This window comes from Lytechinus pictus, chromosome 2 (assembly GCF_037042905.1).
Source record: "Lytechinus pictus isolate F3 Inbred chromosome 2, Lp3.0, whole genome shotgun sequence".
Lineage (NCBI taxonomy): Eukaryota > Metazoa > Echinodermata > Echinoidea > Temnopleuroida > Toxopneustidae > Lytechinus > Lytechinus pictus.
The window spans coordinates 14,225,874-14,370,052 of NC_087246.1; the positions used below are offsets into that span (position 1 = coordinate 14,225,874).

General features: G+C 36.2%; 3 protein-coding genes across 4 annotated transcripts; all 3 read right to left on the minus strand.

Moving 5' to 3' along the window:
* Window positions 1-6,396: 6,396 nt before the first annotated feature.
* Window positions 6,397-11,970, minus strand: LOC129275144 (uncharacterized). Its single transcript, XM_054911934.2, has one exon. The coding sequence runs from the start codon at window positions 11,567-11,569 to the stop codon at window positions 8,312-8,314; it is 3,258 nt and encodes a 1,085-aa protein (XP_054767909.2). The 5' UTR covers window positions 11,570-11,970; the 3' UTR covers window positions 6,397-8,311.
* An 8,254-nt stretch (window positions 11,971-20,224) lies between these two features.
* On the minus strand, window positions 20,225-81,842 carry LOC129254762 (serine-rich adhesin for platelets-like). Its single transcript, XM_054893279.2, has 2 exons — window positions 81,677-81,842; window positions 20,225-25,116 (listed from the first exon to the last, which is right to left on the minus strand). The coding sequence occupies exons 1-2, from the start codon at window positions 81,840-81,842 to the stop codon at window positions 22,973-22,975; spliced, it is 2,310 nt and encodes a 769-aa protein (XP_054749254.2). The 3' UTR covers window positions 20,225-22,972.
* A 21,248-nt stretch (window positions 81,843-103,090) lies between these two features.
* LOC129275133 (dehydrogenase/reductase SDR family member 11-like) lies at window positions 103,091-117,367 on the minus strand. Of its 2 annotated transcripts, none has more exons than XM_054911923.2 (8): window positions 117,328-117,367; window positions 115,949-116,161; window positions 110,113-110,322; window positions 107,488-107,582; window positions 106,318-106,447; window positions 105,740-105,826; window positions 105,366-105,431; window positions 103,091-104,268 (listed from the first exon to the last, which is right to left on the minus strand). In XM_054911923.2, the coding sequence occupies exons 2-8, from the start codon at window positions 116,078-116,080 to the stop codon at window positions 104,230-104,232; spliced, it is 759 nt and encodes a 252-aa protein (XP_054767898.2). In that variant the 5' UTR covers window positions 116,081-116,161; window positions 117,328-117,367; the 3' UTR covers window positions 103,091-104,229. The 2 variants fall into 2 exon arrangements, with proteins under 2 accessions (XP_054767898.2, XP_063966396.1); XM_064110326.1 differs by lacking the exon at window positions 117,328-117,367 and adding an exon at window positions 116,707-116,757.
* Between the last annotated feature and the right edge of the window lie 26,812 nt (window positions 117,368-144,179).

The following is a 144,179-nucleotide window of genomic DNA, read 5'->3' on the forward strand; positions in this document are numbered from 1 at the left end:
AAAATAAATCTATAACTCCTGTAGGCTGTTTTGCCCCCCCCCCCAAATACCCTGGCACTATCCCTTCTTAAAACTATGTATTTAGAATTGCAAGAGGATGCCGCTAAAAGCTCTATATGAACTGAAGTGGCTACCCTGGGTAAATATACCGTTATTATTACTTTAGTCTTGAAATGGGGCAGTTTAATTCAGTTTTATTATCTTAAATCATAAATATAGCATTAGTAATTGGCTGTTGAAATTAGCGGAGAGAATTTTTAAAGAATATTGGGGATTAATGAAAAAGAAATGAAAATGGCAAAATTTCTTTGTTATTGATTTAATTTTACTACCTCCTAGGCGCATTTCCAGTGATGTGTATATTGGTCTGAAAACACCTATATATATATAGCAATCTAAGTTAGATAGCAACATATTTTGAATGAAAGTCCTCATGGCTGTTACAGGACATAAATCTGAGCTCCAGATTAAAATCAAGAATGAGAGGTGAAACAGATTTTACTGTACCTCTTCTTTAAAGCCTATTGAATGATTGTATGCATTGGTTTGGTATGTCAAAGGCCCGGGGGGGGGGGGGGCAGTCAAATATATTGCTGTACACACGCGTGACCAAGGAATATCCAAACACCCCCTAAACAAGTTTTTTTCTGTGTGCAAAATAACCCCCAAACAAGTTTTTCGTGGGCTTTATTTACAAATTTTTGGCCCCTAAACAAGTTGTCGCCAAAATATGACCTCGGGGAAAAAGCTTTGGGGAAAAAAACATACCCTAAACAAGTTTGGCTAGTCTTAAAAAAAAGCTTTGTGGAAAAAAACATACCCTAAATACGTTTGACCCCACGATTGACCATTGACCAGTCTTTCAAAACCACCCTTTTTCTTGAAAATCAGTGTATTTTATACCCTTAACGAGTCCACATGCGGACCGCGTCCAAAACTGAAAAAAACACCCCTTTAAAGCGTTTTTGTGGTCACGCATGTGTACAGCAATATATTTGACTGCCCCCCCCCTCCCCCCCCCCGGGTCAAAGGTAAGTTTTGCAAAATGTAATCCTTGGGAATGGAACATCATACCAATGACTTATATCTGTCATGTGAAGTGGGCCTTGCCATTCATTTCCTGCAAATTGACTTATAGGCAACCCTGGCATAAATGAGAAGAATAATTGAAATACCACAACCCTGTTAATCTGAGCATTTCCTCATAACTGATCAGAGACTGGTGCGTGGTTGGGAGTAGAGAGGAGGAAATTAAAATGTGAACGAGGGTGTGTTGTTGAAGGCTAAACCTTTCTAGATTTATCAAAGATTCAATTTCATTTCATGCACCATCATGTGATCATGTTCATTCCGAGAAGTGTGTCTTGTGCAACTACAAATTAAATTACTTATGATGTTCAGGATTCAAAGTGCAATAATTTACATGTAAAATGCAAACCCTTATTATAATATGGTTACATTGTAATTTAATATTATAATTCATAACTATTATTTGAGATATGCATATTTGTGCATATTATTTATTAAGGTTTGATTGTTAATTAGGTTTATTTGTGATTTATTCTATCATTCTTTTAATTGTAGGAATCATTATGATCACTTCAATGGTGTTTCTAAGAAAGACAATTACTACAGAGGGAGCATAAAAATTGTACAGCTTTCATATTTTTCTTCATATTTTGAATATTTTAAACTAAAATATTTTAACTTTAGATTATAATCCATAAGGTTAAATTCAGTGTTTGGCTGGTCAGTCCATGACATTTGTAGTGTAGAAATGCATCTATTTCAGACAATTTGGGGTTATCAATTTGAAAGGGATAAAATATCAGGGTAATAATCACTGTCAGTTAGGTGCCATCATTAATCTCCTCATTATCCTAACTTGCTCCTTTTATTTTTGAATATCAACATCATCATCATCATCATCATTCTTTACTCTGTGCTTTCCCCTGCATATTACCATCACGATTAATTTCCATCCATTCATTCACCAGTAGAATCATTATGGTTCTTGGCATTACCCAAGTTATTGCTTTCATGATCACTCCTGTCCTCAGCATCACTTTAATCAATATCATCATCGTAACAATCATCATTATCATTAATCAAACTCATGATTATGGTCTCCCTCATATGACACCACTACTAACATAATTGTCATCGTCATCACCATCGTCGTCATCACCATCATCATAATCATCATCGTCATCATCATCGTCATCATTATTATCATCATCATCATCATCACCATTATCATCATCATCATCATCATCGTCATTATTGTCATCATCATAATTATCAAGTCATGGTCATGATCTTCCCCATCTGCACGTATGGAAGGGGGGGGGGGGTGTCCTCTGACCATTTTTTCAGTTGTACGAAAATTCTTTCTGCTCTTCCCTAGATTGGTAAATCTTGGATCTACACCTGATCATAATCATGATCATTAACTTGATGACGATTATGGAAGTGATTGTAGTGTCAGTGGTCATGATCATGACTTGAAAAAAAATGATAACAAATAAATCTTCAAATATTCCAATCATCACCAAAAGCATTTCTGAAAAAAATATCACAGTATTTCATAAAATTAGATGTTTCATAATATATTTAATCTTCCTTTGTTAGCCACAAAAATACAAAGACATCTAAGTTACTCATCAGAGTATATATTTGAAGAAGCAAGATAAATATATCTAATCAATATGACATAATCTGAACAGAATTCTGAGTTTGAGAGTGAAACAAACAATCTCAAGATTGATAGAAATAGCCTTCTCACCAAACATTTGAACATGATGGAGTGGCAGAATTCACCCACACCGCAGAGGAAACCCTCTGACATTTTTTATGTTTACAGGAATGGAGTGTTTTGTGTTTATTTCCTTGTTTGATCCATTGATTCTCGAAGAGGTTGCGTCATCACGTAGCACATCCAGACCACAATGATTGCATGCAAGACAGAGAGTTGGAGAGATAATCTGTATTATACATCACATATACTTTTCCTTGAATTGTTTTGGCAAGGTGTTTTATTAAACACATGGATATATGGTCATGATTGTGGTCATGACTCATTTGTATATTAGCTTATACTATATAAAATTATGATGGGGAAGGATATATTTTGAATGTCTTCTAATTGTAAACAGTTTTCCACAATATGATAATTTATTTATCAATTCTAAAAAGTGAGAGAATGACAATTTTAAAGAGATTGCATTGCTGGTGATGCTATCTTCAAATTCATAACTATTGTAACTTTAACCATTTTTGCGTCCAGTTGTTTATGTATATAAAATCATCTATTTCAGTCTTTATTTCATTTCATTTCATTTTGACGTTGGGAGTGGGGATATAAATTATTACACAATAATTCTTTATCTAAATTATAACCAGTGTCTGAGACAGAAATTTCATAGAGAAACTACTAAACTCTTTGAAGATTTTTATCATTAAGCGAATTGCATATATATATATATATATATAGCAGCTTGAAGCATTCTCGTACCATTTTTTTTATAAGCTTAACCAATAACTTACTTTCTAAAGAAGCTTCCAGTAAATAAATAAAAGAGTGGTCATTTTGAGTAATACTCTCTGAATAAGCTTTTACATACTTAGAGGTGAAACATTAATAAAATAATGTTGTAATAGTAAATTACAAATTAATTGAAATATTCAATTCAAAAGAGAGAGAGAAAAAAAAAACATCTCAAGAAGAACAAGAATAACACTCCTATAATATTTGTAGGAGATTGTGATTAACAATTACCAAAATGCATAATTAAAATGTTATAATATGGTACAACTGTACTCGATACATACACTTACAGTATCAGATATAATTCCTTTATTCACTATACAAAACGACCCCCTATTTCTCCAACCATTATACAAACTTCATCCTCCAAAATTGGTAGCAAGAAAATGTCAAGCCATAATTCTGTTGACATTCATATTTGCAAGGAACCTGAACACTGTTTGTTTGGATCTCAATAGAGGGCACTATACAATATTAGAAGATGAGTCATTAGACGATGGATACTCACAAATTGGAACATTCATCATTTGGTCGGCTACTCTGATGTGCTCCATCTTACCAATGACATGTTAACCCTCATACTACCAAAATCTAAAAGCATCAATGCATTATGAAATAGACTTTGTATCTTAGTTATTCAGAGCATTAGTGCATTTAGTTTACAATTACATGTACATTTCACATAAATTAGCAATTTACATCAATTAAGAGTGTAGTTTTATGCAATTTTTTAAGAAACATTCCAAAGAAACAACAGATGTACAGTGCATCTCAGAAAATAGAGGAAGCCGTAATTCAGTGTAATTTTTTGACATCATAATCATAAATGTGCTTGATGACATTTACATCAATGAAAATATACATGTATGCTTCCCCTGTTTCATTTGAAGCCCATTTCAATGTCCACAATGCATGCATGACTGAGTTAGAACAATGTAATGTAATGCTAGTAAATTTCCGTTTGCACAAGCAAATTGTGATTTTAAGTGACTTTTTCTGGCCTTTACTGCTTTTCTATTCAGAAAACAAAGTTCATGTTTAAACTTAGATATCCATTTTTTTATCTTTCATGTGAGACCTTATACTTAAAATGTGATGGAAGCATTGTCGAGAAAATAATTGCATGAAAACATGCCTGATTTCTAGGTAGTGGATGAATCATTGAAAAACAAGCATTTCCATCAAAGTAGCAAACAGTGGGCTACTGGAGAATGTGCAGTGAGTGTGATCTTGTGGTTAGCTTGAATGCTATATTTGAATTCTTTCTGTAAAACTTGTTTTAAAAAATTGCTTGAAATGATTAACGATTAAACGAGGCAGGGGCAGCAAAATGTTGGATGGGAGGGGGGGGGGGGTGACCAACTTAAAGAGCAAAACAGAAGGAAAAGAGCGGAGGATTTGACACACATTATAGCCAGAAACCGCTTTCTCCTCTACACATGGAAAAAGTGATGTTCACCTCTTCTGCTTTGCCCTGCCCCTTCAAAACATGTTCCTGTCCTGTGAAATGTAGCGACGAATGAAACGACATAGAAGTTTGAGATAAATATTATCAAAATTATTACCATGGTAACATTAAATTCCCATACCCATAGACTCCAGCCTGCAACAAAAAAGGGCTTTCCTTCCCCGGCCTGAACAACATTCACCGTTCATTGTTAGCCTATTATTTGCTGCTTTGGTGGAAAAACGAAATGCTTGCTTTTCAACGATTCATGAATTGGTAGAAATTAAGCATGTTTTCACGCAATTTTTCTCGACCATGCGTCATTCATATTAACACATAAGGTCTCATATATATATATATATATATATGTATATATATTGTAAAGAAATGAATGAAGAGAACAATGGTAGGCGTAGCTTAAATCAAGGTTCCCTAGAGCTACATGTATCTACCCTTTGGAAAAATTGGTGATGCCGAAAAAATGTCTCTGCCGGGAATCGAACCCGGGCCCCCAGCTTTGAACGCCGGTGCCTTAACCACTAGACCACAGAGACGTGTTAGTGGCTAGGGCGACCCCGATCCGATTGACCATCAGATAGACAGATTTTCGACACTATACCAATTATAATTTCCTTTGTCGGGTGAAGGTGGGTTTTGAACAATGACAAGCCGCCATGCCTCAGCTGGATCAAAGCTACAGGTATTGCTTTGATACAGCAATTCCCGGCAGAGACATTTTTTCGGCATCACCAATTTTTCCAAAGGGTAGATAGCTCTAGGGAACCTTGATTAAAGCTACGCCTACCATTGTTCTCTTCATTCATTTCTTTACAATATTTAAATAAAAAGAGTTGCCAAAGCTGTTGTACATGTATAACTTCACACATTTATATATATATATATATATATATATATATATATATATACATGGAAGAGTAACAGATGGATAATCAAGTTATGACATTTGTGAAAAGCCAGAAAAAAATCATTCAAAATCCTAATTTGCCCATGCAAATGGCAATTTGGTAGCACTAACTCAGTCATGCATTATGAACATGAGATAGTTCTTGAATTAAAGAGGAGAAGCATAACTATCCATTCCTGTACATTTCATTAAGCAAATTTATGAACATGATAGGAAAATTACACTGAATCACGGTTTCCTTTTTATGGGACGCACTGTATTTTAGAAAAAGCATATTGTTTTTTACAGGTTATCCATTTTGACATAGATCTATGATATAATAATGACAAAATATTCACATATTGTCTATAGCATATAAAAACAAATTTTATCATTTTGACAAATATGGTAGTTCACAAATGATAACTAATATTCTAGTTTATCATATTATATATATAAATTTCATTTTATGATACAATTATTTACATTTATATTTTTTTGTTGTGTGAAGAGATTGATCAGTGCCCATAGTGATAAAACTTTGTAATAATACTGCCAATTCTCAGATTAGGAGTAATGATAATGATGTTGATAATCATGATCATGCATGATAAAGATAATCATAATTATTATGAACCTTGCTAAAGTTCCAAGAATAAGCCATTAATAGTTATTTACTTTTTGATATTCTAAATACATTGGACACTGTTAAGATGATTGACCTTGTCCGAGAATTCTGTATTTTAAGAAATTATAATTCAAAGACAAGATAATACTTTCCTTAAGCATTATGGATACAGTTAATGTAATTTATTGTGAATTCGTATACAAACACCTTCGCAGATTTCCCTATTTTGTGAGCAGTTGAAGTGAACCACATGCTATAGTTTTAACATTTAAAACAAAATACATGTACAACAGTTTTGCTTAGTCCTTAGTGATCAATGGTCATAGAAACAACAATGATGGTATTATAAGTGTATTTAAATGATCATGAATTATACTTTCAGGTTATATTATTATTATTGTCCTCTATATGCATGTCCTCTGTTAACTTTTCTAAGAGTTATAGCAAAGTATTTTATTTCTTGGCTATTTATAGAAATATTAAGCATAAAGTGTATCTTTCCATAATTATTCTTAAAAGTCATATCTTCATTTGTACAAAATTATGCATCAGTAAATTCTTAAACAATGTGAAGTGAGAAATATGTGCACTATCTTAACTATTAAAGTGAATGAGCTCAAATTCAATTTAATTTGCCAAAGCCTGTTAATAAACACTGATTCTTCTTATTCAATCCTTCTAATAGGCCTTAAAGATATTGGTACCTTATAAATATTAGCTATCCATAGCAGCTGGGGACAACAATCCCCAACCAGTATCTTTAATTTTCATCAGATCCAAATTCAGCCTGTTTGGAATTCCTGGGCTTTTTATGTATCCAGTGTCCTTCTCATCCTGTGAGCATACTATATCTTCAATTGCAATCGCACTATCCATTCTAATATCATATAGTTTTGTTAACCCTCATAGAGATGAATGGGCCATCACAATACATGATAAATCTGAAGCCATGCCAGATAGTGCAGCAACCCAAATCAAAGCCAGGAATATCAACAGGATAATATCCCATGAAAGATTGCACCTCTAGTTTGAATGGAAGTGTACATGCCTTTCAGTGGTTGATCCACATGGGGGCACCAGGACGCGCGCCTCTTTTTTGTCCCCAAATTGTCCTTATAAGTCTGATTATTCATTAAATGCACATGTAAAGTTAACTTGATTTAAAAAAAAATAAGATGTTGTTTTATGTGATTTATATTACCTCTTACAATAAGAAGAGTGGGTTGGGAAGTAACAAAATTTAATTTTATAAGTGTGATGGTCTTATGATGGATTTGTCAAACATTCACTTAAATATTTCTTTGAAAATTAGTCTTTCTAGAAATAACCCAACTTCACCTTATAAATTGCAATGGAAAACAAATATTGTTGCTTTGAACATAGATTATAGTTATTGTCACATGAAGAAATGCATGTGATGTGTGTTATACATGAACTAATTATCATTATAAAGATGTAAATTTTAAATTTTTAAAATCTTTTTACTTTTTTTTCTATTTAATTGACATATTACACAGAATGACATCAGGACTAGATAGATTCAATGCGTCATTGGAGTAGCTGATGCTGTACTTCATTACTCAAATGGAAGATTCTTTCAAGTCTTGGGCAGGAGCGCAATCCAGTAATACAAGAAGAAGACCTTATGTAAGTCACATCAACTTTAGAAAATATACTTTAAAACAAAAATAACTATCTAAATTTACAACAAGTGATATCAAGTGTAATAAGGTTTGATGGTTGAGAAAAGACAGGGTTAAAACATTACCTTTGATTATTCTGCATCTAGAAATCATCACTATCTTGCCTGACCAAAGTAGCTGATTTCTTTGCTACCACCTTCTGTTTCCGAGGAGTCGCCACAGGCGGCTTATGTGGCCTACCCGACTCAACAGATCCGTAGATTGTTGCTTCAGCATACACACTTTCATCCTCTTCAGAATCATTCTCTGTAGATATTCCTCCATCCTCCGGCTCTGCAAAGTCAGATGGTTCCATGTCATTCCTTACTAGTGTTGCACTCTTTTTGCCAACTACTGGTTTCTCTGGTATCTTTGGATGGTCTTGTTTGGTAGGTGTTACACCTCTGTAGAAGGTAGCCTCTTGATAGATGCTCTCATCCTCAGGTTGTTCACTGTCTAAGTTTCCATCCGGATTGTCAGCAAAGACTGCTGCCTTTGATGAAATGTTTGTTGTTGTGGTGCTTGCAGCTGTTGCACCATACAAGGTAGCCTCTTGGTAAATCATATCATCGTCCCCATCTTCCAGTTTCTGTTGTGGAATATTCATAGAATGGTTAGCATTGGATTTACTGTACGTGATAGGCTCTTCATAAAGCTCATTGCTATCAGGTTCATCTATTTGTTTGATTGCAGATTTACTAGCACTGGTTGTTTGGTACTTACTGATCGGTTCTTCATACAGCATTTCATTGTCTGAATGATCATCCTCAATTCCAGCAAATCTAGTGGGATCGGATGTTTTGCCTCTGATAGGCTCCTCATACAACATGTCACAGTCTTCCTCAACTTTGCTATTGGTCAGAGATGTTTTAGACAAAGCTCCTGCATGTCCTACATTTAGATTTGCTTGTTGGTATATTCCACCATCATCATCCTCTGCATTGATCCCAGCTCGGCCAAAGCTTTGTTTGACTAATTTACCAAATCCCCCTCCTTCAGCATCAACATCTTGTGATACCTCTAAGCTGTTCCGGAGTTCAAGCTTATTATGAGACTGCCCTACTGCACCATACATCTTAGCTTCAGCATAAACCTGTCCTTCTTCATGACTTGCTTGATCTTTATTTCCTAGTTTGTTTGTTCCTACAGCAGATGGAATACCACCATACAATTTTGCCTCTGTATATACCTCACCCTCTTGCCTCGATGAAGGAGACTCTTCTACCGTTGTTGCAGATTTTGACGATTGTGGCTTCACTCTCATTGGACCAACCAAATCATAGTCTCCTTCAACATTTTTGGTTGAAACCTCTTCTGACTTTAAGGCTAGTAGAGCACTCTGAGGGTGACTTTGATTTGCATTGTTTACTCCATCCCCATAGAGCTCAGCATTAATGTATTCTTCATGGTCATCAATCATGCTTGCACTCTTTGTATCAGATGCTTCATCAGCAACAGGACTGTAGTAGTTTGTTGAATCAATCTTGTTGCACACCTTTGCTTCAGAGTTTGATTCTGGAACCTTGATTCTCAGTGCACTGGCAAGATCATAGGCTCCTTCCTCTTTGACAAACTTATCTTGTAACTTTTTCTTATCATCCCAGATGCCGTCATTTTCATCATCAGTGTCTTGGTGTGGCTTCAAGCCAGCATAGACATTATCTTCTCCTTTCTTATACAACTCATAATCAGCTTTAGGATCGTCCATATCCAAGTTGTCCTTGTCATGTGTGGTCCTCTTTCTCTTGAATGTAAAACCATTCCTTAAGGCCTGGATAAACCCTTTCTTTGAGATTTTCCTTGGATGTGGGATAGGTGTTCTTGGGGCTGCTCTTGGTTTAGGCATTGGTTTTGGAGAGAGTTTTCCTTTCCTAGTTTTTGGATGGGGTTTCAATCCAGATATTGAAATGTTCTCTTGAACATTGTATCCATCAATGTATGTATCCTCTGGATATCCATTCTCGTTTGTTGCTGATATTTTGGTGTTAGAAGTAACAGTGCTGTTTGTCTTGATATCTGGGGTTTTTGACTTAACATCCCCCATTGGCAAATAATAGCTTTCATCCTCTATGGCTGGATTGATTCCTAGATTGTCAATGTCATCCCCTTCTTGAAGATTCCCCCTGCAAAGAGTCTCGGCACCACTTATATTGATGTTTATATGAGGGTCTACAGTAATGTTGATATTCTGTGGTGGTTGACTAGTGAGAAGCTGCTCTCTTTCCCGTCGCTTTTTCCGTCGATACATGAAGCCAAAACCCAGAACAGCAAAAAGGACAAGGAGCAGCAAGATGATAATGACGATTGTAGTAGTGCTTCCATCCCCTGGTTGTCCTCTTCCTGCACTAATCTTAGATGTTGGTGGTGGCATGGTTGTAGGAAGTGGCTCACATATGATGACTGTGTCATTCCCACTTCCTTTGATGTTAGTTGCTGTGCAAGTACCTCTGGTGATTTCACGACAAATGGGTTTTGCATCAAAGGAAAGGATTGTACCATCAAGAGAGATAATGCTAGTAGTGTCTTGGAATGGTGGGTTAATCTCCCATTCGTAAGGTGTGAAAGCATCCGGATTCGCAATGGCAGTGCAGTTGTAACTTGGAAAATCTTGATCTTCATCTGGTGGGACAGTTGAAATGTTCACTTTGGGAGGGAATTGCACATCTACAGTGACTTTGCATCTCTTGAGATAGTGGGGAAACCTTTGACTTGTTGCTGTGCATCTGAAAATGGCACCTTGATCTGCATGGGTTGCAACAAACTTATATGTGAGGATTGTCCGGAGGTTAACAGTTGTCAGTGTGACGTTGTCGTTGTCAATTAACATCCCGTCTGCTCTTGTCCAAACCAGCTGTACAGGAGGTTTTCCAGTCTTACTATCACACGTGATGGTAACAAGGTCATTGACATGAACGGTCGCTATCATAGGTGTACATATCGGGTCTCTAGAATCAGGTAGGAAGTTGACTATGAGGATGGCAATCCTGGACTGCAGAACAACTGCCTGAGTGTGTCTGTGCAGTACTGCACAGGAATATATGCCATCATCAGATGGCTGGACGTTGTTCAAGACAAGATTAATGAATGTTGAAGAAATGACATTGACTGCATAGTCTCCATCTTCCCTTTGAGCGATGATGGTTGAGTCACTGGTGACCTGACGATCAAGGGCAAGCCATGCAAGAATTTGGTTGTGTGAGAGGAAGTTTACCCGACATTGGAAAGTCACGTCTGTGCCCTGGTCAACCTCCATGTCCTGAGGCTCGATGAGGAACTGTTGAACATTGTTTGCCCCAACATTTCCACTGAGAATCACTATCAGTAGTCCCAGAAATATACATAGTGTATAGTCAATCTCCATGCTGTTATTCAGTCTCTTTAGGCAGCAAAGCAAGGAATTTAGTCAAATTGACAGGGAATTGGCAGGGAAAATTGTAATGATCTCTGGCTCACTTTTTTATCCAAATAAATTACCCATGAAAGGTTCATCATTGCAATAAGAATTCGGCACATTTCAGAAATACGCTGTCATATCAAGTTCAAAACTTATAATAGATGGTTTACATGAAACAGAAATTATCAAGGAGTTGAAATTGTCCAAATAGTATGCAGTGCACACACTAGGCTCCTGGAACATGCTGAATGGGTATGACAAGTAAAAGTATTCTGAATTGGAGAGGATGACAGTGATTTTCAGCTAACTTTTTATTCCTCTCTTCTGCAAGCTATTTGCAGCATATCACATCTAGACTACATTCAACAAAATGTGTTATTTTCCCTCTCTTGTATATTCAGCCATTGTAATTTTTCATTGTAATAGATGGAGACTTCTTTTGTTCATTATGTCTCTTCCCTAATAAGAAATCTTTTCAGAAGTCTTATTTCCTGGTTTAGTTGAAAGGAACTGTTTGACCTACAGTATCTTGTTTGCCTTTTAAGGAGATGCATGTTCATGTATGTGAGATAATGTAAAATGGCATCAGACAGCTGCAAAAAGGAAGTAAGAGTTGGTATTTTTAATAATGAAAGAACACTGGAGGTGTTTATTAGAACAAAATGTGAAAAAGTGGGAGATGAATCAGTATATATTTATGGGATGCAACTTTGGAAAAGTGGTGCTTAATTTTTTTGTCTCTATAATAATGTGTCTGATCCTCTGCTCTTTTCCTTCTGTTTTGCAATTTTATTCCACCACCTTTTCTTCTTTATTTTGTAGTTTTATTTGTCTCCTCGTCTTTGTTGCTCTACTCTGTGATCTTATTCACTCTCTCATATTCTCTCCATTTCATTTTCCCCTCAGCCTCTCATCACTTTCTCTCAACCTCTTCCATTTATTCTCTCAGACTCCCTCACTAATTCTCACAGGTTTTTATTCACACAGATTCTCTCTCTTATTCTCTGACTCTCACGTGTTCTCTATGACTATTATTTATTCCCTCTGACTCTCCAACTTATTCTCTCAGACTCTCTCACTTATTCTCTCAAACTCTCTTTCTTATTGTCTCAGATTATGGCTTATTCTACCTGACTCTGTAACTTATTCCCTCTGACTCTCAAACTTATTTAATAACTCTCTGACTCCCCACTTATTCTCACAGACTCCCTCACTTATTTTCTCAGACTCTCTTTCTTATTGTCTCAGATTATCGCTTATTCTCTCTGACTCTATTACTTATTCCCTCTGACTCTCCAACTTATTTAATAACTCTTCTGACTCCCTCACTTATTCTCTCAGACTCTCTCACTTATTCTCACAGACTCTCTCACTAAGTTTCTCAGACTCTCTTTCTTATTGTATTACACTATCGCTCATTCTCTCTGACTTTTACTTATTCCCTCAGACTCTCCAACTTATTTGACTCCCCCACTTATTCTCGCTGACTCCTTGATATTTTCTCAGACTTTCTCACTTATTCTCTCTGACTCATTCTCTCAGATTCTCTCTCATATATTCTCTCTAACTCTCTCACATATATTCCCTCTGACTCTCATTCATTATCTCAGATTCTCTCACTTATTCTCTCTCTCTCTTTATCATTTTATATATAATTATTAGACTGAAAACAGAATTGAATTAATTGGTTGGGCAAATCTAGTTTTCCAAGAGCTGAAGGAAGGTCACTTGGAGATTTATACAAATGAATCAGTTTTGAACAATGTTACATTATATATCTGGTAGAGCTTGATGTCATTTCTAATATTTTTTGATAAAGATATAAAATCTTTTCCATCTAACTCATCTTACCACTCAAAATTAATTTTCTTACATGTCTTTCGATGATCCCCGTCATCATTCCAAAATGAAAAATCTTTGAAATTATTGTTTTTTCAAGGATGTACTCTATTGTTTTTATAAGTGTTTTAAAATGTGTCTCTCTGTGTTTTGCATTTTGCTCTGATGTAGTTGCATACATGTACCCCCTCCCCTGCAGAGTTCCGAAGGGTACTTTGGAGTCAGCTGTGTTGTATGATCACCCCCTTCACGTAATATTCTTGTTCATAGGTCCCCTATAGAGGGCCTATGAAACATGTGTCACATAAGAAGTGCACTTCCATATCTCCACAGTGAATAAGAGTTATTGAATTAACCAATTTAATGCCTACTGCATTTTTATAATATTGGCATTTTATGTTTTGATACACCACATCAATAATTTAATCCATTGTGATTGGATTTATGCACATAGAAAGTGAAATATATATCATTTAAAGTAGAGTTCAATTAAATGCCTTAAAAAAAGTAAAGCAGAATCAGTTATACTTCCAAAATATTCTAGTCTTTGCTTTGCAGTCTCTTTTACCAGGTATGCCTTTAATCCTTTATTTTGTCAAGAGAGGGAGCTATTCAATGTAATCTGAACAGCCACCTTTATTTCACATTGATGAGATAAATGTTCACACGATAAATGCAGTGTTTCTGTTTTACTGGTGATCATAGAAATACAGGTTGTCTTCAAGTTGTCTTAAAAAATGATTCATGCTCATGAATCAAATTTGTTTGAAAAAGAAGATGGCCAGTTTATTGTTTTAAAAGCCCTTAAACTGATTTTGGGGAGTTTAGAGACACTTTGTAGAATCTTTTCTCTCTGTGAAATAGCGGTAAAACATGTGGTCATTGAGTAAAGATATTCACGCCTTGATGTGCATAAGTTTTTCTTTGCTAACTGAGTGATAGATGTGTGGAACAGTCTCTCAGAAGAGGTATAGTTACTGCTTGTTCAGTGAATACATTTAATGATAGACTTAATAAGCATTGGAAGAAGATTGCCTATGATTTTGAGTGATTCTCGATTTTTGTGTGTTTTCATGGAATTTGTTGCTGTCTACGACGACGATACCCCTGCCACTCCTCCCTGCCAACACAAGTAGTGCATCGGTGTAATTTTGTCTGAAGGAGAGCAGCAATAGACATTTCTACTTTGATTGATGAACAGGCTTAGTCCTACAACATTGTTGGAGTAAAGTAAAGTAAATTAAAATTAAGGAAGCCTATCAAATAATTTTCATATGTATTTCTTTGGGGTAATTTTTTTTTGCAAAATTTCTAATTCCATGAGATATTTTTACATAAAATCACTTCACATGTTAGCATTTTTTTTAATAGCAATTCGGGGTCTGACATGCACATATAGCCTATCTTTAGTTTTTGTAATTCTCCAAAGTCCATGTCACTATTCTAATTCATTACTTGATTAAAATAATTAATTCATGTTCCCTAAAATGGTTATGGTTTGAAGGATATAAACTAACAATATGTGTTACACTTGGTAAAGTAATGAAATTTACATTTAAATCAATTTTTAGTGCTCAATCGAACAAAAATATTGAGTACTTATGTAAAGCCTAACTTAAAGCATGGAATGTGCTGAATACTGTAGGATATAATCTTTGTCAGTATCTTCCTCATATCAAATTACTAAATCTGTAAAATAAGTGCTCAAGGTCGTATTTTAGATAAAAATTAAAAACATTGTTGAAAGAGTGCTAGATGCCAAATCCTGGCCTCTTGAAATTCTTGAAACAACAAGACTGCACAAGTTCTTTGCCTGGCTTGAGGATTATTTTATTTTTATTTTTTTACCGAGACAAACTGTAAGGGAGTATTTTATGAAGCTAACAGTCAGCGATTTTCTCCGGATTTTCTTTGACTAATTTGTTCTGAGCCAATCAGGTACCAGCTTATAGCAGACATCAGTGAAAATCTCTATCACACTATACCAAAATTAACTGTGTTTAGCGCTTGACCCCTAAACCCAAACGTACGCGACAACCAGATGCTGGTGATTGTACGTCAACGGACAGATACAGATATCAGTTGCACAAAATGCTGATCTCTCTAAATGTATAGTTGTTGCTGGCGAAAATACTTGTTCATAGCAGAGTGTAATTACAAAGATGCAAGAGGGCAGTATATAACTTTTGTTAGTTATCTAGTTTGATTTCTTGTTGGCAGATAATCTGATGCCACACTTCTAATTAAATTTACACCCAGGGATCAGTGGCATTGAACTAATATGCATTTTTACTTCACTTTAATTCATTTTGTAAATCTATGATTATTAACATGAAAGCAAGATTATCAAAAAAATAGTTGTGTTCTTGTTTTTTGTCTGTTGAATATTTAGCTAGAGACCCTTGAACGTTTTTCAGTTTTCAAACTGAGATACATGAATTTAAATTTTCTCAATATCAGATCTGTCTACAAATGTGTAAAAAGTAGATATTACAAAAACTAATTTTGTTTGTATGTAACCAAATTTATATGTATTATAAAATGTAAGCAAATATATTAAACAAAACACATTTACATACAACAACTGTTGCAAAACATTAATTTGGATATGTTGTGAAATGAATGGGAATAGAGAACATACTTAAAGGGATCAGGTGGTCAAAATTCTGAATAGTTCATCAAAATTGGTTTTAGAGTAGGATACATGTAGTTTTGACATTTTTCTCTATTCCCATTTATTTCACAATCATATATATGATGAGGCTGAAAAATGTGTAATTAGATCATGATAGGATCAAAGTAGACAAATATGAAAATAATGTTATTCAGATAACAACGACAATCACTTGTTTTAACTAAATCCATTTCCCATAAGCTCATGCTTGCCTGATTTCATTTTTTTTTCTTTTCTATTTTGTTTTCTCCTTCCACACATTATTTATTATATAATAAAAGTTTAGAATCAGTTGTGGCCTTTGTGTCTGGTGTGTGTGTGTGTGTGTGTGGGAAGGGGGGGGGGGGGGGTCGACGGAAAAATACCATTGTCTAAGTCATGTTTGGCCGACTCTGAGATAAATTGGTCAGAAGCTATTTTCACTGTGCCGCCAAATGAGGGCAGTATACCATAAAATACACAAGTGCCATTGACTCAAGCAGATGACTCTTGTGGAAAGCTGTTCAACGTGTTGGAACATAGCTTTCTTCTACTTCACAGAAGAAAACATATCTCTCTATACTCGTATCTTTGGTCTGATGCACAAAATTGCTTAGGTCTGTGAAATTCTCAAGAACACAGAGAAAATAACAAAACAAAACAAAAACTGGGTGGGAGGTGATAAGACTAAAAAACAGGCTCAATGCTTTTGAAAAATAAGTGAACCCTTTGTCATACATAAAGACTTACAATTATGGTAACTTTGCTATTAAACTACTTACCTCGATTACCATTTGTTTTTCCAATCAAGTATAATGATGTCATATTCAGATTTCTGAATAATTCTTACGGATTTTTAAAAGAAGGATTGTTTTATATACGACTTTTAATGATTATATTTTTTCAGAGCTCTGCATTTGGTCACCAAGGTCTTAGTGTTGTTCAATCTTTTGGAGTGACTTTCTTGAAAAACAAAGATAACTGAATAGTTTGAAGCTACTTTACTTCAGGCACTAGCATCAATAATTATATTGGGTTAAGCCAGGAGTATTTTGCAAAGTAAAGGGTGTAAAATAAAGCAGAGTATAGTAAAGTACAAAGCAAATAAAATAAATCATATGATATAACTTGATTTTTTTCAAAGTGATTGAGAGTCTTCACTGAAATATGTTGGTAATATCAGGGTGTTAAAATGAGACCTGAAAAAAATGTTCATAATATCTTGATTCATGGCTTGGTCATCTGGGAGAACATCCTATATCCTCGATTTCATGAAGTGTGTTTCTCAAGTGTTTTTCTCCTCTTGGTGGGGGGGGGGGGGGGTCTGAAGTCAAGAGTACCTTTCAGTATCTTGGGAAACTGATAAAATTAAAATAAAAAGGATCAACTTCTTCCCATTTTTTACTATTCTGAAGCAGATCATGTTTAACACAAACTAGTGCATCACATTCAATTTTAGATACTGGTCGACATGGTCGAGGAGAGTTCTAAAGATATGGCAGGAAGTCATGTATAATATGAAATGATAGAGGGCGTTTGTGCAAGCGCTGCACGGCAAAAATCAAAGAACAGATTGAATAGGTATAAATTTGTATGATAAAAGTATAGCTTAAGAGCAATTATACAAATCTTGATTCCATCCTCTATTTGATTTTCAAATTGGGGGTATGCCACCGCTTTTCTCAAATACATTGTTTACTGGTTTTTTTATTTTTTATTTCTAGTATTTGGACTTGTTTGATAAGATATGATTCAAATGGTGTTAGTATTTTTTAAAATTAAGATTATTTAATTTAATTAATTTACTTTGCCCATGGGGATATTATCCACAAATATTTCTGGTGGGGGATTATCACTCCCGCCCACCAATTTACTGGAGAACATAATATTAATTATGATGAATGATATATCAAGTATGATCATATTATGGACGCCTCATTTCCTCCACTTGTTTTACTTTGTACGATTAGTTGTATCACGTACAAAAGTATAGTTGAAGATTTATGTGTAAATGAAATTAAAGAGTCTTTAATCTTTAAATACCATAATGACCCTTCTTGTGAATATGTACACTCGCCTCCTTTAATCACTTCATTCAATAGTTTTATTTTACACCTACAAACTATTTTAGAAAATTGTTTTGCTAAAGCAATAGACCTACGTCAATGTGACGTTTGTATGAAATCCTGAGAGGCGATGTTGAAACTTCAGTCGTCAAGAGTGTTTATTTCATTGAATTACTTCTCTTAATAATCTAAAAGTGCCATTGTCCTTCACTTTTCCCCTCTATTTTTTATATACCTCTATCGATTTCTATATTTTCTCCTAAGTCGATTGAATGTCACCTTTTCTATCTTCATGCATTCTCATTCCTCAAAATGCTCACCTAAGATCACTTTTACAACCGTCTCCTTTTCCCCTGTCGAATATATTTCTAGTTATGTCTTCCCTTTCTATCTTTAAAAATTTCAATTACTTTTCATCCCTATTTCTCTTTCTCATCGCATCTGATATTATTTCCGACATCGTTTTTTTTCTTATATTTTAAGCCTCAGCTTCTCTTTCTTTTCCACCGCTTACAATTTTTTCTTTCGTTCGCTCTTTCTTTCTTTCTTTCTTTCTTTCTTTCTTTCTTTCTTTCTTTCTTTCTTTCTTTCTTTCTTTCTTTCTTTCTTTCTTTCTTTCTTTCTTTCTTTCTTTCTTTCTTTCTTTCTTTCTTTCTTTCTTTCTTTCTTTCTTTCTTTCTTTCTTTCTTTCTTTCTTTCTTTCTTTCTTTCTTTCTTTCTTTCTTTCTTTCTTTCTTTCTCTCCTTTCTTTGTGTCTTACTGTTTCTATTTCTGTCTTCTCTGATATTTATCTTTTCAACATTCTCCATTTTATAACATTTCCAATTAGTCACGTTCCCAACATAATATCAATATCAATGTACAAACCTTCATTTCTGATTAATGTCGCAGTTACATCATCGAAACCGACTCCAGACCGATCAAAAACTCTAAACTACTATATTACCGACGTCATTATCGGTCGGTTCGAAATCGGTTTTATTGGTGTGACCGACATCATCATCTCAACCTTCATTTACACTGTATACTACACTGTCCTACACTGCATACTACACTGTAATAATGACGGGAGTGGCACATCCTCGGGTGTTATACTGAAGTTTGTACATAATATGTACAAATTATTTTAAAAATGTGTTTAAACTCTGATGGGTGAACTAACTTCATGAATTTTAATTTAAATTGCTAGAATATTTTGGTTCTCTGTAAGGCTTGGTGGTGTAGCGTGAGCATCATGTCTTCATTGTGTCAGATAGGCATACATATTTCTGTACTATTTTTTTTTTTTTTTTTTTTTTTTGGGGGGGGGATCAGATCTCTCGTGCTTCTCTTTACTATCACTTGTGGCACCATTTCCTCTATACAGTACTCTTGCAGTTTTAGCATGAATTATTAATTATATTGTTTGATAACTTCGTTATTTCGTGGTGTTGATACTGGTATGAAGTATCCAGTAAATTAAATTTACTTTAAACAAGTATATTAATCTTTCATGTAGTCACCACTTTATGTGTGTATTGATGAAATAAAATAGTTCAACCAGTATAATACATTGCATATACATGCGGTCCTTCATTCGGCATAACACTAATATAAGATAGGGGGGGGGGGGCTACATGTAGATATTATATAGAAATGTGAAAATACAGAGTGACGTTGAGTCTTCAGTCGAAAAATCAAAATCATAGATTGATATGGAAACAAGAAACTGGAGAATTTCATGTTGAGAGAGATAGAAAGGGTGGGCAAATAAAAAATGTACTGACTGAAAATGGGGAAGAGGGAGAAAGAAAGAATGAAAGATGGTAAAAATTATAAGAACTATGAAGCAGAAAGGGGTGATGAAAAGAGAGAGTAGGGAAATATAGTTGTTTAGAAAGAGGGAATTAGTTGGAGCGATAGAGAGAGACAGACAGGGGGGGGGGTGATGACATCGAGAGGGAAAGAGCGAGAGGGGGGGGGGTGAGCAAAGTGCTAAAAGGAAACAGAGGAAAGTTGATGATGATCAGACATTTGAAAAGTACATACGACGCATAACACTTTAAATATATTTTTCTTCAAATTTTTTGATATATATTTTCCACAGGGAAGGTTGTTTGAAACAACTTCATAAATACATTGATGTATATACAAGACAAAGAAATATTTGGTCATAAACTGAGATACATTTCAGCAATTTACTTGAGGGTCCATTCCTTATACATATCGAAATGGAGGTAGTACCACTTATAACACGGTTTACATTTCATTTAGGGTCAGAAGGGCGTTAATGAAATTAGAATGATTGATTTCTAACTGCCCTCGTTGCTCTCAAAACAAAGGTTTACATTTTAATTCATGATAAAGTTTCAGCACAAAGGGAATGACATCGATAACAAAGTGCATACAAAATGCAGGTGGGTCAATAAATACTATTACTGTACTTAATTTGTATCCAAGTATAAACCACATTAATAATCGTTGGGCTTCGGAAAGATGAAACCATGTCATCAAAGCGTAGATGAGTCGATACTGTTCATTAATGGCCGCAGTCATATTTCCCTTTCGGCGGACTTACGGCGAGTCGCAAGCAGCCGTTTTTATTCATTTTTATTCAAACCCCCTATATGTAGCTGCCACAATTTTTTTTAAACGGCTGTTTTCGACTCGCCGTACGGCTGCCGTAGAGCAAATGTGACTGAGGTATTAGATTACATAAACCTTCGTCTATTATACTGTTAACATGGTTAATGTTCATCTTAATTGAGACACAGGCGGCATCGTCATGTGACAAGTACTGCATAAATATAATGATGACAGATAATGAGGTACATAAGGATTATCATTTTCGGATACTAATTTCAAAATGAAATGCATATGGTACGAATGTATCCTCGTGCAAATTGGACAGAGTCAGGAAATGTTACAGATTAAGTTATATTTTCAAAATGAAGCTTGATGAAAGAGCGTATATTCATAATGCTGCCGAGGAAGTGACAGTATGTCTCACCAAAAAGTTATTTAGAAATTATGTACGTCTCATCACGTGAAACTAGAGTTGATGATTTATATAATATCACTTAAAAATTATTTGTACTACAATAGAAAAAATATTCATTTCTCTTAAATACCCCGTAGCCTATGTCTGGATTGTTGAAAATGCAACATACATTATAAAGTCATAACGCTACATGACGATATTGGATAAGAATTAGTTATGGATAAATCAAATAAGGCGAGTTGTTGCAGGTACGCATGTATTAAAGACATTTTGATTTTAAAATAAGTCTAGACAAAACAAATACCAGTTTAGAACAAAAGGAATAAATGGAAACACCAAAATGCAATGTAAACACGAAGATGGAACAAAATTGAATTGCATTGTAACATGCAAAATGCATGTTAGGCTCACCATGTGACGTCATTAATGGCTTCACAACCTTTTTGTCCTTATTATGACTACATGTATTGACTAACACTCGATGATGACATGAAAAGCGTGACCGTAACAAAATTATGCAAAAGTCAAAGATTACAAAATTTCAAAAAAAACCCCACCAAATTAAACCTCACTGATCGAATGTCAATGTATGGAGTAAAGAAAAAAAATGGTATAGTTAGTGACCTGTTGTGTGATTCGTGACATTATTAGCCCTATTGTGCATTATTGCAGTGACGCAACTTAAATAAAAAACGTCGTCATTGATATACTACGATGATTCATCCATTATTTTCACTTTCCTTGCCAAACCATGCAGAATGATAATACTCCCACTTTCATTGATAATATAACAAACTATGCTTGAAACGTCAATTTTGCACGGGGAATTGTGATAATTACGGGGATAATTAGCTTTGTTTTTGACATATTTCTATCTCATCACCCGATTTCAAACGAATAAATATCAATAATTACGCAAACATAACATTCTTTGACGCATAGGTTTCACCATTGAAAAATATTTTGTTGACTACGTGGTGACGTAACAATAGAATCTGAAGTACACCCAATTTTCATCGAGTAAGTTAACATGTGCATGTGGTATAAGACCTATTTACTAGTTTAGGGAATAACAAACAAATATTAACTTGGAGGAAAAAGAAAGAAAAAAAAATCACCGTTGGTAAATGTCGAAATCGTGATGAAAGTCATCATGGTAGGCAAATTATGTAAATACCATTTGTAGACAGTTACGGGAAAAACATTTCGTCAATGGAATTGGCGCTTAAAAATTGACATATTTTGTCATAAATAAAGTAATAATACTTTGCGATTGAAATTCTAAACAAAAAAGAATGTAGATAGCATGCGTTTTAAGTAGGTTTGGGATGGAGATAATGGGTTATATATCTTTCTACCTCGTCCATGGTTATATGAGCACAATAAGAAACACCACATGATTCAATGACCATGCTGGCAGTACTATCTATCACAAAATTTCATTACAACACTTCGTCGAAAATGTACTGTATATCTTGTCATGAATCTCAATTCGAACCTTCTTAATTACTTTCAAATCATTACACCGTCAAGGTTTACTTATGAAGTTTTAAACACCTGCAAATCCCCCCAACTTTTCGAATGAAAAAAAAAAGTCCAAAAACAATCAAACGGTTGGACAAAATGGGAAAGAGAGTGGCAATTAATAAATACAATATTTATGTATAAAACTACTCGATGGAAATCATTCCGAATTCCCATACATATTATTCAAACATAAAAAAACAATAATGTTTATCTACAGCACACGTAATATACATAATTTATATACTGTATGATAACTCAAATATTATACAGAAAGAACAATAATTATTTATGAATAATGGGTATGTTCACATTATATCCTCTAGTCTGATATTAACATAGACAGCAGGAACGAATCCAATCCGTCCAAGAGACTTAGAGTATGCCATTACCCAAATGGGTGCTTGTGTCCTTAAGATTTCTAATTCTTTATGATGTAGATAGACAGAAGCCCCAGCCTTGAGAGTAAGTTCAATGGAAGAGAGAGCTTTGTGTGAGTGCTGCATCACGACCTTGTACCGGAAGTCTGACTTGGGCATCTTGGCAAGTTCGGTGCGGTAACGATCACGCGATGCTTTGACCGGAGAGTAGGATTGACCGGATCCAGCTAACCGGCTTGCCGCTGTTTTGCTTGGCGTCGACTCAACACTCGATTCTTCCAGCGAAGACCGCTTGTTCTTCGGCTGGCAATCAAAATCAGACAGGGACTCGCATCCAGGTTCGGACTCATAGTCGCTGGTATCGTGCGAATCGAAGCACTTCCCAGTCCCAAAGCAACTGCCGACGATGAGCATCTCCAGTTCTCTGCTGTTCAAATGTGTCGAGTTGTCGTCTTTGATTGCCCGATTATCGTCCCGCCGATGTGACAAGCTACCGGCGTTAGAGCGACGCGTTTTTGTGTTTAACCGTCGAACGCGTGCAACCGTTTTTTCTCCAGTCTTTAATACCGCCGTTCTTGTCTGTGAAGCAAGCGGGCTGATGCTATCAAAGCAGCTAACTCCAGAATCTGAGCAGTACGCGGAACATGACACATTGAGAGATGATGAACGAGAGCAGAATGCTTGTATGGGCGAGTCTGCATTATCATCCAGAGGAGTGCTAGGCGTAGAGGGCGCCTCGTCACTCAATGATGGCAGGTTTTTGATGTCATTTGATGTCCCGCTACGACTTGATGACGTCGACATCAAACTATTATCGGACGCACAACTACCGGCGACCGACACGCAGCTGGCGGAGTCTTCGTCGCACTCGTAAATGACTTCGCTAGAAACGTGGTCAAGTTCGCTGGTGGTCGAGTGTCGCCCACTCGATGTCGACTCCGCGTCCGAACTACTGCTTGAGGATTTACTGTCTGAAAGGAAGCCGTCAAGCTCCGATCGGCATTTCCGAATTGTAGCCTTTCGCACAACGCTGCTAATTCGAGGTACTTTATAGTTGGCACACGTGAGTCCCTCGGCCTCCGGTGCTGGTAATGAGCATCTTCGATCGGTTTCAATGGTAGCTTTCACTCTGATCATCTCAGCGGGGTCACTGTGTCTGCGTGACTCATCACAGCTCTCCACATCTCTGTCTTTTATCCCGCGAGAAGCCTTGCGTAATGATTGCGTTGCAGAATGTGATGGACTACCCCGGCGCCTGACATCTGTCAAACAGCTCTCACGGTATTTAGATTCCCCGGTGATCGCCCTCAAGTCGATTCGGCCACCACTTTTCGAATGTGGCATGCGACCGATTTCATTTTCACTTTCTGAGCTGTTCTTTCCAAGTAATTCAGTGTCACTAACCACACATTGCTTTGAACTCGATCGACCGCGGCTAATGGGTCTAGATTTGTGATTTTGACAGTCTTTCCCCTCCGTATCACTGCTTACAGAATTGTTTATATTCCTAGTATTGTCTAGTGACGAAGTTGATCGCTTCCTACCTTTGCTGTGGGAGCGCGATCTACGACCATTGTCGCTCCCGCTGTCGATACTTCCCCGCGACTTTTCTGCACTGGATGATGGTGTCCTTTTTCTCCCGCGACTGCTCGACCGCGACCTCTTCACGTTACTCGCTGTCGAGGAATCACCATCCGAACTCGACGTCGATGTTTCATCCATACTCCTCCATACTTTTGTTTTAGAGAGCCCATGTACTTTTGTGTCTTTCGCTGACGAACATCTATTGTCGACATCATCGATACTACTGACATTCTGATTATTGTCTCTCGCTTCCAACCTCTCGTTGCTGTCGCGATTCCGCTCTATGACCGTGGGCGCATCCGTTGATGACGAATCACTGACGATGTCGGTCGATGACTGGTCGCTGCAGGTGTTTGATGCCTCTGTGCTGGTCGTACGATGACGTTGAAGGCGATCACGTGATCTCGATCTGGCCCGGCGGACGAGACTCTTCTCTTTCGTGATAACCAGGCGGCGAGCAGAACAGATGGCACAGTCGTGGTAGTCACCTGTCAATCAAATTAAAAACAGAAATGATAAATTGATTACGACGATTGTTAAATGAGTTATTAGAGATCAATTACGTCGATACAACTAAGCATAGCATAATCAATTATTATTTACATTTCATAAGTGGTACTAAAACACAGGTTCTGCAAATTGAATACAATCCTCATGACAAGATGACGGACATTCATAAAACTGCTAACTTTCCCTTTAAAAAGAAGAATTGTTATGTTATAAAATTTGAAATAAATAACACTTTTGATGAAATAAAGATTTTTAGGTTGTTAATTACTCGAATAATTAATATTTTTAAACCAAAAAATAGAAATAACACGGCCTTAATTCTCTCAAATGCACCATTTCATGCAATGATCATCCAAACAAAATCTATTACAAATACTATCAGATTTAATCACACTTTTCACTACAGAAGCAATTACGACAATGTTCAGATGAAAATAACACATCACAAGCTACACAATGCCAATGTTACTTATAATCAACTCGTCACAAAATTTATTTTCGTGAAAATACCCATGCATGCACAAAAAATGTTGCACACAACTTTGCAAGCACTCGTTACATTTGTACTATTATTTTGTATTTCAAATAACATGTTTTATCTTATATTAAAAGAAATCATTTTTATATTATTTTATTTGTAATTTGATAGAAATATTGAGAACATATGGAAACAGTAAAGCGAAAATGGTTTATATCTATATATCTCGATGGTAAAGCACATGCAATTAATGCCCAAACGCTAATCTGACCCTTCTTGTACTTTTGTAATGGATATTTTATAGTGGTCCAACCCGTCAATTACACATTTTTTTTCTTGAATCGTGAAAATATATCAATACAAATTCTAATGACTGTATTGTCTAATTTGTAGCTCACTGATGAGTGACGTGAATGCACGTATATGTTTCACTTTTCTATTGGAATATTCGTAATGAACCCGGTCATAGATTATTGTTTTGATTCATTCGAGTTTCACCCTGATATAATTGTGTGAGGTTTGATCAAGGCATTGGCTTGAATAAACACAAGGTTTCGTTTAATCAAATCGTATGCTCCCAGGAAAGTTGTCCTATTATGGTCGATATCGATCGGGAAAGTTGAAAAGCTGAGACTGAGAGCAAACATCGTCAGAGAGTTAGGCAAGGAGATAAGAAGGGAATTGCAGATATATATATATGAAGACTTTTGCCACATGAAAAAAACACAAAAGAGTGAAATAAAAACAATTCCTTCATTTCCACAATTGTGCGTACGCCAGAATATCAAGCCATCTTGCACATCGAGTGACAAAAGACGAAGTTAGTCATTTTACCATGTTTACGGACACACAAGAAAGGGAACGTCCGGTCTTCCGATGGACAGCGAAAGCTCGGGTGTGATGCTTTCACTGATTTTTCTTTAAATTAATTTAGGTATGACACGATCGGTCAATAATTTTATTTTGGTTGAGTCTGAATCTATTTAATTTGCTTTGAATTCTCCCTTTATCTAGATTGATGCTATCATTCTTGGGAATGTATTATTATGTTGGATCAGTGTTTAAATTTAAATGTTGAACGTATATTTTGCGTTTGGCCTGATGAAGATGGCTGGGGAGATTGATCTACCCGATTTGCATTTTGACATGTATGAGAGTGCCTTCTGTACCCAGAGTCGAGCAAGAAAAAAAAACATATACAGTATAAGGGGTAGTCATTTCATTAATGAAATTACCTTGCCATCGCGTGGAACGTGACACTTTCATATCGCTTAACAGGTGCATGGTTATACATCTCGTAGCAGCTCCTTGTATCTAACAAGAAAGCTCCTTATCTTGCTAAAGTTGATTTTTAAAATTTATATTCGAAGTACAATAGTTATTAAAGGTACTATCATGGTGGAGCTTTAAACAATCATCTCTCCTGTAATTATAATGTTAAATAATTAAAGAAGGATAACGAGGATAAGGGAATTACGATTCTTCAAACAACGGATGCCGGGCTACACCCCCTCCCTCATCCATGGGTGCTGAATCCAATTCAGATGGCGCTCGTGGGTCAGAAGGCATCCAACAACAGTGAAGTCTAGGCAAGGTGTCACTTTCAGCTGAAAACAAAGCATTTCCCCCACCATCAAAACTCATCAGCCACAATGTAATACCCGATTTAACACATCCCTACCGTGACCTGGCTTGCCCTCTCTCTTTACCCCTTGTTTTTCGACAAATTGACCTACATGAGACAAATAAACCGGCTTTCATCCAGGATTACCTGCGCCTTTGTGGAGCGGCGGGAACCCGTTTGATGTGGATTTGTGATCGGGAGAAGTAGAAAGTGCGCCAACTACCTAGGGTCTTCGATATTTAGTGTCCTCTTTCCGCACTTCAATCGTTCCTAAATTGATTGTCGCTGACAGCGGTGCATTAAGGATTTCTCTCCCCGGTTTTTTTTTTGGAGATTTCTTTCTTTCCCTCTTTCCTCAACTTTCTTGAAAAGTAAACAAAGTACTTGCAGTAAACCCTTTGCATAGTTAACGAATAGCTGTGGAAGGACGCATGATTAAGTTTGTTCATTTTGTTTGCCTGTGAAAACGTAGGAAAAGATTGAGGACGAATGTGATTAGTCGCGACGCCTCGCCATTCGATTAGCGTTATTTTTTTGTAATCATTATCGCATAAATGTAGCACGTTATTACTTTTCATGCGCAGACCATGGATGATGTCTTTGTATTTCATAAAAATGACAATACCAAAAAAAAATATTAACATGCGAAAATGACAAGGAAATTCATAACGTTTTTTAGTCAATTTTAAATATATTTTTCATAATTGAAAATTATGTAAATTCCGAAATTTTAATTTCGATATGTTTTTACTCTCATACGCCGCCCTCCTGCTTCAAAGTACACACCGCATTTTGTTTCGCCGACTCTCCCCATGTTTATTCAACGTGAAAATCGATGAGGTTGCAGTAAAACTTGTTTTTCTTGCATGTTTCACTCCAAAAATCGGCTCGGCGAAATCGATTCGATTGCAGCCAGAGGCGTGTTGTTTCAGGCCGAACTGTAGCGAATAGCAAAGAGATAAATTTACATTGAACGGATCCCGAGTTCAGGTGTACTAAGTTGGGCTATGTCAAGGATGGATCCCGATTTTTAAAGTAACAGATGTTTTTGTAAACCAAAAGTGCATGATATCGTCTATTGATCATGTCTTGACCAACCTTGAGTATAATTATAACGAACGTTTGGAATGGGGATGACTTTCCTAATTCAGTTAAGTTTATTCCTCTCAAATTCATAATTAAACGGTAACGTACGGGTGGATGATCCGGTTAATGATTGAGAATTATAAGGACTGGGTTTTCTCATGCTATCCACTTCCATCTTTTTTTCTTAATCTGTACAGCGTCCTTTGTTTTGGTGTCTACGTTCTGACCAATGCCACTGAAACTCCGGTTTTGCCAATTTGGATGTGCGATCATTACCAGCCCAACAATATTTCTGTCCTATTTTCTTTCCTACTAACAACCCTTCGCAGTGCCCCTATCCTGAAGCTGCACGTCGGATTGCGAAAGGAATCGAATTGCACCCCTAAAAGATCAAACGGGATCACCTTGGCCGGTACACATCAAAAGCTTGCTTCGACAGATCGAAAGTTTCAATCACTTTAATTAAAAACGAATAATGTTTGTGTATCAGAGGGCCTTAAGGTCGGGGGTTATAGCAAAGTACTATTCCAATGTGATTGTTTTCGATGTTTGTATCCAACCGACGTTTTGAGGGGCGACCTGTGTAGACAGACTCAGTTTAGTCAAACGTTGTCGAAAGCAAAACCAATCATACGATTTCTTTGAGTAATGTGAGTTTCCTTTTACTTTGCGGAAACATTCATAGCTAGATCATTGTTCATTTCGTTTTAAAAATAACATCATTTCGCTTTTAAAAGTATCTTTTTGCTGAACAGATGTGGAATGACCACGATGACAACAGTAAAGAGTTCGTTACTTGGTCGGTCTTTTAGAATTATTTAAACATTCTTCATAGTATCTTTCTAAGGAATTGCAAAATCTGAAGTCTTCTTCATAAACATTTGTCATTCTGGAAGGACCCACGCCAAAGCGAACGAACGAAACATTCCAAATTGCATTCAGTTATCATCTACCAGAAAAATGTGTTCATAAACCAAAACGTAACTCTTTGCTCTTTATACTTATGTCCCGTCAACCCTTTAGGTATATTGCTGCCAGCTGGCAACCATCAAATGAATGGATGGAAAGTGGCAGGACTCGACTCGAAAATCGTATTACTAACATGACTAAATCGCGACTAAACCACGACACCTACATAAACATATGCCAAATGTAAACTAAAGCTGATAGTGTGAACACGATGAAGATTCAATTTGGTTGATGAAACATAATGGCTGTATCGCTGGTCGAAACCTAACATGAGAGAGAAAGCCAACGTGTCGATCTACTACGCTAGGATGAGTTATTACTAAGTGAGTGAAAGAGACAAGTAACTAACCATAGGGAGACTTGTCTCATTCTAAGTGTTATAAGGACGTTAGCATGAAAAGGTCGTATGTAACATGTATAATCTACAAAACCTGGTTAAAGTCCACATCTTCATTAGATGAGGATTGTTCAAACAAAAAGAAGAGAGTTTGTGTTGGTGCATGACTGGGTGTGTGTGTGTGTGTGTGTGAGCGCGCAAGCACAAGGGAGAGCGAAATTGGGTGCGATGAAAGGGGGGGGGGGGGGCAACACCGTGTGGAGCCAGAGCTAGAAAGGCATTATCAATCACACGCCTTTTAAAATAATTTTTAGAATAGGTAAATTAGACTTCATCATTATTCAACCTATAACCTTAAAAATGTACTGTATACCCATGGAAGCGTAAATCATATATTTTGCGTGAGAAAACGGCTAGAACGATTTAAAATTTTAGAATAATTTTGAGCCATGGACACTGTATTTTCGAATACCTATTTTAATTAAAAAACCGAAAGTTTTAAAAATCTGTATATTCACTGAAAGTAATTACACATTATAACAAATAGATTAGTAATTGACAGGTGCACAACTCCTTTGGTAACAGGCCGAAAGGGCACCTGCAGGATAATGATGTGTTTCAAAGTAAATTGAACCCTTTCGAATAGTGGAGGTTTGTTCCTCCGAGGATATTGAGAAAAACATAAGAAAATGGAAGGGGAATAGGGAAAAATTAATGTTAAGGAATGGGGGTGACTGTAGATTCGTGGTGGGAGAAGTACCTGAATGTGTATTATGGGGCCAGGTGAATACCGGTATAAGCAGGTAAAAAACAACAATCGCGAGTAATATTAATTACTTTGAGCGGAAGAATAATCATTTAGATCAAATGTGCCCGTTAATGCGACACTCTTTATTCTCCCTTACACTCCTCTCCTCCAGACCGTCAACTTCCTCACCACCACACAAATCCTTACAGTGCTATATGATTTGTCATCCCATCCATTATTCATCGTAAATGTTCCCATGATAGATAAATTCTAAGCAATGATATTACTCAGGAAAAAAACAACACTTAAAACATGACTTGATCCTGAAGATGTGCACATGGTTAGAATTTCATTGTCCAGGCAATCGAATTCAGACGAAAATAGAAAGGTAGGTAATTAACGGCATTGCGACCGTGACATTCACCAACCAAATAACTCTCAGAAACACAGTAGAAAGGAAAAACAAAGTCCGGAAAACAAGCTGGAATCGACTTAATCTTGGGCAGAACGTGATTAATAAAAAAACAAGGAATGGTAAAAGTCCACCATCAATCCCGCATCGTTGAACCGGTGAGAGATCAAGCGTGATAAGGTAGAGGATTTGAATCATTCCGCTAAGATGGAGAGGTTAGCACGAAATTCCCTGAAATTCGCTTGGTTTTGGACGCTTTGAACTATTCTTTCAAGGCATCCCATTATGTTTTCTTTGCCTTTGTCTGTCTCAATTCCCTTTTATACGATAAAAACTTATTTTTTTCTCTGAAAGTGTCAATTTCTCGTTCCCACCATCAATGTTCTCGTGGATCCTGGTGTTAAACACCGCAACTTTTTACACAATGAATATCTCAGATTCTTAATTCCATCCTGATGTATATATTGATTGGATGAAATCAAGAATTAACGATGAGTTCAGATCTCGTCCCTGCATTAATGAATTTCAACCATGTTGTTAATTTATAATCAAGCGCAAGGACTCTGTCTATGCTTCGTCCCAAGAAGAGTCATAGCGCCCTCAATAGTTTGGACTTAACCTATTAGATATTGATGCTGTAATTATGACGATGTTCTTCAAGAATGTAGAAGATAGTGAGTCAGAAGATCAAGAAGTAAGCAGAAACATCTTTTGTATTTTCTTGACCAACCAATTCCCAATTCAAACAAATAACATAAATACAAATGTCCGCACAAGTACGATAACCCCAAACAAGTGTCCAAAACATCGTCAAGGCTTTGGCATTATACTTTACTGACCATTAATAGTAATGACCCTGGATTAACTGTGGATATAATGCGTGCATCACGGTCATCGTCAACCATGCATACGTCTGTTAAGATCTTAATGCGATTGGATTAGATGTGATTGTCTCTGACTACAAGGAAAGTACCTTGATAACGAACAGCAGGAACGAAAAAGATAGTGTTTAAAGTATGACATGTTGAAGGACATCCCCCAGATTTATACAATGTTAAATGCTCCTTCTGTTCTTATAAAGTGAGAGTTTTATTTTGCAGAATTTTTGCAGACTCGGTGAAGACACGTGCATGAACAAGTGTTTATTTTTTGTTGTATCAGGGACGTGAGAGGGAGATGATAAAGCAAATCTTGCATGAAGGAATGGAAGTTCAAAATACTAACCTCAGGGTGAAGGATAAAACAAGCTCGTTATCAAGAATTGCTGACTACAATGTATTACTACACAGAGAGCTTGGATTTGAACTTTATGTACGTGAAGCTCACCATTCAATGTTAGCTTATTATAACACAACATAATATAAACTTACAACGCATGTTGAGAAGGACAGCCCGAGAGATGATGTAGCGTAACTTAATTTTTTTTTTAATATTAGTGATACCATAAGAATTAAACTGTGAATATTGTTTGCGGAAAATAATGTTGTTTTTTCATGTTTGATATGTTTCAAGGCATTATTATTGAAACATGGATATATTCCACAATTGAAACCAGCCCCATAGGCCTATATTAAAAATGAAATACATTTGAAGTCGTTGATAAGTAAAGACGATATCAACTTAATGTGGGTTTCTTTTCGTGTTTTTAATATTTGATATTGTTGGCATAAGCCGGAAACACATGTTCAGTCTATGGAACTGAACAACTGCAATTAACGATTTATATTCCCATTTCCTTCCACTTGATCAGATTCCTAGAGTTTTAATATCAACCACTCGTCTGGCTTCGGTTTATGCCCGACACCTTTACAACACAGATATCAATATTTGAACAATTCTTTCTACGCTCATAGCTCCTTACCGCGGGTGGGCTTGTTTTCATAAAGCATCGCATAACAAAACTTTCCTTTGTTCATGAACAAAGGACTTACAATGACTGGCTCTTTTATCGAATTGACATCGTCAATTTGGATAAAGGAAGAAATATACACAAAATCGGTTTCCTTCTCTAGTGCCTCAACGATTGAGACATGATTAAATTACTAAATTGAAGATACAAAAAGTAGCATTATGTGCTGCTTACTATGTGCATGGTTGAAATGATATATTACAGATATCAAAAATTAAATCAATCTTATGAGAATTCAATTTCTTTGACACATACAAACGTTCCGCCTCTATAAAGAACTTGGTTTCCTACAAATGTAACAAATATCACGACGCACATTGACAACGTGTATAGTTTTAACAAAAACACAAAAAGTCACTTTATGCAATGCAAATATGTCAGGTAGGCGAGAAAAGAGGCGGAGTATAGGAGTCAAATATACGCAGTGCAAGTAGGGTGACGAGAAAAGAGGCTGGCCATTCACTTTCAAGTTCACTCGACCATTCTTATACACAGCGATCACTTACACAAATTGACCATCCAAATTAAATGGACCTGCTATTCTTTACCATCAAAGGCAAGTGGTCATTTGGGAGTGACCGTTTCTTTGTTCCTCCGAATTGTAATGTCGATTTTATATTGTGTTCCAGTGTTTTCATATTTACCAACGGTCGTAATGTCTGTTCGAAATGGACAGCGTTACTGAATTTCAATGCCATTCCCTTCAAAAGCAAAAGCGGGAGTAAAGGGGCTTTCACAATCGCTCTTGTGATCGTTTGCGATCATTTGGTAACATGCACACAATCGCAACGGTTGTAAGCAGTCGCACCACCAATTGTGAAAGGGGCATGAGGAAATCTCTATTGTTTTATTCCTTTCGTATAAGCACTTGTATTTTAAACTTCAATGTTTGGCCATGAAGTTTGCCTTTTATTTCCTCTAAGCTATAATTGACATAATTATTTGAATGAAAATAATTTAATCAAATATTGCAACTGATTGTTTATTAAAGATAACCATGGAATTCCATTCAACACTGTATACTCTCTATCCGTAGATTGATAGTCATTCTAATCGTTTTTCTTATTGACACGAGTCTCACTTAAAACCATATAGCCCTGACAAGCCAAACCAAAGAAAAGAATTCGATTGTATTCGACATAATACATATTGTTTTACATATAATTCAAACCGTGTTGACGATTGTAATTTATATTCCATTCAAATTGACTTATTCAAATAAAAACGTTGCCCATTATACTTCAGGGGCACTTTGAAGTGCCCATGAAACAATCCTCGAATTGTTCATCGATTCGAAATCTTACTGACCATTGTTGGACGTTGGTCGTGTGTCCTTTGTTATATCGATGTCTTTTAATTGTTGAGCATTGTGTTTAGGGACAGTGTCTATTGTTGCGGAACAGAACGGCCTTACAACGGTTTCGATTGAAGAAAAACGAGAAGGTGTATGCATTTCAGGGACTTGAGATGTCAAACATAAAAAGTTGAATGGTTTGTTCAAGCAGGGGCGGGACTGCCCCGGCGGTATTACTCGGCACAAGGGTCATGATGACAGGCTCTCCAATATTGGTCATGTTGGTCATACCATGCAGCAATACCGACCAATGATGTGTCATTGGAAATAACGTAATAGATTTGGTTGGTCCGGAGTAACTTTAGTCGGTATGACTTGGGCACAAGATATTGATTTTACTCTGTCATTTGTAAGTGAATTCTTGTAGTTCTAGTCCAAGATTTGGTTTCTTCTACAATCGAAACTATATTATACCTTCGGTTTATATCTTTGCAGAATTTGATGAAATTGGGGTGAAATAATCTTTAGTTTATGGGGATTCCTTGAAATGTTTATTGCGTACGTTATTCTTATTAGTATTTGAGCATATTTCTATATGTCTCTGTGTCTTACGAGTGTTTACATAAGAACATGAGAGTGGAAATTGCGCTTTATAATATAAGACAATTTAGCTTATTCATAGGCATGTTTAATAGACTTGTTTCATTGAAGTAGGTTTAAAAAAACCGCAACATTAAAATATGCAAAAAAGGCCAAGTGCTCGTGAAACAATTTAAAGGGAGAATGCTCGTTTATCTTTATGGTCAATGAAGTGTGTATTGTGTTTTCTATTATAAAGATATATGTTTGCCTTGCGAAAACAATGAATATGTGAGCGTGCATGGTTTACTGGGATCGATGACTTTCACCGCAACATTGACCACAAATTCTCAAAACGCCCTTGCGATCTGTTGTTTGACAATTCTCTCCTATACTGAACCCTTACACCATTGCTCTGCAGTGAGTAATCATATCAGTAATAAAACAATTAGATTGGTGTAAATATTTTGGCTTCAAAAGAAAACATTTTCAATTTATTATTGATTTTTCTCTCAAAACGAAATATAAATAATATACTTTCGTCTATACACTGTAAAAAAATATTGGGTATAATTATTTTAACCAGAACGAGGGTAATATTATGTGTCCAACCAATTTGGGGCAGTGTTTTACCCAATGCGGGAAGCATATTATTTGTCCAGTAAGGTTAGAAAATAAGCAGCAATTACTTTAGAATGAGCAAAATTTTCATCACACTGGATAAATTAAAATGCCCCAAAGAAATGACAAATGTTGGTTGGACACATAGTTACCCTCATGGAGCATTTTTACCAAATATTTTTTAGAGTGTACTATTTATATGTTCCCCATCTTCGTTGCATGCAGTATACCAAATACAGCCGTCATGATAAATATATTCCAGCATTATATTTATGTAAAACCTTATGTGTACCAAACTGCATATTCCGTAGTGTTCGTAATGATTATGAACTGATAATATCATTTTCCATTATATTCATGGCCAGCTTTTCTTATATTATTGCTCTATTTGCATGTTTATGCAGCGTGAAACCTTACAAATGGATTAGATATCCTACCAGTAGATACGTCTGTGACGTATATGGAAGGTGCATATCGTCGCAGAATGCAAGGGGGTGGGACAATTGGGACGAGAAACATCGATGTGTAACCGCAATGATTTCATGGGGTTTTGCGTTCACGGTTTAATACGTCTCCTACCATTTCATTCATTTTTCATTCCTAATGTATGCTATTAATCCTAAGAGAGTGCAGGGTACCATGAGTAAAACACAGTTGGTGTTCTATATTCATGAAATTACTCAGTAAAGAGATGGGTTCGCCCTTTTTTTTTACATATCTCTCGAATTGTGCTCTTCCATCTTTCTGATTTTTTAATGAATGACAGCAGACTCGGCCGATTATTGTTATGATATTTTTTGATCTGGAGTTTAACATTGGCCCACTCAAGCCAAAATGCATAGAAATACACACCTTTCCCCATTTGATGTGAAATAAGAGAAATAAAAAAGCAAATGTTAGCGATTGGTGTCCTTTTACGAGGTTAGCTTTCCATCATATCAAGCATTAAATAGTTAAATCGTTTCTAATGTCAGTGAATATTATATGCATTGGTGATTATCTGTTGGTAGGAAGAATACTTATGTTCATGACACACTAGTAAACGCCTGTATACGTTATGTGATGTTCGCGTCTCATATTTATCGCAAGTTCACTGGCGGAAAAAGTCAAATTCACGCATATTGAAGACGTGACGCGCTATTCAGTCTCATCGTATTTCGTCTTCCAAGAATTCCCCTTCCTTTCGCTTGGAAGATTACATGCATCCTTTCATCCGTCTCTGCCATTCCTCCTCCTCCTCCCTTTCTCCCTCTCCAGCTAGCTCTAAATTATCCTCAACCAAGCTCTATTTTTCCATTAGTCTAATGAAAAACATATCTCAACCAATGGTAAAAACAACATCTTCAAGGTTAGTGGAATTCGGCAAATTTGAAATTACCTGCGAAAACGAGTTTGGTTCCCCTATACATTCTTGAGGGATCTCTCAACGGGAAAGCTATTTTTGAGGAATCGTATAGGGTTTGATTAATTTCCATCCTATCCTCGAAGTTTGCTTTTTAAATGCATGACCTGTAGATGATTTGTTCTAGAGAGCCAACATATTTTCCCAGTTACATCACCTATAAGAACACTTGTTCAATCTATAGGCTTGAAATTAACTTACGCTATTATAAGAGTTATTTTCCCTCTTTGTTAAATCCATGCATATGAATTCAGATTCCATAGACATTTTGTTTAGAACACCGTCCACTCATACCTACTGTTTAATAAGCCAAAATAATGTTTTGGTGCCCTTGGTTGCACATAGACATAATAAGGATAATTAGAACATTCATCTTTATTTGATCTATTTCCCTTCCATGTTTCCCACCAGTTTTAAACTTCCGCCTCACTTCCTCTCTACCTGCATGCCTTTTGTCACTCCCTCTCCATGCCCAAATTTGTCCTTCCCATACACCGATATTTCTGTATTTTTCTTTAAAAAAATCATATTTCGCCCATTTCATATGAATATTTCTTCGAAGTATACATTTCATTACTGTTCTACAACACATAGTCATTTCGTTATGTATTAAAACCAATGGACAATGCCATCGACAGCTTTCATTTCTCTATATTATTTCATATCCCTTTGTGTCTTATGCTTCACCTTGCCCCTCCTCTGCTCTTGCTTCATCCACCCCTATTCATCACATCATTCAGCATCTAATTTTCTATATTGATCAAGTTTATCTTCTCTTGATTCTTTGTTTATATAAAACAGATGACATGCGTTCGCTTTTGTGCTTCCCCATCCATCACCCCATCCAAGCAACTCGTAGACGATCGATCACGATCGCTTATACCGATATGCTACCACTTACGGTAATCGATATTAATTACGAGGTGGTTCATTAATTAGAACGGGTGTCGTCATCTTTCCACAGACAATTACTTTGCATTCAAGGGGAAAAGGCCAATCATGCAGACGAAAAGCACACAAAACTATTTGTACCATATAAACCTAACCCTAATTTTTTTTAAATTGTTTCCAAGAGCAAAGTTGAATATCTAGCATTTTGTAAAGATAAGATTTATAGATACAATGACTGTGAGAGATATAGATAAAGATTTATACAATTGGGAGAGCAGCCACTCTCTATTTATATTATTCTCCCTTAGCCCTCTGTATATCTAGCTCTCCCCTTTTATATACATTTCTATCTCTTCCCTTCTCGTTCACTATCTTACTTAGATGTGGACTTTCCAAACAAAATTTCTAAAGCTCTCTAGATTCTTCCTTCGAAAATCATCTGCATAAGTAAGGGCTGGAAAAAATATGCATACTTAGTCTGCAGACCCATTCTCACACTCTGGCATTGGGATTTATGCAATGATCCAATTCTTAATAGCTTAATTAAATTTTGCGGTGGGTTGGGATACCACAAGTTGGATTACCACAATTCAGCTATTTAAAATCTCGTGACAGGCGCTATCCGTCTCATGTCATAATCGTATAACCAGACCAAATTCCTCTCATTCATCATTGCATTCATACAACTTGTACATAGGAACATTATTTCATACCTCCAGGTTATAGAATAATTGATCTTTCTTACTCTAGAAAAATCTCTGAAATTTGTAATGAAAAAGTCATTAATTTAATTCAGTCTAAATAGAAATATTAGGACATATCAAATTATATCAATTATCTAAAGTCCACGATCAAATAGAAAAGTAAGGTTTTTAAAGTGCACTTGACTCTCATACCGCTAAACATTTTTAAATGATCATGCAAATGCACTTTTTAACTAATTATATTGAATAAAGCATTGCTTAGGGCACGGAAACTTGGATTTAAAATCATTCATCGAGAAATAATGATGGCGATGAAGAGAAAAGGAGAAATGTTTTTATTTATCTGCATAAAGTGCTCTTGTCCTGTAACATCTTCTATGAACCAAATGAATCTAATTAGCTTTAGTAAATCTCCTTCATGTTAATCGCTAAATATCCTGAACTCATTGCACTGCATTCCATATAGACCGTCAGTTCTATCTTATCTTCTTGGAAATGTTGTCTGTTAAAATCATTGTCAAAATGCCGTACTTAAATGAGATAAGTTTAGAACTATGTTTGAATTGCTCGTGTCAACTTATTAATGACAACTTTGATCTCGCAACTTCTAGTCAAGGATTGTCCGGTGTTATGGGCTGTAATTATGAAACATGCCATTATGGGCATCTCTTGGCATGCACTGAGATCAGGAACAGCGGTGGATTCCAGAATTAATTCTAATCCACCATAGATTACTCGGATATCGTTTTTCATATCCAATTAATGCGATAAATGATATTGATAATGAGTAGGGACATGGGCTCTATCGATGTTTACGTATAGATCACGCAATGAGGATGCACCATGGAAAATAGAGAGAGAGAAAAAATATAGGGAGGTTGGGAAAGGGGCTCGTTGTAACGAATATTCAAGATGAATTTTCTTCGTAAATTGAATTATTCTTCATAAATGCATGTATTCTGAATTAATAACCGGTAATCCATATTCCGTTAAATCTCTGTCGAACCGTACAAAACGTATTTAATCTGCAAGACCAATGACTCACCAGTTTTTAATTCGGTTAAATATTGAATGACAACACAGAGTATGTCAATGTCGTTTGTTCTCATAATATGGTCATTGATCATAGAAATTGCAGTAATTGGTGAATTACAACTAGGCACGCAATTTAAAATGGACATTTCAATTATGTAAAAATGTTGAGCCCAAATCGTTGGTTGATGACATTTCCTGTGGCATGTTTACACTGCGTGAATGAAAATCGAAAATACATATGATTTTTAGTAATTTGAACAATTCCATTGATATCAAGTCTGCCCTGATGATTGCTTAAAAAATATTTTGGAGCGTCATATTGCAAATTTCAAACTGTCATTGAGGTAATGGTCTGACGATCATCATTTTGCAGAAGTAAGAATATCAGATTTTCAGGTGGAAAGCCCAAAATCTATTTTTGTTCCAACAAAAAAATGTAATAATAATTTATGAGAAAAGCACTGCACACGATATGTGTTTCGATTGTTTGTTAAGAAACAGCATGCCAATTACCATTAGTAAGTCTAAATTTATTTCATTTTTCCAGATTGCTTTTATGCATTTTTACTATTCTTATACGAAATTTGATTCTTACATTTTAATGAACACAGCAATTTGATATTAATGAGTAGACCTACACAAAGGCTGTTAACTTCGACATGGTGTGAGGATGGTGAGAAAAATATATTTTCCATTGATGAATGTGGTCATTAATATGTCAGTTGCCATGGAAACGATGTGCATGACAGTAGGATGTAACATGGAATAGGAGAGCCAAATGGTAATTAGGGAGATTAAGTGTGACGTTTTAGGTTAATGAGTCGAGGTAGAATGATTCATCACTAAACCCTACATCTCATCCAAATTGACATTTGGATGTAAACAGTCGGAAGAATTCAAACGGGGTTGCCGAATCATTAGAACAGAGGCTTATCCCGGCCTGGGCCTCGGAGAAATGACAGGGGCAGTTACACGATTTTCGTTCTATTCCTCGTGACTAAAATTCTGGCGGGAGGGGATAAACCCCCTGCTCTTCCTTAATACATCAGTGAATTTGTATCTCTGTTTCTGATGATGATAATGATTACCATCCAATACCGTCGATGGGCTCGTATTTCACGTGCTCACATCGCAAAAATAAACATTCCGAGGGGCATTTTTACGAGATTCCCGAGTTGAGATAATAGCAAAGTAGCTATTAAATTGCTCCGAACATGAATGTTTTCAATTTCAAGTGCGACGCGTTCGGAACCTTATAGAACATGTAGAATGTATAATGCAGAATCCTAGGCCTATAATCGTGTATTGGTTAGCATTCTGTTTTCAATCTTGCATTATGACCACGTTTTTCTAGGAAGATTTCTCAAAATCGCTTTCCGTTCGAGCCAAAAAGTGAAATGGTACTCTTAATACAATAATGATATGTTTTCAATATCTTTGAAAAGCTTTCTTCTTGGACTCTGAGAGAAGTAGACTGTACCAGTTAGTTTTGCGTACTCCCAAATGGTTACTGTGCTGATGGAAAAGCCTCCGTATAACATCACCAAAATTAAAGCAGGCCCACTATTTTGTCGAAACTATCATATTCACGAACGTTAAAAGAAGTATTTGCATTATAGATAAAAAGAGAAGTGGTGAAACTTGAAAGGCGTAAATTTATTTTCTTGCATTTCCCATATACTTGATTTTCCCCCCCAAAGCTTGCATCGACACATCCAGAACATTACACAAGAGACAGTGACTCAGATTGGGAAAGATAAACCCGACACAGAGACCCGCAGAAATATCAACGTTGCATGAAGTCCAATTTGGCTAATAAGGTTTTTCTTTCTCTCGGCGTCTATTCAGCACCCATGTCAAGCTATAGCAACACACTGCTTTCAACGCTTCTTGATATACTCACATGTCACTCATCAGTTTTGAGGGTCCGTCCCTTTTGCCTGGATAATGATATATTATGTTGCAGCTTTAAGCGCAGATCGTATCTACTCCCATCATGTTTCCGCCGGTATAGAGAATATTCAGAATGTGATATGCGGCAGTGAGAAAGTGTTCCGATTTTTTGTCAAGTAATTTCAAAGAGCGTTAATATCGAAAACGGATTGGATTTCACAGGTGTTTGTAACATTCATTTTTTCATCTTAGCGGGTCGAAAGTGTTGCGATAGCGAATCCATTTTAATCTCCCATCAGTTAGCAAGGTTACATTAATAGCAAATTGGATGCTCACCGACTCATTGAGTAGGCCTACAGTAATACGAATCGTTGAATCCATTTTTGCACTCAATTTTTCTAGATCCGGGATAAGATCGTTTCGAAAGGCTCGAGAACTGTAGTATCTTCACCTATTTCATAGTTTTGTAGTTTATCATAAAATAATGACGATGTCCCTTTAAGTTCATGTTATGTTTAAAAGCGACATTTCTATCAAGATCTTCCTCTCCCGTGCTTCCTTCTTTCATCTCTCTCCAAATCTACCCATGGTTATGATGGTCCTCACGCCCTCTCACCCCTCTCCTCATACATGATCTACACATCCATTGCATGGTGGTGACGGATCCTTGTCACAATGCTATAAACAAACCAATCCTCACCGAATCTAGATCACATAGAACCTGTCCTATCCTATATCCTAGAACAGGCATCCCCTTAAATCCTCTCCAGAATAACGGCTTAAGAGTGGTATCCCAAGCGTCTGCGATTACTCTTCGCCATATGCAAGTACATCATTCTAACCCTCAGCAGGGTTAACGTTTTCCTTGCAATATTCGACCTTACCCTAAAGGCCCCCCTATATCATGCCCACAGGAATGAGATTTGAAATGTGATTTTAGTTTCTTATGAGACTAAATTACGGATATTTGCTTTGTAGAATTTCACCAAACCCGAGGAATCCATACAGTCCAAATGGGGTAAAAGGGTTTCAATGTGAGCTTCATAAAAAAAGAATGTTGAGATATAAAATCAATCATCGTTTTTAAAACAAAGAAGTAGAAAAATACGATCATTCTATTTTAAAATTACACATTGTCAGAAAGGAAAAGGTTCATATACGAATTCGAAGCAATGAACATGATTAATAAGGGTGGTATATTCGTCATTATCATGATTTCTTAATGAATTACAGTGAATCATCACATAAAGCCAGGTGAATAACCATCGTGTTCAAAGAAATTCGGATGTTCGCAGAAGCTTTTTGTTCAGATGGCGCTACTGACCTTGATGCGCAAGGTCCTGCATAGAGCTTCGCACTCTAAGATCGGTGTACCGTATCTTAGTATCCACCTGTCTGATTCGTCCACAAGGTCACATGACACATCATCTGAGAGAAAGAAAGGCTCCCAGGATGTGTATTTATTTGTGTATGAATACCGTTCAACATTCGGTGCGGTAAATCAAACAGTGTTTTCACATCTTCCCCTGATAGTTCAAGAAAAAATACTTTTCAATTTTTAAGAGAAATAATAAGCGCTTGGGGAGTTGCTCATCAAAAACTCGACTAGCTAATATGGCTAGTCATCATTGTGTCTTTTATTTGGTCAATGAGGAATTATCAAGGTCATACTTACTCGTGACATGTTTCTTAAATTCTGATGACATTATGATTGTATTTGTGAAAGAGTATAGGGAAAAAGACAGAGATTGAAATTATAGTACGTAATAGAAGTATCATTAAATTCAGAGTTTGGAATTCTTGTGGCATGATACAAGTTCTTGTATTCATGAAAAAAAGTTCAACTCTTCCGCATATTACACAAGCTATTTCTCAATTAAACAACCTCTTTCTCTCACGCTGTGCGCCATGTATTAATCAACCAAAGCTCATCTTAAGATGGACTCCTTCATTAACTACCAACAATGGATTTTCAACAAAGAAAGCCAAGTCCTTAATATCAAACCCTCTTGCTGTTTATCTCCCTCATTTCTTTCCTATAATCCCTTGTCCCTCTCTCCTCATTTTCTCATGTTTCTTTCTCGCTCTCTTTGTCTCGCTCGATTCTCACCATCTCTCTCCGTATCTCCCGTTATTTCTATCTTAAGAGCGAGTAAGTTGTCGACGTTTTTTCTCACCCTTACTTGCTTATCCTATTAACACTATCAATGCGTCAATGTAAGAAATTTAGTTCGTGCGATTTTACTCATCGAAGTGTGAATGCAGCTTGAATTAAAAACCACATTTCTGCTTCTTCACATCTTTTTTTAAACTGACCCCACCTCCCCCTCGCCACCATATGACCAAGCATTCACACAAATTACTCAAACTCCTTTAAATGCATGGTGTTTTCAAAGAGCAACAGCCTTTACCCCACACCCTGCTCACTTCCAGGTCAATTCTTAGTGGCATTCTTCACACCTTTCCTCTTATCTTTCACTTAATTTCAACTTTCCCTTATGTGAGAGAGAGAGAGGGGGGGGGGGGATTAAAGAGAATGAGAGAGAGCAGACGAAATCGAGAAATATATGGAAGATGGACCCCATACCGAGTTTCATGAATGCGCGCCAAACTATATGAATAAAAATATCGATCACATGAAAAAGGTGTAAAAAGTGTGCATTATCATGGCAACTTCGCCTTCTTTCGATCTAAAAAAAGAACAGAGCTTCAACTTTTTTAAGTGGCAGTTATGAAAACTGAGAGCTGAGATCGACAGCGGTCCCTCACGTTTTAGAAGTGCAAAGGACCCCACTCAAAGTCATTACCTACAATAGCAATACATAATTATCATCAAAGACAAAATATATCGTCGCTGAAAATTGTCTTTGTATTTCGATATGAAATTACAAATGCATATTAATTAGGAATAGTTTACCAGTCTAATATCCCACATCCGATTCTGTTTCATAAAATGTTTTGTACAAATTATCACGAATGATATTAAGGATTTTCTGGATTTTATAAGAGAGAGTAAGAATGACAAGAAAATACCCAGACATGAGCTTGTCTGTTGACGCCAAAATAATAATCAAATGATTCCCTATCTGATCTACATGTACCTAATTTGTTCACGACAAATACCATAACTTATAAAAATTGCCTTTTTGGCAAGCATGAGTGTTCAAATTAAATCAAATCCACGTCACAACTAACATTTCTATGGGTCTTGGCCTGGGATGTATACGAGAATAAGGCTGTGTTTTTAGGAAATAAAAACATTACTTCTAATTTTAGAAAGAAATATATTTATGAGAAGATCGACAGGGCATTTAGGAGTTAATGAAGACATATTATAACCAAGACCTTTGCACTCACTCATAAATTGTTAAGCTGTGTCATTTGTAATGAAAATTGACCGCAGTCCAATTTGCAGCGCGTGCTGAGGTTACGTCGCATCCATTTTGGTCAATTAAATATTCGACTTGAACGTCAAAACAAATCAACAACCCACAAGACCCACGAAAACAAGATCCCGCACTCCTAATTTCTCCGTAAGAAAACATCTTTACCGCTAACGATAAGCTGGACAAGGTGACTTGCGTTTAGTAGTTCGAGCAAGAGCAGCATCCGAGTTAGGACTAAATCTTGTGGTTTAGGTTATTTACGCCAAAATTGGCCTACAGTTCAACCACAGCCAAAACCCTCTTCTCCCTCTCTAAAAAAGGGAAAGATACAAATTTGGTTCAATCGAACGAAATCAGTTGATAGGCATTATAGGGACGAAAGTGTTATTGATGGCAAGATTCAAGATGGCGGAAAATTTTTAGAGTGGGTAAGAGTGAAGGAGAAGATTTAGTCGGGAAAAGTGCAAAGACTCGGAGCCCCCGCTGTGAAATTTGGGGCCGAATTAACGACGACGACGCTGATTTATGAGAATGCACTTTTTATCTTACTTCTGCTCTTCTTTCTATGCTCTGGAATATATCGATGTTACAGATTTCTGGAAGATCTTTTTCTACCATTCCTTCATATGCATTATCCTGCACATCATTTAACCTTTTTTGTTTTACTCCATCAGAATGTTCAGGTCTTAAGTTCTTATTTCTCGGTTCGTCTTCGAAAGTTTTAAGTTACAAATTTAGATTCTCCTTCATTCCATTCCCAAACATATTTTTTTAATCTTAAATTTCTGCCAACCCCAAGTCCTATATTTTCTTCCCCTTTCTTTTTAAATTTCTTGTCACTTGTTCTCTTCGTCCTTCTCCATGTTCTTATTGCTTTTCGTGCTTCATGCCTTACTTTAATAGTCTTCCCCTGCTTCAAATTTAATCGTACAACACTAAAAATATTGGGTAAAATTTTAACCAGCACGAGGATAATTGTTTCCAACCAATTTGGGGGAGTATTTTACCCAATGCGGGAAGCATATTGTCTAGTAAGGCTAAAAAATAAGCAGCAATTACTTTAGAATGGGCAAAGTTTTCATCACACTGGATAAATAAAAATGCCTCAAAGAAATGCCTAATGTTGGTTGGACGCATTACCCTCACGGAGCATTTTTACCCAAACTTGTTTAGAGTGAATGCTGTTAATTTACCCGGACTAAATTAAACATATACAATTAAGGACATCTTCATAAGGTCCAACTACAAACCACAATTCGGTATTCTCAATATCTTCTTTCATATCTTACACGTGTTTAATTTCCTTTTGCATGCCTAAAGCATGATGATACAAAGTTAAGCATGCTGCCTGGGAGACAGAATAGTGCAGCGACCGGTCCTTGTTGTGACTATTTTGTGTCTATTGTCGAGAGTCGTTGTTGGAGCAAATTAGCCCTGTAGCCGCCAAGAAATCAAGAGTTTGCTCGTGATTTCTTCACTGGTCCTTGATGAATCAAAGAGCACCGCTCTTCCTATAGATACACAACGATTGGTGCCAGGGATGATGATGATCCATCCGTTGCCATTGGCAACCAAGATTCGTAGAGAAATGGTGGAGATTGATGCGGTGGCGGCTTGATGAAGACTTGTCACAATCATGACAATTTGAACCAATGTTGGTGTTTTCTCCCCCTTCTTTTGCACCCACCACTTGCACTTTTTCTACCAATGATTACTTCAATTTCTTCATTTACAAGATGTAAGGGGTGTAAGAGTTTTCCGCTCATTTGCTGTGAACGGAGCGCGATCGCTCAACATGCTCAAAGAAAGTGTCCCGACTCCTAAGGATTAGAAGAATATCAAGCTAATATCACTGGTGCCCTGGCGTTCCATTCAGTAGTTCTAATATATGAGCGCAAGTAGTATTGATCGTGTTAGTTTATTCTATTTAAAATGAGTTAACGTCAGAATGCATGTGATTTTCAACTTATTGCCATGATATTTTCTTGATTTCATATCCCCATTCCCCTTACGTCCCCGTTCTTGTAATATACCTTTATCCATCTTACCCAATGTTATTCCTCTGTTCGATCATAATGATTGTTATCATAATAATGTTTAATGGATATTTTATGAACATAAGATTAACATTTTATTCAAAATGATTGGAAATTTCCAAATCAAAAGTGGAATAAAATACGACTTAAATCATTGCAAAACAATCAATTTATTTGATAATGACATTATAATTTCAATATGATATCCATGAAGATGTTTAAAAGAATATTTAATATGAGATACACCCAGTGCATCCTATTTCAGCCCCCTTTCAAAATCACCCGCACCCCTCCTCATTTCCACCCCTCTAGGCTCACTTTATATGAGAGACAGAGACGGAATACCCATCCATGAATGAAGAAACGCCTAAGGGATGGTATAGTAAGTATACTCTTGAGAAGAGCTGAAATTTCTTCATTTATACCTCCTATGTATCATTTCTGAGCATGATTGCTTGTGATATAACACCGAGGGCGTTCTAGATTGAGGCGCAGACGAAATACAAAAACGAAGACTTTACAAGACGTCGAAAAAAAATCTGCAAAGACAGAAGTGATGTGCTTGATAAATCACATCGAAAGTGCATTCAACCAAAAGTGCAATGCACCTCTCACGGTTTTATTCATCTCAACGTAAACTCGAACTCAATGTAATAAATGGTTATGCTTCTTTTCTTTTAAAATGAAGACTTCTTTGAATCTCCAAAAGTACCCATATTTCTCCAGTGCAGGGGATCTATATACCAAACAGCCTATATAAAGTGCATTGACATAAAAGTAACAAGTGTTCAAGATTTGAGACACAAGCTGGAAAATATAATACATGTTCTCGTGAAAGCCACTTTTTTTTTTAAACACAAGGGTAAAACTTTGAACAAGGAAAAATTATACACGTTTCAACACCGACATTAATGCATTCTACGGTCATTCGCCAAAACATCTGCGCGCGCGCATGCTTCGATTGAGCGGCAAATGAGTATCGATCATATTAGAACGTCTTAACATTGCTAGTCGTACGCAATGGTTACACGTCGAAAACACAAAGGTTCGGGGGTTAAGTTTTAAGAAATAAAATGGAGGACTGACAAACGTATTTCGTGTCTCGGGATATCTCGAGAGAATCGAATCAATTTTGCACCTGCCCAGATGCAGAAATCTTTGACAGCTTGAGATAATTCGATGTAACGATACACAGACACAAATGGGTCTGGAGCATTCCATGTTTCCCTTCCTATTCCTGGCCACTGCATTAGCTACATTAACATTTTAGATGCACAACACGACGGCCATTTGCTACAAGTACATTGTATAACTGATCTCAGACTTGAGTGTGAGGAACTGAATACACATTTTTCATACATATCTTTCGTTGAAAACACACCATAAAGACGGAAATTCTGCGCAATTATCAAGAAATGCTACATAATGTGTTATAGTGTGGAATTCTACTCCCAAGAGGGTGAAATAAATGTGGGTATTTCGGGTTGTGAGGTATCGTCTTTTCAGTTGAAATCGTATTATGATTATGTCCTTTTCCCTGTATGTTAACATGACTTGTTTGGCATTTTGAATTAAAAGCCGCTTTAGAACACAGATATATCATCCTCTGTTTCCACTTGCCATGCGAAACACCGCTATGATCCAATTACATGTCATAAACGTCCTCGATTTCGGAACAGTGTTTATTGTTTGTGCAGTTAACTCCACCATAAAGATAGACCGTCCAAATAAGCATCTTTTGATGTTGAACGAGATTCTGTGAATCATTCGAGTGAAGTTCAGAGACCCATCTTCACTTGGAAAAAGGTCTTGTTTTGTTTACATTTGCAAACCATTTTCTGTGTTTCTTATTTGTGGTTAACTTTATGTGTTATCGATTGACCACGACGAAAAGAATAACCGAGATTAAGGGTTGTCGCATTCGTTTCCCGGTTATCCACCCAGAAGTGCACTTTTAAAAGTAACGCCATTTTTGTTAAGAGTCACAAGATGTAACGGTAAATGATTAATTACTTTTCTATCCAATGATTTTTATTTGTCTTAATTTCATGACGTATTCGTATTTGTCATATTTTTCGTCGATTTTAGTGGTGGGTATATCAAGTGTAAATATCTGACGACAGCAGCTTGTTAATACTTTATGTGCGCAAAGAAATACATGCTTCCGAGCTGAGTCAGGTTGATTTCTCCTTTTTTCGTCAAAATTTTTTCGACTCCATCCAACTGACAGATAAAGAAACTTTCATTTGATATGAATTCTGAATTCGTAGAATCTTGATTACAAGCTTTAGTTGGTCCATATGAACCGTATCATCCCTTGGTCAATACAGATCATTGTATTTAGGAATATCGCAATATAAACAGATCGATGTCACGATGCTTTCGTTGTAACGGTCGATTGAAATACATCTTTAATTCTTTATCGACTAGATTGAACGTTCTAATTTGCAGTGAAACAGGGGCCCCCTTTGTGGTTTAACATACAAATGCTCTGAATTTTTATGAGGATAAAGTAGTATTGGGTATGATTATAAACTGTAAATTAAAGTTCAACTGTTAACGGATAGAAAACCCGTGGATTACAAAATAAAAGATCCTCCCCCCAAAAAAATGCAAGTGGCACCCTATCTTTAACTTGTTCAATGACAGATCAGGCCCTGTGTTTATTGGGCAATTTCGACGTATCTTACTGTTTATGTCTACTTGTATACAGTTGCAGTCTCATTATCTTTCCTAAATAAAGATAGTCGTTATGCACAAGTTTCAATAAACCACAGGCCTTCCCATTGAGAACGCTTCCCTTACAATAGTCTTTGTAATATCATGAAGATGAAAGAGACTGCATGCCCTCTTCATGTTACAAAAATTGCATGGTAGATTACACCATAAGAGGGACTGTTACCTAAATAACTATCCAGTCCTTTCAGAGCTTCTCTGATTTGGAAATAAAATCTCCTTGTGCATTTTATGCCGACCATTAGTGCTTCGAAAATGATTTACCCAAGGAGGTATCACTCCTTGATTTAACCAACACCTCAGTCAGGACACTCGGATAATGACGAAAGGTGATGCCCGATTCCTTCTAGTCTTACTCTTTCGTAAAATCTAAATATAGAAATGCTTTATATGGCCACATTATTTTAATAAGAATCTGTATTCGGCGACAATGAATGTCTTTATTGCCAAATTGAAATCAGGTTTAGCGCTCTATGGCTGCTAAAATTAGAAACACTTCGTAAGAATTGATTCGCATCTCGCTAGGTGATGTGGCTGTTGAGTAATATAGGCCTAAGCTTGAGTTGGGATTTTCGGGACGGGACTGAAATAGCAACACGAGTGTCGACAGAAAGAGCTAAAGGTCGTTTGGGAAGATTGGAGCTGGTCCAATATCGTGGCATGGTCTCATCCAGGAGTTCAATATCAACACAATAACAAAACAGGTGTATACTATTTGCAAGGCTTTTGCCTTCGCTACCTCAAACGGCTTCAGTGTTGAACTCATGATTTTGTAGCAAAAAACACCGGCTCTTCTAAATATCAAATATATATTTGAAATATTTATCATGTTTATATAAAAATAATATTTTTTTCATTTGCCCCTCATCGAATCACATCCATCATGTCTATCTTCTCAAATTTCTTTGCACTTTTCTCTATTAGGGATATTTCATTATCCATTCAAAACTTTTGAAAGTAATGGGTGACATCGATAAAGGACGATTCACCATCAAATGATGAATTAAAGGGACTAAATACCGAATCCTTTATATCCGTTTTAAGTGTTTACCCAATCTGCCGGGAGCACGTGAAAAGATGAATGGGGCTGCCCCGGTGGGGGAGCGGGCACGGAACTGCAGATGAATTTGTCACCCCGCCGCATGATGCCAAACTTACAATTTTTCCTCAATGAAAGATATTTTTGAATTTTTATGTCAACAACACACGAGACGTGCATGCTGTTTTCTTTGTGCGTTTAACCCCGAAGGGAATACCAATATATCAGCTCCAATAACTGGTAAGAATTATTCTTTTGAGAGAACGATATGTTGAGATAGTTGCCGTAATTGTTTGACGATGTGGGCCTGAAGCGCAGAGGTGAGTCTGGGTTTGGAGTTGTCGCCTTGATGCGGTTAGTCAGTAATCCTATGTAGCCACTTAGCTAAGCTCTGTAAGCACCTAAAAGTGAACTTCAGAGGTCAAAACATCAAACATTTTTGGTCTAGTTCATTGCTATTGCTATAAAAACGATTTAACCATCCTCCAAGCAGGATGTTGAACCCTTCTTACATATTTCATGTACTTTCCAAAATCTGGTAATAGTATACATAATTTTATGCCGTTCTGATGGGATTTTCTATTACTAAGTAATGAAACAAATCAATGGGAATAATTAATCTTTGACGTTTCCTGCCATTCGTAGCCCATTGTCCAAATCGAATCTGCACCACTGGCTAAAAAAAAAATTCTGCATCATAGAGCTTCTTATACCCTTTTTACACACGCTAAAATTTCCTTAACCCCGTACTATAGGTGGGGCTAAATTGCCATTTAGCCCCACCTATAGTACGGGGTTAAGCTTAGCCCACTTTTACCCTTTTTACACACGCTAAAATTTCCTTAACCCCGTACTATAGGTGGGGCTAAATTGCCATTTAGCCCCACCTATAGTACGGGGTTAAGCTTAGCCCACTTTCTTTTTACACAGCATTTTTGCAAAGTGGGCTAACCCCACCTTTAGTACGGGATTATTTGGCCCTGCAAAAAAGCAGGGTTATCCCAGCAATTGCGGTGCTAAGAGCGATAGTACGGGGTTAAGATCGCTAGTGTAAAACGAAAGTGGGCTAAGCTTAACCCCGTACTATAGGTGGGGCTAAATGACAATTTGGCCCCACCTATAGTACGGGGTTAAGGAAATTGTAGCGTGTGTAAAAAGGTACGAGCGAAGTAATTGTACTACGAATGATCGACAAAAACCACTAGTCCGGGGTTAGCGAGTTTCGTGTGTGAAAAGCAAGCATTCCTTATCCGGGGTTAGCAATAATAATTTGGCATGTGTAAAAAGGAAAAAAAAATAGTACGGGGTTAAGGATAGTACGGGGTTAGCGATAGTCCGGGGCTAAGAAAATCCTGTGTAAAAAGGGTATTAGCCAATCCATGATTATGATGTGGGAAGATAGGGAAGTAGTGGAAATATCATGAAAGAAGGGGGGGGGGGATCGCTCATTTTTTTCAATTGTGACAATAATTATCTTATCAAGTCCATGTCTTCTTGGTTATCATAGGATGAATACCGTCTATTATCATGATACAGCATAGGAAAGCTGTCATCTTCGAAAGGCACTACTCAAGTCATCTTGGAAAAAGGGAATTCCCTGTGTAACAAACTTCTGTCACGTATAATAACACTTGCCCGATCAAGAACTTCTCGCATTTAGTTTGCTGCTTTCCTCCGTTAACCAAACGTAAGGAAAATTTAATAATATTCATTTTGAGTGATAGGGTGGCATTGGGCACATAAGCCGTCCCCAATTGTAAACATACCGCCGTTCGGCAATGCCCAGAACCCATGTAACGCGAGATCCCAATGCAAAATGAAATATGGTTTTGGAAGTGGCTCATGGATTTGACAGTGGAAAGCTTGTCAGCAAGTGGACCTCGATACACATGGATGTGTTCCCTTACTATGCCCTTCCTTTCTGTCAATCATTTCGATATTTTACAAAGCCCAGGAAGTGCATTCGATGAAAATCAAACAGGAGTGACTATTATTGTGGCATAAAAGGGTGTGATATGGTGAATACACAAACGAAAGAAACAGCCTGTGAAACGTATTTGTACAGAAAGCTTAAGAAAAGAAGGGAAACCCCATGGGACAAAATCATATACGGAAAATCACAAGAAATCGTCTTCATATTTTGCGTTGTCCTTTTCTAGGTCAGTACTTTTTATTTCACAATTTCAGGGAATCGGTTGCCCAAAGTGTTGAATTCGATAACCGCGAGAAGATGTGGTTTGTTTTAAGATCACCGGGGGAGTGGGAAAAACGCGTCAGGTAACATTTACAGGTTGGCTATGAAAGTATTGCACCTCCTGTCGACCAGTGAGACCAGTGATGTATGGGGAATAAAGATGGGTGTGCCCATGGTGTATCCCAAAGTCGACATCTTTGTAGGAAAGTTACCTTCTTGTTGACAATGGCAATCATGGTAATGTTTATACTTGAGAAAAGGAACACTGTTCCTCGTGTTTTTAAGGGTTCTTTTAAGGGCTATTTTGGGCACGCACGAATTATGCTCTTCGAGAATTTGAAGAACTCATTAGGGATAGGAAAGAGAAATGCTTCTTATTGAGATCAGTTTGCATTCTATCTTCGAAGTAACAGATTATCCTCTCGAGTAAATTTTCCAGTGCCACATTAATTACTAACAAACTTATACACATATTACAAACCCTTTTGTATTGCCGCATTAGCCATTAGCAGTTCTATTCTCTTGAAGGAAAATTAGTACAAGCTTGAATGTGGACAAAATAATGTAAAATAAGAAAGAAAATGAATTAAACTAAAGAAAATGAACAAATCTGAAAAAGAACATCATTTTATTTGGTATCTACTCTCTCAATTTCGAGTGACAAATTATATTCTAGTCTGGTGCAGTAATACTTCGAATCACAATTACATCCAATTCCCTTGTACTTATCCTCCAGGCTACCGTCGAGCATTTATGAAAAAAATATCGCAATTATTTTCAAATCGGACGGGTTGAATATAGCAAAACACAGGGACTTGGTTTGTAATTAACGACTTCTCCTTCTCTCAACATTGATAATTTCCTTCAATTTCTAGCGTGAAATGAAATGACATCCCTCCAGGTATTATGAAATGATGTATGAACAGTACTTCAGTCAGCACTTTTGAGTTTTAGCGTGATTGGAGACATGGTTGAGATTATTCTTGCCTCTGGGTTCAACAATCAATATCGCATTCATGAGTTTGAGATTTAATCGCGAAAGAGGGGTTAGAATTTTCGATATATCTTATTTGGTGACCCACATTAGAGTTGTTTTCAGTTTGTAAAATGAAACCATTGACCCGCATTTGCAGTCATGATTTGATAGCAAACTATACATCGACTGTTCACTTTTCCTTTGAAGCAGAGTTCTAATAAATGTTTTTATCAAACTTATCGGCAACACGAAATGTTAGTTAATGTTTTATTAAATTAGCGCAGTCATTACTGTGTAAATAAACATAATAACTCACAAATATATGGTATTAGACAAACATAATTCATTATTGTTAAAACTAACTTCTCCCTCTTTCTCATTTTTGATAACGTGAGGAAAATCACGCAGCCTTAGGACTAGACTGCTGATAGTCAACTCAGGACCATGAAGGTAGTCAATACCATGAAGATAGTCAGGACTGTTGATAGTCAAGACCATAAATACATTATACTGCTATTCATTTTTATATAGTTTATGATGAAGTGCAATGTTTATTAACATGAGAGGGTGGAAAGAACAAAAACTTATTTCAACTTTCTCGAAACTAGTTTCCTCCATCCCTAAGAAATAAAAAGGGAAAGCTGGTTGAGTGTGTGTGTGTGTGTGTGGGGGGGGGGGGGTCTGACTTCATGATATATCGCACGCCTAACATGAGAGGACAGGTAGGGCGAAAATGTGATGTACGTGGGCGAGATGTAGTTCAACTAAACATATTTCATCATTTGGACGACATGGATGCCGTGAAGTAAAAGTAAACGCGAATAAATCGAGATGTGAGAATCTGACCTTTTGAAGACATCCTGCATCATCTGGGCGTATGTGCTAACGAACAAACCGTGACATGGCATGTATAAGCCTGCAAATACGCTTTCTCCCCTCCCTCCTCTTTTGTATCTTATAAACTTAATATTTCGACATAACGAACTGACCAAATAAAAAAAAAGTCCTATTATGCACTTGAGTTCTTATACAATTCCTTTCCGTATTAACAAAATAATGATAATATCAATTTTGATTCAAATAAAATACAAAAGTCATTCCCATCTTTGCCACCCCCATTAATACTGAGGAGCTTAAATCAGACTGTAACCATTTCGTTCCTTAGCAAAGTGTTATGGCTTGAACTATTTACAAAGTAGTTTGGGACTTCACTCTAAAAAATGTTGGGCAACATACGGTCCACACAACAATTGGTTAAAACTTTATCCAATTCTGGGTAGTTTTCAACCAATACTGTGTAGTTTTCACCCAAAGCACATATTATTGGTGTAAAACTACCCAGAATTGGATAAAGTTTTAACCAATTGTTGTGTGGACCGTATGTTGCCCAACATTTTTTAGAGTGTTGAGATGATACTTTTTAAAGTGACCGCTCTACTTGTCGTCATGTTGACTCGTGATTTCACGTCAGGGCAAAAAGGCAAGTTTCCCGAAAACAGCGGCATGCAATGCATTATTGGTTTGTAAGGGACTATTTTTTAGTCTCGCAATTTGTCAAGATCTGAACCGATAACAAAACTTTCCAACATGTCCAAGGGGCCTAAATTCCCTAAAATAGTTGTGAAACAGGTTGTGAAACAAAACTCTTTATTTCCTGGCTCCCTTCAGTTTCATGTTCTTGTCATCAATTTCTAGCTAACCAACAGACATGTTCTTATAACGTTATTATTATTTTATTAATTATTACTGTCATTATTTTGCTATCCTTGTAGTAACAATGGAAGTGAAACTAAGTAAGTAGACACTTTCCTGGCAACTTCCCATGCGTGTGGTGATAGTTGGTGGAAATATTAGGTATATTGATGAACAAGATGATGTATAGCGTCTGACTACTGAGACATTTGTAATTGTGGTTAAGGCCTGAAACAGATGCAAGTGCAATTTACTGATACCCGAAGCGATGCGCATGCGTGATTTGATTGATATTTCGGCGCTCGAAGTTTGACGTGCGCACTTGTACAACTTTGAAATGTACGTCACCGAATGCATGTAATAACACGGAAATTTTTTTGAAATGAACGAAGCGACGTCTACAAGCAAGTCTGAATGACATTAGCATCATGAGGTGGATATATGTCAGGTGATGTAATGGAATGCGGAAGGAGAACTGACAGCAAAGATATTGTTAAATCGATATTCCCGCTTCTGCTATCGAGAGTGCCGTCTGCGTTGATTGCCTTCTCCGCGATGTGGATAATGAAAGTAGCTTTCTCCATTTCCTTGTAATCTTTAAGATGCAATCCGAAATCGAGATGCAAAAGAATCGTACCATTAACCCTTTGAGACCTCGAGTTTGGGGGTGTAAAACTATCACATGAATGGCTATGCAAATGAAAATGAAATAAAAGTATAGGGGTTAACTATTCACTTTGTGACTCTTGGAATAACATGAAGAGCTGTACACAAAGTAACCTACACTCTCCGAGTTTAGGATAATCATAGTCATGCAGCAGTACTTATTATATTCAGAACGATATTATTCTTTGGAGATGAACATTACCTATCATGGACTGATTTTATGTCCTAAATAAGACGAGATAGATAATTCGATGCATCCCGTTCGAAAGCGTATAATTTTAAGAAGATCAGGTAAAAAGATAGAAGCAATACAGAACTGCAGAAGTTACAACGATTAACAACATCGAGGACAAAGTCAGCGCAGTAAACATGGTAAAGAATCTAAAGTTAGATCCTCGGACCTTAATCAAACATCCTAAGGAGTTTGGGTAAGTGGACGAATGACAAAAAGGGGATGTTGAATGGGGCGGAAGCTTTCCTTTTATACCTGCTTAAGGTCGCCAAAAAGTGCCCTTGTCTTGCCCAAGAATAGGATGAATCAATTCATTTAAACAGTCACATTAATAGAAACATTTAGGAAGCCCGAAAAGAGTGGTATAGAACATGTCCCGTTTCTTTATCACTGTATTATGGTAGAGTACTTTTGAGATGATACTGTTAAAGTTATTTTGGGCTGTAGTGAGTGGATCAGGGAAATAAAGAGAAGTGAGTGACAGAATAAGACGGGAAAGGGAGAAAGGAGAAAAGGCCGAGGGAGAGAAAGAATGTGGTAGAGGCATCTGGGCTATCTTGAGATGAAAAGGGTTCGTTACTTACAATTAACTCGGAAATTCTTCTCCACTCGAATTCTTGTTCTCCAACATGTTTGAGTGAATTAAGTTAATATTTTGGAAGATATCAAATATTGATATCATTATCAGCGTTATCGGTCGTGGTCACATTCTCTTTTGCATTTCGGTCTCTATCGAAGCACGACACGCACTGAAAACGATCCCTTTCAAACGATGATACTGACACAACTACCTCCATCATGTCTACCCCCACCCCCCCAAAAAAAAAACAGGAAAGAAATGAAAACAACCGGGGAAGTATACGAATGATTATTAAGCTTATCATAGGCCAACATCTCTTCTAACAAATATGACATATGGTCATCAACAATTGCTGTTCATGACAAGAGTGAACTCGTATTTCCGTTTTTAAGAATAATCTCTTGATTACAATCGATCCATTTCGGAAGCGAATATCAGATGAGCACTGAGGTAATATAGATCATAATTTTATTTCTAGGTTTTAAACAAAGATGGACTATAAAGCAGCTCCCAAGAAAAAAACCGACGAGGTTGGTCGGATGAAGAAATCAATATTGATTATTGGCCATGCGATGTATGCTCAGTTTAACATGTTTAATTGGCAGAGAAAATACTGTATCAATCATGCTTCAACTCTTATTCGTTTTTTGGGGTATTACATCAGATGGAAATGACTCTACGATGATGCACAAGCAAGTCAGCACTGGATAATAACGAATTGAATATCATTATTACCATGTTCTGCTATTTCATTTTCTTTCGTCACGGACCTTGCCGGCCGCGGCCTGGGGGACGAAACTACATTTTCCCATTCATTGATGTACACATTTCTAAATTTCACGGGGGGATGCTTACCCTGTTCCCGAGATAGTGTAGACCATGGCCCATGTTACGACTAACCGATATTAGACGTTCTTGATCCAGATTAGATATTGTATTATATTTTGTTAAATCAATGTTTTAAATACTCTTCGGATTGCCCCGCTCCAATAAGCATGCGTTATAATCGTGAGTATTCCCCCGTACTATAGGTGGGATAATCTTTAATCACGATAATATTTCCTAATTACATGTCACACTCAATATATCTACCTCATTAGTGCAAGCAGACAGACTGTTGTCACCCGTTACATAACTGGCGACAGAGAATCACTATCCATCATCCTTCGCTGTAACTAATTATTCTCCCGCGCACTATTCCTAATCCCACGACATCATACTAATTATCAAGAACTGTTTTTTATACTCAATAATTATACTGGCTGATACTCCTGAAGCATTGATTTTCCTTTCCCCATCTCGGACCTTCTCCCATTCCAATATACTGTACATCTCGTCTTCTTTCTCCTTATAACATGAATGGAATGCTGACTAGAAATGAAATGAAACATTTTCATTCAAATAATGAATGAGCAAATACCGTGTATAAATTCATTAACATCAAATCTGCTGTTCGGGCGTCGTCAAAACCTTTAGCGAGCTGGTCGGCAAAATCAAACAGCGCCTTCTGTCATTTCGGTGAAAAGATCGTCGCCTCTCATAATGCCTCCTACTGTTTCTTAATCCATTTGCGTCGGTTTTAATCCCATGGTAATTGACACTTCGAATGCAACGACTACAAGCGTGTGATTATTTCCAAATAGTATGTCTTCTATTAATGATGTTTTCCTCGAGCGTCTTCAGTAGACAAGAGGACAGTGAACCCTGTTTGCTTGTCGAGCATCCCCTACTTTCGTTCTATTGCGTTCTCCCACTCAAACTCTTGCATCCACAATCGTTATAGTCATATTCATCTCAAGAACACTTCTATTAAAAATAAGGAAATGACTTGGCGTTCGCAGAGTTTGTTCTTTTCTACTGATTTTGATTTTCTGCTTAAAAGGTTTGCACTTGCAAGTGAGAAGGAAAAGAAAGACACTCAAAATCATGTGTGCACGCAGCAAAAATTGAGGAGGATATGTATATATAATTAAATAGAAAAACTTTAAGAAACGTAAAATAGCCTTTCAAAATGACTAAGGAAATTGTAAGATCGAGAGAATGTAGAAAGGTAACAAAAAGATGGGAAATGGGCGAAAAAATGAGCGTCAGCAGACATGGCAGAGGGTACCACTTGACGCCAAAATTAGAACGCAGTGAATAGCAGATGTGGGCTAATAGCCAACTGTATTCACATGACATTTCAGCGATGAAGTTCATATGAGATAAAATGAGAGTTACAGATGCACAATGTCACTCAATTCAGCATATTAATGGATTCCTTCAATTTTGATGATTCTGTTTTCCAATCGTGATATCAACTGAATCCTGCCCAATTTCTGTTTCGCTTAATTTGTCTGCTCTGGAAAAGACGGACGTCAAAAAAGATAAAAGGGCGAGGAAGAGGAGCGAGGTGCAGAAATGATAATAATAAAAAACTATTTTTAGAATTATAAAAACTCTTACTAAATATGAGACATTTCTCGATTTGATTTTGTTAGGCTATTTGAGTCACGCTAACCAAAGCGACTCAAGGCTGGTCAAAGTTCTTTGTTCATTATTTTATACACTGTAAAAAATTGAAGTGCTAATTTAGCACTTACAGTGCTTGTATAGGGACTGCACTACTAGTGCTGATTTTCTAGTTCAAATTTAAACTAGAAAATCAACACTCGTAGTGCAGTCACTATACCAGCAATGTAAATGCTAAATTAGCACTTTATTTTTTACAGTGTATGCATGATGGTCATCAGTCAGCTTGGACACAGTGAGACTGGCATCCAGGCAAATGTGGATTTATGTCATCCTAGAGAATGTTGGAGAGAACCATAATTGGTCCATGAGAGAACAGTATCATGGACCTATAGTAGGTCCATGATTAGATATGCACTTTCGTGAATACCCAAACTCGATATAGAACACAGAAAATCTAAATGTGCAGCATTTGTCATAGTAAATACAAATAATGATAGAGACCTTTGGTCCCTCCCAACAGGACATCACCATGCTCTTTGACACGTGTGGTGGCTTGCTCTGGTCATTCGCTGTATACTTCACTTATTTTACACTATATCATTGACATATATTAATTGGTCAGAATATCATGGTTGGGTGATATTGAGGTTATTTACGATGATTAAAGATAAAAAAGAACTCTGAATGAGTTCTCACAAATGATTTTCATGGATTAGTGGGCGGAGAACGAAATTCAAATATTATTCGGGTCTGTGCAAAGAAACAACGCCAAGTTCCATAATTCATCGCCGGATGGTTATTATCGTCCATATTGTTATGAATTCGTAGGCGGGAAACAACTACCAAATATTAGGTCAATATAAAGAAAATATTAAGAAATATAAATTCAATATTATTGTCTAATGGCCATTCTAATCTAGATGTTGACATAAAAAAGGACAAGGACGGATCTCCTTTTATTTCTAACTCCAGAAACTAATTATAGAAATTGCCTTAATTTCCCTCGCATTCACAAACTGACCATTTGTCATAAATGGTCAGTAGATTGACAGTTACTGTACAAAATATACCCTACATATTTTCCCATATTGGTGGTACAAGGTCAGTATGGATACAATAGCGAGTAGGCAGTATTATCTCGTAATTTTCAATGGTCACTCACTAAACCGTGTTTTATTCTTCGTTCTTTCATTTCTTTGCCTGCATGCATTAACAACTGTCAATAATTTTCATTATTTTCTTCTTCTTTCAGACTCTCTCTTTCTTGCCATATTTTTTTATATCAATAAATGAGTAAATTCACACTTTTCTTTGAATGATACATAAATAAGTGAAAATTAAAATATCGCCCTCCATACATTTTACCCGATTAATGTCTAAATTGGTGCTAAGAGGGTGAAAAGGCTCCCACCTCCATCATGTCCATGCACATGATCCACACCATCTATACTTCTCCCATAGGGTCCATGCTTCACCCATCTCCTTCGTTCTGCTCGTACGGCCATGATAGCAATCCTTTGTATCCAATATCCAACATGTTCAATGGCATCGATATATTCATTGTCCTTCACTACATCTTTCACTCTGATTTCCAACTATAAAACAAATATTTTCGTTTTCATTCTTTTGAGACAGTAACATCTGCCCCCATATTCTTTGCCTACCAACCATCGGGGGTTGTTCGCTGCGTCCGTGAATAGAAAGTACGTTCACTCAATTCCTCAATTGCTACTCATTTCGTTTTGGAGAGAATAACAACATAGAATGCAAGCCTTGTCATGACTGTAACCTTGACAAAGCAATTAGGAGATTGATGATAGTGTACCACTTATTGAACTTATATTACATTTTAGAAACAATGGTGTTTTAAAGATAACATTAGTTCATTAATCATAAAAATAGTCATTGCCATGATAGGTATAGCGTCTTATCCTTTCATCCTTTCCTAACGTACACCATTTACAACTTCACAATGGATGTGCTTTTTCACTAGCCAACAACTCCTGACTCGAAATAGAGGACTGATGAGCCCAGTATATTCCGAACCCGCCACATTCCTACTCTCGTGCATATATGGCATATAAGCACAATTTGATTTTGCATGTTAATCTGTCATTTCAACACATGTCGATACCAAAAAAGAAAGAGAGCAACAAAAAAGAACAATACAAAAAGGGGAAAAAGACTGGATTTTTTTTTCACACTAAGAAAGTTACGGTAGTTATGAAGTTTTCAGAGTGTTATCTCATTTTCAGTATATTTTCACCCTCTAACATGTCTAAGGAGTAATGTCAGGAATGATACCTCGATCTTCAAAGCACATAACTGGTGCATCAAAGTTCAAGATTTCACTCCATCCCATAATAACTTCAATGGTCCTGTCAACTGCACATTCTCCGGAGACCAATTCGTCCAACAACAAATCATATTCAATCATTTGTCATCGTTTGTCGCTGTATACAATCATTTACACGTTCGTATCGGTTTATGTACATACTCACCAGGGGATGAAGCGGCTTGCCTCTGATGTGGGGGAGATGAGGAAAGATAGGCAAGAGATGGGACGACAGAAGAGAGGGAAGTGGAGGGGTTGTAGGATGGACAGAGAGTAGAGAAGGTATAATGCTACAGAGAGGATAGGGACGGGTATGAGAGTTCGTCAAGGGAAGAAAAAGCGGGAGAGAGAAAAAAACCGAGATGGACATAGGTAATTTGGAAAAGATAGGCAGAGATAACAAAATAATGAGGGAGGCTAATGGTGACGGATGAGAAGGGCAAGAGGACAAATTAAAGGCAAATGCGGGAACGGGACATCAATTTTTAGGGACAGAACACGGAAACCGAAGAAAACAAGGATGGCTGAAAGAGAATGATAAGCATCTTTACGATTTGTGACAAATTTTCTATCAATTTGGTGGAGCGTTGTCATTGCAGCTCTGCGCGCGGAGTTTCGCGCCCGAGGGTGTTTGCAAACCGAGCTCGTTTGACTGACCGAAACTTGACTTTGGGCCGAGAGAGGTTTAAAGCCTTGGGAGTCAGCGCAATTACTCTGACGAATCGTCGAAATATGTGTTTCGATATATATTTTTTTTAGCGATGAGTGGACCTTTCAAATTGACAAGAGTTACTTCCAATAACGTAAATCATGAGTACATATTGGCGAAATGATATTAAAATGGAAAGGAAAATAGGTTGGAACTTGACGCAAGACATGGAATAAACAATCACCACTCCTCCCAAAAATCCTCGTGTTCATTTACACTTTGAAATTAGTATTTCAAATGAACAGCCTGATAAGCGCAGTGAGATCTGCATGCTTAGCGCGTACAGGACATGGACCTCTATCAAAAATAGCAAATCCAGTATTGTCATGATTGTGGACTTCGCATTTGGCAGTGGGCAAGATACACGTTAATTCTAGACATCCTTAATAATCAGGATAAACTCAGATTAGATTTATGCTCCTACGGGATGGGATAGTTGTCAATTTTAGATTCCTTTGCGTCAATAAATTATGCCGAGTAGACTTTGTAATTACGTTTTATTTATGAAATACCCATTCCATAGCTAACATGAAATACATAGACGGAAATTTAAAACACCTTCGTGCGAAGCAACAAATATAATTGGGCTATAAATGTACCTTAAATCAATGTAGATGATCTTGACATTCAGTGTTGTTTGTTTCTAATACCACTGTCTCCCATCCTGACTATTCTTTTTTGCTATAAATTGACACAATAATTTGATAGGGGAATTTATTGATGATTACTACTGCCCTAACCATAGGCATGCACAGCTAGTAAGCAAGCAAGCAATCAAGGAAGTTGCTCAAATAAATAAATATTATCACTGAACAAAGTAATTTTATTATGTAGTCAATTATTATCTGATATCCTCACTCCCTCCCTCAGATTTAGAATATATACATGCAATATAATGAAAATACAGTCAATCTCTTCATCTGCTTTTCCGCAAATTTCACACGCGAATCATGTGTTTTCATTCGTTATAAAATAGCGGATTGGAATAATCCGATTTGTATATATTATTTCTGTACCCATTGTGCGTTTAGGCAGTCCTCGCTCTGTTTTGAAACAGTGTCTGGTCACACCATACCAACTGATTTTTCAGCCATTGTCGGCGGCAGTGTACTATTTTTTTGCGATTCGCTTTCGCACAAGTTGATGTGAATGGGGTAACCCTGTGCCAAAGTGTGATGTCATGATTCGTCCCCACTCGCGATGTCACTATTTGTATAATGAATGTTATTAAATAGACTATTCTGTTTTTTTTACAATGGGATTGCTGCCGTTATCATGATAAATGGATTAATGTTCATACCGTCGCACAAAACATTCTAATCACTGAACTAAACATTTCCCCTCCTTCTCGCATATTCTTTCGCACACTCTCTCCCTTTCTTTATTACTCCCATTATGCACTCCCTATTCTCTATATTCCAATCCCAAAGTATTTCCCATTTATGATTTTCTGATTTCACGTCCTCTTTTGGTTTTTAATTCATATCAGGGGGATTCTGCGTCTTCCAAGTAGGCGTCCCATCCATCTTAGACAACATGATATTACCCTGTAACTCAACACAGTCTACCAAACTCGGTAAGCCCATCTTTTGTTTATAGGTTGCCCATGGTAACGGTAACCTTTCGATGAATTTGTACGAGTTCTGAACAAAGACGCGTCACATTCTACTATAGAACAGGGGACCTATATCGTGAGTCATTAGAGTGTAATAGCATGACCTGTTCAATTGCATATAGGTACAAAAAGCCACTGAAATATGAGGACGATCACCTCACAAACAGAAATATCTCAGCAATGTGATGTATGAAATATGAGTATTAATTATTATTAGCCCATGGCATTGTGAACTGAATTGGACAGTATTGGATAGTATACAAATTTTACTGTTTCTGTTGCGGCTATTTTCGTATACGGAGCATCATGTAGTCGAAATTAGCCCCCCTACTCTTCTTGACTTTCGCTTTCAGTGTTTGTTGAGTGCTAAAATTAGCTCCTCTCGCCACACAACATTTTGTCGAGTGGGACAACCATCCGACTATCATGTTGGGACTACCATCATGACGAATTACTTGATTCCAATTACAGAATTCCTTTCCCCATTTACTGTTATCTGAAGAGACAATGAAAAGATCATCGGAGAATGCCAAAGAAATGCCAATCATACCTAAATATTTGAGTAGGTCCGTGGTTTAATGACCTGTAATCTCCGCCCTATGCAAACCCCAAATAACAAATCTAAACCATTTGAAGGATAACTCCCCCATTATTCCTGTATTTATCCTTCTTCCTTAATTTGGGTGTTAATATTTATTCTCCGATTTCTTGTCCCTTTCACTTTTGGTCAAGATATTCTCCATTGGTATTATCAGGAAGGACGAGCCAATCAACATTTAACATGTATCTTTAGATATCATAACGTTTGTTAATGCTTTTGAAATATTCCATGTGTCGAACTTGTACTATAATGATGAAAATTCTATCAAAAATGCTTGGACTCTTCACTTTTATATACATTTTAAGTTATACATTGGTGCATGGTAAATTCCATTGAAATCTAATTTGATCAGCGTTGCCATGGTAGCTTACAAACGATGCCTAAGTTACAATTAAAACCTTTTGGAAAAGATTGATTTCATGTGAAGCAACTTCTTAAACTACACACTAATTAACGGTTCAAAACGTTAATCGTTTAACGAGTGATTCAGACCCTAACATCCATTTCAGTGTGCACTGCCACTACATTACAGCACTTCAGAAATCAATGTTTATCTTTTATTGAGGGGAAAGTGGTTTGCTGGATCCAACAATGAATGGCTTTTGTTAGAGCTACTGAAAGTGAACTAATGGGCTATCGTTAGATCGGCTTAAAGACTTGTATTCGGTTGACTTAAGATGTACAGAGTGGGATATCGATTCTTCAAATCAATTTTTATAGGGTCCAACATCACAGCTGTCCTATAAATACAAGTGTTGGAGTCTTTAATTTCAAAATAGGTTTTTATTTCAGCTACGTGTATGATTATAATGATGAATATCATGAAGAGCGATTTGCACGTCTGATTCGTTTAATGCTTTTTTTTTCAAAACTTCAGTCAGTTCATGCCTTGACTTATCATTAAGAGAACAATAATCCTTATCATCACCCATTTATACAATCTTTCTCACTATTCTCCCTATTTTTAGCTAGGAAATCTAGTACAGGAGCATCCATTGTGTATGAAATCGATCTTTCCAATTGAGCGAGTGAATAAATGACGTCATTAACTGTACTATAATAATCGGATGATATGGAATAGTGATTAAATTCCAGGAGCTGAGTCTATTCCACTGGGTACTTGTTGCATGATATCATTATGCTTTCCCCTCTTACTTCTCTGGTTGTGATATAACATCGATTTGTCTTACAATTGTACTTTGGGGTCTCAAAAAGCAACAGGATTTATAGAAGTGTAATGAAACAAACAACGCGATTATTTCAGAAAGATAAAAACTGTATATACCCATTATAAAAAGAAGAATATGCATAATACTACGTGTTACATCAAACCTTATTTTCATGATTATTCATACTTGATTTAAATATCATTATGTGAAAATTCTTCCTTTGTCGATAAAATGGAAAATACGCAAGTCAGTAATCATGATAATGGGATAAATTTCAGATAATTCTGAAGCATTTGAAACTCAATTTCTTATTTCTAATAATCAGAGCATTGTTCGATATTTTTTTGTTACAAAGCTCTGTAAAGGAATTCGAATCTCTCCGAAATTGCCAATTTCATCGATGTCGTTTTAAAGTCACTTTCCTTTTCATCCGCAAAGAGACTGGAAATGGCAAAGTTTCTTAGTATTTTTGTAATTCATGCAAATGGCTCAATTACTCGCTTTCCAGACGCCAGTAAATCCGAGAGAAGCCTTAGAACGGTGGTCCTTCCTCCTTAACCAACAAATCCATGCTTTTGGCTCTCTACCGCGAGAATTTCGACACAAAATGATTATTTGGGCTAAATAAGAAAGACGAAAAGACACAAAAAGAGTCATCTACGTCTTGTAAATACCGCGTAATATACTTGAAAGCCGATTAAATACCAGTGTTCTTTGTGTCAATGAGCCAAAAGTCCCAATAAGGCGCCATTTGGTCAGTTGCTTAAAGTTCGAGTGGATTCATTATTCCCCAAAAATATTTCATACCTAGAAAGCATTCACTTTCTATTGGTATTGGACGTTTCTGTCTCCAAAAGGAGAATGGCCACTGCGCCAGTGATTCACTGTTGTTAATGTTTCACCACCCCCCCCCCCAAAAAAAAAAAAGATGGTCAAATTATCAAGATTTCCAGTTTAGCATAACTCTATAACAGGGGTCCTACAAAATGATAACAAAACGCAATATCCAAGATCTAAGAAGTAAAAAAACAATGATTCAATTGTGATTCCATGACAGTCCTTAGTCGCCAAGCACCCTTACAATGGATTCAACCATCTTGAATGGTAAGGATCTGATGTTCGAATCATGTGATTATTTGAGTTGGCAAATGGAGGTTACTGTACCCTAATTTCATACAACAGCCAAGACCTTCGACACAATCATAATGTCATTTAATGTAATACACCTCAACATACTCAAGGATATACATCCTGAAATTCTTAGTGTCTCAACAAAACGACTTTAGTTGTTGCATTTGTACTCGTTTATCTGTATATAACATATGTGACAGTTTTTAATGTGTTTATGATACAATTCTGACTAATTGGGCAAATATACCTTGACTCATAATGAGCTAGATGGGACCATTCTGACCTTGGCATAGATTTGCAAGGATAACAGAATAGTGTAGTACTACCCTACCATGACAACATTTTAAACTATTTTTTTTAAATCCATATGGAGGCATATATACATATAACATTCAAACCTGAAAGACCAATCATCAAGCTCCCTCAAAGTTTCCTAATCCCCGGAGGAGGCCTCTGGAAGATTCACCTAGGTCTTCAGTTGTTGGTGACCTTGAGAGGGCCAGATGGACTTGACTTGATATAGACTTGGGTAAACTGTTGGGATCTCAAGTCCTGGAAGCTTCATGCTCTAGGAAATCTTTCCCCTGCGGCCAGTGTGGCTACATATCGATTGTCATGAATATTCAAACGTGTGCCTAACAGGCTAATTATTCTTAAAAATTCCCTCGCTTTCTGCATTTTGATAACGAAATCTCGAGGCTTTAGGAGAAATCACATCTAGTGCCGCAAAGTACCCGCATTTTCGATGCATCATGATGACATGGAGAATGAGCAAAATAGGCTACTGGCAAATTGTTACAGTGAATTTGTATTAACCTGGTTTTGGCAAATCATAAAAGTTTTTTTTTCCGTTCAACATCAATGTGTCAAGGTGCTTAAAAACTGTCAAACTTCATGTTTTCAAAAAATCGAAAGTTATTCTTGCCTGAGAGGTGGTTGTTTTCCTATGCATGTATGGCATGTATGGTAATAACGGTTTCGAAGGTTAAGTGACAGCGAGCTCAGAAAACAACACATTATTTTCTTTTGCATGTTTCAGGTTTGCGCATTTAGGTGTTAACCAGATTGAAATCGAACAAACACCGTACTATATCTTTTGACAAGAAATCACACTCGGGTGTTATTGTTTGTTCTCTGGAAACCACATTCGAGCACGCTCCAATGATTCACGGTGTGTAATTATTTGTTTGTTGATCTCCTTCACAAAAATTACCCCTCTACAGTCATGGTCGTGATAATCTCCTATTGCTCATTCCCTAATATCAGATGGCTTCTACCCTTTTGAATGTCACCTCTTCCAATATTAATGGCGATCGAGATACATCATAATGGATAAACGTTACTAGGACCCGAACTGATGTTTTCGTGTCTGATGCTGCCTAGTTTCAGGTTACAGTGAAATAAGCAGGGTTATTGATCAAAATCAAACGTTTCTGATGTTACCTGGCATAAACGTGCCCCATTTCCATTGCTAACGATTCAGTGGTCAATTAAGAAATTGTATCTAAGTAATGAGTGATTCATTTTGAATCACCAAATCATTGAGTTTCTCCCATTCGATTATGACCGTGATGAATGCAGGAGTATATGTAATTTGGGCCATTAATTTAGAAATTGCAGATCAATCCATTGAGGTTCTGGATCACTCATGTTCCCAAATGAAAGAGCTGAAGAAACAGGACTATTCAGGTACCATAGTTCCCATTTGATTTGTGCTTTCGATCATTCATGTTGAGGCATTCTCACTATCCTGACCATATAGGCCTATAAGGAAATAAACAGGTTCTGTCATCATTCAGTTACCATGGTAACCATTCAGATTCTTGTTTTTTTTTTTTTTTTTTTTTTGGGGGGGGGGGCATCATGATCATAGGGTTATGTGAGTGTGGTCCTGTACATGTCATGCAAATGGATATAAACAGTGCCATTCAGAAATCTATTCATTTGACAGTCTCCAGGCAGATAACAGAAAGTTATCATTCTGGTTTATGACACGACACACCGGAAATCCAAAAATATCTTTGCACATTAGAACACACTGAAGATAGTACGATAGTACTTTTCTCCATATTTGAATTGATATTGCCTCCATTCTTAAAGACACATCAAGGAATTTTATTTAGTTTTGGTTTACCATTTTGAAATGGTTAAGCTTCGCTCTAATAAAACAGGTTTTAAAAAACCTAACCTCAAACCCGAAGAAAATTAGCACGATGCTTCAGGAGAAAAGTACATTTCTTCATGTACTCCATGGATTCCGATATAATTGATCTGCCTCCTTTCCCCTAAAAACAAGAAAACAAGCCAAATAAACACTATTTACAACTCAGAACCAAATCCGTAAACGCTATCAACAACAAAGGAATTTACGACCAGTCACTCAAAATCGTCTTAAAACATGTGAAAAGACACAGGAACTTCGCCTAAAGTCACGCCAGGTCGATGCATTCAAAATGGAGACACACTTGAGTGCAAGATAGGATAATTCAAAACAAAAATCAAGAGGCACATCTACTGATTAATTATTGGCGTGAAGTCAAGCACCGCACTAAGCGCGACAAGTCGGGAGGCCCATACGGCGCAAGAATAGGGAACTGCGCTCCCGATATTTGCTCGCTCAGTCATTGACCCTAATCGAGGCGTAACGGAGTAAAAGCAGAGGGTGGTTCTGGTGTTTTTTCTTTGCCTGGCTGGATATGCTGAACGGTCTCAAGACAGTGGATAAAAAATATCAATTACCATATAGAATAGTTCATGAATATTGCTCACCCAAACAATACTTTGGTTTATGAAGTGTAGGTTATCGATTTACAACACAGTCTAGTGGATAATGGTTCCATATCTTCTTTAGATGGACATCGGCACTTCGGCAGTCAGTGATAAATTAATTGTGCCGCAATGGTTATATGAAAGTTTATTTTTTGGAAAAGAGGGATAAATTCTTTATCAATATTCATAATGAATCACAGTATTGTAAACATATGAATAACCTAACTCTCACAAGCTCTGACTTTGCTGCTACATCCTGCAAAATAATAGTGTTGTTGGGTAATCTTTTATTCAGGGAGTCCATGCTGTTGAATCATTTGGCTCACGTAAAGAAAGAAGGATGTCTCTTTAAGCATATAATGTAATGTTCCAGTCGTAAATCATTCTTTTAATCAAAAACTTCCTCTTGATAATACCATAATCCATTGGAATATTCAGCGGAGAAGGGAAATATTATCACAACGTAATTATCATGATTAAATCCTCCAGCTGGCTCTCTGCATGTGCTTTAAACCGCAAATAGAGTCATCATCTTGAAAGGAATTGCGGAGTAAGGTAAGAGTCACATTGTTGGCGCCCCTGGCATTTTCCTTTCATGAAAGAAAATGCATGCATGCTAGCCTAATACAAATTTCGTCACATCGCTGAGTGAAATGGGCACCGACTCCTAACCAATTACCATTTGCAAGTCAAGAAATGCATTGTGAATTTGATTCTGGCGATCTTTTCGGTAAGACCGTGCCATGCTACGCATGTATCAATTGTATAATAGCCCATCGATCACACATTGAGATGCACAGATTTGCGGTAACGGTCAGCCAGTCAACGACCCTTCCGTAAATCCATGTCGTCCATGTACTTCCTACATGTCCTATGTAACATTTTCACATAATGAGATCCAAATGCCAGATCGTTACAACACAAAATGCGGTGACGGCGCAGTTCTTCATCACCGAAGTGGCAGAAATTCAAAAAGCCAAGTTTTGTTCATTTTTATGATTACTTTTCATTCTTTGAGTCAAAGCTCCTATATGATTCATTTGCTTGTCGGAAAGGAATGGCAAGCTAAAATAATACACCAACAGGCTTAATACTTTAAACCGGTTCATTCATTCATTTTATTTCTGTATTTCTATACCAATTATATTAAAAGCAATTAAACAAATAAAAGTTGAAGGAGGATATTCTTGCATGTGAAAAGAAGAAAAATATGGTCGGTGAAGGATAAAACGGAAATGAAGGGAGATGAAGTTAGGCCTATATCTATTCGGAATTATCTACAATGTTCGTTCATTCTCGCGGAATCAGAAAATATTTTTTTTTTCGTATAGGGTTAATATAAAGCAAAGTTTATATATATATATATATATATATATATATATATATATATATATAAATGTGTTAAATTATACACGTACAACAGCTTTGGCAACACTTTTATTTAAATATTTTGTGAAAGAAATGGATGAAGAGAACAATGGTAGGGGTAGCTTAAATCAAGGTTCCCCAGAGCTATCTACCCTATTTATATAATATATATATATATATATATATATATATATATATATATATATATATATATATATAAATTATCATAAACACGATGAAATAACGAAGTATGTCCCCCGTCACGGAAAGAAAATAATAATCAAACTAAATGAAGAATAGTCAAATAATGCTCTAATATTCCACTTTAACTAGTTTCGTCTTTCTGAAGAATTAAAGACGAAACTAGTTAAAGAGGAATATTAGAGCATTCTTTGACTATTCTTTATTTAGTTTGATTATTATATTATCATAAATATATATATATATATATATATTTCATCAGATTATCATTTAAAAAAATTGTACTGCCATGCCTACATGCTTAGTCTGTATCTTCGGTTTCATTGTGAATCATTTCTGTATATGATATATATTATCATATATATATATATATATATATATAGACATTTTCCTCACCTCTGGTCTACCAATGGTTTTCGCGCCTCGATCACAGGCGGCTCATATATATATGTGAGGGGATGGGTGGTTCCAATGACGAGTCCGTGATATTCCTTCATTAATTACCCTCATGTTTTTAAACTGATACATAGCAAAGTGATTGTTCAACGCCCTTTACTTATAGCAGCTAGTACGACTGATTCGTAGAATTGGCAAAGTTGAAGAGGGTTATTTAGGGTCATATTGCGTAGAAAGAATTCGACGAATTCAGGCTTATACGAAAGGGCTTATTAAAAACCGTATGAAACTAAACGGACTGAGTCAGAAAGGATTATGTATCTTTTTTCATAAATCTTCCTATCCCCAGATCCCGATACGGCTTCTTGCTCCTTGTAACTGGCTGTAACAATTACCTTTCAATCCGTAAGTATATCAATCTGATTAGTCTATCTATTCACCCTGATATCAGAAAATGTTTAAGATCATTCAAACTTTCAAATTGCAATATATTATCACCGTTTCATTCATGTGGCTATATTTCTAAGATCAGTTTCTAGCTCATTTAACATGTCCCAAAAATAGAGCGCGATAATTATTATCATTATTATCAGGGGACATTTTCATGGAAGACCTACTTCATAACAAATTAAACTTGTTTAATATCAGCTGTCAAGTGCCATGAACTCTTTGAAAATTGAACAGATAATTTATTCACAACAAATTCGTACCAGTACCGTGACTGTATTATTTTATTCTCATCTACAATCAAGATAATTTTTTGCTTGCTTATTTTTAAGTTACGGCTATATAGCCTATTAAAATTAAAAAGGTTTTTATAGGATTCTAGATTGACATTCTCGGATATAGTATTCAAGATACTTGTGCATTCCATATACACATTGGGACACTTCTTGAACGGCTAATCACTTAATTGAATTCATAATAGGTTCAAGCTACGATCAATGAGGCACCTGAGCCGTGAAAAACTATTGTAAATGGGTACTCACGATTGAAAAGCTACGATTAATGGGGGAGCACAAGAAAAAAAAACTAACATAAAAGGGTGGTGACACTTGACTGGGAAATTGCAAAACAACGGGATGAGAAGCGGTGCGTAATGAGCCGAAATTCGAGAACAAAAGAAAATATTGATTGTAAGGTGCTGTAGTCTATGGAAAATCATAGTCAATCTGTCTCAAACTTTGCTGTAAAGTAATGTAAGGAGTAAAAACAATAGTAAACAAGTAACCGATGTCAACAAATTATAAAGCCACTAAGCTATATTCCTAGTCTGATGATCATTAAATTATACAGACTTGGAATGTATAAGTTTAATCATCTTTCATTTGCAAAGACAAAATTGTTCAAAACATTTCAAATCAGGTTAATGCGATATTTGGTATCCAGGTAACATTTATAGCCATCCATATTATGTACTACCATCAAATTAACCACTGACGCGTATTTGATATACTGATCGGAACGACGTCTCTAAGCGCTTTACAGATACAGTCGTCTTCCGATGGACGCAGAAGTTTCTTTCGAACTAAATTCTGACAAGTTGAACTCAACGTCACCTCCCTGGTTCAAGAATGAAGATGTTGTCGTCATTACAGGTGTTATTACATCTTTGAGTCATGTCCCAGCTAATTGCAACACACAAGAATAGCGTTATATCCATAACGTTACTCAACCATTGATTCGTTGGGCAGACCCATAAGCATCTGGAATTGTTCTAATTAGAAGACATAACCCATTAGAATTTTTCATTCAAGACAGTGAGGCTGTTGATTTGATGGACAGGAGCTCAAAGACATCTGGTTTTGTTCAGTTTGGATGACATCATCCATTACTGCTTACCGTCCCGACATTGATGGATATCTTCCCTAACGCGAGTTTTGTAAGTCATGTACATACACTCCTGCAGGACAACTTCACCACCTGCAATACACACAGCAACTAATTTGGTCCAGTAATGCAGGGTAGGAGATGGGAAAGGAAGGGCGGGGGGGGGGGGGTTGGCACCTTGAAATGAATGGGACAGTAGCTTCTGTCCCTTTCTACCAATCTGAAAGTTAAATCTTCACATTGGCATGAGGTACCCCCACCACCCTCTAAACTAATTTATTTATCACACTTTTTTGGGGGAACACCGCCCCTCATCTACACCACTGCTCTACATCACTGAAGTGAAGAACAGAACAGCCATGTCACCTCTAATTGCTAGATCTTAATGATGCCACCATATGAGCGTAGACACACACACACACACACACAAATCGTCTTTTGAATTGAAGATGAAAGTCAATGGAAATTCAAAGAAACATCTTCAGTGATGATCATGTTCCGACGGATCATGGGTACGGAGATCATATTGGTTGAATATACAGACAAATTCAGATACACTTTAGTTATCTTATCTTATTAATGGGATATTTCTTTAAAAATAAAGTTAGCAGTTGCATTTCATGAATTTTATAAAACTGACTATCAAACGTTGCATTTCGTTTGTTTTAGAAATGAACACTATCATTACAGACAAAGGGAACCATTCTGAAAATAACCGGGGTCATAACAATCTGGACCATGCAGTATTAAATCCAATCAATGAAACCTTTAAATTGAATTTCCACCCCATGCACCATCAAGTATATACCCCTCCTTCTTTTATGGTGAAAATCAGGGTCCATCAATATTGTCTCTTTTCATAAAAGTCTAAAATTAGATATTGACAGTTATCGATTATCTTTCTTATATAAAAGATATTCATGAAGGGTAATTCCGGCGAGAGATAGCGATCGGATCAGTGATGCGCGTACCCATCAATCATCAATCGAGATAATTAGATACCTTTCATTCGTTCATCGATTCATTGTTACGTCCTTGTAAATAATACATTTATTGATTCATTCATTCAAATAATCTATTCAATTATTCACGCTCCATTCATCCATTTTTTAAAATTATTGTCAAGAGTAATAATCATACAGCTATCAGATACATAAATGATGTCATGACCACTTTCAAAGGCGACACATCCTCGATTTATCTTAAAAAACCCTTCCCACACCTTTCATTTCTCGTTAGAAGGTAGATCAATCATTTATGATTTGCCAATGCTTATGAAACGATAAATCAGATGAATATATAGTCCTATAGACAAATACTGACAAGAGACTCGGGATTTCGCCCAGTAAGACTTGTCGTATACCATGGTTACGTTTATGGTTTCTAGTACCACGAGAAAGCAAAACATCGGATGTCTCGCAGGTTTATCGAAATTTGTTCTTTCCAAATGGTTTTCATTCCGAAATATTCTAAAATAAAAAAATAAACAGCTGATAAAAATAAGCAAACCAGCAGTAGTTATATGTATGATGCTATATTTAACGATGCATGAAAACAATAATGGAATTTATTAAATTTGGACAGTTACGTGAGATTGGTTAAGAAGAATTTGATAGCACAATTGTTACCAAAACACCAAACAAACATTACCACAGTTTGTTTTGCCAACAGTTTTTTTAATAACTCTTCAACAACCCAAAAAGTCATTAAGGCTTAACCAATAAAATCACAATTGTAGTAAAAATGAATAGTGTAGTATTAAATTAATATCATCATTCAGTGATTTAAAAACTAACAATCATCCTTCAGTGATTTAAAAACTAACATTCCATAACCAAAATGTGTTTGTATCAAGTAATTTGATACATTTTAAAGTGGGTGACAGTGATTCATAGTGGAACACGTTGAAATATTCATATCATCATATATTTTATTGTACCTGGTCAAGTAGGAATATGAGCTGGCATATGGCATGATGTTGATGCTATTGTCCTTGGTCACGCGTACGTCAAGGTCGGCGTACGACCATTATAGACACACCCATCACACTGACAATAATTCTTTTACCTGGTTAACTGATCCAAAACTACCTCCCAAAGTGCTTTCATCATGCAAATAGTCTTTTGGTGTCAACTGATGCAATCCTGAAATAACGCAGTACCTTGCGTCCCCTGTTGCCCTTGGAAGAGCATTATTAGCCTGCGTCATGAGCGAACTAACTTTAGCTAATCAGTACAACTTTATGTACCTGTACGAAGGGTGCCAATGCACATTACAATGTATGACGCAGCTAAGGTAGTGCCCAAGCGTTAGCTAGTACTGATTAAGAATAACGCAACAAAAAGTGTTAGGAGTATCAACCCATGCGTCGATGAACACTCGGGATTCTCGTCGACTGAAAGCCATTTAATACAGCACATCAATGAAATTTAAAGCTTTCCAGTAAAAGTAACCCTTTCAATTTCTAACAAGTTTCAATACTACTCACTTAGAGCCGATCCAAAACAATCATGTTGACAATAAAAACAGAGAGTGTCAGGTGTTCTTATTTGTTTGATCCTCCCTACGTCATCAACAGGTAATGCAACCCATAAGTTCATGTATCATTTAACCTAAAATGAACTAAATCACAGGGGACAGGTGGTGAATGGGTTAAAGACAATCAAACAAGGACTTGTAATTTGACAGTCTTAAGAATATCTGTACGATGAAAGCAAATATTCAATTCTCGCCTAAAATTGGAGGCTCGAAATAACAACTCGTGGGGAACCTGAGTAAACTAAAGTCTGGTTAGCAAAGCAGTGATCTGAATGCGATGAAATGTATTCTATTGATCCATGAGCCCATATCAAATAAGCTCCAAGGCACGGAAGAGAGTTCCTTCGACGTCTGTTGAAATGTAAAGCTTTCAACATGAAAAAAATGACGTTCTTGAAAGTTGTTAGTCTCACACGTACAGCAATATTACCATCGCCTCAAAATAGTACACTGAACATAATTTAACAGTATATCAAGATTCAAGAGTACATTATTATTTTTTTCTCACTCGTCAGAAATTCCCTACATGAGTATATTGTGTGTAATTATCATTAACTTTGCTTTATAAGCGTGTCAGTTACAATGTATAACAAAACACAAAAATGTAATCTCTACTCAACCAAATGGAAACCGCTGGTCAGAAATTTATATCGACGTTGCATGGTTGATTGCAGTATAGGTTTAATCAAATCCCATTTATTTTGGTTGTTTAATAATGAAAAAGTAAATGAATTAGTCATTAATTAAGGAAAAAGCATTTAATTTATTGAATATGAAAACAAGCCCACGCCTCTTCGGCCATCCAGAAAATTGGTCTTTTTCCCAAGATGAAAAATCATCGTCTGTTTGCAGTGGATCGAAAGCAATTCAATTCGAAGAGATCAGCAATCTGCGATGTCCTGTTTGTGCAGACAACCTCTGATGGTTTATTTGATCACGATATGATTGGCGAGATGTGACAGGATGGGCCATGAAGGCGTAGCTATGAAATGTGTAGAGGTCTACGGAAAATTACCCCTTTTCATTTAACCTTTCCTGATTTTGAACTAATATTAGTATTATCTTGCTCTTGATTTCGTTCGATATATAAGATCATTTTATGATGATGTTAAAAGGACGATACCTAACTTAAAGATAATATCACATCAAATGCCATAATTTTCAGCAACCCTTTGCATTTTTGAATGCTTTTTAACCCCTTAGACATTGATCAAGCTGACTACCTTTACATAAATCATATTATTACTTTATAATGAAGAATGACGATGGAAAGCTTGGGTATGAAAAATAAGCACATCCTAAATCTAGACAAATTAGTCTCTGTCATGTCTGACTGGGCTTCTAGGATGATAACGTTTGGACAGGTGCAATCGGGAAGATCTGCTTAAATTTGATTGGACTAAACGTTTAAAATGAACGCAGTGATCACTCAGATAGGAGAGAAGAAAAGCAATTTGTGGAAGGTTTTTGATACTCATCACAAGGACTTCGATGTTTACCTGACGAAAGGGCAAACCTGAAAAGGAATCTGTTCTTAGTCGTCATGGAAACTGCCTGCTTTTAAGTCAGTACATGTTACTAACAGGGGGATATGGATGTACCATTTGTACTTCTGTATTTCGTTATTACTTAAAATTTTACAGAGTGGCAAAATGCCAACAGGCCAAATTACTAGAGTTTTATGATATATTTGTCTTTTTACAGTTAGATTCTGAGGGACACAATACGAATCAGATTTCACGGCTTTGTTGACAAAATACCTCGCTATTTATGGCGACATATTATTGATTTGTGCCTTCTTTCTAAATGATGGGCAAGAGTAATACTTAATGGTGGAATAATGATCGAGGGGACTCGTTTTACCATGAAGGTCGTCCTGATGAATAAAAACAAAAACCGTGGTGATAATAATGAAAATCCTTTGGCAAGGTCCATTAAGATCCACGTGGTTGCACGGATGGGGAACCAAGCAAGAGATGCATGGTCGTGGGGGATTAACCGGTTGGGAAGGAACCATCGGAGCAAAACGCCATGCTACCTGCTAGTCCCTATACCCTACTACCAAAACAAGTCCGATTTTCACTGGTAACGACATCGCATTCCGAGTTTGAATCAAGTGTTTTGTTTGAGTAGGTAATCTTTTAAAGATTGATATTAATCGGAAGCATGTGAGCGATCATGCAGGCCCTGAAAACATATTTTGGCACAAACAGTGGTAACGATAATACTTTTATTCAGAAAATCAAAGTTGCCTGGAGCTAGTACACACAGGACAAAGCGGGACGTGACAAAAACAATAGTCATATCGTTGTTGCCATCGAGATATTTTGTTTTCACAATATCTCCCAAATTTCATTCCGCATATTCAGCATTGGTTTGATTAAAAAAAAAATGAAGTCCTTGAAGACGTTACAAAATTAAACCCAGATCCTAAACTGATGATCTAAAATTTTCCAACTACTGTCTAGAACCATGACGGCCTCTGAATAGAGTATGGATCCATCTAGAAGGATCCATGAAAAAAACAATGATTGGATATGATATGAAGTTTCAGACGCATTTCCATTTATAGCCTCAAATTCCTATAGTCAAGAGCAATCTTCGAAGAGACAACCGCCAATCCACAGCACATACGGCTACAGTTCCAGTTTCAAAACTGTGCACAACTTATCTACTTAATAATGTTTTTAATGAATACTTTATCAAATTATCAAACCAACATATTCTGGTGTACTCTATTTTTTAATTATTATTTTAGACCTGTTACGTTCTGCAACTTGCAATACTTGTTCCTGCAATGATGCTTGTTTTCATTCGCCCATGTGTTTTTATTGTCAAACCTTTGCTATTCATCACTGAATGATACATATCAGCTACCATGACTACAATAATCACTCAATCTCTAAAAAATCGGAAGCTTTCAATCATATGAGAAAACAGAGTTAACTTTTCTTTGACTTATTTTCTGCAAAGATAATCTAGTTAATCGGATGACTTAAAATGTACAATATATCTTAAGTAGCGCCTGATCTAGCTAAACGAAATAGACAGGCCATTAAGCACGCAACGTGACAGTAGAAATGTTCATCGAGTGTTTTGGACCTGAAGAGATATAATCTAATTCTATCGTCTATCATCATGTTTGTACTAAAGATCAAAACAATATATTGAAATATTGTATTTGTAATCATGATAGAACATTTTTTCAAGAACATGACTCGGCACACACTAGATTGCTTCAATGACTTCTAACTAAAGATTGGCGCAGCCGTCATAGTATGCTTGAAATGGCAAATTATGGTTCAGTAAAAAACTGTCAGTATTTCATCAAATCTTGTTGGACTTGTTTGACCACGAGTTAAATGAATGCCTTACATCTCATTAAAGTTTGATTCATGATAGATGATTGGATGTACATGTGTATTTAAATCAAGGGCTAATAACTCCATGCATGTTTCAACAAATACCATGGACATATAGCCGGCCCACGATAACAATCCATAAACTTTCATAAAGTGGGCAACAGGGGTCAATCAAAGTTGTGATTTGTGTCACATTAAGGACAAGTTTTACTACATGTATTTTTGCACTCTCAATACCAACCTTGATCAAGGTTGTTGATCAACTTGTAATCAGCCGAATGTTAACATGGTTAAGCACGTATTTCTTAATGGTTGATTTAATTCACCAAGGGTAATGTCAACCATGCATTATATTATGTCCTACCATGTCTTAATGATGGCAAACCAAACATGATACATTTTTATACAAGTAGCTACATAATCTATCTATTTTATTATTTTTGTATGTAATGGCTGACGAGGCTTACATGTATAAGGTTTAGGAGTAGAATAGTTATCTTGTAATAGTAATCTTGGTTTAAGACATTAGAATGACGCATACTTATACAAAAACTTTCCAAATAAATGTCACCTTTGTCCATACTTTGGTGCTTATCATCTGCTTAGATGTTGTTCATTTATCATAATTATCCCATGATTTCTGAGAAAATTCAGTTTTCTTGGTGTCATCGGCACACGGATCGCATGTTTATTTTGTCATATCTTTCCATCAGTTCCACGATTCCCACAAAGGGTATAGAAAACAATAACGGTTTTTTTATACTGTGTCTACATTTTGACTTTCTACTAATGTCCATTCATTGAAATTTTATCAATGGGCCTATGTAGTAAGTACCATACAAGCTTGGCTTCTTCTTCCAACTAAATTGCGTACCGAGAATTCGAAGAACCATCCAGGGCACTGTTGGGGTTTCTCAATTAACCCAATTTCTTCAAACAGGTCGTTCGCATTTATCGATTATACATTTCCACTGGCATTGGACAAAAGACAATTATAGATCTGGGACTGAAGATAATCTTTGCACTTTCTGACTTTTATCACAGTCCTAATCGATAAGCATAAGAGAGACATTGTTATTTTTTCTGATGGTAATGTGTATTAAATATGGTACGCGAGGTTTTAGCTGGAACCTATAGCACATCACTATATCTGGTAGTAATTAGCAACCGAAAACTATTGAATGCTTGTGGAAGGAATTCAAATACGAAAAAAAAAATGGTCCACAATACAACTATGGAATGTGGGTACCTGGTTCAAATATCACGAAACTTGGCCACTGTTTTTAGGCGAAGTTTCTCACACCGGGGTTATACCAAAACCAAGGTTGTATTGAATGATTTACCAACGCATCAAAACGTAATGTTAAAGATTTCTAGGGTGATCATGCCTATCCATGCTATCCAAAGTCGTTTTAAAAGCAACCCCCTCTCATACCCATAAGTTTGTTACCAGTAATCATGAAATTAGACACCCGGTTAACATCCATACTACAATAAAATGTGTCAGGTGACTTCAAATTTTGGTGCCCTTTGGCATGTTTGGTGCTCCATGTGCCTTTACACGACCGCCCGGCTTTTACATGTTTCACGGGAATTTTATTCTTCAGGGTCTTTATTTAGCACAACGTCTTCTTAAAAGGAATAAAGTCTGTTTGCCAAGACGTGTTCTTTTGCAAAGATTGCGGCCTTATACAGGGTGATGTTGATTTATGCACCAATGTTTGCCTTGCTTGGCTTTCACACATACTTTGAGCTCATTGGGCAATCTGGAAGCTGAAAAGTCTTAAGACGCCGTCGAAGGAACTACCATTTAGAAATGAAAATTGTCGTTAGCTTGAACTTTGAAGTGGCCAAATAGGCCTCATGATGGAAGGATGAAGGAGAGAGAAAGGAAGAGAGAAGTGGATGAAAATTACCTTTGAAAACCCCGATATCGTTGTTTGATTTTCAGTTTCAGATGATAACGTAAACGGTCAAAATGTTTATTCATCAATGAATCTGAAGGCATTGGCATAATCAGGTGCATACTCCATTCAAAATGTTATCGATATCGTTAAACATGAAAAGTGTGTTTGAGCAGAGGGCACTAACCCTTGTAATTTGACTAAAGCTAATATTGTTTTACTGTGAACTATTTATTTGAAAAAAAGTTATTACTGTTTTAATGGGTATTACAAAGAGCACAACCAAGATGATCAATGAATCAAGTGAGTGAAGTGACAATTGACAAAACATATACAATACAAACTTTCCAATCTACGAACTATAAGACTTAAGGCGTGCCAAGCTAAATAGCACCATCGAATACCGTCGTCATCATGACCATGACACATCACCCACACATTCATAACATCAGCTACCGACCACCCATCCCTTCTTCACCAGCAACACGGTGCCTCACTACCACTAGATCAAAGCCACCACCACCACCATTCTTTCAGGCTTAAACTTTATATTGAATGTGAAAAGTTCAAAACTATGAACATTTGTCCTTATCCATCACCCCATACTTCAAAAAATCATGATCTGACCTCTTCTTACCTTTCTTTCCCGTTTCTCCGGTCCGGTTGCTATGCTCGTTGTGCGTTTCGTTGTTATTGCTATCCGATTTGTCACTGTGGACATGCACATTGTTGTTGTTTGAGGGTTGGGTCGAACCCTGGCCCTGTTGGTTTTGGGCCCCTGGTTGAACTGCGAACTTCAACATCTTTATTGAGATGTGGATGGCGAGTGCGTTTTACAGGTCCTCAATATTGTCGTTTGATGTTATTTATAGAGAGTTGATGAAATTATCATTCCAGGGACATCGATCCCACTTCTTATGAAACAGCTTGACCAGTAAAAAGTGGTAAATGGGGAAATCTTTTTGTCGAAACTATTAGTTATCCATGTCCGACATCAACAATTTCGAAGTCCTTACTAAGGGGATCTCAAAAAGGCAGCTGCGTTGACACTATGATAGATAATTCAATAAAAAGCCCACGTGGAAAATAATCAATAGTTTACAGAGTAGTTCATTTTTTTATGAATGGGAGCTGATCGCAGTGTAGAGTGCAGTTACGACAAGTGCATCCAATAAGGGGTTCTCAAGCATAACCGCTGCCTGTGAAACTCTGCTTTGCTGGATCTCCAGAGGTTTCGCTCTCAACCCATCGGCGAGAACACCGAATGAATGAATGGATGCATGTATACATTGGGCGACAAGTGGTTTCGATACGTACGATACGTGCGAGTCGCGCGCTCGCTTGTTTAAACCATGAAGGTACCTCCATGCTTTAACCGATTTACACAGACACACATACCACAGGGACGGGTTTTTTTAATTGATCATGCCTGTGGATGCGGATGTGTTTTATTTTCTTTCAAAAAAATAATTCGGCAAATTACAGGCAGATTGCTTATGTTGGGAAACATTTTTCTTTGAAGCACATACATTTCGAGCAGTAGATCTGTGTTTGAATAGTGTATTTTCCCCTGCCCTTCAACTACAACTGCTAAAGTTAACAGCCTTGCAGTGTACATGGTATACAGCCCTTCGTAATGTAATCCATTTATGTCGCCACTAGATATTTACCCACTGGAGATCGCGAATACTTCAGCCGTCAATAAATATGCCCGGTGAATATGATAAACATTACTTTCCTTTAAACTGATTCTTTTAACTAAGCTTATCGTTTGCTGGTGAAGAGGAGTGCTTATATATATATATATATATAAATAACGAGGAAAAATACTTTTGTAAAATATAGCAAAGCACAAGCTTATGGCAGGGGATGTACGCTTCAGAAAATACTTCAGGAAAACTGTCATTTTCTCGAAAAAATGAAAAAGTTCTTCAATATATTTTCGGTGGTTTGCAATTCAAAGGATATCTGAAAAGCATTTATTGAATAATATAATATTTTTCGTTTTCGGTGCACCAGATCTAAGTGAAAACAAAAGCAGTCGATAGAGGGCGCCTGTACAAATTGATACTGTGAACTGTTTTACTAATCGTATTTTACGAGTCCATTGTAAGTATAAGTAATCGAATTCCAATTAACATGATAAGAATTCAATGTTATAAGTATACAATATAGCCGCATAAGCAGCTGGAATTCCCTGTTTTTGGCAACTTTGTTCACAGGGGAGTTACGCATTTCACAGTCCCAAGGAAAAATGAAAACTGCGCACATAATGGCATAGGCTCAGTATTTAGAGTGAATTTTATGAGCCTTCTTCGACTTTTCTTCGAGTAGTTTGTTTATTATTATACATAGTATCAGTGAGAAGCCAATAATGAAATTAAAAATCCTAGGTCAAGTCTGCCCATGAATTTCACTTATTTCATCCCCCCTGATTATTACGCACGCCCATCTCAGGGATCGTGGATCGAGCCAACGTTTGATAACATTTCAAAGGACATCTACCGATGCTTGTAGCAAAGGATATGATTCATACAATATCAATTAAAAAAAAACTTATTTTTCTATATCATGTATTATATAGGCCTACAATATGTAAATAAATGATAAATTAATATGTTTATTGGACAAATATTTTTATGATAGTTGATTTTAATTTTTGACCCTTATTAATAGATATCACAATCGTGACAGCGGATAGCTTCAAAATTAAATTTAAAAAGAAATTTTGCCTTTTTATGATTAGATTTTCATTCGAAGACGGTAGTGCAAATATTCCTGATATATTTTCTTTAGACTTTGATTGCGAGATCTTTGTATTTTGTCGCGTGACCACTCAAATCTTTGCTTTCATTCATTTCTTTAACATACTTCCGAACCCCCAAATCAAGCCAATTGAAAAGTAGTTTGTTTTCTCAGCGGGCTTAAACGAGACAACAGTCTGCTTCATGCTGTGTGCATCAAGAATTATGATTACCTCAAGTTTAACTAGAGCTGATTAACAGATTACGCCCCGTTTAGTCTGCTTTTGTAGCGCTAACATCAAAGAGGTTCTTCTGCATATGTTTAAACCCTAATCAGTAAGGACTTTGTCGATTCAGGTTTCATGTCAATGGGCCCAATTAACAATGTGGATTGTTATGAAGCCATTGAAGTAATCCGCCTTTTTATAAGATTACATAACCAATCTTGGATTTGAACTGGCGCGTGCAATCAATCGGCACGCGTGGGTCAAGGTATCAAAACGATGGCTATAATCCCAATGAATCATATTCATACATTCTTCTTATAGTTAGCATAATCAGCGTAATTCATGTGATTTAATTAAAGTTTGATTTAAAAGTTAGCATTTGTCTTTAGCACGATCTACATTATATGAAAACGACATTGTATACAAATTTTTACTTAAAACATGGTTAATATACATGTTATTTTATCATCTGGTCTCAAAAGACATGAGTCCACCACAACAACAAGTGATTCGAATTAATGGTAAAAAAATCAAACGGGCATAACAATGCCATCAGAAGTGTTATCATATTTCAAACTTTCGCTTGTTTACACAGAAGAGTTTCATGCAATCATCATCTGATATACTGGTTTAGATCTGGACGTTAGTCAGTTAGTAGTTATTTGTTTGGAAAACCATACATCAGTCCTTTATCTTTTCACCTAGTAGGAGAAAGTGAAAAGACAAAGGGCTGATGTATATGGGATTTCCAAGCAAGTAACTACTCACGTCCAGATATAGACTAGAGATATACAGGCAGAGTGTTATAATGATGTCACACACTTATGTCCCCCTTTTTTCTATTTTATTATAGGAACATGAATAATTCAGTTTAAATGGTGAAAATCATAATTGTTATAATTATTTGTGATATTAGTGCATTCAGATCCTCTTTATGATCGGATCTATTAAATTAGAATTTTGTTTGTGTTTCATATCATAGGACACAAAATAAATTTACCTGTGGTTTTGTCATTTGTATGCTGAACATAATGTGCATAAATGATAAACGCACTGTGAACATAATGCAAAACTTTATAATTCAATATCTTTTTGTTTTATTTCAAATCAATTTTGACTAACATTCTCAGTATTATGCTTGTCTAATTATTATATTATTATAATATAATTATACTATTATCTCCTTTGTTTAAATCAACTCATTGTTAGGGGGTGGATTTTGCTTTTAAATTCAACCCATCCCACCCCCTAATTATATTATATGGAAATTTTAACATTACATACATTCTCCAACAATGAACAAAACTTTAGGGTGTTGTTGAGAGATTAAGCTTTTTTAAAATTGACCAAACTTGTTAAAAAATGAACAAGAATTTTACAAAGGAAGGTAGGAGTTTTTTCTTTAGTTTATATGGCTTATTAAAACAAGAAGTAATTTTTTTCACCTTTTTAAAATATTATACAAAATACGCAATACTAATGAATATTTTGACTCGAAAATTTTCGGTGTAATCGGTGCTAGGAGACACTTTATTTTTGGAAGGCCTAAACATGGTACTATTAGTTAGCAGTTTTTCATTTGTTGGAATTGATCAGAGAAGTCCTAGTAGCCCCCATCACACTTATTCCGAATCAAGCAGAATTGGCCTGAATGAAAGGACTATTGTTTGACCACCAATTGGTCATTTAAATCTACTTCCAACATCGTTCGAGAATACCCCCTCGAATGTTTTGAACATGACCAAAACCTTCGGGACGGCCAAAAGAAATGACAAAAATATTTCGAATGCACTCAGAATGCAGTCAGAATATTTAGAATGCCCCTAGAATGTCCAAGAACGTAGCACGAATTATCAATCTGACTCCATTGCGGTTCATTTTGACTAGTGTATGATGATACACCTGGTCAATTTACTGAATTTCAACTACAGTTTGATGAATTCATAAGTTCCTCCCAAAAATTTCTAGATTTTTTGAATATTTTTTCTTTCCAGCTTCTGCTCGATTCCTGCTGATTCCGAATAAGTGTGACGGGGGTATAATGAAATTATCCCTGAATTACATTAAATTTTATCAGAATTGTGTCACAGTTGACTTGGAAAGTGCCGGGAACAATTGCGTTAATTTTTTTCTTATTGAAATGAAACTGGGGCTATACATGGGGCCCTAGTTGAACTTGATGATACTTTTTCCGATGAGTTCCATACCACAAGGGACAGGAAGCACCTGTCTTAGACAACTCTTTAATCATGTTAATCCAATGAGATTAAATTGAAGAGTACTTGAGGGAACTTTTCAAACAGCTTAAAATCGATGGGATCTCTTTCAACATGTTCAAGCATCCTATACAAAATCACAACTGGCTTTGTAATTGATCAAGTTTTCATTCTTTTTTACACGGCACGCGTTTTCAAGTTTGCGTGAAGTTCAAGCAGAATTTCATTCACCAAGGGAACTCTCCGCACAAGGTGATAGCCATATACCCTACGAGCAACGTCAATAGACAAACTCTTTTTAAAAAGTTTTAAAATACAACTTTGATTTTTCACAATCATTTATGTTTTAAGGGTTTTAGCGCACAATCACTTGGGTTACCAAAAACGGGGGCCCTGTAGTGTTTATGCATATAGATCCCTCTTAACATGCTTTAAAGGAAGATAGAGAGATACAACAGCATTGGAATTATTATTGTCCATTCACACTCATATTTGCTCAATATTATTTTATCATTACACTTAGTAAATATCTAAATAGCCGCCAATGATGGCAATTCGAAATTAGAGAATCCCTGTAACATCTTCCAAATGCATGTTGAACATACTTATACTCTGTTTTTGTCTTTCAGAAAAAAAAGATGAATAGGTTTAGCAGGAGTTAAATGTAAAAAAAAATCGATAAAAGCTATTTGGTTAGCATCCTATACGTACTTGGAGTGGCTTTAGAACTAATTAAGAGACTATTCTTCAATTTCTCTCAAGAGCTTTGCCATGTGGCACGCGTGTTCAAGTTCGTTGGTTTGAGCACCATGGGGGGTTTGGAGACTTCAAGTAGGAGTTCATGTGGGATTGAAGCTCGTCTTTCAATGAGATTCTATTCAAGTTGTTTGGAAATCTTGCATAATCTTAGAAATTGCAAATGCCCGTTGTGGTTGTGAGTGAATTTCTGAGTTGTATACCATTCTTTTTTTGTTGTTGGGGGGGGGGGGGGGAGGGTGGTAATCAAAACTTTTTTTTTCATAGTGGAATAAGTCCATGTACTTATTAACAAAGAATTAAGGTGCTCCTGGCTTTCCTTAGTTGAGATTAATTAGGTCGATCACAAAACGTTGTTTTACAGGGCTACATTATAGTGTAAACATTTGCTTTCTCGCTACCCCAAATAGGAACAAAAATCTCATAATGCACGAGACGAGATAATTTTCACTCCGTCGGGTCGTCATCACAACTTCCGGTTCAGAGTCATGCTCGCGCGCGCGAGGTTCGCGATACTGAGTTTTCCACCACGCTGAAATCGATGCCAATCAGCGTAATATGTACATATTATAATACTTTTTATTTAATTTGGTCAGTTTTGATTCCATTTCAATTATGAAAAAAAAAATATATATTTCACGTGAAAATAAATTTTATTCATGTTTTTATTTGGTTATAAAAAATTAAACAAAAAAATGAATATCTTAAAATTTTGCATTTAGCGACCGGCCTGACATCACGATCGTATTCGACTAGACTCTAAATATATACAGCATTCATTCCGTTCAATTTTTCGTCGACCAATGGATAAAAAATCAGTTTCGGAACTTAACTGACAGAGGAATACCGTGCGTCGGGCAGAATTAGTGACTTTAGCAGAAAAGGCCGCTAAACTGTATCGTGAAAGAGAGGTTGTGATCACGAACTTTCCGAGCAAAAGCGACGTTGTGTTGTTGTGCATGACGGCACTGTTGATCTGAATGGCAAAACAGTGCATTGGACTTCCGAACAGGAAGTTGTAATACCGAAAAAGCTATCCCATAATGCAATGCGCGTTACAGGGATTTTCCCGGATCTCGGCGAAATCGCTATTTGGGGTAGCGGCCAATGGCCGCTACCCCAAATAGCATTGACAAGGGACAAATCAGAATTGCCCCTTACAACACATCTGTCACGACACCCCGGAAAGTCCGATGCTACTTCCATCGTTTCATTCATTATACATCCAAACTGTTGAACCTGACGTCAAACTTCGGAAGCTGATTTCCTTTATTTGGAATCAAACACACAGAGAAAAAAAAATCGCCAGTAATCGTAACCGTTAGCGCGCTAATGAAGCTGGTCGCGAAGATACAATATCTGCAATCGCCGTGGTATAAATTAGCATCCAGGGCCTAATTTACGCGATCAGAGGTTTCGGCGGCAACCTCTTTGATCTATCAAAATCCTGATTGTTAATGGCACACGGCTGCTTAGAATGCCAACAAGGATAATAGAAGGGGTTGGCAATTTCGTTTTGAAGACGTCGCCTGCCTTTATCCCATTGTTTAACAAGTAATTAAAGCGATGGTTAGGAGGGATAAATCAACTGAGACAGCTGGGTATGAGGCTAATGGTCTCGTAGTGGAGTCGTAGTCTGGAGGGTTAGAGAATTGTGCCCTTCAAAATTTCGATAAGTTCACAGATTTCGAGTTTCGAATTTTGAAATTATCCCTCATAATAACAATAATTAATATAATTTAGTATAACTTAGCCGGGGATCAAACCAATTACCTCATCTCCTATTCTTGAGGCGGGTGTTCTACCACTGAGCCACCATACCCAGTTTTAAACTGGACAGGCCTAGTCTTTAGGACGACTAGGACCTGGATTGAACCAGCAATAAGCCTTTGATAATTTCCACAACTTGCATAAGATCGGTTCATGATTTGCTTCAAAATGTAGAGCCGAAAGAAATGCACAATTAATTTTGTGAAACACGGTTGGCTTTGCTTGATCAGCCTCGTTCGGAGGCTATTAAAGTCATGTATAACTTTATGATCAGATTTTTGTTTTTGAAAAGATTATGCATACAATACTGAAACTTAAAACAAAGAAAACACCGTTTAAAGTAGGGCTTCAGAGAGAGGGGAAAAAGAGGGGATATTTAGAACGACGTCTAGGTTGCTTATAGACTACTAGTATCCAGCGCACGCGAGTCGTGTGTCTACATCAGCCTGAGATGAGAGATTTTTTAGCAAGTAAACGCCAGTTTCTCTTTCTTTTCTTCAGTGAAAGTTAAATAAATCTCGGCTGTTTCCTTTTCAAATATTTAACCCTCCGTGACTCAAGACCCAATGGTTTGTTCAGTTGTGTATGCATGAACTTGGCGGCGAATTTCAAAGGCGCTGAAAACAGCGCTCGCTAATCTAATGTGGAAAATGTAAACAAGTGACGCAGGTGCATTTTAGACTTCATTGAAGCATTCGAATGTTTGCTCCATAGACATGGCACTGCATAATATGCTTAGTGAAGTAGGCTGATTTTTTTAAGGAATCACAAATTATAAAGCAGCGAACGAGTCAAGCAGACAAACTTTATGTTGTAATTCTATACATTCTAATGCATTATTGATCATTTTACACGAAGTGTAAAATAATCATGTTGATATTATATTATTAAACATTACAAAATAGAGTAGGAGAAGTTGACTGATATGTTGGTGTGTTAGTGTAGGATTTTCGAGAAACAAACAACTACTAGCGTCCAGAATTAGACTACCCCCTCGATGCAGACTAGAAATTATATCCAGTCATTTTTCGGGATTTTTGGAAATAGGCCCGAGAAAAGTAAAATATATCCCTTAGATAGCGAACTACCATAATTGATACAAAGTTCATAATACAATTTTAATGATAATCTAAATACTTTCGAGTGTGTATGTTACATCCTTTTACTTGTTGGTGACTCCAAGGCTTGCTATAATCATGTTGATAGTTTTATGGATTTAAAATTACAACGGAGTTTCAGAAAACTAATTTTTGAGCGTTTTTTTCTATGATCATGATGATATTACTCCAAACATGATCTCCATTTTATACTATTTTTTTAATTGTTTTTTTCATATTATCTGCTTGTTGAAAATCAATTATAATCATAAATCATATCTAGAAACGTTGTGATTAAAGTTCGTTATCGTGCTAACTGAATAAATTTGACTACCTTACTTCCAAGTTTAGTGTCCAAATCTATGAATTCCAAGCAGCTAACCTGTTCAGCTATTTCAATACGTTCATTTCAATGCTCGAAAAGAACGTTGCAATGGCAGCACTTAAGAGTGGCAATGCTTGATTTAGAAAAAAAAAAACCAAATCAATGGGAAATGGTAAAATCTCATTTTTCTCGGATTTAACCCTAAATGAATTATCCCAATTACTTCATACTGCACATAGATAGCTGTCTTTTGGGGAAACTCTGTCTTGTCAAACAGAATTCTTGCCCGGGAATAACCTTTTCAGTTCTGTTCAGGGACTTCGATAATCAGCACAAGCGCATTAGACTCAGCCTGACCGGTTTTTACCTCGTATTTTATTTCCGCTTGCCAGCACACCCAGTCTGATGAACCATACGCAGGCTTTATTGAATCTTCTGTCAAATTTGAGAATGGCACCTTCCCGATTTACTTTCTCCAATGTGAACATCATAATAAACGTTTAAGTACCTTTCATCGAGATCGTGTACGCTAGTGTGATTCTGGTGATATTAAGCAGAAAACAAGGGTAATGCACTTAATTTCTTTACTACGAGTGGGAGAACAAACCGTGCGATCTTCAAGTGATCGTGTACTTAAAAACGCCATGATTGTCAGATTGTAGTATGAAATTTGATATTCAAAGGCTGCAGCCTACAATAGATGATGAATCATTGTGTATGTTATTCAGTGCTTCACCATTTTGATTTAAGGTCCCGATACAACACATCTCTCTCTCTCTCCACACGCAATTAACTCATCAACATTTCCAATAGACCCACACAAAATTCCAGAGTGTGAACTTTTGCAAACCTATAGTGTTACGCCAATAAAAATTGAAACGTCTCATACGACGTTTCTCCCGCTATTATGTTTAAGTGTTCTTGTAAAAAAAATTACATTTTGATATATCGTAAACTAGGATTTTGTCACATGGTAATTGGATTAAGTTTAGAATCTAGAAGTCCTCCAAAATATCAAGACCAACTCCACCACAACCAATCATCATCGTCGTCGTTACCATCGATCAATTGAAATTATTACTGCATTTAAAACCTTATTCAATGTTTGTTTTCCCCCTAAGCGTGTATCATTATATACAGCTGAATTTTATCGAAGCAATTGGTACGCACATTCACACACACACACACACACGCACACCCACATAAAACTACAAGTAAGCGCGCGCCGGCTCATAATTTAAAAATCAATAATGCCTGTAACATTTTCGTTTATTATAATGTAAGTTAAATGTGTACATAAATGAATTGTTCAATAATCATTGTAGAAGCGCCATGCCGGGAACTGAACCTCAGACTATATCTGCAGCCACGGCACATTTACAAACACACACAACAACACACTCACTCTTCGCGCTCTCTGACGTTCAGCGGATGCCAACAAGGATGTCCGTTGATGTCAATGACCTCAACTTCTGTATACGACGATGTCCCCCCTCGACAAAAATCGCCCGGGGCGTATCCGCTTTTTTCTTCGTATCGCTTTCCACACCCACCTCCGCCTTCACACTTCAACAGCTCTCCGTGGATAGGCATGGGCTATTTAATATATAGGGAGGAATTATGAAATTATTCAACGCGAATGGTCAAATCTCAACGCTGTGCCCAGAGGCTGTGTTTTACCTGTTAATGGTAGGTAGATGGCCGGGGAAATGCGAAAAGGCTCGCGAGGAGGGAGTTAAAGGGATCACAACAAATTGATTTTGTCTTCATTAGATAATTAAAGTCCACTCTAAAACAAGAAGATTGTTGATTTGAAATAGATTCAGCGATTGATTCTAATAATAATATTAAATGATCTTAACGCTTTTCATCAAGAGCCTTAAAAAAAATGAACCATTCGAATTTGTTTGACCCTAAGAATCTAAGAATTCGCTGCTCTTCCCTCGGAAAAAACAAAAATCCTAGAAGAAAAAAAAAACTTTTTAGGAAAGAAATTAACTCTCATCTCGAGTATATGGAGCTGTGGAAGTGTTAGATAAAATATATGTATTCTACAAATGATTTTGATTTCGTCTACAATCGGGCTTCATCGGCTCAAAAAATGTTTTATTTATAAAAACATCTGACCGAACATGCTAGCAATTTAGATCTACCGCAATGTATAACAGGCACACTATTAATTTTTACTTCTTTTAGTGTTTAAAACGGATATCAGAGACTATGTACATCGTCATCTTTTTAAAAGAATTGACTTTGCATCAAGGCAAACAATACCCCGGTTTGTCAAAATATAGGTTTTCCCTTTAAAGGTCGATGATCCTGATTTACTAGAGCAGAAATCAAATTCACCCGAGGCGAGAGAAATGAAAATCTTCATTCGCTGTAAATAACGCGGTGTTAGCTTTTCAGTCTTGTACATCTGCAAATGGGCGTGTGCAGCCACTTAAATAATTCAAACTCAAAGCCTAAGACTATGCATAATAGTGCTGTCACTCTTTTGGATTTATTAATTAAATAGGCTCCTTCGACATTTAAAGGGTTGAAAATAAGGTGTCATTTCGGCCCTCGGGTCTGGGGAGCACTGCCCAGCGCACAACACTACAGTCGACATATCGGCTTAAAGGGGAAGTTCACCCTGACAAAAAGTTGGTTGTAAAAATAGCAGAAATATGATAAAAGATATTGCCGAAGGTTTGAGAAAAATCCATCAAAGAATTAAAAAAAAGTTATTAGAATTTTCATTATTTGATTTGTGACGTCATATGCGAGCAGCTTTCCTACATAGGGTATGGTAAAAATCAATTATGTCAATTTCTCAGAAAATTGAAAATGCATGGTTATTACTGTACATTGATCAGTATGTCAATATACAAATCATTTCACACCTGTTAAGATGAAAAAAGTCATCACGGACCATAAAAAAATTGAAATTTATGCATTTCATATTACATAACGTATATAGGACAGCTGCTCGTTTATGGCGTCACAAATCCAAAACTTTAAATTATAATAACTTTCTTAATCTTTAATGAATTTTCCTCTAACCTTCTTCAATATTTTAAATCTTTTTTTCTGCTATTTTACAACAAACTTTTCTTCAGGGTGAACTTCCGATATAAAGTTTAAGTTTACCCTGACAAAAAAAATCGTTGTAAAAATGGCAGAAAAAAGTAATAAAGAATATTGGTGAAGGATTGAGGAAAATCTATCAAAGACTATACACAAATACCTTAGAAGTTGATTTTTTTAAAATGTGACGTCATAATTAAGCGAACAATTTTCAATGTTTTTGCGGGTGCTAAAATTGATTAATAAGTCGCAGTGCGAAAATTCAATATTGGATGTAAAGACACAGAGAGGGCGCCATTACAATACAAAATTTCTGCAACATTTAGGTCTCACTAGACTCGTGTGTTAAAGTGGCACTTTAAAACAATTCAAAAAAAAATAAGCATGAAATTCGAGGGTTGAATGTTTGCTACCAGTGGAAAGGATATTTATCTGACATTCCATATCTGACCAGAAAATGGTACCTCATTTTAAAAATAAATTGGCATTTATGAAGACTACTCCTGACAGGATCAAATTCACCTAAGACAGTAAAATGGCGCTGATTCTTCCGCCAATTTAAATAGTTCCAAAATTGTTGATATATCTTTCCAATTTGGAAAAATTGTCTTATGTCCTCCTAATTAATATACAGTTATTAGTTATTAAGGCACATAAATGAGCACACGTCTGGTATATGATTCTAAAGCAAGTTTATTTCGCATTGCGCCTGCGCAGCTACAATAATGTGAGTCATGGTATGATATCATTATCAATATAATATCAAATGCAAGTTTAGTAGTTACCCTCCCTAGAATCAGTGTTAGATTGCCAATCATATTCATTCACTTTTGTTAATCACCTTTATCCAAAAAAAAAATGAAAATGGGTTGGCTCGAATGAATATCTTTTTGCTTGCCAGTTGTAAATAGACCCGTGAGACCTTTATCGCTCAGGTAGCGGTAACACACGGCACGATACTATTGATTTTCCAACATCTATTTTGATATCAACAAGTGTGTTTTCCTTTGCCTCTCTGTCGTCCAAAATGATCTATAATATATTTAGTAATACAATACAAGATTCATTCACTTTTAAACATCGGGATGTATCAGTTTTAAACTCCAATAAGTCGGTAGTTGCAACTTGTTTTTCTATCCCCGAGACTCCACATCAGACTGGAAGCTAAGATAATTTCAATACAAACTTTTACACAGCATCATATTTTGTAATGACAAACCTTTCCAGATTGATATGATGCATTCCAATACTATCTCTTTCTGTATCAAAGAGATAGAAACATATTATCATGTGTTTTATAAATGTGCTGAAGGTTCCAAGCTTTGAATTGATGTAGGCAACAAATTTAATTTTTTAATTTATTAATGTGCATTGGTTTGAATTATTACTCGGTGTTAGAGACAATATAAAACACAATGCTCTACTAAATCATGTGATAATTTTGGTCAAATATATGATTTACAATAACCGTAAACCGGGAAAGGCGGATTTCACCGGGAAAATTAAAGAAAAACGGGAAAAAGATAAAAAGGAGGGAAAAGGAAAGGGAAAGGGAAGGAAAGGGGGAAAGGAAAGGGAAAGGGAAAAGTGAAAAGAAAACGAAGAAAAAACATTTTTTTAATGGAAAAGGAAGGAGAGAGGGAAAATGTACGAAAGAAGAACATTTGAGAAAGAACAAATCATTTCGAAATAGGCCTATGTAATGCAATAGCACGGTGGGAAATAAATTAAAAGATGACAAAATGGCAAATAATAGCGGGAAACGAAAGTAGAATGTAATTAGTCAAAAGCTAAATTGGAAAACAAAGAAAAGGGACAAGAAAAACAAAAAAATAGCACGACCGGGCTGCCGATGATTTAAATTAAAGAGCGGGAAGAAAGATGGACTGCAAACAACATTGTGCTATAAGCTTGCTAAATTTTATGCAAATAAGCAACCAGGGCTTTGCCCCAGACCCCACGCAGTAGGGGCTCTTCATTTATAACCTTCAAATGGCTCTATAACGCCCCCCGTTCAATCACTGACATGCAGGCGCGGGGGAGGGGGGGGGGTCTTGGTTCCACACCCAAGAGGAAATAAAAGAAATAATAGGAGACAACGTATAATGAAATTAATGGAAACAATGAAATGTGTTATTTGCTGAATATAATGGAAAATCTATCACATAATTAGAATTTAATTTCAATAGGCATTTTTTTTCCAGCTCGCTTTGCACGCTGGCAACTTTTTACAAATTTTTCCCACATTGCTATGTTTTGCCCCCTCAAAATATTTGGTTAATTACGTAACTTGGTTGAATAAATGTGTTGTGTAAAAGCTCTATCCTGTATATGCCCGCGATTTGATTAAAATAGCGGCAATATGCGAGGTTTAAATGGCTTTGATATCAAGAAGTTCCGGTGGCTCCACCCCGGACCCCAACCGCATAGCACTGCGTATGAAAGGGTTGAGCCATGGCCCCCCCAAAGTTCTACAAACAAGAACAAAAATAAAAAAGGAGGACATATAAGCAAAGGAAAAGTGTAGAATATGATTTTATTTACTTAATATAATGTGAAAAATAGCTCAAAGTTAGATTGTCATGAAAAGGTGATTTTTTCTCGCTCGCTTCGCTCGCTCGGGACTTATATAAAGCAGCTTTTTAGCACATGTGCTTTACTGTGCCCCTCGTTTTTTTTATTTTTTACTCTTCACGCTACTGCTGCAAAGAATCCTGTTCACAGTGGCGTACAGACCACAAAAAAGGGAATCTAAAGAGAGAAGAGTGAAATATATCATTCTCTGGATATCATGTCAAAATCTATCACAAAAATGGATTTTTGTATAAAAAAGGTCAAAATTTTTGCTCGCTCGCTTCGCTCGCTCGCAACTTTTTTTAAAAGATGAATTCTGCCCGATACGCAATATCTGGCCTCCTCAAAATAGTCGCCTCATTACACCATTACGCCTGTTCATACCATAATGATATGACCGGGAAATTTTTGGCTCTTGCCCCCCTGGCCACCGATCCCTGTTACGCCGCTGTCTCGATATACATGATACATTTTCTTTCATGGTGATTTCCGACCTTAGCTGATAGAAATATTCCACAATGAATGTTAATATTGCAGTGAATAAAGAAAACATCTTGCTTTCATGATTTCAGGCTGAATCGTACTCAAATCAAATTCAGGCACTTCGTAGGCAACATAGGCCCTATAAACTTTTTATAGTATAAAATAACGGATTGGATGGTCCGTGTTATTCAAATCGACGAATGTTTGCTTATAGTAAATCCATTACTCTTTAAAATCATACGCCATAACCTCTAATAGTAATTATTTACAACACAAATTTTTACCACGAGCTCTCCATTTTCGATGTACATCTAAATCTTATGTTAATTTCATGTAACTTTTTTCAATTCTTTTATTTCATTTCCATTCAAAACATAATACAAAGTAATATAAAGTAATACAAATCAAGTACAATTTTACAGAAGGGCATTCTTACTTCGTAAAAAAACCCAGAAAAAACAGTATAATATAGAGCATAAATGGAAATGAGGGGGATCCACTAAAAAGCAAAGCTTGTAAAGTGTGGATCCCCTTGGAAATTAAGAAAGTATAGTAGACTTATTCTTATATGCGTACATATATGTATTACAGGAAAGAAAAAGAGAACAAAAGAAATCATACGGATGCAAATATGATTACTGAACAAATGCAAAGCTTTTCACACAAACTTATGGCCCGCGGCATTTCCAAATAACATTTTACATTAAAATATTAATCAATGATAAAGCAAAAAGATTTCGGCTTTCGTGTCATCTGATGGTGGAAACGTTTAATTATGAAATCTAAACAAAATTCACAAAAAACTGTTATTCACACAATGATTATCATATAATATAATTTCATATAGCAGTGACAGCGCCATATTAATTGTGATATAGGGGGTGACGTCATTGGTGTCATTTGAATAATAGGGATAATATATCTGGTGATCCTTTCTTAGGCGCTAATCTGCATCAATGAAAATATGGTGAAATATCATTTACCGCATGAAAGGATCACTAGTCGTTTGTAAAGTCGCTCGGAACTTACGAATAGCTCTATGAAACACACACCAGGACTAAAATTAAAAGAGAGAAATCGACTCTAAATGAATAGTCAACAGAAAAGGCACCAATGGTAACTGGAAGAAGACGAGATAAGCCGCATTCACAGATTTTCACGGCTGCGTAACAGGTCGAAATATCACATCGTCAACCTATATCAAAAGGAATAACAAGAATTTGAAGTAATTATGGAATTAGCGCTTTGATTAAAGGACAAGTCCATCCCAACAAAAAGTTGATTTGAATAAAAAGATAAAAATCCATCAAGCATACAACTGAAATTTTCATCAAAATCGGATGTAAAATAAGAAAGTTATGACATTTTAATGTTTCGCTTAAATTTCACAAAACAGTTATATGCACATCCTGGTCGGTATGCAAATGAGGCGACTGATGATGTCATCCACTCACTATTTCTTTTGTATTTTATTATATGAAATGTGAACTATTCTAATTTTCTCCTCATTGTCAAGTGAAAAAACGATTAATTCCTCCCTGAACATGCAGAAATAGCATTGTTTAATACTATATGGTTCAGTCAAGTTGGTCCTTATTGTCAAATCTGTAAAAAATGAAATATTGTATAATTCAAACAATAAAAAAACAAAAGAAATAGTGAGTGATACACATCATCGACTGTCCATTAGCATGTCACTGTGTTGTGCATATCACTGTTTTGTGAAAAATAAGCAAAATTTAAAATGTCATAACTTTTTTATTTTACATCCGATTTTGATGAAATTTTCAGCATTGTGCTAATTTGATTTTTCTCTATTTATTCAAATCAACATTTTTCTGGGGTGGACTTGACCTTTAAAAAAGAAATGCTGTCAATTAAATGAATATATTTCCATAAATTTAATATCACATAATTTTGACTTTAATACTTTTCTGTTTTAAATCTTTGTTAGGCCTATTTTAAATATTAAATGATTCAAATCTTGAATCCTGATTGGATAGCCAAGATGGCTTATTTCCATTTGGTCCTCGTATAAACACTGATACGTAGTCTTGTAAAATTTATATTTTCATATTCATCAGGTATTATGATTTGGGATAAACCTGCCATTATATGTCAGGAAAATGAACCCAGTATATAAAATTCTCTGGTCTTATGGAGATATGAACATGATTCAGAAGAGGATAATGCAATTTCCAACTGACTGTTCTTAATGACTCTGGTCTAAACTTGTTGGTTAACTATGGATAGCCAATTGTGACACAAACCTCAAATAGAACACGTAAATCGAAGAATAAGGACCCATTAGAAACGATGTTATCGATATTTTTGTAACAACTTACCTGGATATGTTTCGGGGTGTTAAGATTATATTCCACCACGTTGCAAAGGATATCGCAGACGTGGTGAATCCAATTCATGAATATAAAAACCATGTAGGTCTATTGACACAGTTAAGAATTTCGTTCATCTTTCATGAATGATGACACTATTTTTTATACGCAAATAAATCAAAATAAGACCTTTAAAAATTGTTTGTCGTAACAGAGGGAAAATATTTTGGTCGGGCGGTATTTATATAATATTGACTGGTCTTGAGGGCAACATCAAATATATTGCCAGCAAAAGAATCATATTGGCCCGAGTCTTCAGACGAGGGCAATATGGGTCTTTTAAGGGCAATATATTTGATGTTCCCCGAAAGAAGGGCAGTCAATATTTTTTATTATCATCCAAATCAGATATCTAGAGCAAAAATCATGATAACAGTGATATCTTTTAAGAATAGAGTTATGTTGTGTCATGATAATATCAGTGTCTAGGCCCTGCACTGTACCATTTTGACGTACTTGCAAGCGCCCAGATCCAGCGTTGTCTTTATTATGACGTAAATCGTTGGTGCGTGGAACATTATGAAGAGTATCACTTCATTCGCATCCTCAAAGGCCCGGATGTGAGACCAGGGAAAATACAAAGGTATATTTTGCGTCGTCTCTGCATGCAAAGTCAATACGCGCATTGAGACCGAGGAAAATACGAACAATATACCTATCCCTTCCTGATAATAATAAAATACAGGGAAATACGGTTTTGTAAATGACCAGCTCAGATGTCTGATACGGGTGATAATTATATAATATTGACTGGTCTTGAGGGGAACATCAAATATATTGCCGGCAAAAGAATCATATTGGCCCGAGTCTTTAGACGAGGGCAATATGGGTCTTTTAAGGGCAATATATTTCATGTTCCCCGAAAGAAGGGCAGTCAATATTTTTATTATCATCCAAATCAGATATCTAGAGCAAAAATCATGATAACAGTGATATCTTTTTAAGAATAGAGTTATGTTGTGTCATGATAATATCAGTGTCTAGGCTCTGCACTTTACCATTATGACGTACTTGCAAGCGCCCAGATCCAGTGTTGTCTTTATTATGACGTAGATCGTTGGTGCGCGGAACATTATGAAGCGTATCACTTCATTCGCATCCTCAAAGGCTCGGATGTGAGACCGGGGAAAATACAAAGGTATATTTTGCGTCGTCTCTGCATGCAAAGTCAATACGCGCATTGAGACCGAGGAAAATACAAACAATATACCTATCCCAACGAACGTAGAGGGCAGCAACACACAAGCGTGTTGCTCTAAGGAAGGTCAACTCCGCTCGAATTTTGTGACCACTTTAAAAAAATAAGGTGGGGTTTTGGGAAATTTGTCGAGTTGATTTTTTTTCATTTGTTAATTTCAAATATTTTTTAATGAACAATTATTAGATCGGTTATTCTGGATATAAAGATTAAAAATATTACTTTCATTTTTAAAGAAAATATTTAGCTTAAATAATCATGATTTTGGCATTTTTTCTCATTTTGGAATATTAAGTCTGTGACGAGGATACCTCATATCTCTTATTTTCTTCTGCTGAATTTCGCTGCACCATTAATAAATGCATAGACAACCACCGTAATAATTGAGGTCATTTTTCTGGCCTGGGTGCGCCGAGTCTGGGCCGGTCGCGCAGCTAGCTAGTGACGTTGATGATGCGCTGGGGCTCCAGGCGACTCGTCATAGATCTAGCAACTTAGACAATGACGTCTAATTTGCCTGGCCTGATTTGAAGTGTAATGGCTTCAGGGCTGATGTTTATCAACGATGATTGTTCAAGGTTAGATTTCAAATTTTAAATGTCATTTGACTTTTAAGTCTATAAATCTGAAATAAAGGCGCTGTATCCCCGAAATCCGGGTCTAAATTTCAACTCTGAGTCCGAGACCATGGCATATGGACGGCGAAAAAACAACCCATGCATCGGATGCATTGCATTGGCTGCGCACTGCGCTGCAGCTGCACTGTGATGATGGGTTCAGCGAAGAGCTCAGAGAAAATAAGGTGGTTATATTCAATCCCGAAATGCTTTGCGAGTGGTCACAAAATCGTCTCGACGCAAATCACCTAATACAGCCGTCTGGTGAAATCGCTGATAACAACAATCACCGATTTGGTAATGATTTTAGTTTCCTGAAACTTATATTTGTAAAGTTTTAAATATCAAAGTATGTTTTTATATACATGTATATTCCTCAACATATTTTTTAAGTTATCTTTGATATTGTTGTAGTCATATTCTTTCATATTCGTTTTTTGATCGCTACTAATTTGTTGTTGTATTAGATCGGCATTTGATTTCGTTGGCATCAACGAACGTAGAGGGCAGCAACACACAAGCGTGTTGCTCTAAGGAAGGTCAACTCCGCTCGAATTTTGTGACCACTTTAAAAAATAAGGTGGGGTTTTGGGAAATTTGTCGAGTTGATTTTTTTCATTTGTTAATTTCAAATATTTTTTAATGAACAATTATTAGATCGGTTATTCTGGATATAAATATTAAGAATATTACTTTTATTTTTAAAGAAAATATTTAGCTTAAATAATCATGATTTTGACATTTTTCCTCATTTTGGAATATTAAGCCTGTGACGAGGATACCTCATATCTCTTATTTTCTTCTGCTGAATTTCGCTGCACCACTAATAAATGCATAGACAACCACCGTAATAATCGAGGTCATTTTTCTGGCCTGGGTGCGCCGAGTCTGGGCCGGTCGCGCAGCTAGCTAGTGACGTTGATGATGCGCTGGGGCTTCAGGCGACTCGTCATAGATCTAGCAACTTAGACAATGACGTCTAATTTGCCTGGCCTGATTTGAAGTGTAATGGCTTCAGGGCTGATGTTTATCAACGATGATTGTTCAAGGTTAGATTTCAAATTTTAAATGTCATTTGACTTTTAAGTCTATAAATCTGAAATAAAGGCGCTGTATCCCCGAAATCCGGGTCTAAATTTCAACTCTGAGTCCGAGACCATGGCATGGACGGCAAAAAACAACCATAGAGATGTATACTAACTACTCTCTATGAAAACAACCCATCCATCGGATGCATTGCATTGGCTGCGCTGCAGCTGCACTGTGATGATGGGTTCAGCGAAGAGCTCAGAGAAAATAAGGTGGTTATATTCAATCCCGAAATGCTTTGCGAGTGGTCACAAAATCGTCTCGACGCAAATCACCTAATACAGCCGTCTGGTGAAATCGCTGATAACAACAATCACCGATTTGGTAATGATTTTTGTTTCCTGAAACTTATATTTGTAAAGTTTTAAATATCAAAGTATGTTTTTATATGTATGTATATTCCTCAACATATTTTTTAAGTTATCTTTGATATTGTTGTAGTCATATTCTTTCATATTCGTTTTTTGATCGCTACTAATTTGTTGTTGTATTTGATCGGCATTTGATTTCGTTGGCATGAACAATAAAATACGCGCGCAGCTCAGCTGCATGCGCGTATCGAGTTGACCTTCCTTATAGCAACACGCTTGTGTGTTGCTGCCCTCTACGTTCGTTGGTTGGCATGAACAATAAAATCCGCGCGCAGCTCAGCTGCATGCGCGTATCGAGTTGACCTTCCTTAGAGCAACACGCTTGCGTGTTGCTGCCCTCTACGTTCGTTGACCTATCCCTTACTGATAATGATAAAATACAGGGAAATACGGTTTTGTAAATGACCAGCTCAGATGTCTGATACGGGTGATAGTGTTTTTTATTTACCAAACAAAGCTCAATTTGTTTGTTGTGTTTTTGTCGTCTTCAGGAACTTTCTCTTCAAGATGACAAGCTGTCGAAACGTTGAGTTTGGGCGGCCCTTTTCAGGACCAACGTATGCACGTATCGAGGAACCATATAATGTCTATTCTAAGTTATCTTTTCTATAATTTTGGATAATATTATACTGGTAAAACATTGAAATAGCCCTGTAATTGGTTATTCATGCGGATTTTTTAACAGGATTTACCTTGGCAATTTTTATGGAATCAGAACATTTATCGGTGCTGATGGACAGAATACGACAGATTAAAAACACGACACAAAGGAGAGGCAATATAATGATCTGTTTAAAAAGGTAAGTATTAATTATATCATGCCCCTGTGATCTACTTGATTTGATGTTTCTTGTTATTTTAATTACTTCCTGAACATTGTGGGGTTGAAAAATAAGGACGAATAGTGGGTGTGGGATTTTTTGTGTGCAAAATTTCGATATGGTCTGTAGAATTTGTTTGGCAAAGAGGGCCTTATTTTAAGAAATAAGTAATTAAAGGACTTAAACATACAAAAATAAAAACCCTCAATAATTATTCATTAAAGCCCATATATTATGGTGATTAGTTTGTACATAAAATTTTAACAAGAAGTCAACAAACGGAAACAACCATGATGAATTAAAGAACAACAGACTTTAATCAGATATTAAAATTAATATAGGTGAAGATAATATCAGTATAGAGCATTTAAAGTCATCTAAAATGTTGCACACTGTCTTTGGTAGAAGACTGATAATTTGATATCATGATACAGAATTTAACAAGAAACAGAAATCAGTTCAATAGTTATTGTAAAGTGCATAATAAAGAAAAAAATGTTCGTTTTGTTTGATGTAAAGCAGGCGTTAATATGTTAAGTTACGAACGACTGGAGTCTGACATGCTGATAAGTAATAGTTTGCTCATCACCTTCACCAACGGTGATTATTCGCTTACTAACTGTTTCCCTGAAACGGTTATTTTTTCATATGATTAAAGAAAAATGCAGGTAAATAGGGCATAATATAGATTGTACCTTGTCCTGAAAATGTGTCTTTATGGGGATCTTTATAAACTACTTGTTGAGACAAAATAGGAAATAATTATAGTAGTCAAAATCAGAATTCATAAAAAAGGGTCGGTACGTTTCGTGGGTATCATTTTCACGCAGTATAATTATGCATGTTCTACGGCACATGTATTTATTGTTCTGATAATCCATGAGGATCGGATCCAGAGGGGGGGGGGGCGGAAGGTGCGGGCGCAACCTGTAACATTTCAAAATAGTACACCACATAGATCCCCATTGCGCACCCCGTAAAATGAACGATGACCTTTTTTCTTGCCAAATGGTTTTCAGGTAAATTTGCATCCCGTAAAAGTCCGACTCTAGATGTCGCATGTGGAGTATACGTGCACCCCCATAATTATTAATTATTGATGGACTCGTATCATTACGGGATGATCCGGGCGACGGGGACGCCCCCTTCAATTTCGAATTTTGTACAGCAGCTTTTGGGAGCGGATTGTCTCGCCTTTCCTCTCGTAAGGAATCTAACAATCTATTAAATGAAATAATCCTAACCTTATCGATACTTTAGGAATTTGGAATGGTCAATAAAGTTCAACTCTCCCAATCCTATGTAGATTGTTTGTATGATTGATTTAGTTTGTGAATCGACTAAAGGCTTAACAAACATCCTTGCACAAAGTGATTTTAAAGAATGTAGACCAACTCTGAGCTTTGTAGATTCAACATGGAGATAAGAAGCAAGTTCCTAAGGCTGTGTAACGGGACGGAGGAGTATATCGTGGATCTGGGAAGAAAAAAAAAAATTAAAATAAACACGTTTTAGTCTAATTTGAAAGATAACTGTTATGACAAAAAAGCATGATAAAGATAGGAAACAGTGAATTTTTCATTTGTCAAAAAAAAAAGGACTCCATTTAAATTACAAATAAATTGGACTTAGAAATAGCTGGAGATTGAATTAGCTTTATCATGAGTAGAGAAACTAATATGGTTTGAGAGAAAAGGTACCTGTATATATACTTGGTAATATAACCATTGCGATATGAACGCATTGGGTAGTGAAATAGTCCGTTATCACTCAAGTGGGAATATTATACCAAAACACTACACTTCTCAGAATGTTGCAATATTGGTAATAAACCTGGCCAAATGAGAAGTTGAGAACTTAAGATGGGGCTATTAATGCTGCTGGTTCGTATGCCGTTTTGGTGTCGTTCGGTACTGCAGATCTATTTAAACTTTAAAATTCCATTTTCCTATTTACGATCTTTTTCATGAAATTTCAAATTCTGAACTGTAAAGATAAAAGCTAATTTCCTTTGTCGAATAAACATGACAGAAGAAGCGACTTGGAATATATATTTGGAAAGGAATTAAATGCAAAATTTATTGGTCAAATTAGAATTGATCATTCTTCTTGTCACAATTATGATCATCATAAGGAGAACCACTGTGTGGAAAAAAAAAAACCTCCAGCCGTGATAAAGATACTCTTTTATTAAAGGGAGTGGGGGAGGGGGAAAATGATCAGAGAAGAGATGTGGTTTAGGGAAAGAAATATATAATCATCACATATCAAAAGTGATTTTTTGTGTACCCCCTCCCCGACATCTGAATAGAAATTATAGTATTATGAAACAAAAGTAATTTAGACATTTAAAAAAGAGATCTCGTTTGTAAACAAAACGAAACGCATCATCCGTTAAAGATTAACATTTTGGTCCCTCATTTGCATACCTTATGTATATATATATATATATATATATATATATATATATATGAACATTTTTGTTTTTTTTCTATATTTATAAAGAAGGTTAAAAAAAAATCATATAAATTATCTAGCTTTCAGCGGAAACTAATAATTGTTCATGAACTTACCTGTACATGTTTGGGTGTGTTTAGAATGTATTCTACTGCTTCTGCGATGTCTTCAGCCTCAAGTTGCTATCGAAAAAATAAAAGAAATATGATCACTGCCTTTGGTATTTATTTATAATAATAATAATCATCATCATCTTCAATTTTATTATTACTTTTATTACATTTACTGCAATTGTTATCATTTTATTATTCTAGTTCTATTATTCATTTCATTGTCTAATTTTCCTGTAGATTCACCAATATAACAAATAAACCATGTTTACATATACCAAACAATGCTAGAGTGCATTTTGTACTCTCTATTTTTTTCAGTTATAGGTTACCAGGGTGTTGCCTTTGGGGTGCAATCATGAACCTTTGTGTAAACATACCTTTTGCAGGAGGGGAACAGTAGATTTTGAAACATCTCCGAACATACTGGGATAGAAACCAGTATTCCCTTGACCCGGTGATATACCCTGGGAGAAAGAAAGAAAAAGGGAATTATTGTCGTATAAATAAAACAATCTATAAAATTAAAACATAGTCCACCATTCTATTGGCATAACATGGAAAATTATGAAATAGATAAAAATTTTGCTGACGCAGTGTCATTATTATCGTTACACCCGTAATTAATTTGTATGGATGTTCTGTGATTTGGCACCCAGCATGAAACTTACGATGAAAGTGGATAGCAGTAGTGAATCTGTGTACAGGGGTTAAGTGTATATAAATCAGTCAAATCCATCAACGATTAGTTATCTATTGTAATAAACACGTACTATCATTGTTTGTCTTTCAATAAAGTGAATCTAGGTCCAAGTGGCTCTAACTGCTCAAGACTTAACACCCCAACATTTAATTTGTTTACACACCGGTATTTTGATAAAATATTCCAGCATATGTTGGTTCTATATAGAGTAATAAAACGAGATTGTGCGGAACGGCTGTGATTCTGCGACATTACCGATATTCTGATGTTTGACTTGATTTCTCTGAGCTCTTGTCTGAAACCTTCTTGTATAGCCATTAACATCACCTTGGAAGCTCCATAGAAATGCATATCACTAATAGGTGTCCACTTGTATGCGGCAAGACTATAATATTATATACAAAAATAAAGATTACTCGAACCGATAAGAAAATATTAAAAATGTTATAGCAACAACAACAACAACAACAACCATAAAAGCACCTCCCGTTATTGACGACAAAATTAAATGACTTAAGTTTTTAATTCAAAAGGAATCCCAAAGGATCGGTTTTAGGTCCGTTGTTATTCACTCGTTTGTAAAAGGTGTATTATTCGGTGACTATGTTTGATACCACGTTTCTTATCCCATAATGCAAGCATATCATAGATTATGATATATCTTTTTGAGTCAAAAGTATCACAGACATGAATATCATCATTACAATAGGCCTAAAACAATTAAAATATAAAAGTGAAATACAGTGCGTCCCACAGAAAAGGAAACCCGTTTTCACATTTATTATCAAATGTGTTTTACTATACATTTGATACTCATGGCAAGAGTGGAATCTCATCTCGTATTTGAAATCAACAGCTATAAAGCAAATCGTTCACGCATGGTAAATTACAAACAATAAATATTGAGGCATATCAGAAACGATGTGCGCAGAAACTCACGTGTGAATCTGAATCCACTCTCATTTCAGTGATCAGTGAGAGAATCTTAACAAAGAATACAAAAGAAATGCTAATGAGCCAATCGTCGAATAAGCGCGGTCGTATCTCGAACCAATCGTGTCCAATTTTTTCCGCGCACCCTGGTTTTGGCATTAAATTTTCAAACTCTTCTTGCTCATTAATGCTTGAAGTGTTTGTCTCATTTTAGAATAATTGAATTATATGAATATGTTAATAAGATATCATGATTCATTTGCCTTTGAAGAAAAAAAAGACATGGGAATCCCGGTTTTCTTTTCTTTTTCTGGGACGCACTGTTGGTTTATACACTATTTATTGTACGTCATTGGTGAATTAGTGCTAGGCATTAGCATTGCATGGATAAGGACATCTCATAATTGAATTAGATTTTCATATTATTCATCAGGCGATATAGGTATGACTTGTCAAAACTTGAATAGTGTGCATTCATGTTGTCTTTGTTACCTGACTAGATTAATAAGGACGCCATCATCGACGCCATTTTTCTTCATCAAGTTGACTGCTTCTCGACAGCAGAAGAGGGTTCCTAAAACATTTACCTGAAGAAATGGATGGACATAACAACGAAAAGAAAATGATAAAGGTTTGTTTGGTTGCATCAAATATATTGGTAAGTAATCTTATATTTAGCTGTCATAATTTGATATCATAATGGCAAATTCAACCAGAAAATAATGTCATTTAACACCAAATAGAGTAAAATGAATGAAAGAGAAAAGATAAGTAGGTAGGCGAAAATTTGAAGTGAATCGGACAAACCAGTAGGCCTAGAAAGTTATGACTTTTAAAAACTCATTTTAACAAAAAACACACACACACACAAAGAAACACGTGCAGTCTGTATACCATTTGATTTCAAATTGGCCGTATAGGCCCTGCCCGTGTGATGTAAGAGGCTTACAACGTTAACTCACGTCACGGCGCGCCAATCACGTTTTGCGTATATTCGTTAAAAAAAAACCACCCCCCTAATGTACGACGTGTTCGGTTATGTGATCCAACAATTCGGTGAAATGCTACAAGCAATCATCACGTAACGTTAACAAAATAAATGTAAATTGTCATTGAGAACAGACTAATACCTTGTTTGTTTTTATTTCCGTCATAAAAATACATAACAATATTTAACATGTTAAGAGATACAAGGAGTAACATACACATACATAATATAATAAATTCTAAACATTGATAAAAAAAATAATATTGATTGAAACATATCAAGGAAGTTAAAAGAAAAAAAATATCGAACTTAAGACAAAGACGGTTGGATAACCCATATCCAGCTGCACCAATTATATGTGCAACTGGTCTTCCATGGGGATCAAATAAAAGAGAGAGAGTCACAGGGAGAGGAACATGAGAACAGAAAAGAAAAGAAACAAAAGAAAGGAAGTAAGAAAAGAAAAGGAAGAGAAAAAAGAAAGAAAAAAAGGAAAGGAGAGAAAAAAAAATCACTCAGTTTGCTTACTCCCACCCAACTACCCCCTCACCCAGTATTTCCACTCTTCCCGAAATTCGGGACATTTTTACTTTTTCCAGGAAAGGTTCGGGAAATCTGAAAATTACAATTGAATAAACAATTTAACGTAGCAAATATTAATATTCATGTTATATTTAAAGAATTGTTCACCTCGAAACGTAGCTCAAAATTTCCCGCTCGCGCGTAATTTTGTTCCTATTTCTAAAGAGGGCGTGAAAAAAATGTTAAATTCCTTAATTTTGGTCACTTGGACTAAATTTAGGCTCGCTGTAATTATTGCCCGATTTATGTTAAAAATCAAAATGGAAAATTCCAGGAAAAGCGTATGAATTTCGGGAAATTTGTTTTGGATCAGTGGAAACACTGGGCGAAACGCTTTTGTGATAGAATCTGTAAATCTGGTTCAATGGTACACTGCCGAATTTTTTAAAATAATAATAGTAATAATAATTGGCACTTATATAGCGCTTTATCAATCTACGACTGTTCAAATGTTCAAAGCGCTGTACAATTATTATTACCCGGTCCCCGGATTCAAAGCATTCCAAGCAGCCCGTTAGGCTCACACTTGCTAAACCAACCACAATGACGGTTGTTTCCTACCGGTACCCAATTAGCACCTGGGTGAGAGTGGCAAAGTGTGGATTGACGCCTTGCCAAATGGCGCTAGGCCATGGTGGGATTCGAACACACGACCCTCTGATTACAAGGCGAGAGTCAGAACCGCTACACCACGGCGCTTCCACATTTTTTTTCTTTTCTCGTTTTTTTTTCTCAACCTTCTAGTTTTTATGAAAATGCAAAAGAATACCGAAACACAAATGGCAGGTTACGCTCGGAGATGAAACTTTTTCATAGGTTACCACTTTGCGAAATTGAAATGAATACAGGGAAGTTTATTTAAAGGGTGCGACTTTCGGACTTGCATGTTTTGTTGCACACATACATTGCGATCTCTGTGCTGGTGCATTTTGGTGTGTGACGTCATGATTAGTCTTACTAACGCGCTTGCAATTTAAAAAATCTACAAAAACTGTCGGGTAAAGTGCCTAAAGACTCATGTCACGTATGTGCAAAGCTGTGACTCCTCGTGCAAAATAACAAAGTGTAGACCCTACACTTCGTAGATTAGAGGACACGATTTTACGAAAGTACTCAAAACGAAGATAGCTCGCCGTGACGTGATTACGTTAGTAAACCTTGCAAGCCGATGTAGTATATGCTCGAATGAACAGGCCGAAAATTTCGTTAAAAAAAAACGTTTTACACATAATTATATTTTTCTTAATGAGGACATGTCACAATATTTCACCAATGATACATTTTGAATACAGGCAAGAAGGAAAAATAGCTTAGGGGAAAACAATAGGAGATGTCTGTAACTATTACAAGCAGTCTACTATCTAAATTGCCATTTTGAAATGACATAGATTTGGTGATCTCATGTTTTTGTTCAAACAGCTATAACTTTCTTATTTCTTTACGATTTCTTTCAAACTTTTGCCCTTCCGTTTTAGTTTTATTTCCCCTTTCATTCAAATCAGTTACTTACCAGAGTTGGATTTTATTTAAACATACAACCAACCTACCTCCTGCATTATCCTCCAATCATTAGCATCACCTGAGAGGAGGGGAGATGCCCTAGAGAGACCAGCACACTGAATACTGACATCAACACCACCAAACTTATTCTCAGCCTGGGCGTACATGTTTTTGACTGCGGTCTCGTCAGCGACATCACACTTCATGGTATGAATCTCCCCCGATATGCCGTTATTCTTCAGGGAATCAGCTAATCTCTGGTTAAAATAGGGAAAGAAAGTTATAAGTAAAATAACTTTGGTCAAAGCAAGCCCGTAAAAGTTTCATATTTATTTATTCATTAATTATTTTATTCATTCATAAAAAAAAACCAGTCGAGCAGGAAGTACACTGGGGCAACATTTGCCTTGTATCAATTTTTTTTATCAACTCTGGTCGACATATTCATATTTTATGGGATTTCCTTTTTTCCCTGATCTTCGCAACATTAACATATGTTTCTGGGGACAGTACATGGCTAAGCATGCGGTGAATATAGTAGTTGTATAATGTGCATTTATATACAGCAAGTAGTTTAGGCTTTGAGTATTTTTTTTCTTCTGTTTTTAGCTCCAGAGTTTGGCTGTGTGTCCTTGATTTCACCTGTATTGTTCCCCGATTCTCCTTCATACTGGCTTCCGTTGTAAATCGTAAATCGAATAATTTTCTTATCATTCATACATTTGTTATGATGTCATATATTTTTGGCTTAAACACGTATTAAGCGATTGTCATCAATGTGGAATATCATCGCCCCACTCCCAAATACCTTCTGTCTTTATCTCCCTATCATTGCAAATATATCTCCTTGCTGGGTTCATAAGATAGTCAACTTAGTTCGTTCTTTTTTAAGACACCAGCTTTGTTACTCTTAAACCAAAATTAGCTATTTTGATAGTTATAAGGAAGTAGGCAAGAATATAACATTTTTTTATTGCAATACATCAACTTGGATATACATATAAATAAAATAAAGTTTTATGCTAAGTGAAAAAAAGCCTACAAACCCTACATCACTCAGTTAATTTGTATACATTTCTACAACTCATCGGTCCATGAACCCCGCAACGTGAGTGGAACAATATCTGTTTCGATTCCGCATACTCTTGACATTCGAAACATTTTTTTAAAAACAAGTTCACACCCAGTTACCAATAATGTATATAGCATTTCCTTTTATTTGAAAGCTGGATAAAAGAGCATTGTAGATTAAATGCCTTGCTCACGGGCATAGCTGCCGCGGCCGGGGATCGAACCCCGGACTTTCCATGTATAGCCAGGCGCCTTAGACCACTCGGCCACGGCACCTTCACTTTGATGTCTTCGTCTGAACATAGCCACTATCTCCACGATTACACGTTGTCGTCATCATGATCAATGAACTGGAATGACGTCATTTTTGTAAAGCGGTTGGATTGTCTTTCCCCTATTACAAATCCTGTGCCTATACACTGACACATAATGCTTTTCAATGCATTTGATTCAACCAACAATGCCAAACACCCTAGAAAGGAACACACTCAACAGTACGATAATACACCAAATGGTGTTCTGCACTCAAAGCGGAAGAAGGACAACGAGAACCGTGTCTCACTCTCACCAAAAAGTACGACGTCATACCAATCAAATCAAATCAAAGATGTTATATACATATATTCATTTTATTTGTCTTCCAACTTTGAGTTTGAATACATGACAAACATACAAGTGTGTATGAAACAATAAGCAGAGTACATGATAAAACATACAGGTATACATAAAACTGAGTATGCAGAAAACATTGTTTTTAAATACATTATACAGCTTAGAAATAATTTTAAAGGAAGACGAGGAGACCTATTTGAAGCAATGCTTGTAAATTATGGTTCTTCATTACGAATTCAAAGAACATTGGATAAACAACACAGAAATGGCAATATAATATAATATGATAGCTAAAGAGAGAGGCGGGGAGAGAAGAGGGACACATTTATGTACAAACGGGACAAAAAAGGGGACATGAGGACAGAGACCAGCCAGGCCCGGGAAAGGGGGGGGGGGGGTGAAACGTATTGATAATTTAGCATTAACTGATAAATAACACACGAAAAATAGGCTTTACGAATCACTTCCATAGTTACTCAGTATAAGATTTTAATTTTCGTTTAAACACTGTAGAACTGACAGCATGTGTAATGTCAGGGTCAAGTGCATTACAAAACCTGGGTCCAGTGCAAACTAGAGTGCCCAAAGTGAACTTTGTTCTTGCACGAGATATATGGAGAGTGGAAGATTGTCTGGTATTGTAATTGTGTACTTGACTATTTTTCTTAAATATCTGTGCCAGGGCTGAAGGGAGACTTCCTGAATCAAAATCATACATAAGAGATCCTAGCTGCATAAAGTAAATATCTTCCACTTTCAATAAGTGATTGTCATGAAATAACACATTTGTATGGGCACGATAACTGACATTAAATATATACTTCTAATAGCTCTCTTCTGAAAAATGAATAATTTTGGCAATTGCGTTTTAAGTGAGTTGCCCCAGGCAAGCACACCGTAGTTTAAGAAAGGAACAATTAATGAGGAATATAATATAAATAAAATTTCTTTAGGGAAAACTGATCTCAACTTGTATATAACACCAGTATTTTTGACAACAGTTTGCAGAGGTGATTTACATGAAGTTTCCAGTTCAATTTCTCCTCAATAAATAACCCAAGAAATTTAGTTGAGTTTACTCTTTCAAGACAGACATTATTAAACATTACATTGCCAGGCAACATTTTTAAGGAATTGCTAAAAAGCATATAATTTGTCTTTTGAAAATTAAGTGATAATTTATTGGCTTGAACCCACAAGATAACATTCTTCAATTCACAATTCACTGTTTCTATCAGGGTTAGAGGATCCCTATGTGAAAAAAATACACTAGAATCATCAGCAAAGAAAATAAAGGATAATTTGTTTGATGAATTTTGAAAATCATTTATATACAGTATGAATAAGAGAGATCCTAGAAGAGACCCCTGAGGTACACCACATGTAACAGTTTGCAAGCTGGAATTAATTCTATTCAAAGATACAAATTGTCTCCTGTCAGTGAGATAACTCCTAAACCACTCAAGGGCAACACCTCTCACTCCATAATGGGATAACTTATGTAGCAAAATTTTATGATCAACTGTATCAAAAGCCTTGGAAAAATCCAAGAATATACCAATTGTGCTCAAGTAATTATCCAAGGCAGTGGCAACCTTATCAACAAAGTGCAAAATGGCATGTGTAGTTGTATGCTTCTCGCGAAACCCAAATTGAAAATTCGAAAAGATATTTGACTTTTTAAAAATATGTCAACAAAGAAATTGGACGATAATTTGTCAAAAATTCGGGGTTGCCTTTCTTAGAAAATGGCACAACTTTTGCAATTTTCATGCTTCTAGGCACAATGCCATTTGACATTGAAAGATTAAAGATGTGAGTAAGAGGTGTCAAGATTCCTACAATAACATGTTTAATAAGTTCATTTTTAATATTATCACAGCCTGGGCTCTTTTTACTTTTGAGAGATCTAACCACATCAGTGAACTCTTCCTCACTTGTAGGCAAAAAATAGACTTTCCAAAGTAGGCTCAGACAAGAAGTCAGCACAGGTTTTTTGACAGGGTGGAATAGCTGCCTGTAAATTTGGACCAATATTACAAAAATAATTGTTGAACTCTTCTACAATAACACTGTTATAATCCACAACTTGATAATTTATGATTACCCGTTTTATCTTTGAAACTTTAAGTGTTGCTTTAAAAACATTTCTGATCACTTTCCAGGTATCCTTAATATTATTAAAAGTCGCTTGGAATTGAGCACAGTAATATTGCTTTTTTTGCATTACGCAATGTAGCAATGTAGCAGTATTTCTATAAGCTGAATATTTCCTATACAAAAATGCTGACTTTGTTTTTTTATATTGGTAATACATCTTATTTTTCTTATTAATTGAGTTTAACAAAGATTTGGTAATCCACGGCATACGTGGAACTCTAAATCGACTCTTTATACAATTAATCACAAGTACGTTCTCGTCATATAGAACCATTTATTTTTTCATGAAATTATCAAAGGCACTCTCAACACTTTGGTCTGAGAGTATGTCACTCCAATCAGCCGAAGTTAACGCTTCTCTGAGCCGAGCGATATTTTCAGAATTGCTTTGGCGAGTATGGGTGTTGTAAATATTTGGATCCTTATATTGTCCTAAAGCTTGTTTAGTAAAAACAGGAAAGTGGTCAGATAAGTCAGAAATTACTACTCCAGAAGACGGAGCTGGTTGCGAATTACTAAACATATTATCAATAAGTGTGGAAGATGTATCAGTCACTCTGGTAGGCTTTGTGATTAAGGGTAACAATGAAAAAGACATTAACAGATTTAAGAAGTCACCAACGTGAACATTATCATTGCAGTGTAATAGATTTATGTTAAAATCCCCCATCAAAAATACTGATTTATGAAAAAGCAAAGCTTTTTCCAATATATTTTGCATGTCATCTATAACACTTGTGAAATTACCATGGGGAGGTCTGTAGATGTCTACAAAAACAACATTTCTTTAAGCAAAATTTATATAAATACAGCTTCCAAATGATCGGTCATTAAAGTGAGATCATGACAAACCTGATAATCTAACTGAGAAGGGACATATGTTGCAACACCACCACCTCTTTTATTTTTCCTATTATTACAAATTATATAATAACCTGGAATAGAAAAGAGATTCATATCATTTTCATATTTTAAACGAACAAGTGCACACCTAGTTACAAAGAATGCGTATAGCATTTTCATTTATTTGAATGCAGGATAGTCAGGCGCCTTAGACCACTCGGCCACGGCACCTCGACTTTATTTCGAACGATATAAGATCAGTCGGTTCGGGTTCGATTATCTTGGTGTGACTGTGACATATATCGATCTTTGTACTGTAATTACACTTAAAGTCTAAGACAAACTTTGCATTTTAATAGCGTATACAGGAGTCCTGTATCCGCAAATTGCCAATCTAATCATAAATATAGACTGATGCATGATACCAAGACCAATAACGATATGGATAGCCCTCAACATACGTGATAAATGATCTTTGAATATTGATTTCTAAAATCACGTATCAGATATTTATACACTCGTTCTGTGAATATAAGGATTTAATTCAATATGGGAGTACATGCTCGGTTAAAAGGAAGGAAATGTTTACGAAAACTTCAAGGTTACGATATCGAACATAACGAAAGAACGCATTGCTATATGTATTTTTTTTCAAAGCAAAATGTTTAGGTTCATCCAGGTCAAACTCGAGGATGTGTTATAATTTTACTGAGAACTTAACCGGTTTATTGTCTGGTTTCATTCGACCATTTAGCTCTGTAGCAACAACTGTGCTGGGCTAACACCCATGCATCTTTAAAATAATTTATTGGTAAGTATGTACCATTATGTAAATGTGACGATAAAATCAAATTGATGAAAACAAAACGGTTACCATTTCAAAGAAATTCTGTATACACAAATTTAAAAAGCGATTCAACATGGACGTAAGGAAAATGACATCAACCTCCCTTAAGCAGTTAAGTGTTCAGAACCGGACCAGGCCCTACATGAACATACATGATACAGGCCGCGTTCAATCAACGCCTCTTTCAGAGAAATTGTTTTAAAAAAGTTAAAAGTTCTAATAATATTCCGGGACTTTTAAAGCCTTACTGCTAAATATAGGGTGATTGTTTGTTTTCAGTCAGAGAACCAACGACTTTCAATCCCCTCTAATGGTTTTTGAAGGAAAAGTAAACGCGTTCCTATGATTACCTCAACGGAATCGACGTTGACATCGGTGGCAAGTATTCTCATCCCGATCCTTGCTAGGCTTCTTGTGATCGCCTCGCCGAACCCCGAAGCTGCTCCAGTCACCACGGCAGCGCGACCAACCCACTGTGCCATTGTGACTCTCTCTCTCTTTAAGACCAGACTGTTGTTCAGGTGGAGATACTCGATAAACCCGAATCAGCAAATGCCAAGATCCTTACGATGTGTTAATTCAATACGCCGGGGGGCCACTTCCATCGATGAGTGGATACCATGCGCGACCATGGGGTTTCGAAAAGCACCCTAAACACGTATTTTCCATATTCTGAAAATGCACCCCTTAACAAGTATTGGCGTGTGAAACCCTACCCTTAACAAGTATTGGAAACAAAACGATACTTTTGGCAAGTATTCCCTAAATTGACCCCCTAAACAAGTACAACGATATTTTTATTGTTATGTATGCACTCAGTCGTCGGTCGTCGGTTTTACCTCTACCTGATTGGGTTTAGCACAGCCCCACCTCCCACATCTCGCACAAAATCGTACTCTAAACACGTAGTGTTGACTCTTGGGGCAAAAAGTACATCCTTTATATAAAACATTTTAGTCTTAATTTTTTACACCCTCGAAAATTTTACCCTAAACACGTAGCTTTCCTAGCAAAAATAGATACCCTGTTTTTCATTATTTTAGTGTTTTTGACAGTTATTACGTTACGAACGTAACGTGCCCTCTCTTGAAAAAGACATCATTTTTACGTGTTTTTTTTTGTCGCGCATGGTATCCACTCTTAGGTTCTCTTCAATTATGGTAGTACTCGCAGTGATACTCGAGGCCCAGGGGGGGGGGGGGGTACTCGACCAAAAAAATGGTAGGGGTGTGCCGCGGGCGAGACAAAAAACGGGGGCCTTGGAGCGGGCTTATTGTAAAAAGGAGGGTCCTCGGAACGGGCTTCGGAACTACAAATGTTTATGAAAACGGTGGTCCTTATGCATCCCTATGAAACGGGCATGCGTGCATGATGCAGCTAGCCCGGCGGCACGGCCCCGGGTGCGCTCGCGCAGAGGCGATGGTCGGACAGCGCTCTGCGGCCGCTTTTCACCAAAATTGCAGCTCATTATAGCAGATCAATGCGACCGGAACGGCGTAACGAAAAATATGCGAAGCTTTGGAGCGGATTTATTTCTTCTTTTTCTCGATAAGAAGAAAATGCTATGCTTTGGAGCGGCTTTCTTTGTTCTTTTTCTCAATAAGACAAAAATGCTATGCCTTGGAACGGAAATTTGAGTTTAAAAATGGGGGTCCCCTCCGCGGCACATACCCACTATGCATTATATACTGAGTGCCCCCCCCCCCCCTGGGACTCGGGGTAGCTCTACTAGCAGCATGTGCCATCCGTGTATGATATGAACTCGGTGTGACACCATTACCACAGCGTTTGATCAGTCATTCTGTACACTGCATGGTTTAATCATTGACTATTTCCTGAATCAAAAAAGGACTTTATCACGAGGGGCGTAGCATGCATGCAGCGAGTTAGTCATATTTCCAAGTTATCATGTTTATTGTACTACTTTGCCCCCATAAACTACACCCGTGTTCCCGATTGGACTTTGGTACAGAGTCAACACTATTAAACGTTAATTCATTTAAATTGATTGGGGGATTATTCGGAATACTGATATTGGTTGATGAAACCATGTCAAATACGCTAGCTTCACAGTACACGCTTCGGTTGTGCACTTCTAAGGCCTTCGAAGTCATTTGTTTAAGGAATAATGTACGAATAAAAAGTATATAAATTACAATATACTGATATATAGACTTGTTAAATTGTATATTTCAAAGAGAGCAGCACGTGTCTAATTTATAACACAATGCATAGGAAATATCCCATGACATATTTTGTTATACTTCATACGTTAAAGTATCTTTTTATAAACGATTATTCAGACATAGAATACGATAAAAACAATAATGGCCAACAGCAATGATTATGTTCCATTACTGTGAAAGAAATGGTAATCTATAATCTCTTTATAATATAAATAAAGTGCGAATTCGTATTGAGGCAGAACTTTGATTGAATATTTAATTCTTATTTAATTTTAATTCTTAAGTGTCGTAATTTGCTGAATTGAAATTTAATTGATTGATTGCCAGAATTTTATTGTTGACGAGAAATTTAAGAAACGAATATATAAATTTGACGATTGAATTGAAATTAAATTATTGAATAGAATTCTGATTGTAGAATAAAAATCGTTTTGTGGAGGTGTCGTGGTGTAGTGGTTCAGTTACTTGACTCGTAAGGAAGGGTCGAGGGTTCAAATCCCACCAAATGTTGTCATTTTGCACGGCACTTATCCACGTTTGTCATTCCCCACCCAGGTGTTAAATGGGTACCCGTATGTGAAAGTCAATGTAAGTAGACCTGTGTGCACCGATGAACGGTTGCCTGGCCAGTATGCTCCCCGGTGAGTAGAGATTGTGCACTTAATTTGTGGAGAGTGATATATCCTATTTGACCAGGGTAATAGTAATGACAATGTAAAGCGCTTAGAAACCAAAGTATGAAGCGTTATCTAAATATAACTATCATCAGTGGCGTAACTACGTGGGGGGGCACGTGCCCCCCCCCCCCCCGATCGGCTGGCCCCCCCCAAAAAAAAAAACGGGGAAAGAGAGAAAAAGAGGGAGAAAGGAAGAGAAACGTAGTGGGAAAGAAGAAATTATTAATTTTATATTATATTATAATTATGTTATATTACTGTATATTACATACATTAACTTTTTTGTCATAACTTTATGTTTAACTAGATATAATAGATCAAATATTTTTTTCGGAATACTATAGTTTTCAAGTATATTTGAGAAACGTGACGTTGTCAAATCAAGTCAATATACACCAAATGTGTTTCCTCGCACTTCAAGCTATTATTGTTTTATGTAGTGACATATGCTTCTTTTCATGACTACTTAAAGTGATCGCCCCATTTTAAGGTCTTAATATGAAACATTTCCTGTCCGTGCTTACGTTCGCATTAAAGGATTGGTGAGATATGTCTGCTCTTCATGAATTCCTAAAATCAGTCCTTAAATGTCCCTTTTTCTGATCTGAATATCAAAAATTTTCAGCTCGCGCTTCGCGCTCGCATTATTTGGTTAGTGAAATACGTATGGTCTTAGTGAATTCCAACAAACAAGCCTTAGAATGCCCCTCTTCGGGTCTGAATTTCCTATATTTTCAGCTCGCGCTTCACGCTCGCAATATAGTGAGATGCGTATGATAATCATGATTACAACGACTACACAAAGTTCTTCATGTGTTTAGATGTAATTCTAACCAAATCAGCAAGCGCTTGGCACTCGCATTAGATGAATATGGTGAGATATGTATACTCTTAATGGATTCCTTAAAAAATAGTCCTCAAAATATCCCTTTTTCTGATCTGAATATCAAAAATTTGTAGCTCGCGCTTCGCGCTCGCATCATTTGGTTAGTGAAATACGTATGGTCTTAGTGAATTCCTACAAACAAGCCTTACAATGCCCCTCTTCAGGTCCGAATTTCCTAAATTTCAGCTTGCGCTTCGCGCTCGCAATATTTGATTAGTGAGATGCGTATGTTAATCATGATTACAATGACTACAAGTGCTTCCTGCGTTTAGATATAATTCTAACAAAATGAGAAAGCACTTGGCACTCGCATTAGATGAATATGGTGAGATATGTATACTCTTAATTGATTCCTAAAATAAAGTCCTTAAAATGTCCCTGTTTGGGGTCAATATACAAAAATTTCAGCTTGTGCTCGATCAAGCTCGTATTGTCTGTTTAGCAAGACAGGTATGTAACATGATAACAAAATTTGCTTATAATGTCCCTTTCTAGGTCTGAATGTCAAAAATTTTCAGCTCGCGCTTCGCGCTCGCATGATCAGTGAGATACATATCCGTTTAATGGAACTGTCCTTAAAATGTCTCTTTTGGGTCAGTATACCTGGCAACTGAGCGCGCTTTGCGCGCTCACTAGGTGACTCAACATTTTTGATGGTGCCCCCCAATGCCGTGACCCACGGTACGCCACTGACTATCATTATCATTATTATAATTATTATTACCATTATTATTATCATTGCTATTGCTACTATTATCAGTATTATTATAACATTTTGAATATCTGAATAAAGCTAAATCTATATTTAGACATAAATTGGAAATTTGCGAAGTAGATTTTATGTTAGGTTTTAGATTCTTGTCATTCCTCTTTCCTTCTTTCAACATAGAACCTTCAATCATCCACGTACATGTACAATCCAGTGTATTATTACCAAGCAGAGTCAAATGGAGCAATTTACATTGAAATGATACTGTATAAATACCGAAATACCAAAGTATTACATTCCATTAACATGGTTTCTTAAATTTCAATAAAGTTTGAATTTACCAAACACACATTCTTCGCCCATCTTCTTCTTCTGCTACTATTCCTACTACTACTACTACTACTACTACTACTACTACTACTACTACTTCTACTACTACTACTACTACTACTACTACTACTACTACTAATACTACCAATACTACTTCTACAGTTACAGATGGTGTGATGAGCCAAACATATCTGCGGACGCAAAGCAAAGCGTATCAATATTTGTCTTTTAAAACGGGAGCAAGATATGTTACCTTTTGTGAATTAAATCTCATTTTGTGACAGATTTTATAATTTTCAGGTATTTATAATTGTTTCACTTTTTACTTTCATTTTTTGTCAATTTTTTCTTCCTTTTTTTTTGGTTGTGGAAACTGTGGGGTCCATTGCCCCCAGTGTCCTTACGTAAATCCTCAGCAATTATCTTGTATACAATGCCCTGTGCTTTATATATGATTTCCCTTTGTTTCACTTTGGTTATAAATTATCATAAAAATTGGTCCAAATTCCCCGTCTCATTTGCTCTGAATGAAAAGATTAAAAAGAATGGCTGTTGCTCTATAACTATCCATAATATGATTATGAATCTTGAACGGCAGATCTCCTTACGTTTATTAATTTCAAGCTCCTGTCCATATAAATTATTCTACCATATTTACCATAAAATGATTGATGTATCTCATTGCACCAAATTAAACCATCGAACTGACCTACTATATAGCAATCTGGAGAGATTAATCCCTCTTATTTACTCGAATCAAACCTATTTCATGTATTTTCCGCAAGCACTGACAGAGGAAGAGAGGGAGGGAGAGCATTTTCGTTGTGAACGAAAGGTCGTGGGTTCGAACTATACCATAGCTTCTGTCTCCTCGTTAAATCCACGTCCCATCAGAATGCCGAAGCATATAAGGGGTCGCTTTTTTGGTAACTGAAACTCAGAATGATCATTATCCTACCTTCAAATCGATAAAAACTACAGATTAATTATATTTACATATTCTCTTCACTGTTCAAGAATATATCACGGTCAATCATTTGTAGACGTCATTGTATTAGAGTTCAATGAGGTTGACAATTATTAAATCAAGATAATACATATATTATGGAAGATACCATCACATTTTAGTTTGTTAATTTCACCCTCTGTTTACCCCGTTTTATTTTTAGATTGAAAGTAATTACTAGAAATTATTACAAATAGGAGCATATATTTCGTAATTCTACCACCATCGACATCAGCGGCTGTTGCTTAATCATCATATTATCTACCTACCTCTCGCAACATTTGCATCTTGATTGGCTCTTTTGTCTCCAGATTGTTCTGTTCTGCAATAAGATCTAAAAAGGCTAGGAAGATGAAGTTTAGGATCACTGTCGTATTTCTCCTTGTTATGTTGGTCAATTTCTACCCAACATCTAGTGGTATGTCAAATTGTAATTTTCTGGTACATTTTCAAAAAGCTGTAAAACAGGTACAAGTTGAAACGAAAGTGTATTTGAATAGTGAATAAGAGGTGACGTAGAATTTTGCATACGATGGAAAACGTTATCATACTTCTTTTTATATCAAATTGTCTTTATCTTTATTCAGTCATCCATATTCCTGTTTTCATTTATCTATCTACAAATGTGTCCATTAATCCTCTATTTAATATGTTCATTTTTCTCTTTAATTTTTATCAATTGATCTATCTTATCAATTTATTATTTATATGTATTGATTAATTCATTTATAGACTTTGTTGTTTATAGAGAGTAGGTTACAAGGGTAAAATCGCCGATATGAATTATTTTTTTTTGGCCATCGTCATTCTATAATACATTCGTTTCATACAAATATTTCTTCAAAAAGTAGGCTACAAATGGTCGTCATGTATGTTGAGACATAATCTCAGTCCATAATATTTAGCACTTACTGCTCTACTATTAGCGTACCGTATACGCCTTCGCCAAGCAGCTCACAAAGGGAAATAAATTAACTTTTGTACCAAGTTTTACCCCTTTACAACTCCATTCTTTATCATCGGCTTGCATGAGCTAAAGACCCCTACTACCCGTCACCCACATACCCACTCTCATACACCCACACACCCTCACCCACACGTACATTCGCCTCCGGCTCCTGACCCATTTTTTTAAGGCTATTTGCTCAAATGATATCCTCGTTTTTATATTTATCACAGTTCCAACCGTGCCCGTCGGCTTTCCCGGCATGCCCAGTGGGCCATATGCAGAGGGACTGAATGGTGAGTATACCGTATCCAAATGGGCGAAATATAATTCCGAGGTTACTATCACAAACAAATATATCTTACCGATTTCTTTTAGTATTTTCCACATTCCTTCTTATCGTCCTGTCTCTTTTTTTCATGTTTGTTTTCACAACCCAACCGTAGCCATATGTATGATATAATAATAGCTACCAGTATATCCACCCCTGACCAGCATCATCATCAACATCGTGAACATAATCAACATTATTATCATCATCGTCGTCGTCGTCGTCATCATCATCATCTTCATCATTATAATCATCACCACGAATTTACTTCTATTTGTTATTTTAGCTGGCTCGAATGAATATCTTGCAGTTGAAAATACTAGGCTTGTGTGACCATAATCGCTTCGTTAGGCTACTTCTCTGCAAATCAAGTTTGTTGCACAGCGCCCCCTGATTCTAATTTTGTGTCCTTCTCGTTGCATACTACATCTCCATTTTGTACCTTTGTTTTTGTACCCACGGTGACGCCTTTTCTTATTTTCTCGTATTTTTCAACTCTGTTTGATTTCATTTTTCTATAATCTTAATCAATGAATTAAAAAAATATTAATAATAATGATAATGATAATAATGATAATTGATAATAATGATTATAATAATAATAAAAACAACAACAATAATGATAATAATGCAGCTCTCCCCCTCCAAAGAAATGATGCCAAATAATTCCCCTCAAAGAAGGAGAGCAGACAGCGCGGGGGGGGGGGGGTCCACCTCAACTTTCACACACACACCCACACGCAAACTAACCACCTGTAAACTACTGAAGGCTAAGAATCATTCATTGAATGAAACTTTTCTTATTCCTTTATTTCCCCAACCACAGAAGCAGCTCTCCCCGTAGATGAAGCCTCTCACGGCGGAGTCTATCAACAAGGTTATGGTGAGTGTCGTATGCAGGTCATTGTAATGATAATGAAGACATTTTTAATGCAGATCATGGTGATGGGGTCATCACAACAAGCCAATATAGCCTACTGCTCACACAATCACAGCCCGAGGATGATGTCCCATTATAGGAAGCGGAGGTAACAAACTGGGATGTGTACCGTATGAAGATCATAATTGTTTTGTATATGATAAAAAAGTGAAGGATACAAATCATGCGATAAATTATGATTCTAGGATCATCATTGCGAGCCATTAATCGTCTACCACATAACTCTTTCTCCTCTTTCCATTTTTTTTTTTCATTTTTCTTTCTTTCTTTCTATCTTTTTTTTTTCTGTCCCCGTAGAAATTGAAGGCGACGTACAAGTACAGGCCCCCGGTATTCCCGGTAAGTACCGTATAAAGATCAAACTTTTAAAAATAAAACTAAAAATAAACCCGAATCATACGAGAAATGTGATTGTGTGGTTATCATCACAAGCCAATTATAATATATTGCATATTATGTTTATTTATATCCCTCTTATGAATATTCATGAGTATTCTAGATAAACGATTGGTCAATTCGTGATCATGTGACAAAGTATAATTTCAATAGGAAAACACATCGCTGCTATTAGCTCCGTATAGTTTTCGATATACTTTCATGGGCAGAACTGCGCATGCTCATGTTCGATATTTTCTCTCAACTTTGAATTGCTCATGCTCCCTGACTTGAACCAGATATCGATCATCCGCAAAAAGTAAATAAAGTAAAATACAAGCTCTCGCCCAAATTACCGAACCGACAATCTGAAAACACTGTGGAATTGGGTCTAGATTACAATGCAGAAAATCTAATTCCGACGGCCATTCATACAGGATCCTTTAATTTGGAATAAAATACCTAACAAGGTGAGTCAAGATCCGATACTAATATTTTTAGAGCATACATTTTAACTGCGCGTATTTATTTTGAGTGCCACTGCAGCAACGGCCAACGCAGCGCAGCAGACCTCTCATTATTAAAGTGCAGGCGGGTAGATGCCGCGCGCAGCCTACCCAGGAACTGTATACTTTACTTACTTTACTTTAAGTCCACGATGCTGTAGGCTTGAGTTGAGTGCCTGTTCATCGATCGTAGTATCTCCTCTGGTGGTAGTACAGTATCCATGTTATAGCATTCTTTCTTTCTTTTATTCTTACTTACTATCTATCTTTTCGACTTTCTTTATTTCTTTCCTTTTATTCTTTCTTTTTATGTTTACCCTTCCTCTTTTTTCTGTTTTATGTTCTTTTTTTTATTGTTTTATGTATATGATTCTGTTTTTCTCTCTCATTGGTCCTTCCTTTTTAGGTTTTGGGATTCTTGATTGTCACTCGACCACTTCCAATCTTCAAGTTGCTTTTCATCTCAGTCTTGTTGTATCATCTACTATTTTCTTTTCGAATAAGCAGAGCAATTACCACCATTACCATCAACATCATCATGATTTTAATAACCACCACGATGGCCATCATAATCAATAGCAATATCATCGTCATCATCGTCATTATCATCATCATCATCATCATCACCATTCTCTTCATCATTGTCATCATCGTTGTCATTACCCCATTACTACTACCACCATTAGCAGAATCATCACCACCACTATATCAATTTACACAATTAAAAACTAAAGTGTGATAAATCGATTATGATGTATTTATTTACTGTCTTTCTTAGGAGATCAACCCAAGGTAGATGAGGTGACCTGCGATCTTGACCTATTCTGTTAATCACGTGAGTCGTTGGGGAGGTTTATTTTCAATTCGTCTAATGCCAATTCGTCCAATTACCAACTCCTCCACTACCATATGGTCTATCATCAGTTCGTCTACTCACCACATCGTCTACCTTCATTTAGTCTAATGTCATTCCGTCTAATAGCCAGTTGGTCCAATGGCGATTTAGTCCACATACCTTTTGGTCTAATTCAATTAAAGTGTTAATTTGTGCAAAATGAATGAAAAGAAAATGGTTATTGACCAACTGGTTATAGACAAAATGGTAATAGATGAAATGGTGATTAGACGAAGTGATGATTGGACCAAATGGTTATTGGACCAAATGGTTGTTACACGAAATGTTGATGGACGGAACGGCATTAGACCCAATGAAGGTAGACCATGACATGTGGTAAGTGGACTAGTTGACAGTGGACGAATTGGCAATTTACCGTTAGAGATAGAAATATCTTTCTTTCTCGTTAAGTACGGTAATTATAATGTGAGTTGTATTCACTGGCGTACAGATGAGGAGCATGGGGCCGTGGAACCCGAAAATGTTCACGACCAAGAAAAGAAAAAGGAGAAAAAATCCAAGAAAGAAAGTAAAAAGGGGGCGAAATGTAATATCTATTTTCTGAATATTATGTCACAATTTTGTCAAAAAATTAGGTGGATGTATTAAAAAGGTAATTTTTTGCTCGTATTCAGAACGTTTGTAAATTTACTTTATAATGCGCAATTTTGGAAAATGTCACCAAAAGTGTTCATTGGTTCATTCAATTTTAACTTAAAAATACTAAAAGTGTTAGTAATTTTAGCTTAGCTTAGTCGTTTCGATGGACTGCATGTATGTTCAACATTTCGCGCATGTACCTTAATTTGAGTCCATGGGCATGATCTGATGATGGGGGGAGGGGGGTGCATGCATGATAATACAACGGTTAGGTTAAGACCGACAGCTCTTAGGGGGATCGTTGGGGGTATTAAAAAAGAGTAAAAAGATGAATAGAAATGGTGTCTATGTAGTTTTCATAATTGTCAATGCGAAGTTTGCGAACATCTCGTCTATCAATACCTGAGTCCTGAAAATTGTCTGCAGCTACGCGTAATGTAAACGTATATAATCAGTGATATATAATTGCGCTCACAAGTTTGTGAACCGCACCCCAAAATGCACTCCTTCATGCTGAGAGTCGAATGTAGACGACAACACTACAATATTCGGTGAGCCCAGAGAAACAAATACATTTAATGTGATATTTTATCATCGGATTTCACATTTAAATATATATAACATGGGAGAACTTTAAACACTTCAAATATGTTCATTTTCTGGTGGGGTTCATTAAACTTTTGAGCACCACTGTGATATGATTCTGGGTCATGCCTAAATCTATTAAAACTCTAATCTGTATGAAATATTGCCAATGAAGGGTTGGGTTGTTGGTGGTTTATGATATAGGGCCTAGTAGATAAAGATTCTCTTTTGTGCATGCTCTGCGAAAGCTGAATATATACCATGATGTACCTTTTGCTATAACTGTCAGACAACCGGTGTGTTGGCTCAGTTGGTAGAGCGTCCGTCTCACAACCGGGAGGTCGGGAGTTCAAAACCCGGCCGCGTCAGACCAAAATACGTTAAATGGGAGTTGCTGCTACCCTGTTTGGCGTTCAAGAATTAAAGGGTTAGATCCTCGTCGATCTGCGGCTGCCGAGCCCACGATCAATTGGGCAAACCATATTTTCGGAGTATTACATTTAATGTTTAATTCGAACAATACAATTTTCATACGCCTTTCATGCCATGGCGTAATACGTTATTAGATGATGAAAATCATAATAGTTTAATTGTTGATGAAATGATGCCATATTATGCATCATGGTCTGTGTACAATGTGCCACGAAGTAAGTTTCTGGAAATAACATGATCAATTCGCCGCTTGTATTTCATAAGACTGCCTCAATGTCATAACAATGACTTCGCTTGATGGTCTTTTCTAAACGATTAGTTGAACTCTTAAAATTACGTTCCATCTAAAAAAAAAAAAAAAAAAAAATAGAATGAATATCGCGAGAAAAACAAAATGTGCATGCAATAGGGAAATAATGTCTCTCGTGAATCATAACTCACATACTCGAAAATAAAAATTCATGAATGTTACTATATGCTCTCTAGTTTTATTACGCCAGTCCAGTGAATCTAAAAAAACAGGGTGATCATACATCGTTTGTTTAAACGTTTGATTTTGGATGAGGATGTTATCAGATCCCTTCATTCGTCATTTTAAAGTTTGGACAATTCACTTTGGTAGGTTACAAAGTTTCGCAATTTATTTTGAATTTTGCTTGGCTGACGGAGCACTGTTGTAACCAATTGAAAACGAATTGGCCAATGTACCTACCGTGAGATGCCCTCTGAACTGGCGATTTGTGATGATCTCTTTCAGATGAGACAAATGTATCTGACTCTGACGGTGAATTCATGAAATCTCGCCAACTTTCTCTCCATTTTACACTGTTTGTTATTACATGACACTTGATAATGTAGCACCATTTTCCCCTCTACCCCCTTCTCGCCCTTGTTCGTTGAATATATCTCATGGGTACAACTTCTCTTGTTTTTTTTTATGACAGGATGGTGGTGATAACACGGCTCTGTGAAATCGTTATATTCGCATACTTTAAATCGGTTGAGTAACCTGATTTTTCTTGGCAGCACGGCTCTTATAACTTCACATTACGTAGGAGACTAGCCTTAACCGAATTCATAATATTATTCGACAATGTGCAGACACGTGTTCCATACTGTTCAGAATATGGCGAGACAAATTGAACTATTTATTCTAATAAGTGAAGGATAAGCTCAAAATCTATCCCCGACAAACGAATGACATCATAATAATGTTATTGTGACATGGGTTTCGATCCAGGGGAGTCTTACTATCCCCCTTCTCCAACAAGATACGGAAGAAAATTAATATGTATCATGAGACATGTATGATTATGATGAAAAGGAGGGAGTAGAAAATGACGATTACCTTGATGGAAAAAGTGAGGATTATCGTATACATATGCGCATTATTCAATGAAACAATTCTTTTATTATTTTCATTCCTTTTATTTTTTGGAAATTATTAGAATCGGATATGGCAGATGAATGGAGAAAAAAAATGAAATAAGAATAAAATGTTCATGTTTATTTTCTCATACATGGCGCAGTCTTTTCAAAATGTACCACCCCCCTAACAACAAAGCGCGTGACGCAAGCCCTCTTTATTTTACCACCGTTTTGAATGTCACTTCATATGTGTAAGTATTCTTTATTTAGATTTATGGTGTAAAATAAGAGGAGAGGATGCAACAAAATTGAAAGTTGAAAGAGTGTATAAAGGGGGAAAGAATCATAAAAATGACAATAGTCCTTAAAATGTCCCATAATCAGTTCAGTAATAACAATTTTCAGCTCGCGCTTCGCGCTCGCATTTATTGACACCCTTGCATTGTGATGTCATGAATCATATAATGTTTTCATGAAGATTTAAACATTTTGTCATACATCGTGTTGAATGATCTCATTATTTTGTTTTAACGTACGGTCGGCAAATTCATAATATCTCTAATTAGTGCCAACCCTTTAAAATATTTCAATTGTAGTGCAGTTTGTGTCCTATGGCTTGCCTTTGTAACAATGTTAACGTCTCATTTCCAATAGACTTTGTACACGAACATTGTTGCTCCATATTCACACACGTCTACAATGTACAGTAGAAAATGTGAATATCGTTAGTAATATCTATATTGTAATTGTGTATTTAAATTATATAATCATTAATTTATTATTTCGGCATGCTAATATAGTTTTTTTACGATTAGTACCTATCATTTCAATTCTCTTGTAATCATAACAAATAGTTTACCATAATTACGCTGGTCTTTACTATTCTTATTACCTACTTTGCAATCATCTACTTTACATTTATCGTCTATTTAGTCACTTTTCATAATGCATTAATTACAAATCATTTTGATTATATTTTCTACGCGAGATATTCGAAATTGACAGAAAATGCGTATTATTATCAATGAGCTTTAATTTGCTGTATTCCCAACCACAAAGTCGTCTACCATTTGAATACATATCTATGTTACGAGAAAAGCCTCTTTGTTTCTGATTTTTTCATTACTAGTCCTATTCATTAAGATTAATTTCAATACTCCTTGAAGACTTTGTTTTGTCTTTCTCATTTTTTTTGCTGATGGAAATACGATATTGGGTTTTGTTTATATGATCAGTGAATGACAATGAAATTGATAGAACGATATTTCACACTGAGTTAACTTTGTTATTTTTGAAGAAATTATGTTGCATGCAATTAGTTTCAAGCAATATAAGATGAAATGAAAAAGAGTAAGGGATGGAGAGAGAGAGAGAGAGAGAGAGAGAGAGAGAGAGAGAGAGAGGGGGGGGGGGGGGAGAGAGGGAAAGTGGAAGAGAGATGTGCATACATACAGTATATAATAAATGAAGGCAGTGGTATAGTGGAAATGCAGTGGACATGGTGGAAGGGACAGAAACGGAGAGAGAGATACAAAGGGAGGGGGCATCGTTTGATTAAAATAAGTTGTTACTGTTTCGGTGATAGTACTACGGAGTGAGTAAAAAATAAACCCTCATCATAATTTATGATAATTCCTATTTTATCAAAGAACTGATAAAATTATGAAAGTCCCGTAGACCCTTCTTTGAATCTCTATTGGCTAATTTTGCACTGTAAAATCCCCCCCAAAAAAAAAAAAAAAAAAAAAAAAATTCTTGATAAGCCGCTACACTTCCTCACTGTTAATTTACCTCAAGAACTTTGACATATAATCTTGGGGCCATATAATTTATTATATTAAGATCATAGTACGGTGACAATAAATATTTTTTCAAGTTGTGTAATTTCACCAACTTTTAAATTTTTGTTACTTAGGCCTTTGAATAAAAATTGAATGGGATGCATGCGATATCTAAGCAACTTGGGTTGTGTATCAAATTATTTCATGTGCTTCGGCGAACCGATTCCAGGGGCCTATAACACAAAGCTTAGCAATCCTCGTATAATATATTTGTTACGAATAATTGCATTGAGTGCAATGTACGATTAATCGTAAGAATCAAGCGTAAGATTATTCGTTATCTTTGTGTTACGGGACCCAGATCAACCAGACCTTTTCAGTTGATTACAATAATGACATACGGTTAGTTGGTTAGGATTTTGCTGCGTTGGTGTGATTGTTAGAATATACAGTACATGTAGATAGTATTCTCTTTCATGATTTGTCTGATTTTATTCACAATCTACATATTTGAAAGGTTAACAACTTCTTGTTTTGAATCGTACAAGTTTTGTTTTCTCTTTATTTATTCGAGATTTATCAAAATGTTCCAGTTAAACAACCCTTCCCTTTTTATTTCCATGAATGACCTTTATATTTCTTACTCATGAATACCTTATGGACAAAAAGAATACCCCTTTCTCAGTGTTTTCCTTTCTGTAACCCCAGCCCGTCGGCCAATTTCAGTGGTATTTGATGTATAAAGTGCTCATAATTTATTTATCAAATACTGTTGAAGACTTATCTTGGTAATGAGAAGACGTATTCTTTCATTTTAATTGTGTAAAGCAAATATACACTTTATTCACTTATTATTGGACAAAATATGAATGTTTCATCTTATAATTGCTCGTTTTGATTCTATTTATCTTTTAATCATCTTTGTTGCTGTAAACGAGTGCCACTTTTCTTTCCTATTGATATTTAAGCGATTGACAAAAACTTCTAAAATGCTCCCCGACTATCCTTGTTGAAATTAGATTTATTTACGTTAGATGCCTTTTCTGTCTTGTCACATTATTAATGAATTGATGAACATTCATGTTAGACCATGTGTTATATCGTTGATTGTGAGTTTCCTTGAGTGACGTCAGCAAAAGATTAAATATTTTGGCCAAATCTCAAACATTAAACTTGTCAATGCAGGAGTCCCTCAAGGGACCAGACATGACCCAAACCCTTTTGTCGTCATGATTAACGATGCTTGCAATAAATTTGAATTACCTTATTATAAACATGATGTTGATTATTACACTCTTGTTGAAAGCGGTAAAGTTACATCTAATATACAAAATGCAATCCATGACATGCATCAATGGTCTTTGAGAAATATCTCTAAACCCATCCATATATTTTTCTGAGGACACAACATTTATGAAAAATTATTTTGAAGAAAGCAAAATTTTCATTGGAAATGATAATTGAAGTTTTGTTTATGAAGCCAAAACAGGATGTTGATGATTAGACTCTTGTTGAAAGCCGTAAAGTTACTTCTAATATACAAAATGCAATCCAGGACTTGCATCAATGGTCTTTGAGAAATAACTTTAAGCCCATCCATATACTTTTCTGAGGTCACACCATTTATGAAAAATTATGTTGAAGAAAGCCAAATTTCATTTGGAAGTTTCATTTTCATTTTCAAGTTTTGTTTATGAAGCCAAAATACTAGGTGTACTTAATGTGGGATAGCCAGGTATCAGATCTTATAACAAGATATGATAGAAAATTGTACATGCTTCGTTCTCTTTATATAATAAAAAGTTTAATTAAGCAATTCTTCATTTTACTACCCATTTTATAGACCGATTTTTCCCCGATGAACTTACCGTTTTCTTTGGCGCCTCCTCCCCCATCTCAATCATTGTATTTACTTTGTTGTCCGGACAACGGCACTCGTCACACTTTATAGCGGCGTACTTGTACTTTTTGTATGTTATGATAAATGAGGAAACGTTTAAGTGAGTACCGAATTTCAACTTGTTATCATGGATATATTGCTTTCGTTCTCGGGGTCATTAGGGTATTTAGCAATCACTTTGCAGACGCTTTCTATCACACGGATGATCTTTTGCAAAAGCCCTTCATAACAAAGCAGCCTTTGTCGGAAATCGGTGAATCAAAAACAGCAGTGTCGTCCTGTACTGACCGCACAGAAACGTTGTTAGCGCTAAAAATGCGCTAACAACACGCTAACAGAGGCCCTGTTACAACCAGTAATGTGGCAGCGATGCCCAATGTTACAACAATGCATTACTGACACATTGAAATGTTTTGACTTCACAATCCGATATATGTGACTGGGCTTACTGATAGCACACTGTTAGGCTAACGTCCGAAGTCCCCCCTTATCTGTACACCACTGAAGCAATTACTTTGAAACTGGCTTTCCTTCGCAAGCTGCTATAGTAATTAAATATAATAGTTACCATGTACTACAGATTCCAGTCGACGCGTGCACCGCCGAGACTATTGAAAATAAATAAGCCTAAATTAAAATGCACAATTTTTTTGTTTTTTCCCTTCTTTCATTCATTTTATAATGCAAAGGTCCGTCGAAGTGTACCAAAGATGACCCACATGCACCCACACACAACCTCACCTCATATGCGGCCTCTATTCCCTCACACAAATTTACACAGACACACAAATAAACAACTGGTACAAGATACTACTCAGCACTGCCTTTCGTGAAAAGCTCCTCCGGTTGTCTCGAAAATGTGCGATATTTTGACTCCCCTCCCTCAACCCACCCTTTCGAGAAAATCTCCCCCAGTTTTCTCGAAAGGGTGCGGCCACCCCCGCTCCGCGAACGCAGACGATCGTAACAAGCCGAATTACGAGGATAACTAATTTGAAAACTCCTAGTGTTTTTTTTTTGTATTTTCTATTATACATCACATGCTAAATAAATCAAATTTCCTATTCGAGTGTTCATCCAAATTGTCAATCTTTTTCGCGTGAACTGAAAATATTTATAATCCGATGATAAATCTACGAAGATGACCAATTATTGATCTGCGAAGCAACAGGTCATGAATGTAAATGGAGATAAGACAAGTTTGGATTTGCGCCCACAGGGACACCCAGAGATTGTGGTATAAACATAACAAAATAAAATTATACGCTCAAAGGCTAGTGAAATTTTCATGGTTTTGCTTTAGAAGTCTGATTTGGATTACAACATAAGTATTGACTGGCTCTCCTTTCGGGGAACATTAAAAAAAGATTGCCCTTAAAGATTTCCTCTCGTCTTAAATTCGGCCAATATGATTCTGCTTCGGGAAATATATTTGAGGTCCCCCTCCCCCCGGCCAGTTAATATAAAAATCTGACATCGGTGCTTGATCATTATGACGGATACAATAAAATATAGCTTAAATATAAATGAAAATGAAACACAGTGGAATATTTTTTTCTGACGTTCTGATCAGAGGAAATCGAGAAAGGTCTTTTAGAACTTACAGGGGAAGTTCCCCTTAGGAAATGCTCGTTGCAAAAATAGCAGAAAAATAGTAACAAAAAAATGTATTGGTGAAGTTTTGAGGAAAGTCCACTAAAGATTAAGGAAACATTTTTATTCTTCGATCAATTTTTCTCAAACCTACAATATTTTCATTTTATTTCCTGCTATTTTTTACAATAATTTTTTTTGTCAGGGTGAACTTCCCCTTTAACCCCCCTCCACACGTACACACACACACACACACCCTTCCCCATGCGCGCGCACACATAAGTACGGACACAATACAATATACTATTTTGTTTAGAAGAAGAAACAGCCATCAATCTACCGGTTAGCGGACGTTAATCAAATAATGCTGGCTTGATCAAACTTTGTGAGTAAAACAATTTCCTTGAACTTAAATTTGAGTTGTGAAGTAAAGTTAAGCATACGCATCTACCTATAATACTCTTTGGATCTGCTCATATAATTGCTGTAATTGAATATTTGGACATTGAAAAAAAGTACGCTCCTGTATTCGCAGATAATAATTTACACAATGTCGTTTATCTTTGATATCGTTCAATCTGTACATACATATTATAGTATCAAAAGATGAGCAGATATTCAACATATGGATTGAGGATAGAAAGATATATATAGATACACATCATTCTCTTTTCTTTACTGCTAGTCTGCTACCCTCTCCATCCATATACATACAAGGAACATCTTGCGGGCTTGTTCTTCAGATGAAGATTGAATGGAGTTAAGTCCTATACCGAAGATGCTGACTTACATTTTATTCATTTACCTATCAGGTAAGTTTGAAAGACAGACTTCTTATGGATTAGATAATTTGAAGGGTTATGGGGTAAGGATGTAATTACTAGCGTGAAGTTTTTAAGGTAAATTGCCAATTCGTCTCCTGCCATCCCGTCCACTCACCACATGGCCTACCTTCATTTTGTCTAATGCCATTTCGTCCAACCAACATTTCGTCTACTACCCACTTCGTCCACTCACAAATTAGTACCAATAGCAATTTCGTCTAATCATCAGTTCGTATAACCATTTCGTCTTCAACCATTTCGTCTACCACTCATTTATTCTAATTCCATTTAGGCTAATGCCATCTCGTTCATTAATCAGTTCGTCCAATGTTCATTTAGTCATTTCATTTCATTTCATTTATTTCACATTAAAATCCAATACACACAATTACAAAAGAAAGAAAAGGAAATTACTCCATGTATTTATAAGAGAGAGAGAGAGAGAAAAAAAAAACATACAACAAAATTAAAATACGATGGTAAATAATGTGACCGGGGCTAGAAAAAGCAGAGCTTATGGAGAAATGGAGAATACGAAAATAGTCTAATAGCCATGTCGGCTAATAGGTCTATCACTTGGTCCAATATCCAAATCGTCTACATATTAACTCGTCCAATTGCCATTTCATCTAATAACAATTTCGTCCAATTCCCAAATCGTCCGATAGCCATTTTGTCTAACACAATTACGTTGCGTTATCCGAGCGGGGCGGCAAAATGACTTCTACATTATACCTTGAAATTATTGCAGATAAAAAGATATTAAAAAAATCATGGTGATAACTAGGTCTTCTCTCAGGAATGGAATGATGTGGTACAGCGATACAGCCCCCCCCCCCTCTCTCTATCACATCATGCACACAAAACATGCAAAAGGGACAAAAGGAGTGGTTTGTTTGTCTGTTTTTAATTCCGTCATAAAAATACATAACAATATATATACATGTAAAGAGATACAAGGAGTAACATATACATACATAATGAAATACATTCTTAACATTGATTAAAACAGAAAAGGAAAATTAATGATTGAAACACGTTAAGAAAGTTAAAAGATGAAAAAAAAACCTCACAGATCAAACTTAAGACAAAAGACGGTTGGATAACCCATATTCGGCTGCACCTACATGTATTACATGTGCGGCTGGTCTTCCACTGGGACCAAATAAAAGAGAGAGAGAGAGTCATAGGGAGAGGAACATGAGCACAGAAAAGAAAATACAAAAGAGGGAAAGGAAGGAAGAAAGAAAAGAAAAGGTAGAAAAAAGAAAGAAAGAAGGAAAGGAGAAAAAAAAATCACCATTAGTTTGCTTACTCCCACCCGACTACCCCTCCCCAGAAAAAAAAATTAAAGTCTCGAATGTGACAACGCTGATCTAAAAGAATTTAAGGTCATACAATTACGAATATTATCTGGGATACTGTTAAACAACTTAGTCCCCCTATAGAAAAATATGCGTTTGCAATAATTAATTCTTGGTTTGGGGAGGCACAAATTCTTTTTTTCGAAAATGGTAAGGTCTTGAGGTGTAAAATATGTATTTTGTTCGATATTTGGGAGCCAAATCATGGAGGATCTTAAACATCATTGTTTGAATGGGAAAGTTTTGCCTAGACTTCAGGGTTTGCCATACCATTATTTCATGGAATGAGTCTGTAGAAACATGTGACCGATTATTAATATTAAGCATGGGTGTCGATCACGGGGGGGATGGGGGGATATATCCCCCCCAATATTTCAAGTGGGGGGGGATGGCCTGTATTATCATCCCCCCCCCAATAATTTAGGGTAGAAAATTTATAATAATGATGATGAAAAAATGTAAAGGTTTGATCATGATGATTATAGTGATGATTATAGTATGCCATCAATCAGTTTGTTTCCCTCGCAATTTGTGTATATTGTTATTAAATAAAAACATTCTTTTCCAGGACTTTTAAACAGATGGGTGGAGGTTCAAGATGAAAAAGAATGAAATGTTTACGTATATGATATTTTTTAACACATGACATAAAAGGACCCCGACGAAAAACAACTTTTGTTGATAGGGTGTTCCATCCCACCAGTGGTAATATGATCATATTTTTACAATTTTTAATAAGTGAAATCAATTAATGGTTTTAGAAAGAATAATCATTCATTTCTCTCTAAAGCGTATCTTCGGATATGAACATCGGATTTTTTCCCCATGTTATTCTTGTTATTGTTATGGACTTGAATAACTAAACTTGATTGGCTCTTTCTTATTTTGGCAAAAAGAAATCTCTTTTGAGTTTGGAAAGGGATGACAGTTTTGCATTCAATATGAGCACACTCATGCGGTACGTAAATTTCATTTTAACACACAATTAGCTGATATTACACACTGATGGTTCAAGAAAATGTTGGAGAAATATCAAAACATGACAGTTGAGTTTCGATTGTTTTTGTTTGTTTTTGTTTTATGCACTTATAAAGCATTTAAAACATGTTAAAATCGTCTAAGGAATGACGGTAAGCCCGATGGCGCACGAGAAGCCACACAGTTTGTAATTTGTGCTAGTCTTAATTTGTCAAAATCTGCATTTTATCATCATGCATTAAGAAGAAAAAAGATATCGCCAGTCGGGTTAGATTTTAAGAGAGAAGTTGTATACATCATGCTCAATAAACAGATCACTTTGTACATGGTCCAGACAATTTTTGTCATTTTTTCTTTCGTATGAGTGTAGAATAGGCTTACTTGTAACACAAATTGAATTTTCAAAAAAAATTATAAGTACAGTACACTGCAATAATGAAAGAATTTCCTAGAACACAGTGGCGTAACTACGGGGAGGGGGGGGGGGGCATGGGGGCACGTGCCCCCCAATCGGCTGGCCAAAAAAAAAAACGGGGAAGAGGAGAAAGGAAGAGAAACGTAGTGGGAATGAAGAAATTATTGTTCATTATAATGTTATATTATAATAATGTTATGTTATAATACATAAGAAACATTTTTTCATAACTTTATTTTGCTCAGGCCTAGATTTCTTCATTGTTCCCGGTACTCGCATTGTCTGTTTAACGTTTTTAAGTCAATATACACCAAATATATTTCCTCGCACTTCGACTTATTATTGTTCTATGTAGTGACATATGGTTCTTTTTCATTACTACTTAAAGTGATTGCCCCATTTTAAGGTGTTAATATAAAACATTTCCTGTCCGTGCTTACGTTCGCACTAGTAGATTGGTGAGATATGACTGCTCTTCATGAATTCCTAAAAATCAATCCTTAAAATGTCCCTTTTTCTGATCTGAATATCAACATTTTTCGATCGCATCATTTGTTTAGTGAAATACGTATCGTATGGTCTTAGTGAATTCTTACAAACATGCCTTAGAATGCCTCTCTTCAGGTCTGAATATCCTAAATTTTCAGCTCGCGCTTCGCGCTCGCAATATTTGATGAGTGAGATGCGTATTATCATGATTACATTGACTACAAAAAGTGCTTCATGTGTTTAGATGTAGCAAAATTAGCAAGCGCTTTGCACTCGCATTAGATGACTATGGTGAGATATGTATACTCTTAATGGATTCCTAAAATATAGTCCTTAACATGTCCTTGTTTGGGGTAAATATTTACAAAAATTTCAGCTCGCGCTTCGCGCTCGCATTGTTTGTTTAGCGAGACAGGTATGTATCATGATTACAAAAATTTGCTTATAATGTCCTTTTTTGGTCTGCATATCAAAAATTTTCAGATCGCGCTTCGCGCTCGCATTATTTGAGCAGTGAGATACATATCCGTTTAATGGCACTGTCCTTAAAATGTCCCTATATTAGGTCAGTATACCTGGCAACTGAGCGCGCTTCGCGCGCTCCTAAGTGACTCAAAAATTTTGCTGGTACCCCCCCATGCCGTGACTCACGGTACGCCACTGCAAGAACACCATGCATATCAACCACTCCCAAATGTCCTAACTTGTGATTTTAGTGGGGGTAATGTTGAAAGATCCCCATCCACAAGAACATTTGTGTCAATCATCCCCCCCAACCAAGAATACCGATCGACACCCATGATATTAAGGATAATTCTACCAGCTCTATTTTGCAACTTTTGTAGCTGATCTGTATTTTTCATAGGAAGATTGCCATATTACATCAGCAAAATCCAAGTTGGGCAGTATAAAACTCTAATAGATAATGTTCAAATTATTCCTATTGATAAATTTAATTAATCTACGGAGGAACAAAATCATACAACCCACATTTTCACTTAAGTGGTTAACATGAACATCCCATTTCAGTTCTGAATCAATATACACACCCAAGTATTTCAGCAAAGATACTTGTTTGATGGTCTATTCTTAAATCTAATTCATTGTGTTTTTTAAGCATATGTCTATTTCCAAAAAGCACGCACATTGTTTTGTCATAATTAATTTCAAGTCTACTCGTGTCCTTCCATCTATCAATAATTAGCAACTCTCTATTTAAAGGTCAAGTCCACCCCAGAAAATTGTTGATTTGAATCAATAGAGAAAAATCAAACAAACATAACGCTGCAAATTTCGTCGAAATCGGATGTAAAATAAAAAAGTTATGACATTTTTAACTTTCGCTTATTTTTCACAAAACAGTTAAATGCACAACTCAGTGATATGCAAATGAGAGAATCGATTATATCCATCACTCACTATTTCTTTTGTTGTTATTGTTTTAATAATACAATATTTCAATTTTTACAGATTTGACAAGAAGGACCAATCTAACTTGACCATAAACTGTTAAAACAATGGTAATTCCACATGTTCAGGGAAAATGAAACTTTGTTTCACTTGACAAGGAGGAGACAAATTAGAATATTTCATATAATAAAATGCAAAATAAATAGTGAGTTGGTGACGTCATGAGTCTGCCAATTTGCATATCGACCAGGATGTGCATATAACTGTTTTCTTATTTTACATCCGATTTTGATGAAATTTTCAGTGTTTTGCTTGTTGGATTTTTCTCCTTTTTTCAAATCAACTTTTTGTTGGGGTGGTATTGTCCTTTAACGTTGATTGAACTATGTGGGAATCTGTATGAGAAAAGTAAATCAAAGTGTCATCTGCATAGAGATGGATGTTGCATGACTTGAAAATAGTAGGTAAATCATGAATAAAAATTATAAAAAAGCAGCGGACCTAGTATCGAGCCTTGAGGGACCCCTTGCTTGATTTGTAATTCTTCAGAGTTGCAGTTACGAATACATGTTACAATTTGTCTATGTGAAAGGTAGCTTTCAAACCAGTTCAAATTCGTTTCTTTAATCCCAACTCTTTTAAGTTGTTCAAGCAGACATTGAATGTTAACCATATCAAGAGCTTTTTGGAGGTCAACGAAGACCACACCCGTGTATTTTTCATCATCAAGGTTTATTAACCAATCATCCGTGACTTTGATTAGGGCAGTTGAGGTAGAATGTTTAGGACGGAAGCCTGATTGGTCCAAAGTGATAAACGTTATTACAATTTAAATGTTGAACAAGCTGTTTATGGATTAATCTTTCAAGAACTTTCGATAATTTATTTATTTATTTTGTTTTATTTATTTTATACTGCAGGGTAGGCCTGTTCAGTTCTTAAAACTGCTTTACAAAGGCGCCCTGCAGTTTAAAATACATGTCAAGATAACTATGAACAACAACAACAACAACAAACAACATCAAAAATACAAAATACAAAATATCTAACATCAGAAACAATTAACACCAAAATATAGAGTGGGAAGTGACAAGAAAGAATAGAAATCGGTCTGTAGTTATTTGGATCTGAATGATCGATCACCTTTTTTGTGTAACGGAATAACTTTAGCAATTTTCTATTTCTTTTGAAAGACACCTTGAACGATGGATTCAGTCATAAGATAGTTGACTGGACGTATAATTTCATTTATGGAAATTTCTAGGATATGAATGAGAATTCCGTCTAAGCCCACGGATTTCTTATTTTTTCAGTTGTAGTAGTTCTTTCAATATATCATTTTGACTTACAGTACAAAGTTTCAATGGATGTTCAACTGCCATACCAGTATCATTTTCATCATGTACTAAGTCATTTTCTGTCGAAGAGGCCAGGTTCAACAAATTACCTATATTTGTGAAAAATATTGATTAAATTGGTTGGCCATGGTTTGACTTTGACTGGATTGAGGTGGAGACGAAGAAATGTTCTTGGGTAACAAAGAAGATAATGTTTTCCATGAATTATTCGAATTTTTATCTTTGGTTAGTACGTTGTTCTGTATAATAATCTTTCTCAGCCTTTTTGATCAGAGATGTTACTTTATTCTTAAATACACGATAATATTTACAAAAATTCTAATTTTTGGTTCTGATAGCCTTTGTTTTAGCCTTGTCTCTTTTCTTCATTGCTTGAAATGTACTTTCATTTATCCATAGTGATTGATTTTTTTCTTTTGAATGGTGATTGAATTTTTCGAACCCTTAAACATTATAAAATTGAAATGGGGTCCTTTGATTTGGAATTTACCCTCCTTTCTTTTTTTTTCTTTTTTAGCAAATGCACACATAAAAATGATAATCATTATTCATCATCATCACATATTAATGATAATAATAATATTTATAATTGTAATGAATATTGATTGTGATAATAATTATTATGAATGGTAATATATTCATAATAACAATAACAGCTATCGGCGGCATAAAGAATAAAAAACAGTAGCGAAAAGTGGGAAAGGATAGGGAGAAAAGAGAATAGGTGAAATAAGAGAAGGAAGACAAGTGAGTAAAACGTGAGGGGAAGACCTGTAAAATATTCATTCTGCATATCATAACATTTTCGCTAGATCGTGCTTCGCGCTGGCATTGCCTATTCCTTGAGATACATTAATATCTTGCGTAAGAACATTATTATAATGGAGCTTAAAAAATGGGTGTAGTTTTAAAGTCAATATATACAAACATATTTGTGCTCGAGCACCAAGCTTTTATTGTTATGCATGGTTTAACATGTGATATTAAAGAAGTGCTCAGTAAAATTTCCCGTTTTAAGGTTGTCTGAGTATAAACAAATTCAGCTCTCGCTCGCATTGTTTTATTTTGTGAAGTACCTATATCCTCTTCATGTATTCCATACTCTGTTCAGGTCTGAAGCATTTTTGTTATCTAGCACTGCGTGCTTGCATTTTCATCAATTAGATATGTATAATTTTATATGAATTCTTACAATAACTCAAAATCCTGCTTCGTGACAGTTCGTCAACATTTAGACTCGCGCTTTGGGCTCGCATCGATTGTTATAAATGATTTAACAATCATGCATCATGTTTATGATTTCAAAAAGTTTCCAAAATATACCATTATACATGTTATTTGCTTATTTGATTAATGAGATACATATGCCGCTCAATTTTTTTTTTCTTGGAAGGGGGAGTCCTATGAATAACAGTCACTTCTTAGCTTTATTTCTATAAATCTACATATATAAAGCAAAACCTATGAAATGATTGCAAACTAACACATGTACTGGGAACAGTAAAAAGAAATTGTCTGCTGATGTTTGATAAAACAATTAAACAGAATAATAGTCATTGTGATCCACATCACAAAGATAATCTCTTAAGACCTGCCTTGAAATTGTTTCGTTTGTGCCGCTTGAATATTTGTGGGCAACGAGTTCCAAATACTGGCGCCTCTGTACATAAACATGCGCTTTGCAGATTCAGTCTTTATTTGCATTATGATCTTTCTTTAAGGGAAAATATATTGATTAGGTATGAAGGGGCTATAAAGTTATTGAGTATGTTAAACATCATTAGTGCAACACTTTCTTTTCAAGTGTATCCCAATTTAGTTCATTTAGATTATCGTTTCCGGATGAATCCCAGGGGGTATTATTGATAACGCGAGCTTCCCGATTTTGAATCTTTTGGAGGCTATCTTTTAGACATTTGCCGTTTTTATTTCCCCATACTACATCACAATATGACAGATGAGATGAAATCAGGGCGTTGTAGACTAGTATCATTGTATCCTTGTCAACCATACTCCGTATCGATTTTAGCATAAACAAACCGCTTCTACATTTCTTCTGTACATTTTGAATGTGTTTTTCCCATGACAAATTTTCCTCTAAAATTACTCCTAAATGTTTGCACTGGGTAACTCTTTCTAGGGGGGTTCCATCAATGCTAATATTTAGCGATTTATCTTTGAATAGTTTCAATCGATTTCTAGTTCCTAGAACAATATATTCAGTTTTATTGATATTCAAACTAAGCTTATTGTGATCAAGCCATCGTTTCAAATTTTGCAAATCTTCATTGATTTTGTTTTCTAGACCAGAGTAGTTGTTACTTGCATAATATAAAATAGTGTTATCTGCACACATACTTATTTTGCAATTTCTAAGAACTAAAGGCAAATCATTAATATGTAAAATGAAAAAAAGCGGCCCTAAAATGGACCCTTGAGGGATTCCAGATTTAATCAGTAATAGATCAGATGACATACCATTTACTGTCGTTTTCTGGCATCTCCCATATAAGTAACTTTTAAACCATTCAATTGAGTGATCCCCAATTCCATATTGTTTTAATTTTTGGATAAGCAATTCAAAATTAACCGTATCGAGTGCTTTTTTTAAGTCTAGCATGACAGATCATACTATTTTGCCTTCATCAAAGCATTTTAACCATTCATCTGTTGTATTGAGTAATGCCGTTGCTGTAGAATGTAATAGCCGAAAGCCAGATTGGTAGTCATTAATCACATTGTTCCTGTTCAAGTATTCATATAATTGATCAAACACTATACATTATAGTAGTTTATATAAAATCGGTAATATCGAAATCGGTCTGTAATTAGAAGGTTCATTTGTACCGCCTTTATCTATGGCAATAACTCTTGCCTTTTTCCACTCCGTAGATACGCATGCAGTGCTAATAGATATATTTATGATATGTGCCAAGGGTTCAGTTATACATGGTATCGTTTCATTGGTATCATATCACATCCCATCGCTTTGCCACTAGACATTTTCAATAATTGTTTGTTTATTTCGCTTATAGTTACTGGGACAAGTTGAAAGATATGGACTAAAGTGTGCGGGTGAAATTGCATTACACTATTATTTTCATTTGCAGACCCTGTGCTGTCGATGGTATCGGCATGTCTAGGGCCTGCCTTTACGAAAAAATCATTCAATATCTGTGAATTGTTTATTTAGATTCATGAATTTCTTTCTCATCTACCATTAAGCATTGGATTTTTGCATTTTTATTCTTACGTTTGCATCCTATGTGGTGAGTGGACAAAATGGCAGTAGGCGAAATGGCAATACACCGTCTTTACTCCTAATTCGAATGGCTTACATGTACATGTAGGCCTAAATTGAGTTTTTAAGTGTTTTTACTTATAGTTTTAGAAATAAACAGTATTTTTCTTATTAATGATCTTTTCGGTGAATAAAGTGTATCAGAATGATAAAATGTAATCTTTACCTGATATCTATTTATATCTGCTACAAAAAGAAAAAAATATGTTTTATTAATGAAATTATAAAAAAAACTCCCCTGCAAGATAGATAAAAAAGGGTGAAATCTATACAATGTGCATCTAATTTTGATACAGCAGTATGTATGCAAAGAGTAGATGTGATCGAATCATTAACTTGGAATGACATTGTCATATGTGTGTATTTTTGGGGATAAATCAGAGAATATAATGAAAA

Coding starts and splice junctions, on each gene's coding strand:
- LOC129275144 (XM_054911934.2), bottom strand. CDS start 11,569: ATGGAGATTGACTATACACTATGTATATTTCTGGGACTACTGATAGTG.
- LOC129254762 (XM_054893279.2), bottom strand. CDS start 81,842: ATGTTGAAGTTCGCAGTTCAACCAGGGGCCCAAAACCAACAGGGCCAG. Junction 25,117..81,676: donor CGGAGAAACGGGAAAGAAAG/GTAAGAAGAGGT, acceptor TTTGATTGACAG/GTGACTACCACGACTGTGCC.
- LOC129275133 (XM_054911923.2), bottom strand. CDS start 116,080: ATGGCACAGTGGGTTGGTCGCGCTGCCGTGGTGACTGGAGCAGCTTCG. Junction 110,323..115,948: donor TCAACGTCGATTCCGTTGAG/GTAATCATAGGA, acceptor TATTTTAACCAG/AGATTAGCTGATTCCCTGAA. Junction 106,448..107,487: donor GTCCTTATTAATCTAGTCAG/GTAACAAAGACA, acceptor ATAATATTATAG/TCTTGCCGCATACAAGTGGA.